This window comes from Tinamus guttatus, unplaced genomic scaffold, assembly GCF_059628265.1.
Source record: "Tinamus guttatus ecotype Peru unplaced genomic scaffold, ASM5962826v1 Tinamus_guttatus_pri_ptg000155l, whole genome shotgun sequence".
In the NCBI taxonomy this organism is placed as follows: domain Eukaryota; kingdom Metazoa; phylum Chordata; class Aves; order Tinamiformes; family Tinamidae; genus Tinamus; species Tinamus guttatus.
Window position 1 is genome coordinate 6707920 of NW_028288689.1, and position 112730 is coordinate 6820649.

The window sequence follows — 112730 nt, forward strand, 5'->3', positions numbered from 1 at the left end:
TTCTGCTGGTCTGAATTCAGAACAACTCCAGGGATTTCTGGAGAATCGCTTTGGATCCTGACCTGGTGTTAATATCTATAAACATGGATTTGAAATATTTTTCCCTTTCCATTGTGCTTTGGAGAGATTATTTTTATAAGCAAATGCCCAGACAGCCTCCTGCAAAGCACATCAAAGCTGACTTCAGTGTATTTTTGACTAGGCTGGTCTCCAGCTCACTAGACTGCGGCTGCAAACCGCTCCGTGCCTTCGTTATCCATTACAGAGCAGGCATGAGGCCACCTATTCTATGGCAGCGGCAGGGGGCTTAGAGAGATTAGATTGCAAAGTGTGTCAAGAAGCAGAGCTGCAAAGCTTTCTCGCTGCAAAGAACCAGTGGTTTTCAGTAAAGTGCTCAACAAAGGATTTGCCGTGATTCCATGAAGGAGTGAGGAAACATTGCGGGGGGAGAAAGGTCTGGGTGAGATAAAGGAAGAGTGAATGCGGACCTGGAGAATGGGGTCACACGTCCAGGCTGATGAGTCTTTTATCCGGGATGGGAGGAGAGCAGGAACACCTGTGTCTCTTAAATAATCTCCAAACATGTTTAAGAAAGGAAGAAATGTCAGAATATGAAATAATCCATAGATCGACCTAGCAGGGAGCTTCAAGCAGGGGTCGCTGGTGTGAGGCTGAGGTTCTCAGCCTCCCCGGGATGCAGCACTCGCACCATGCTAAGATCCTGCAAGTGTTTTCCTCAGGACTTCTCAGCCTGTTTCAGCCTGCACAGCTCTGCCAGCTGAGGCGGTGGTGGGAGTTGTGGATAGGGAGGTGCCGATGCTGGCTGGACCTGCACAAACAGGACTGACCTGTGCCACGACAGAAATGCTGCTTCCCACCAGTAAAGCTGCACCAAGGTGGAAGAGGCTGTTGGACCTTCCTGTGTAGGAGCACTCACAGCCAGGCCTGGAAAGAGATCAACCGAGAGACCATGCCGATACCTATCCCTGGGCTCCAAGTTCAGCCATGACTGCCATGTGGGACTGATGCTGCAAGATACTGAATATTTTCTGCAGGATCCATAGCCAAAAACTCATTCCTTGTTCTAAGGCCGCCAGAACACCATACACCAGGGAGGAAAGATAGCTCTAAGCTTTGTATTAGCAAATATTCCATGGCTGATGAGACTTCAACCGTCTTTCCAAAGTGAGGTGGAAAAGTGGCCCTGGCAGTGCTGGACTGCCAGGATCAGTCTGGGACACACTGGATCAATCCCAGTTGAAGCATAAACAAGAGCCCAGATGTCCCGAGCTTTGTCCTTCAGGACAGGCCATGTTCCTCCTCCCAGCCTGCGTTCCACCACGCACCACAGCACGTCCTGCACAGAAGCATTTACCAAATCTGCTCAGGTGAACCCAAGGAGCCTGTGACTGGCCTGGCTCATCTAAAAAAGCTAATTAGCTCTCCTGCTACTGGGCAGTGCTGCTTCCTCCTCTAGGTGGAGTAACACAGCCTGTGGGAAGCCACGAGAAGCGTGTTAAGAACCAAGTGTTCCTTGAAGGCAATGGAACAAAGTGCAATATCTGCAGGGAGATCCTGGTCTCCCCGTGGGCAAAACAAGGTCCTGGACCCAAGGACCCAGCCAGAGGGGATGGCTGCTCCATCCTCTGTCTCTGAGAGCCATATGTGGCTCAGAGGACCGAGTCCAAAGCCAGCGTGTCCATTACTGTGTCCACCTCTAACGTCTGCTGGCCCTAAGGTCCCTCACCCAAGCATGGACTCTGGCCAAGAGAACACGACAGATATGAGAGAGTGGATAAATAATACATATCCACTCAAAAGCTTTCAAAAAAAACAAACAAAACCCCAAACTATTTATCTCCTTAAATAGACTGTTTGGAATAGCTCCAGCTGGGCCATTAGCTCAGGTAAATTCTCCACTCTCCAACCATGTTGCTTTTCTGCCTCATAAAAATAAATACATTAAAAATACGTATTTACTCCTGAAATTGGCTCAGCAGCATTGAGCATCCCTGGAGTGATGAGTTTTGCTCCACAGACCCAGAAGCTTCCCATGCAAAAGCTTAGTTTGAATTTTAAAAATAATGCAGAGGAAGGATTTAATTCTGTCCGTGCGCTGTTAACCCTTGTCTGAAACTCTGCACTAGACTCCCAGCTTAGAAAAGCTCCTCTGACTTAGTGTATGTAAAATACTGTGCTTGATAGTGAGGATTTGCCTAAAGACATCTCCAAGGAGCTGTATGGTTGGTATCCTAACTCAAATGATTTCTTCTTAATCTACTGTGTTGAAAGAGCATCACTTGGGTTGCAAAGCCAAGTGCTCCAGTGAATGCCAGAATTGTGGTGTGTACCCAGCATGATCCAGTGCTTCGTGCACAGCTGCTGTTCCTGCCATGTTGAGGCTTTTCCAGAGGGTCTTGGTCCCTCTGGGCCAAGCCCAGCCAGCCTGGAAAGCGTGGGAGATGCCCCTCACCTCAGCACTGAGACTGAATAAAGGTGAAGGATCAGATGGATAAACCACGAATTGAACTGGGCCTCTTGGGCACTCATGAGATATTATTAGCAACTGATTGTAGGCAGGCAAAAAAGCACATTGTAGAAAAGGAGGTCTTAGAATTTGAGTTTAGCCACCATTTCAGGTTTCGCAAAAGCTGTGGGAGATCCAAAGGAGCTTAACTGGCAGGTCTTATTTTCAGGTTTGTGTTTTAGCTGCGAAGAGAGATACATTCTCACAAGCAGCTACTAGAAAGCTGCCAGCCCAGAGCCCTAGCGGGGACATGCACCAGCCGTGCCCTCCCGCTCCTCTTTGATTTTTATCTGATTGCGACTTCATTAGAGGAGCGAAAAAAAACTGATTCCTGAGCAAAACAATGAGAACAAGGAGAAGTAGTGACTCATACATTTGGGATGACTCAGGAAATTATAATAAGCTGCAGCTCTCTTGTCTTTTGGATGGCGCCAAAGGCCAGTTCTGACCTTTGGTGGCCACAAAGGGCCTTGAGGAGAAATGTCTTGAGGAACATTTTCCTTGTGGCCCTGGGCACCCGGGGCTTGGTTACCTGGTTGGAGTTTTCTGGGTCTCCTTGGTTTTTGCAAGCTGGCTTTTTGCGAAGATGGCTACAAGACATCACTTGGAAAGCGACCATCTTCTTGACCATCAAAGATGTTGACTGCCCAGAGCATCTCCTCCACTGAGGAGGAGATCTCCACCTCTCCTCGCAGCAGGGATGCTGCAGGTGCCTGGAAGTGAAGGGATTTAAGTGGAGGCGAAGTGTGTGGTGAAACGCTCTCCTTCTCCCGACCAAGGGAAGCAGGAGCCTCGGAGACGTTGTCGCTGCTGCTGGAAATTAATAGAGAGCAGAGCAAGAGTGAGCACGAGCAGCGTTTTTATTTCAGGGCGCCGGTTCTCCGTGGGTTGTTTTATCGGGTGTGGAAGGGCTGCAGTTTGGCTGCAGCCGTATTTCCAAATGAGGCAGATCAAAGCGAAGGTTTAGTCTCCGGCAAGCGCTGCCAGGGCAGCCCCGCGCGTCGGGCAGGGCCGGAGCCCGAGGGATGGCTCAGGAGGAGGGTGCACATTCTGCAGCGTGGCATTTTAGTGGATTGCGCGACTGTGACACACGGGATCTCTCCAAGGCTGGAGCATCCCGGCCGAGGACTCGAGTCTCTGCATGATTCATCGTATCCCTAATATTTGGAAACAGATGATTCATTCCAGGTGCGACACTAGGCTCTGGACAGGGCATAGTCCAGGCTGGTGGGAACTGGTATTTAAAGAGGTGGAAGGTTGTGGCCGATAGACATAGGAAACTGCACTGATAGGAGAACAATGAGAGCACCTGCTTGTTTAGAAAAGGTATTAAAAGTTTTTGTACTGCGTTTAGCTTGATGGCTGCACGATGGATTAAGCAAAGTCATTTACACCTTGCAATTAATAAGGGCCTCAGTATCTTGAGTCTTTGCTTCATAACAAAACACCAGGTTCTTGGTAGAATAGAGGGAAAAAAGGTTTCATTAGTTTTATTGTCTAAACTTTCCTTCTTCCTGGACACTTCTGATGCCCAGTGTCCCTTTGTGCTCCAATTCCCCGCTCCACTTCTACCCTGTGTTTTTCCCAGCGCTGCCCAAAACCACACTGGGGAACTTGCAAACTTTGGTCTTGCTTTCTGGTGCTGAAGCACAGTTCTCACAGCCACCACTCATTGGCCTGCATGGAGTTTTGCTCCTTCTGCTACATTGCTTTTGCTCAAACTTAATCCATTTTCCCACAGTGAGTCTATGGAAAAAAAATGGGCAAATACGCAGTGGGAGGAACAGATGAAGATGTTGGGAATGAGGAACATTGCCAAAAATGGGTATCATTTTGGAACTTTTCCCTTTCTTCCACAAAATTAGAAACAGCAAAAAGCCAGGCATTTGTCACAAAGTTGCCCATCTCCAAAAAAAGGCCAGTGTGACCTCACAGCAGGAAAAGGAAGCTTCTTCGGAAGCCTCCCTGTCCTTGTGCACACGGCCGAGGCCGGAGCGTGGGGCTGGCACTCGCTCTCGCCGCCGGCACCTTGCAGAGCCCCAGGGCCCTCCTCTGTGTGAGCTGGCACCGAGGCCTGGATGAATCGTTCCCAGGCAGTCGTTGAAATGACTGACTAGCAACTCACCCGTTGCGGCCATTGGCTTCTCCATAGCGCCACAGGCAGCAAATTGCGACGTGCTGAGCTGCTGTGCGGGGCACCCTCCTGCAGCGCCATCCTTCAGGAGAAGTTTTCCTTCCACTAGGAATAACTGCCAGGAATGGGGAGCTGGGGCCACCCACGCTGGGCTCACGACAAGGCAAAGGCTGTCGGGGGGGGACAAGGTGGTCCAAGTCCCTGAGGGCTTCATGGTCTGGAGCGAGCCCTGGAGCAGGGCTACCAGGAGCAGCCTGGGGCACTGCACCCTAAGCAAGCGGCACCCACGGTGTGAGCGGTGCATGAGCGGCACACGGTTGGTCAATGCATTGGGAGTGATCTGTGCAGAAATGGACCCAGCAATCGTCAGTCTGAGTCAGGGAAAAGTTTCCAAAGCGATTTGTGGTCCACTGAATGCTGAAACAAATCCATTCCCACGTGCTTTAGTTTCCCCTTTCTGCCTTTTCTTTTCTTCCACAGAGGAACATAAAGTCCCGGGTCAAAGTCCTATGAGGAACATGAAGTCCCAGGCCCAGCACGGTCAGATCTTCCTGCACGGGAACTCCATTGCTTGTGGAGCCGGGAGAGTCCCGTGCGCTAAGACATGCCAGGGGTGTCTGCGCGGAAGTGCACGGCTACAGCCCTGGCCACATCTGCCCTGCGGTGGCTTTTCAGAGTTTCAGTATATCCCCCCAGATCTGGGAGCTTTGCAAACACTGTGGGGTGTTTGGACTTGGGCACAGCCCGAGAGCCTCCTCAAAGCTCCGACCTGCTCGTGCACGATGCGCACCGAGAGCCCTGGCCCTGGAAGCCGCTGCAGCTCCTGCAGACACAGCCACATGGGGCACTTCCCTTTCTCCATACATGTGATGCCCTGGACGTGGAGTGAACTAAGGAAGAGCTGGAGCGGTTGGCCCAGTCAGCCTGGGGCGCACATGGTGCTGCGGGCAGCCCGGCCCTTTCCTCTTCCTTGGCTTTTTTATTGAGTTATCTCTGCAACATCCAAGGCAGCGAGAACAGCTAGGGCATATTAAGGATTCCCCATGCAAAACTGATAAGCCAAAGGCCCGTTATTACCCCGCAAAGTGATTATCTGTACTTGATGAAGCCTCATATTTGCCCAGTTACCGATTGAAACCTTCCCCTTTTCAATTTGAGTCTAATTCATTTCTTGACTCCCGGTTACAGCACAAGATATCGCAAGCGCTCCCGGCCGCCGCGGCGCCTGATTTATATTGCTAAGAATCATTTACTCGCAATTAAAATGAGCCTGGAGGGCTTTTGCAAACAAGCTGGATTAGCTACCAGTAAAACATTTGCTGCTTGGTAAACAGCGACTGCAGGGGAGTAAACCAGCGACCGGCCAAGGTTGCAGATGTGTGGGGAGCGATAGAGGCTCTTCCTCCATGAGCATCACCCCAGCTTCACATGACCGACAGTCTGGAGGCTTCCAGAGCTGGGGTTGCAGGGGGATTCCTGTTCTTTGAGGGCACCAACCAACCTTTCCACACTGGGGTGCCCGGCCGTCCTTGGTGCAGCCGGATCATGCGGAGCTGTTGGAGCCCTGGATGCTGCGAGCGTGAAGTGGCCTGGGAAATTTCTAATTAACTTTAGCCACGTAAAGCAGCAGTCTGCTTTTATATTTTAGGTTAAAAGCTATCGGAAGCTTTATGAGGTCTTATTAAGCCCCTGATTCTTTGTTGATCTAAGGAAGCCGGAACTGGGATGTTTGCAGCAATGTTCAAAATGTTAAAATGGCTGACAGGAAAGAAGGCCAGGAGCCCTGCTGGCCGTGTCCCTCACGCTCCTCACGGCCGAGGTGGGGATCAAAGGCCTCTCGCACGTCCCGCGTCCCCCTTCCGGCTGTGATGGGAGTTTGCCGAGGCCGTGTGGAAGGAGAGCAGAATTGTGATCCTGCTGCTGCAGGGTGCAGCCAAACAGCCAGACGTCCCTTACCTTGGCGCAACAGTCACAAAGGCAAAGGTGACAACTCAGGCAGCTGGTAAAGCCCGTCCGAGACCTGCTGGAGACCCCAGGTGTGTTACCAGCCCCAGCTCGATGCCTCGGGCTTCATAGGGATCCGATGGATCCCGTCAAGGGAACAACTCTGGCTCTGGCAGACACTGAAGCCTGGGAAATGGGGTGTCCTCGGCAGCAAGGTTAATGCACCCAGAAAGCAGCTAGAGCCTCCACAAGGCCTCTTGTGGGACCCTAATTCCCTCCGGTTATCAAAGTTGGCTTCCTCTGATTACACATGGTATTTATTTGGTGCCTGGATAATTTGAACCTATGGAGTTATTAATTATGACCTTAATCTGATCATTCCTTTGTTCCACTTTTAATTAGCTTAGTAAAACTCAAGTAATTTGATGGGGTAATGCACTTGCTTAAGTGCACATCTGATTGCCTGTCCTTTTTATGTGTGTCCCAAGCTGGCAGGAGCAGCGTACGGCACCGAGCCGCAGCCCCAGGGCGCGGATGCAGGGTGACTTCAAGGAACTCTAAGAGCAGAGATTTCCAAGCCTCCTGGCTCTGCTCCAGAGCGCGGGAGCCCGTCACGGGTCCGTTCCGCCTGCGTCGCGCTGGATAAGGCCACAGTACTGGGCAGAGCGTTAGAAAAGCAGGAGTTTGTCAGACTGTTCTGCGCTCCCCTCCGGTTCGGTGGTTGCCCAGCCTCCACCCAGCTCCCTCGGGGTTGTTTCATACAGGCTGACACGAGTGACTGTTGTACCCCTGGGTGGGTGTCACCAGGCCCAAGGGGCTTCTTCAGGATTTCTCCATCACCAGGCGCTGTGTGAGGAGCTCCGGCCGCTCCCTCGAGCCAGGGGAGCTCCGGCCGCGTGGGCTCCCCAGGCTCTCAGCTGGTGAATATTTGCAAGCAGATGGATGGTTTGGAATAATCTGCCCTAAACATCCGTGGTGATGCTCACGGGGAACTTTCATTCGAGTTTTATCCAAGCCCTGAGTGCATCTCATGTTTGCCAGCACCAAGACAGCCCCAGTTTGACAGCTGGGCAGCAGCAGCCAGGGATTTTGTAGCCTTTGATGTGACTTCAAGGGTTCTTTTATGGGCCAAGGGATGGGATTCCCCCAGTCTAAGACCTTGCTGCATTCACAGCAATCCTGGCTACCAGCAGGTAAAACATTTCCTTGGCCCCCACCTGTAATGGTGCTGACCTCCTTGATGGAGCTCCTAGAACTCTGCGGATCAGGGAGTAAATCTCATTGGATTTACTGTTGCTCTTCCCAATTATATGGAGGTTCAAGTGGCTGCTGCAAAGGTAAGGAGACACCGTGGGGCTCTGCCTGCCCTAAACAGCTGCTGTGGGGCCAAATTTAATTTAATTTAACCAGCGCGGCCCTTAATCACCCATGTCATTAACCCCCACTACGCCGTGTGCGGACCCCAGCGGCACGCGGAGCTGTGCCGGAGGACGCAGCTCAGGTGGGGAAGCCTCGGAGAGCAGCGTCACCTCGGCACAGAGCCAGCGCGGCAGCCCCTGCGGCGCCGCCAAGGACGAGCCCTTTCCGCACGCCTCTGCCGGCCCCTCAGAGCCCGCTCCAGGGATCCAGCAGGGAAGTTCACGGCTCTGGAGGGCGCTGGGAGATTGCCATGGTTACAGGCAGTTTCCCGTGCAAGCCGCGAGCTGGGGTGAAGAGCAAAGCGGTGGCACCTTCTCCTTCGCGCTCTGCTCAGGTAGATGACAGAGGTGTCTTCACTTGCTCTCTCCCCCGTCCTTCGCCCCACGTCACCGCTTGCTGGCAAGTGTTTTAGGGACAACATGAGACAGCCCCTCCTGTAGGACAGGATGAGACTCTGGACACCCCAAGGCACCCCAAGGGTGCTGTTCCCCTTCCTTCTCCTCCTTGCAGGGGCTGGGAGCAGAGGACACACAGAGGTAGGTTGGATTTCCACCAAGCCTAGCTGGAAAATGCAGCGGCTTCCTGGGGTTGTGCCGGCCCCGGGGCCGCGTCGGCGTGTTTCACCCCGCGACGGGGCAGTGAGTCAGCGTGGACCTTGCGCAGACCCAGCCCTGCCCTGGGTGTCAGCTCATCTGCTCGTCATGGTTTCACACCAGCCTCTCCATCCACGGAGACCTGGCGCACGGTGCTTCGCGTGGCACTGGGTGTCCGCACGAGGGATGAGGTTGTTTCTTCCCCTGAGTTTCAGCTAAAAAGAACTGATCTTTATAAAGCTCTGGTTACGTCCCAGAACTCCAGAGAAAGGGGTCTGGAGCTGATAGGCAGGGACATTTTTAAGTATCAAGGAGCCCATGTTCAGTCACGTAGAAGAAGCTCAGTGCTGTAACAGGAGAAATCGGTGGCAAATCCGTAGAAAAATATCCCATGGATGGAGCACATTTCTGAAGGGCCACAAACAGCATCTCAGAGACAGGGGAGAGCCCAGGTCCTTCTCCCAGTCTGGGGCAGAGTGAGAGCCTTGAACCCCTGCAGAAAAGATGAGGAAGACGAGGAGCAAATGTGATTTTTCCTGGCTGATTTTCTTCCCAGCAATCTCAGGTGTTATTTGTAACAGCGGCAGACACCGCGTCCTCGGACAAAGTCTGCTTCTCGAGTGATGATGCCCCTTTTTATAATAAATGCTGCCAACTCCTAGAAGCGATGGCTCGCACACATCAGCCAGAGGACAACGGGAGTGCTCTCCGAGACGCCGCGCGGAATAGATCTTCCACTGTACGGCAACAAATCAAATTTAGGGAGAAAGAATTTGAAAACAAATTACCAGCAAGATATTTCAAGCTGACAGCAATTTGGAGTAACTTAGGGCCGCCTGGTAAGAGCTGTATTCTTTTTATTTCCCTGTCAATAGCAGCTACCTTATAAGATTGGTTTCTCCTTGATAATTCTCTTGTCTGGAGCTGAAGCTTTGAAGAACGCTTAGGGTGATGACTCTGTCTTTGATCACACTTTGGTGGCAATACCTCTCACTCGGAGCTGGCGTTTCTCCTTTCACATGAGGCTTTGGGGCCGAGATCACTGCTTGGGTGCAAGATTTCACAGAATCACAGAATGGTTGAGGTTGGAAGGGACCTCTAGAGATCATCTAGTCAAACCCTCTGCTCCAGCAGGGACACCCAGAGCACGTGGCACAGGGTGGCATCCAGGCGGGTTTGAAGATCTCCAGAGAAGGAGCCTCCACAACCTCTCTGGGCAGCCTGTGCCAGGGCTCTGGCACCCTCACAGGAAAGAAGTTCTTCCGCATATGGAGATGGAACTGCCTGTGTTTCAATTTGTACCCACTACCCCTTGTCCTATTCCTGGCCACCACCGAGAAGAGTTTGGCCCCATCCTCTTTACATTCTCCCCCAGGTAATTGTACATGGTGATATTTATACATGTTGACTGGTCCTGCCGCGCAGTGCATGTTCCCAGGCAGGTACTTTGGTCCTGACCTGGGAACCAAGACGGAGGTCTGTGTTGGCTGCATCCTGCTGCCATTGGCACTAGCCCACCCTGCCTCAGTTTCCCTGCTTGTTTCCCTGCTCTCTTTCCTCCTGGGAACGCTGAAAAGGGGCAATCAGTATCTTCTTGTGCTACCTTCGTGCTGCTGCAGCAGGAAGCCGTCCCCCGTGCTGCTCTCCAGCAGCCCAGGAGCTGCTCAGCCCGGGCACCCACCCAGAGGCCGGTGGGGACATGCTAATTACAGAGGAACTCCTTAATATTCCTCAGGAAGCATTGAGGGGACCCAGCGGCGAGGCCGGAGCTGGGGCAGAGGGGCTAGGAAGGCGCTGGCAGCCCCGAGCAGCCAGAGGCACGAGGAGCACACACTAGCCTGTAATTTGCCTGCAATTTCTCCTCGGGAAGCAATGAGGGTTTACGACTAGCTGTGGCAAGTGTCTCTTGCAGAAAGTGGCAGACAAAAATAGGCCGGAATTGCAGAGGAAAAATGGGGATTTTGCCGTTGCTTTGAAGGCTCTTTGCAGCCAGGCGTGCCCGGTGTTTCTGGCCAAGGGCTTGAGAGGAGGGATGTGGCCCATGGCTGGCAGTGGCTCCTGTGCTCGTGCTTGGAGCCAGTTTCACTCTTCTTGAGCTGACTGCAAGGCCCTCGCCTGAGTTTCAGTGCTGGGAAAGGGCAGGTTGGTGCCCTGAATGCCGGGTTATCCGCTGGCATCAGCTCCCCACACTGCCTCCTAGACTGTGCCTGGGATATTCGGGGATAACTTCTCCCTTGGGAGGAGGCAGGCCTCAGTGTGGCAGCAGTTTAATTTTGTAGGTTAACTTGGGCTCCTCTAATAACTTAGGATAAATCGCTGTTTGTTTTGCACCGCATCCCTCCCCCTGCATAGAGAAAACAATCTGTGCTGTTTGTTTATTCAAGCGATGCTCCGAAACGAAAATCTTCTTATCTGTTCTCGGGGGCCTGGGATGCCTGGGCGACCTACCAGGCACTCAGTTTCAAAGCAAGGGCTTCTTTTCCCAGTGCCCTTGGCTAAACTTTCCTTCCTTGCGCCCTGTCCCTGCATTTCGGGGTACCACATTTCAACAGCGCGGTGTGACCTTAGTCTCCACAGCATCTCTTGCTCTTTCCCGATGGAAAGTGCCACAGAAGTGTAAAACCTTATTAATTAAAGGCTAAATAGCGGCAGTGTTGGAGGTCAGTGACTCATGCAGGAGGATTCCCAGGCCTGTGGTGTGCATTGCTGCAGGGCAGGTTTTTGACTGTTCCCTTCTCGGGGGCTCCGCAGTGAGTGGAGCTGAATGCTACCTGCAAAGCAGCAGCCAGTGAGGCTAGTTCAGGCTGAGTTGCTGTGGACAGTACAGTGCTTTCTGCTCAGGACACCTCCCTCCTAGAAGAGCATGACGGCGTTTCCAGCATGGTAAAGTGGTCCTGAGGCTTCTGTGGCCCTAGGACGCTTGGATCCTTGTCATGGCTGGGCAGAGGTTGATTCCTAACTGCATCTTGGACAAGGTGTTTGTGTTTTCTGCATTGAGCCCCAAGCAGGAATGGTCATGGCTGCCCAGCGGGTGGAAATGCTGACTGTGATGTTGGGGAGCCCTTTGGGACATGGGGCCGTGGCCTTCAGGAGACCACGTGCGTGTCCTAGACCCTGAGCCATGGCACCCTGCGCTGCATCACCGGCGTCACTGGCCCCCTGAGGCCACTCTTGGTCTTTCCCACATATCTTCTTCATTCCTTTAATCTCCCACCCTCTGGGATCCCTTTTTGAGTTTCCCATCACCATCCCTCACGCCACAGTCCTGTCCGAGCATTCCTCACTCGTGCTGGGACACAGTGAGCGTCACAAATAACAACACTGAAAGGCCTGTATTAAAAAACAAGAAGCTCAAACATGCATTTCCAAACGAGGCAGTCAGGAACGTGTGCACAGAGCCCCTGTTTTCAGCAGCGTTGTTGCAGGAATAGAAAATCCAGTTCGAGCTGGGAAGAGGGCAGCTTTTCAGCAGTGCGTGCACCTGACCCGGTATCTCTAGGTGGCCCTGAGCAGGGACTGCCCTTCCGCACACTCTGACTCATGCAGACTCATGCCGGAGCTGTGCAATCAGACACCACCTGCACCATGACCTGCCAGGCGGGGACTGGCTGCAAGAGCGAGAGGAGCAAATGGGCTGGTTGTTTTATGGGCCTAAAAACACACACGTGGGATCCCTGCAGCAGCCCCTGCCTGCGGCCTGTCCTCTGCCCTGGCCTGTGTTTGATTCTTGTTTAGCAAAGAGGGGCAAGAGAAGCTTTTTTTAAAAAAAAAAAAGAAAAAAGAAAAAAAAAAGGAGATTTAAGGTTCAGGTGAAAAAACTTGCAATTCGTTCTGACAAGGGGGTTGGATTTCAAGTCGCCAGCGCAGCCTGACGCTGTCTCAGTGACGTTTGCTGCATTGCAAGTGTCAGCTGCTGTTGGAGGTGCCTGTCTAAACACCACCTTGCCTCTCCGTCCCCTCGCCGTGCTGCACACAGAGCTGTTAATTAAGAGACAAAGTCCAACCGGAGCTGAGACGCCTCTGTTTTTACGTAATTTTATTTTGTGTTTGCCGAGCCTTTTAACTTGATGATCCGCAGAACGGAGCCGCCAGCTAATTTCCTCCTTTCTGCTCTGTGTTTCAACAGCGTGGTACAGAGCGCGCGATTCTCCGGCGCGCCAGGCTCCTACCTTTGAGCTTGCCGTTTTGAAAGGGTTTTTTTTTTCTTTTTTTCTAATCTGACATTTTGTCCTGAAAGGATGTGAGACGTGCAAAACTGCTGAATGTGGAAGCCACCGCAGGAGGCCAAGACATGATATTAAAAGGAGTAATGAAAGCAAGCAAGCTATTGAAGTGTAAACGCAATTTTAGTGAGAGTATGCTGCGGATCAGAAACGGGGAGCTTGAATCCCTGGTGCAAATTACACCAAAATATTAATGGGTTGGTACAAGCAGGAAATACAAAGGTCTTTTAAAAAATCTGTGTTTTCTCTGCACTTACAGCGTGTTAAAAAAGTTTGTTTGCTAAGACACTGAACACTCTACTATTTTAATAACTTGTACCTCAGCCAGCACCATAATTACAGACTTCACCTTCCTTCCATTAACTTTACTCACAACAGGGCTGGACTCTCGATCCCTCTTTTTCTATGGATTATAAACCCGTGATATCTTTCTTGGATTCGGCCCACGGGAAGTAAAAGTTCCGTCTACCTCACTGCAGGCCTGTGCCTGCCTTCCTGCAGGGCAGGCTTGCAGCGGGAGGGCAGGACCGGGCAGCACGGTCTTGCTGACTTCACGGAGCCCCAGTTTGGAGGAAAATCAGAGCCCCAAAGCATCATGTTCCCCCGCGAGCCGGGAGAGCCGGCACGGGATGTGCTGTGTGCCTCAACTAAACGGGATTGCCCCAGCGTGGGCCCTTTGCTAAGGCTTTCCTGGTCTCTCCGGATCTTGATGACTATCCAAGGAAGGAGCATGAGGATTCAGGCACCTCAGAAACATTGGCAAATAAGTCACGAGACATATTGACAGGATTCGGTGTTTTACAACCCGTATGAGCAGAAGTTCTGTGGAGACATCCGTGTCGAGCGTCAGCTCCGTGTGTGTGGCAAAAACCATCCCCAAGCCCCTGGGTATAGCGTGAAAGCGGTCACCTCCTCACCCCAGAGAGCCGGCTGAGGCAAAAGGAAACCTCTGAAATACATTCCTGGGCAAAGGCAGCTTTCCCATCAACAAATCTACCTGCACATCTGATTAACGTTGCCTTCCTGAAAGGCATCTTTTCCGTGACGCCAGGGGATGGTTATAATAGCCCGAACTGGCTTCTGAAATCCCCACACAAACGTTATTCCTTGGTGTTCCTGCTATTAAGAGACATTTGCATGAAAACAGAACTTTTATTAAAAAAAAAAAAAAAGTGACAGCTCTTGGAAAAGTTAGGATACAAGGTCAGGTTTCTGCAAGAAAAGAGTGATTTTTACACAGCTGTGAGGAGCGAAGCTGTGAATTGTTCCCCTTTTCCCTCAATCTGCTCTCCGGTACCACCAGTTTCCGATACATTTGCCCCCTCGGGCCTTGTCATAACTCAGGAACCATCAGGGCTCCCGGAGACGTCGCCTCTGGGCCTGGGTGGCGTTGTGGGCCTCTTGATTCATGGATTTAGACAAATCGGAGGTCGAAAGATTAATTAAAACTCATTAGCTGCCCCCGACAGGCCTGGCGTGTCTTTGAACACCTCTGTACTGGGGGTCTGAGAAGTTTTCCTGAGTTTCGCTGGAAGTTTTCGCGCCTGGAGGTGTTTTGCCCTACATTTTTAGCGTTGTCTCGGGACGGGGTGGGATTTTCGGGTGACACGAGGCGGGGATCCGGCGCCCCAGGAAGGGGCCCGCGGAGGCCGCGGCTCTGCCGGGGCTCCCGAGGCGGGAGCGGCCCCGGGAAGGGCGGGAAGGGCGGCGGGGGCGGCGCCGGGAGGCCCCGGCCGGGCCCGCGCGGGGCGGGGAGGCGGGAGGCGCCCGGAAGAGCCGCTCTCCTCGCTCCGGCTCGGGACGGGACAAAAGCGGCCGCGGCGGCTCCGGGCGCGGCATCCAGCGGCGGGCGCCCCTCCTCGGCTCGCGGTAACTCCACGGGCCGCCCCGCGTGGAAACTTTTCTCGGGCCGGGCTGGGGGAAGGCGGGCGAGCGAGCGAGCGCGCGGGGCCCGGGCTGCGCCGTGGGGCGGGAGGAGCCGCCATGGGGCCTCTCCACCCCGCCGGGGACGGCGGCGCGGCCTCCGCGCGGAGCGGAGCGGCCCGGGCCGCCTCCCCGGCGGCGGCGGGGCCGGGCCGGGCGCGGGGGGAGCCAGGCCCGGGCGGCGCCGGGAGCTCCGTGTCGGCCCCGCGCGGGGCCCGGCCCGGGGCGCGGCCGTGTGCGCAGCGGCGCCGGGCGCGGCCCCGGGCTCTGCCCCCAGCCCGCCGTGCCCCTTTGGCCCGCGAAGCGGAACTTCTCCTAGCCCCCAAACTGCCCCTTGGGCACCTCGCCTGTATTAATGGCCCCCTCTGTCCCTGCTCCCGTCTGCTGGGAAGTTTCTCGCCACTTTTCGCCTCTGAACAACAGCGGCGGCGCCAGCGCTGCCAGCGGCTGTGCTGGCCTCAGCCCTGCCCGGCGGCCCGCGGGTCGGGGGCTCGTTTTCCTGGGGTGTTCCCTTCCACAGCGCCTCAGAGGTGTCAGATGCTGGAGTTGGGAAGCTCGTGGGCCCCAGCAGAGCGTGTTGGCTCGGAGCGCTGCCCGTGTGCCCCCGCGTGCCACCGCTCGCCTGGGCTGTGAACACTCTGGCCAAGGGGAAGCCAGGGCTGCCTTCGCGGCGGGTCTGTGGCCTGCCAGGTGCCAGGCGGGTTTGCGGGGTGCGTTTTGGCCTTTGTTTTGCCCAGGCCCTGCGAGGTGGTTAGTGAGAGGCCTCTCTGCCTTCCTGCTGCACCGAGTCTGCCTGCTCTGAAGGGCATTGTTTCAAGTTGAGTCATTTTCTGTGTTTTGTTTCGTGCCAAACAATTTTGAAAACAGAAAGGAAGTGTCTTTGATGGAGCCTCTTAGGAGAAACAGATGAAGGCTCCATTTTTGTTGCAGGAGCGCTTTGCCATAACCTTTCTCGTAATAAACAAAACTCCTCCAGTCCTTGGGTTTTTTGAGCCCGCTCTAATAATAGGTGTCCGCGCGGGAGATTAAAGGGTTACCCAAGGTGACTGGGGGGAGCACAGTGGGTAGAGCTTAGAAACACCGCAGCCAAATTGATGACTTTAAACCCTGGAGTAAATATTTACCTCCGATTAAAGTTTTTCAGGCTTTGCAGAGCATCCGCCTTTGAGGTGGCTTCCAAACGTGTGCAGTGGCAAGTGTTAATATGCAGTTTATTTGTAGGACTTCTGTTCGTCAAGATGCGGTAGCAAAGTGACTTGTGTATTTCAGCTGCATAAGTATCTCCCTTCTGCAGGTGCAGGATTCAGAAATTGATCTTTGAAGAGTCCCCCTTAGTTGAAACTTTTGAGCAGGAAATAACTTACAGCAGATTTTTGCCCTGCATGGGAATTGTATCTCCTGTTGCTATTTGGTATCCTCCCTTATGAAGAGAATTCGTTAAGCTCACCGCAATACTTAGCGGTGAAAGCTGTCTGCCCGTTACAGATGTTAAGGTTAGTGTGGAGTGAGGACATCTGTGGCAGGATATTCCAAGTTGAAGGACTTGCTGGGTTGCATCAGCTGCTGTTTTACTGACATCTCTTGGCTTTGTGGATGCTAAATGAAACACGATGACTAGAAAAGACCCAACTTCTTTTTTTTAAGGACAATATCCTACTGAGGCCAAGTAAGGCAAAGTCATCCAACATAATGATAAATACCTGTTGTTTTCTGCTGTAGTGCCTTAACTGGGAGTCGCTTAAATTCTTCCTCTGCAGAGCTTTAATGCGTATAACCTTGAGAGTTTGGATTCTTTACTGCTCTGGGAATGCACCCTAATTTAGTTTTATAGCTAACCTGGAATAGCTGCACTTGGTGTGTTTATAGCTCATGGGTTGGTTTAACAGGGTTGCAGCTTCAGAGCAAGTGCAGATGTTTGATAATTACTCCTGCGAACTGTTTTAATCCAGTGTGGGAAACTTAAAATAAAAACCCCCTGCAGAATTGTTTACTAATTCATCTATTGGAGGAACTAAACTGAAAAGCGACGGCGAACGACTTCCTGCACCACAAAGCAGCACGGGAAAACTGACCTCACCACAAATATATTTTCCCCTATTGAGGTGAATGTATCCGAGCAGGAATGCGGGTCTCTCTCCGGGAATAACTGAGCCTTATCTGCCCTTGGGGGAAGAATGGGCGTTAACTTGATTTTCCTGCCTGCCTTGGCCTAGGAGAGATTCTCCTATTAGCAAATGTGATATGTAAATATGATTCATGGTTCCTCCTATTTAAAGTGCCAGTTACCTTTTCTCTAAAAGTAGATTACTTATTTTTATTAGTTTGTCACAGACGTGCTGCACAAAACATGCTAGTCCTTTTATGTTCATTAAAATTAGCTCTGGTGAAGTTTGAGGGATTAAGCATGGAAAAGGGGTTATAAAATGATAGAAATTCTTAAACACAGGGGTCTAAACTACCACATTTGTGCAAAGGGCAGTTCTCCCTGAATCTGCTGATACTCCCTTGCTTCTCTTATAACTTTTCTAATTTATAAGACAGCTACTTGTTTAATCATTTAAGCTCATATGAATACCTTTAAAATACTTTTTTTTCCTATTTTTAAATGCTGAAGTTTATCTATATCTGACCTTAATTTTTCTTTAAAGGGGTAATAGTCAGGAAGGTAGAGAGTATCTGAGAACGCAAAACCAAGCAGGGTGCCAAAAGATTCTCCAGTAGATCTGGTGTCATATATTGAATGACACAGAATAGAGAAGAGCATTGGTTGTACGTTATAATTATAACGTGGATGAATTTGACTCGAACTCTGCAGAAGCATTGAGGGGCCTGGGGTAAATAAACCAGGGAGCAAGTAGCAGTGTGGCAGGCAGAACTTCATGATTGATAATACAGGATCCAACTTGAGCTCTTCGTGCCTTTTCCCCCCCTCAAAAAATAATAATTAGAAAAAAAATCGTCTTTCCAAAGTGTCCATGTGCTGTTATGGAACACATCTGTGTATCCTGCTATATATTTTAGGACGGATTTCTGGTCAGTGCAGAGCCGAGATGAAGGAGCAAATGATACGTTAGTGTAAGTTAAAAGATGCTTAAAGAGCATTGGTGCAGCCTGTTCTGGAGTAGCCTCCAAAAGCTATTTTTAAAATATGAAATTAAAGGGCCTGCGGGTAGCTGATAGACTGCAGAATCAGTTTGTATTTTCATTTTTTTCCTGCAGACTAACTGAAGGAAATTGGGAATGTGTAAATAAGGAACAGACCCCTAGGTAAGTGATGAATGAACAGGGCGGAGTGTGTTGACTGGGCACTTCTCTCCTTGCTGGTGTTCAGCACAAGGTCCAGGGCACTTAGCAAAATAGCAAGTTTGGCTTCTTTTCAGTTAACAAGATGAAACTGCCTGTTTGCGTTCAGAGGAATTTTCATTCACTGTTTCGTTCTGGATACTTTTATGGATGGAATCCATGTAGGTCTAAGGCTCTAACGTAGGATTCTTCTTCCTGTGTCTTTCCCTGGAGGTTACAGGCCCAGCTGATTAAGTAAATGGCCTATACAAGGGATACATTAGCAATAATAACTTGATGTAGCCACAGGATCAGTTTAATTTTTTTTGTGTAAAAAAGGATGGGCTGCAAAATAGTGTTTAACCTGCGTGACACCGAGCAAGCAGGGATTAATCTCTGTAAAGTGCTCTTAGGTCTTCAGCTAAAGCGTAGAAAATTAAGTATTTTTATTGACTTGAATAATCGAGTTCAGAAAAGGTGGTGCGGAACAGTGGAAGGTAAAATTGCAAGTGTGTTACTGTAATGTAAACGTGCAAAAAAGTATTTTCTTTAGTGTGGCTTAAATCTAGAGTCTTATTGCTCAATGTTGAAGAGCTGCTTGAGGTTATGGATAATTCATAAAACAGTATTTTTATGATCTGGGCACGTATGTGAATGGAAAGTGCTGTATTATTTCACATCAAACGGTAAATTGTGTATTAAGGTTCCAGTTCAACCCATACCTGATACCCAAGTGTTTGTGAATCTAAATGTCTTGAAATTAAACGATTCACCTATTTAAGGGATGAGAAGTCAGAGTAGTGAACTGGAATAGGGAGGGATGGCCTGGCTATGATCTGATTTGAGAACCGAGAGGTCCATCTGACCTAGTAACGTGTCCCCATGGCCCTTTCTGGGAGCTCTGTGCTTCTCCCGTCACCTGTTGACGAGTCTGGCCCTTGTCCGCACGCCGGGAGGAGGAAGCGCCCTGGGAGAGGAACCCGGGAGCGACCGCGCGCGGAGCGGAGCTCGCCGGCTCCCTCCGGGCCTTCCGGGACTGACGGATGCTGCTGGCTGCCCCGACTGCTTCCCTGCTTAGAACTGTTTATCCTTATTCCCTTCCTTCTCCATTTATTGTTCCTTACAAGCACTTCTCTTTCTCTTTCCCTGTATTTTTTCCACCTCCCTGGCTGCTCTCTTGGGCAGTGGGGATGTATAAACCCACCTCTAACAGGGAAACTAACAGGAGCACCAAGCAGTGCTGAACGCCTGGAGCAAAACCAAAGGAAAGGGCAAGCAAGGGGCGTTACTTGCCCACAGTGCTCTCCCAAATGAACCCGTGAGCCAGGACTTCCAGCTCTGCTTTTCACAGCCCTTTGGTCTGTTCAGCTCTGTCAGGTTTGTAAATTGGAGTGAAAGAGCTTTGCACAAACTGCAAGTGAAATGAATAAAGTGACATATTTTCTAGGAGCCTAAAAACCAAGGATCCAGAGCGGATGCATGAAAAGCTCCGGAATGGTTTCAGCTCCTACACAAAGTACAGCTTTGTAGTTCCAGCTGTTTAGTACTTCTTGGAAGATGCATCTAATTACAGACCACTGCTGCTACATCCAAAACCACATTTTGTAGCTAAGGTTAAACAATACGCCGTGAAAACAGAGATGCGAAGGAGGCTTTTAGGAAAATGGACATAACCCTTATTTGTGAGTCCTTCTAGTGCAGCCCTTCTGTTGCTGTGAGATCTTTAATCAAAATGTCCTCACTTTGGTCTGATACAGCAGAAAGGGCAACGTGATCGTTTTTGTTTTCTTCTAACTGGGCCTAGGGAGAAAAAAAATCGAAGAATACGATGCAGGGAAAAAAAAAGCTACTAATTAGTGGCAAAGCAGAGCAAGACAAATTAATTATACAGCGTTAAAGGCTTATAACCTAAAAAGCCAGTGCTAAATTCATTCCCAGGCTATATGCACCAGTACTTACATGTCAAGTTTGTTGAACTGCTTTCTTTAGCTTGTAAGAAGTGGTTGGAGCAATTTGATTGCACTGAGCACAGTGTTGTGGACCTAGCACAGAATTCAGCGTTGTCGGTGGAAGATGGCGATGAGACTGTGGTGTAAAACCAGTTAAACAGGAATTTTTGGCTTGTCTCTCTGTTATCACTGTGCAGTTCCTGCTCTTGGGGTGGGATGAAGGGAGCAAGAGGAGGTGCTTGTGGATATGTGCACAATCCCTGTGTGTCTGTTCAAGCTGGTGTAATTTAGTTTCTGCTCAGTACATGGTTAAGTCACCATCCTGAAAATCCTCTTTTCCTCTTTTTTTCTAGTAAGAACAGCTAAGTACCAGCTCCTCCCTCTCAAGCCTTTCCATTGCCTCTCTGTGTGTGTGGAGGGGTTGCTTTTTTAAACACCAGCTGTTTTGTTTTACTCCTGCCTCTGTTTTAAGGCAATGCTTCTCAAAGCATCTTGGCCAGCCGCATTGCTCTTAGCTCTGGTTCCAGTGGAGCAGGTACCCTTAGTGAACTCTTACTTGCTGGTTCTGCAGTGGTGGTCCAGGTTTTGCAGATAACTTTGCACATCCAGAAGTTCCCTGCACCTTCAGTTTTGTAGTTACTTGTTTGCTTTTCTGAAGAACCCCCAGAGTTCTGGTCCATCTTCCCGCTCTGTGTCCTTGGCTTTGTGGTGGTTTGTGGGCAAGGGGAAGCTAAAACACCCGGCCTTGCTCATCCTGAGAGATGTTTAACTGCTCCAGTCACCCCTTGTGCTTTGCATCCCTGTAGACTCTTCTTCCCGAGGTTTTCTCCTGTGTTGTTTCTCCTTGCTAGCAGCACGTGTTGGGAGAGCTGTGTGGAGGCATGCAGATGGTGCAAGCTTTTTCCTATGCAACACATTTGTTGCTTGTGTTTGAGATGTTGTTGAAGGCTGTCGTTTGTATAACGTGAAATTCTTGGCCTTCTCGCTTTATTTTTTAATTACTGTTTTTTAGGTGAGGCTGACAGACTGTTCCAGCATGCAAGTAAAAGGGCTGGAAAAAGAACTCAAAATAACTTTTTCTAATAAGATCAAAAAACATTTTTCTTTGAGGAATACTCAAACCTCAAAAATTCTCTTTTTGTTTCATGGAATATACCTCTTCTAGTAGATTGTGAAGTTTGAAAGAACCAGCTATTTTATTCTTTCACTCTTTTAATGACTGCATCTTTTTTCTTGTTACATTGTGTTTAATTGATACTTTACTGGGAGAGAATGTTCTAGTTAACCTCTGCTAGCACAGACTGACCATTTCATGGTTGTTTCAGCAAATTATCTTTTATCAAACCTCTAATTGGAGTCTTCTCTCATTCTTCAAAGTGTGTCTGGCAACTCAAGGAGCTCCAGTGCTTGGTACTTCTGTTTTAAAATTGTTGATGAAGGCCTAGGCTTCGGAGAGGTGGTCGGTTAAAGAAGGTGGCGGGTATGGCATGTCAAGTGAGCAATGTGGGTATGAAAAAATGGTTCGAGTGAGGTCAGATCCCGGTTATTCTGACTCTCGAGCTTCAGCTATTCACATTTTATGGCAACCTGAGTATCAAAGAAGATCAGAGCCGAAACACCCGGGGAGTTTTGCCCTTTGTTGGCAGCAATGCGGGTGTGCAGTGCACCCAGTGACCAGCTGTGCAGACCCAGCGCTGGCTGTGCTGCTCGCGGCAGGAGCTCCCTGGCCTGTCCTCATGCACCCGTCTGGACAGCTGGACAAACACAAGCCTGAGTTAGGCCCTTGCAGCCTTTTGGGTTATCCGCCATAAAATGAAGCCTTAATGTGGCATTGGGAAACCACTAGTTGTGTTTGCTGTGATTTGACTTGAGCCAGAGCAGAGGTGCATCGCTTTTGAGGCAAGATAGTCGTGTCGGAATAAGATGAGCAAAGGCCGATGCTTGTGGAGCTGTAGGAAGAGGCTGTTGGGAGCAGCGGCCTCTCTAAATGTCTCGGTTGTAGTTGGGGAGTTATTGCAGTGGTCTCAAGAACGTTGCTAGCGTTGTTCTCTGGAGTGTGCCTTCCATCTTGGTAATGATGGCCAGGCTGAAATGAAGTCTTGAAAAAGCTACTTAAAATAGGGTTTTTATGTTTTACTTTTGCACTGTATCATTACAGAATACATTCTCCTGTGGAGTGAAAAGTGAGTTACTTGGGTCTACAATAGAATATCAGTTAAGATGATGTGAGAACAGATTGAGAGTATCTTAATGATTCCCTTTCCAGCAGTGACACTGATGAAACATGCTCATTGGACCTGACTTCTGTTCTCTTTTGGTTTGGCTGGTTACTATAGCCTGTGTAAAAGTTATTTAGCAGAGTTAAAAGCACACAGGTGATGTATTTTCAATATTAAAGAATATGGTCAGTGCCTTGTCTGTCATTTGTGGTCATGTTTAAGTCTGTGCATCTTCTATACTAAAGAAAAACTTAAGTGCATTTATGTTGGAGAAGAAATTTGCTGGTTGAGCAGAAGGAATTAAAGATTGAAAGTTGTGTTAGAAGAGGGTGACTCTCTGTTTTTAGCTGTGTAGACTTGGCATTAAGGCAAAACTGCTTAAATCCTTCCTGAAAAGCATCACTTCTGCCAGACATCCTCCACTAGCAGCCGTTCAACCCTCGAGTGTTTCTTTAATTGTGGAACACGGCTACCAAATGAATTTGGGAGCTGGGAAGGGAAGGAGCAAAGCATGAACTGGTTCTTTGAGTGCCCTTTGTCTGGGACTATCAGTAGAGTATGACCAAACCCCTGAACTTGAACCGACATCAGACCAAAGTGCTTGGAAGGTCCATACTTGGTGTCTTAGATACCTGTTTTCATGTCCTGTCTGTTTCCTCCTGTAGTTAAAAGAGGGTTAAAAGTCCCCACTGACCATCAGATGGGTGAGGCACTTAGGTTAACAAAGCCAGGCGCCCTTCTTGGGAGGAGATACCTGGGGTTCATCTTCTGTCTGGAGGATGAAGCTGAATCATCTTGTTGTGAATTCCACCGTATTTCATCCTCGTGCGTTAGAGAATGGAGTAGGGGCTGTACTTATTATGTAATACCAAAGGGCAGTCTGGGAGCGTGTCACAGGGCAGAGTTTGAATTCAAAATAACTGCGACTACTTAGAGAAATGTAATGAGGAAAAAATAGCCTGCAAAATCATTCAAGGCGGTTATAAAGAGGAAAAATCCTAGTTTGCTGTCGGCAGCACAAGGTGGTGGGCTCAAGCTGCGGCACGGAAGAACAGCAGAGTTTAGCTCTTCCCCTGTACGTAACCGAAACACATTGGATCCAGCCCAGGGAGAGTGGAATCTCCTGGTGCGGAACAGGTTGAACTTCCTGCCCTGTTCAGGAGGGCCTCGGATCAAGGCAACATCGCCCTGAGGCGCACGTGGGGTGGGAGCTGGAAAAACAGGACTGTGCACAGCAGACCTGCCCACAGTGCTGCAACTCGCCTGACGTGTAGAGCTCCGTGCGGAAGTTACGGCTGCTTCCTGGGCTGGAAGCTCCCGAGTGCCTTCAGGACACTTCCGTAAGGAAACCAGCCAGCGCAGCCTTCCTTAACGTAGTGCAGGGTGACCTGCGTGCTGCCGTGCTGGAAGAGCGAGTGTCTCCAGGCCTTGGAATCGCTGTAGTCTCTCTGGCCTGTGTGTTGCTTTGGGGGCATCCGGGAGCGATGCACAAATCCTGCTGCAGCGGCTTGGTGCGTCGCACTGCCTGGATAAGGAGCTGCTGGCTCTATCCCAGTGCTGACCCCAAAAGACTGGGAAGTGCCTTCAGGGGCTTTTTTTGTACTTTTTTTTTTTTTTTTTGAGGATTTAGGAAACTCGGAGGGTCTCTTCAGGTGAGTGGCAATGTTAGTGAGTGTTGAGGCAGGTTTTTGGCAGGGTGGGAGTGGCGGAACTGCAGCAGCACTTTCTTAAAGGAGTTTGAAGTATAATGGAAACTCGTTCTTAATCTTGAGGTGTTGATGGGTCCCTGATTTGTTGTGGAAGGCAAAGCTTGTCCTGGAAGAGCAGGTTTTCTTGGCTAACAAAGTGACTACTTGGCTGGAGCCTATGAAGTTTCTGAAAGCAAAAGGGAACTTTGGAAATGACTTCTTCAACTCAAGTTCTTTCCCCAGGCCTCTTGTGTTCTTGCAAACCCACTACAACCCAACGAGATATAACTGGTTTGTGTGGGAAGACACTTGCTATAATAGTCAGCATCATCCTGACCACTGTGATAACGTGCTTTTGGCAGCAGCGTCTCCTGATGCTGTGTGTTCAGGTGGACTCAAGTCCACAGTCCTGGTGAAACATTAGACTTTTACCCCACGTTTTCCCTTGGATGCCACCAAGGGATGGTGATGGAGCCACCTTGGCACCCACCTTCTCTCACTGTTGGCTCTTTGGCCAGCAGAAGTGTCTGTGGTGGCATCGTGAAACAGCTGGGTTCTCATCCCACCATGCAAAAATGGATATATATATATATATATATATATATATATATATATTTTTTTTTTTTTTCTCCTCCACTTAACTTGGTTCTTCCCTATCCAGTTGATCATGCAGCCCTGTGAAAAGCTGTGCCAGTGCCAAGGGGATTGATGTGACGATGGGGAGGAGCTCCTGGAGGGGTGTAGGAGGTCCAGCGCGGGTTTCTAAGCAGCTTTTGAAACCAGTTTGGGCAAATGCAACTTCTTGGGGCGGCAGTGTCTTGCCGTATACTCCAGCGCTTCAGATTCCATGTTTCAAGCTTTCTTCTGCTTTGTGCTGTGCCGCTTCGTCTTGAAATTCCTGCTGTGATTCTGTGTCCGGCGGTGTGTGCTGCTCCTTGTGATTCTGTGGCGTGGAAAATCTGTTTCCATCCTCGCTGGATTATCCCAGCCCTTTGAAACCAACCGTGGCCTTTGCTTGGGTCCATCCTTCCAAAGAACGTCAGCACTCGTGATTAAGCATTCTAGTTGGTGAAGTTTTTAGGGGGATAATTACACGCTCTCAAAACAATTAATCATTGCTGCAAAATCCTCTGGCTTTGTTTACTCGATGTTATCGTGCTTGAATGCGGTGAAGTTAAAACTTGAGCAGTCACAAGAGCAGGGCGAGTGTCAGAACTAGAGATTTCCTGTCTCGAGAAGGCAGCCCTGCTTTAGCTTGGCCCTGGGCCCTTTTTTTCTTAAACTCCCCCAATTCACAGTTACCTTTGTAAGTGATACCTTGTTTTGATATTCTCTGCAAACACTTCATTGAATAAACGTTGCATTTAATGCTGTGTTCAGATGGTATCTAAATTGTTGCTGCCAAACAATATTTGCTATAAAAGCACCTTTTCAAGGTAAACTTCAGTGAAGTTCCCATTAACTGGCCTGACAGCCCGTTACTTTTGGCCAGGTTAGAGGATTTGTGAGGATCGTATTAACAAGTGACTGGCTGAATTCCTTTCGTATCCCACCAGTACCTCAAAAACCATCTTCACCTCTGAGAGGTGTAACAGCACTAAATGCACAGAATTAGTTTTTTCCTATAAACCAAGGGGGCTTCCACGCTATCTCAGAATGTAGCTCAGAAACCGTAAGGCTTTTGGTGTATTTTTGGTGGCTGCTGACACAGCTAGTGCTTAACCCGGCTGCTCGGGGGGAATCAAGGGGTGAAATTCCTCGCTTGGGGCAGGCGTTACGGGGCGAGGGGAAGGGAGGCCCCTGCCTGGAGCGCCGCGTTCGGAGCGGGGAGGAATCCTGGTCCTGACTGCCCAGTGGAGCTGGTGGCTGTGGGGTTTGGGAAGAGACGGGGCAGCTCCTGCTCCTCCCCTGTGGCTCTTCATCCCCCCTTGGCCTCCTGGGCTTGGTGTATCGGGGACCTTTGCACAAGGCAGGTTAACTCGCTGGAACGGTCACAGACTCGTCAGGAGTGGGCAAAAACTTATGGGTTAGTTGGTAGGAGTAGCTGGTGAGCCCTAGAGCTGGTGCAAGAGTGAGAAAGAGGGGTCCACCTTTCTGCAGTGGGTCCACAGCTCTCTGCTTTCTAGCTTTAAATTTAAACTGCCAGAAATATTGCATGTATGCTCTTGGGGGCTCTTCGGAGCAAAGCGTGGACAAGAGGAAATGGTCTCAAATTGCACTGGGGAGCTTCAGGTTGGATACCAGGAAAAAATTCTACATGGCAAGAGTGAAGCCTTGGAACAGACTGCCCAGGGAAGTGGTGGAGCTGCCATCCCTGTAGGCGTGCAGGAAACGTGCAGAGGAGGCCCTTGAACGTGGATTAGCAGCCATGGGTTACGGTTGGGCTTAATGATCCTGAAGGTCTTTTCCACTCATAATGATTCCATGAAGGTGCTGCTGGTTAAAGCCAGGTGATGCTGAGCTCTAACTTAGGCTTCCCACAATCCGGAGCCTCTCAAGTGCCCGAGAGCCCTTATTTTATATTTTTAAGGGGAAGGAGGGAGTCGCGTCGGTGCTGTTGCTGCCCGTTTGAGTTGACTTGTCAGTGTTGGAGTGTAAAACGGTTCGTTGCCAACCCGTGTTGTGAGCATCGTGGGTCACCAACCCCATGGACCTGCAGCTCAGAAATAAGAGCACCGTGCTCGCCGTGGGCCATCTGGGGCTGGTAGAACATCTGTCTTGGAAGAAGCCATTTGGACTGTGCCCGGCTGAGAAGGAGCTTTTTAAGATACCAGAGGCTGAGCTGTGGGAGCAGCTCTAACAGCCATTGCTTGGGCGGGAAGGAGACCTTAGACATCTCCTGGGAAAGGTCTTGGTTTAAAACTACAAACCAGTGTCCAGTCCAATCTTGACTTCATAGGACAACCCTTAGCAGAGAAAAACTGCAGTATATTAAATCTAAAGTAATGCAAACTGCTTCTGCAGACTTTTAGTATTTTAAATCCTGTTTGTTTTTGTTTTCTCCTGAAATTAGGATTCTGATCATCTGCCTGTTTCATTGTTGCACTATTCAGTGTCGTGGTGTTCATCTAAAGATCTATCTTAGTTAATTCTTTAATCTTTTTGCAGACGATTGGCTTCAAAATCAGAACTATTTTAGTAATTTTGCTAAGCCTTTCCCGTAATCGTTTTTGCTGTTCCACTGGGGTTTTAATAGCAAACTGTAATGAGGAGGAAAGGCTCTGTGACAGCTTCTAACAGATCTCTTCATGCAAATCTGCTTTTTGCTCCTGTGTAAATGTTAAGGGAGAGCATAATAGATATGTAAGTCGTTGAAAATGAACCAGCTTAGTATTGTGGCTTTGTAAGGCTTACACTGCTTTATTGTACATCTTTTTACTTCCAAAAATTGAATTGGGATAACCTGGTAGTTCACAGTGCTTGAGTTAGACCCCAGCTCCGTGTTTGACGCGGTGCCCAGAGCAGTGGCTGGTGGTGCAGCTGAGTCTCGCTGGAGGAGATGGGGCATTTTTCCCTGTTTTTTTTGAAGTTTAGGTGTTTCCTTCCTGCTCGGCAGCAGGAGCCAGGGCAAGTTTGGCCCCTCTGCTCTTTGTGGCCAAAGTGCCAGTGTCACCCACGAGGTCCCTTCCCCTCCCTGGGAACCCAGGGTGAATAGAGGAGGTGTCACCTGCTTCGAGATCTTGTTTTGATCCCCCCCCACCTCCTGCAAAGTCCAATAGAGTTCTTTGAAACAATTATATTAACTTATTAATATATCTCTCTTCTTGTATTCTTTCTCTAGAAATGACTACTGTTACTGCAGGCAACGTTAACTTCAAATGGGACCCCAAAAGCCTGGAGATAAGAACACTGGCAGTGGAAAGGCTACTTGAGCCTCTCGTTACACAGGTAAAAAACACATGCACACAGGAGGATTAATACCTGCTTTGATATATTATTTCAATTAAAGACCTTTCAGAGCTTAAGTTCTGCAAGGAAAAAATAAAACCTACAAAAGTAGGGATGACAAGTGTGTATAAAAGTCATTTTTGTACATCTTTTTATTTAACAATGTTATTGAGAGCATCTTTAGACAGCCTGTGCTTTTTCAATTCCTGATAAGACGCACTATTTCACTTCTGCAGAAGGGCAGAAATGGATGAAAGAGCTAATGTTTCATTACTGATATGTTTTCTCACCTGTATCTTAAAGGATGATGTTGTAACTTGTTTTCCCTTTCAAAAAGCTGTTTGTGTCATTTACAAACTGTAACATTTAGGAATTTTTAGGGGTTTAGTGACAAAAGCCCTTGCAGTGAAGCCCTTCTGGTAGCAAGTACTGTCTCATAAGTTTTCTTGAAGATCACCTAGTGGAGTGATAAACATAAACAGAGCTCCCTTTGGTGTCATCTCATGCATTGTTGTGTTAATCATAAGGCAATAAAGCAACACTTTCATATGCAAGTTGTCTGGAACAGCCAGTACTTAGGAGGGGTTAGTAGCAGGTTCCCCGAGAGAAGTCAGCCTTTGTGGTATTTGTTACAGTATCAGTGCATCTTTTGAGATGATGTGCATGTATTTAAATCCCTGCCCACACTTTATGCTGGATTTGTAAATAAAACCTTATTTGTGTGGTGTGTGTTGTCCAGTGGAAAAAATGTAGGAAAGGCTAGAATAAAGTAAGTCTTGTAAATCCAAGCTCTATGCACTGGACATTTTGAAGATTCTAGGGAAAGACTCTCAGGGGCTTCTTAAAGTGCATTGAAGAGAGGTAACTGCATTTGCTAGGGTAGTTGCCCTGGGTTATACAGTGTTTTTAAATGCCCAGTATGAACTGGGCAGTATTTCTGCCAAGTGGGAGCTGGAAATGATCAAGTCCTGGTCTTAACATCCTCCTGATTGCCAGGCCACAAGGTTATGCCTTGGAAATACCTTGCTTTTTTTTCCCCTCCAGATGCCCAAGAGATGAGCACTTGGATGTCCCATTATACAGCTTTGAAGCCAGAGTTATTGACTGGCCAATTCTTTCTTAAGTTTGCCAATTGGAGTCCTTTCTTAAGTGAACAGACTTGTTCTTAGGAGCTTTTGATCGAAGTTTAGGACCTGTCATTTATCCCTCGAGTAGCACAACTGCCTGTGATAGCAGCCCCAAATTTTGTGAATGATGAGACTGGCAACACATCTAGGGAAAGGCTGGATAAATTGCCTTGTTGCGACTCCTTTACTTGGAGTGCCTGGTGAACTGAGACTACCAGATGCAAGTGCTCCCATTAAGACAGCAATATTCCCTGCTGAGGGCTTTCCTGCTCCGAATCCATCTACTGAGAAGATGGATTCCGCTCTGAGGACCTTTATGTCAGCAGTCCTTGGGCTTTCCAGAGCAGTAATTTTTTTAGTGTTGTAATTTAATGTGCCTCTGAAGTAGCTTTGTGTGCAGTCTCCTAGACTTAAAAAGAAGAAGAAAGGAAAAAGGGAGATGGAGAAGTGTATGCGGAATTTTGTTGGATTGAAGAGAATGAATCCCCTGTCCTGAGCCAACGGGATAACTGACGGTCACCTGGCCCGTGGTGACCAGCTACTAACAGGGCCTCAGATTAAACCCTAAGCAAGCTGTAAATATTCATTGCTTACAGGAGGATTGTGAGAGTTCAGACTTGGTTCTTTTATGGAAACAGTGGGCTCTGGGAAGCACTTTGCTTAGCGTTTAGTGCATTGGCTGCTTTATTCCCTGTTTTGGCCTGAAAAGAAGGTGTGTTGTTAGATTTCTGTAGATAATCACATCAAGCCCATTTTGTGCCTCTTATGCCCAAAGTCTATCGCAGGCTAATTATCCCAAGCTGGCGTTGCTCTTTTCGTAGTGGTGCTAAATAGCTCTGCCCTATTACTGAGGTTGCACTTTATCAATACACAAACACGTCTCGATTTTTAACATCAACTTTTCAGCTCTGCTGCTGCAAAGAAAGCTCTCCGAGCAGTTTAGCTGAATTTATAAGGCTTATCTAATGAATCAAGAAGCAGAGTCATGTTTAAAGAGACATAAAAATATACGTGAGTTGTTTGTCATGAGTTTAAAGCGTTTCTTGTCTTTGGAGCTGGCAATAGCACTGGCATTGCAAATGTGCTGTCTGGAAAACATGCGTGCGTGTGGTCCAGCTCACTGACAAACTAATAATTTATCTTATTTATTTTTTTAAACTCCCATCTATGCTTCTAGGTTACAACATTGGTGAACACTAGCAACAAGGGCCCCTCTAATAAAAAAAGAGGGCGCTCTAAAAAGGCCCATGTCTTGGCTGCTTCAGTTGAACAAGCAACAGAGAATTTCCTGGAGAAAGGAGACAAAATTGCCAAAGAGAGTCAGTTCCTCAAGGAGGAGCTGGTGGCGGCGGTGGAAGATGTCCGCAAGCAAGGTAAGAGATGTGTGTTGGATAGTTTTTAAAATCATAAAATGTCATAACAACTAGAACTAATCCCGTGTCCCTTAGCAGTTGTTTCTAATGACTTGTGCTCCTCTTTTGTGTAGACTTTCATCTTGGTGGGTTCGGTGTTAACACCCCTTAGTGAAGGGGGCATGCTAGGAAATCAGCTGTCCCAAGGAAAGGCTCAAAGAGAGGGAAAGGCTGGTGCTTAAATCGAACTTTAGATGCTCTTTTAAGCTAAAAAGTAAACTTTTTCCCCTGCCTGTAAATGTTATGTAGACACTTCTCAAATATTTGTCAATAACTTCTTCAAAATTTGGATGTATTTAAAACAACGTTGTAGGAGGAAGAACTGCGTATCTTTGACTGAGCTGGGTGTTTTGAATATGCCAAATAGAAATAGCAATAAACAGAATGCAAGGATCTCGATCAAATCCTCCCCCACATCTAGGGTTGATTTTTTTTTTTAATCATTTTCCTTGATACTTCCTTGGAGAAGACCTGTGAGGAAAGCCTATGGAGCTGACTTACTGTAAAATTTGAACCAGTAAATGTTGTTGCTCATAAATCATTTATCATTCTTCCACTCATGAGCCTTTTCTATGCTTCAGTGAAACCCAGTCAACTGGTATTAATGGTGGCTGCTGCAACAAAAAAAAAAAATGAAAACTCATTAGCATTAATTATTGTTGTAGCTGAAATTGCCCAGTGCTCAAGTATTAGCTGAAAATGGGTGTAAGTTCCGGAATAGCCTGGTTGACAGACCAAACAAACATTGACATAAGGGTCTGAGTGGGCTTAAATTAACAACAACCACCAACACAGAGCCCTTTGACTTGAAGGCCTTCAATTGCTGTTGCTTGCTTGGTTGCTTCTCCGGGCTGGGAATCTACTGTGAGTATCTTCAAGTGACCTTTGGTGATATTAACGAGGGGGAAGCAGTGCTCGGTGCTCTGGGCTGTGCAGTTCCTCAGGTTGTCCCCTAGCTGCATGTGTGGTTGTGTTGTCTGACGGGAAGAAGCTCCTAGAGAAGGAAGGCTGATAGAAAAGCTTCAGTACAAGTTTCTCTTGTTTCTTAGTTCCATTTGATTTCAAGGATGCACGGGCTTCATGCCAGCGCTCCATCAGCTGTGGATGTTGGCTGGAGGCGGCAGGAGGCTCCGCACTGCTGATGACAGGGTGGTCATCTGCATCCTGCAACCGGGGGCAGAAGTGGAGAGGAAGTTCTGGCCGCTTTGGTGAACAGGAGGATGGTTGTGGCCGGGCAGCATCACGTGGCTGTGGAGCAGCAGGGGGGTTAGGGATGGCCGGCACGCTGTGCTCGGCAGCAGGCAGGGAAGTCAGGTTGTGAATGCCTCTATTGAGAGCAGCAAGAGGTTTAGCTGCTGTGCTTGAGAGAAGAGCTGAAGGAATGCAGACAGATTATGGAGCTGGTTAGGACAACAGATAACTTGTCTCATCAGAGGAGGTTAAAAGGGTGTCTGGTTGAATGGCAGAGCTTGGAGGGTTGTGACTGGTGACACACAGTCTAGCTGGAGGTGTGTAGCTAGTGCAGTTCCCCAGGGTCAATAGTGGGTCCAGGTTGTTCAAATTGGTGACAGTGACATGGGTGAAGGAGCAGAGAGCACCCACAACATGAGTGCTCATGAGCAACCCCTGGGCACACTGGCTGAGACACCAGAGAGGACAAGGCTGGTCTCATCTGACCGCTCTCCCCTCCCGTCAGTGCCACCTCCTCCCCCAGTTGTACATTGGCCTCTGCCTTTTTCTGAAACCTTGGGGGTTGGTTGTACCGTGAAACATTTAGCTCTCCTGATACTGCTGAAAAGTGTTTGGGAACCAAGCTGGGTTCTTAGCCGTGTGCTTGGCATCCAGACTGGCAGCAGAGCCTGGGGTCAAGCAGAAACGTTCCTCCAGGTGCACTTGGCAAGGACAGGTATTTTCTGTTCTCTCCAGTATGGCCATAGTTCACTTCCTCTACATATCTGCATACTTGGCTGAAGACCCAAGGTATTAGCTATGTTCTCACTGTTACATTTCTTCCAGTGGAAGAAGACCAAAAGCTTTAAAAGCTTAAATCTGGGTGTTAGGTTGGAGGTAAGAGAATGGATGGTTTTTGAATCCTGTGGATTGACATCAGATCTCATGGAGACCTGAGATGCAGGAGTCTCATGTGGACACTAAGGTTGGCAGTAGTGGGGACACAGAAGTGCCTTCTGTATCCACGATATTTTAGTCTTTAAACTCTGCTTTTATCCTTCTCTTTGTTTGGGGGGGGGAATATCCAGCCGTTTGGGAGATGTGATGGGTGCCGCAAGCCGAGAGGAGCGGGGCCTGGGTGCCAGGGAACAGTGAGTTGCAGAATCCCTGACCGGGCGCTCTGCTAGGCAAGGTGACCAAGGCAGGCGCTGTTGATGCACGCCCGAATATCTGTCGGATCAGTAGAGATGGCTCCTCAAAATGCTGAGGAGGCAGGTGCAAGCACTGGCATGCCCGGGAGCTCTTTGCATTTCCAATAGCTCAAGTGAAGCAGCCTGGACACGGGCTTTTAGCTGGAAGGTGCTAATGGGCAGGAGATGATGGATACACGGGTGCAAATTTGCACCTTGGAAAAATGCATCTGGGCCTGCGTGTCCTGAATGCACGTTGGTGCTCGTGTAAAGGTCTTCATGTGAAGAAAACCCCTTCTGTCATGGTCATCGTGTACCACAGTGCGGAGGAGGTTTGATAGCGCTGTCTGCAGCTGCTGTCAGACCCTGTGGGCGCAGCAAGGAGGGGCCTGGAAAGTGGTAGTTTTTCTGATGGACTAAAATCTTAGCATTTCTGAGATGGGCTTTGTTCCATTAGATTTAATTGAATCCTTAGTATTTTATTGGCAAGACCATAGTATGGCTACTCTTGTCTGTTCTTTTCTTGACTGTTTTATTTTCTTTCTCTGTGCAGTATCTAGGGACCATCAAAGGTTACACTGGAAGAACGAAATTGTTCATATAAGGATGCAGAATCTGAGTCGTGGTCTGACCCTTTTGCATTGTAACTCTTGAGGCTCTGCTGGCTAAACAACTTTGTTACCTCTGGGTCACGTTTCAAAAGGTTGTGTTGGATCCAATACAATCTCCTAACACGTGCACGAAATACAGCAGCTGCATCCTTGAGCTGGGGCAGAGTCCCTTATTGCCCTTGCTACCTTCAAGTCTAGTTTAAACAACCATATTGCTTTGCTTTTGCTTTGTAAAAGAACTCTCAAAACTAGTTTAATTGGCAGAAAAATATATATATGTATATGCAAGAACTTGAAATTGAATTTTCTGTTAGCTATGAAAAGCTGGCTACCTTTTAACACTCTGACAAGCTGTCTGAAACTCACTGAATCTTTTAAAGGCTCTCATTAAAATAAAAAAGGAGTAGTGCTTTGTTTCAGAATGGCTTGTTGCAGCTTGAGGTGGAAATAAGGTTATTTTTTTTCCAACCTGGTAGCAACTTCTGAGCTTCAAACAGTGTGTAAAGGATGTGCTTTCTGGTCACCTTCTCTTACCCACAATCTTTGGCCTTGAGTGCTGCGTGTTTTCTGAACTAAATCCTTGCTGTTCTCCAAATGCATCTGAAGTGCATGGAAGTCTAAGAACAGTAACCTACATTCCCAAACTAGCTGCTGCAAAAGCAAACTCCTACTTCAGACAAGGAGAAACGTCCCTTTCTGGTTGCCTTCAGGAGGGACTTCGCTGCTAACGCGGCCTCTGCCTCTCCCAGCTGACCAGCAGCGCTGGTGCCGTGTGACATCCGTCTTCTCTCCTTCTCCTCCGATGCTCATCCGCAGGCTCTAAAACGTTGGAGTGTTTTAGCAAACAAAGCATTCCCTTGGATGCAGACCCTTGCGTTATATGTTGTATAGCTGATTTCTCTGTAGCCCCCCATCTCTAAGGGAGGCAGCCAGCCTCCATGTCATTGCTCCGAAGTGTTTTATTATCAGATGAATTTATGACACTTGCCTTAATGTCTGCAGTACATTCTACTGCTTTTCCTTAGCTTTTACGCTCCCGAGAAGCTTTCCCTTAGCTGTTGAAAGCATCGTAGTGTTCCGTAGAGGGGAGCGAAGCTTCTGCGTGGTTGTGCTCATGCAAAGGGGCTTTCAGACTTGCCTTGTCCAGAAGCTCTTGTGCCCCTTGGGAAAGGGCGCGGGTGCTAAACGTGCCCCCCGCTTCGCCCCGCGCAGGTGACCTGATGAAGAGCGCGTCCGGGGAGTTCGCCGACGACCCCTGCTCGTCGGTGAAGCGCGGGAACATGGTGCGCGCCGCCCGCGCGCTGCTCTCCGCCGTCACCCGCCTGCTCATCCTGGCCGACATGGCTGATGTCTACAAGCTGCTCGTCCAGCTCAAAGTGGTGAGTGCAGCTCCTCTCCGGAGCCACCTTCCCTCCCAGAGGGTCTTTGCCTTTTTCCCCTCATGTTCAGCACTTGTGCTGAAGCCATCGGGTGCTTTTGACAGTGCTGCGCTTTATCCTGAACTGTTAGGACTGAAACTAAATGTATCATGATGCACTAACTGCAGGCAGCAACCTGCTTGCTTAAAGAAGGAATTTGGGTTGCTCATCAGTGCTTGCTTACAGCAGGTAGGCAGGAATGAGGAGCTTCGTTGAACTAAATAAAGGGGATGGGGAATATTTGGAGAAGCTTTTCCTTATGAAGAGGAGGGTGAGTGATTAATACAGAACTTGCACTGAAAGGAGACTCTGTGCTGGGCCCACTCAGCAGTGGAGGTTGGAGAGATCCCTCCTTCCCTCTCTGTGGCCACCTCTGCAGCTCTGAGGATTCTGTGCTCTGCTCCCCCCCCCCAAAAAAAAAAAAAAGAGGGGAGGGGGCCAGGGGGAAGAGGGGAAGGTGCCTTCAGCCTGTTACAAAGTCTATTCTAGATTATTTTACCTGAATTGTAGACTGTATTACTTGGGAAAAAAAATATATATGAATGTGTACTCTTTTAGGTGGAAGAAGGTATCTTGAAATTAAGGAATGCTGGCACGGAACAGGATTTGGGTATACAGTACAAAGCCCTCAAACCCGAAGTCGACAAACTCAATATCATGGCAGCCAAAAGACAGCAGGTATAGTGATGGTAGTGATGGCAGCGCTCTGTTCTTTATAGAGTTTCTTTTTTTTGTTGTTGTTGTGTTGTTGTGTGTGTGTGTGTTTTTTTTTTTTTTTTTTTTTCTTTTTTTTTCTTTTTTCCCCAAAATCTAGGTTTCTAAATCTAGGTCTTTTTTGCTTGTTTTGGAGTATTAGTTGCTGCTAATAACTTTTTGCTGAGTACATCCTGTTGCAGTCAACACTGTTTAGGAATTGAACTAATCTCACACTAGAAGCAGAAAATTTGCTCAACTGTAGTATATGGTTTCTGATATATTCTGTGATTATCTGATCTGATATACTTTATTCAGCACATTTAAGGACAAAACTAAACAATATGGTTTTGATACCGTAATGGGATACTGCTTCCACAAAACTGCATCAGGGCATCTCCAAACTCATGTTTCAGACTTGGATGTGCAGTTGGTGTAGGTAAAGAATTAAACATGAGTAAGTACCACCCTACTTCACACAGAAGTGCTGTAGTGTGTCTTGTGCTGTCTAAAAGTCCCTGCTCGTGATACTGTTACAGCCGTTTGGGCGAGACAGGTTGGACTTGCACGGAAACACCCCCTTGCAAAGGGTTTAAAAACCTTTTTGTCGGGTGCCTGTGCTGTGTTTGGATAGCCAGCGGTTAATCTCAAGTTGCAGGTGAAATTTGTTTTGTTCAACACCGCTGTTGTGACTCATTCGTATGGGGGCAAGTTTTGAACAAAAAGCACAGGTGTGGGCAGTCTGATTGATCTGAAATAGTGTAATTTTGGTAGAGCTGCATTTTTTTTCTTTTTGTTCTGCTGATCTGTATAGACTGCAACCGCTAAGTTGTTTTTTTGCTTTTTTTTATTTTTTGAATGGATTCATCTTTGAAAATAAACAGGGTGCAATTTTAAGAAGATTGCCATTCGGTGAGGTACCTAAGATCTGGTGGCAGTAAGGTTGCGTTGGCAGAGCAATAAATGCTCTTAAACTGCTCGTGATTCCCTTTGCTGAATTGCTTCCATGTAGAAGCAGTATGTGGGTTTCTTACTGAATATCTCTGTGCCAATTGCACAAATTAATTGAATTAATCACTTACGAAATAGAGCCACTAGTCTAATATGCCAGTGGTTGTTAGTGATTGCCTTCCTCCCACTCCAGCTAAATGATGCTTGTCGCTTATATCTAGGCATCTTAAAGGCATCTTAAAGGCATCTTCCATCTTTTACAGAAGACAGTGACGACTTGGATTGATCCTGTGCCACTTTTCACATGTGTGACTTGATTTGCAAAACATGTTTGTCTCCTGAGGAAGCCTCTTGCACTTAGTCTAGTTGTTCATTTGATAGTTAAAAATCAACTTGGTCTTTAAGTTACCTAAAAATGTTAAGCAATGTTTAGGGTACTTGGCATTCCTTGCAAGTCTGTAGACCTAAAGTAAACTTGGATTGTGTTATTTTTCAAATCTTTGGGCTATTCTGTTCTGAAATCTATTGAGCCCTTAAGAATAGGGATGTGGCTCAAGGTTAAGTTGGATTTGATGCTAATAAGCAAATAGCCCTCTCCTATTCTGTGGGTGTGGGGAGATGACATAAGGAGACAGGGTATGGGAAAGGGCCTCATGTGCTTCCCCCTGTCCCCCAGGAGCTGAAAGACGTGGGTCACCGTGACCAAATGGCAGCAGCCAGAGGGATCCTGCAGAAGAACGTGCCCATTCTCTACACGGCCTCGCAGGCCTGCCTGCAGCACCCCGACGTCGCCGCCTACAAGGCCAACAGGGACCTCATCTACAAGCAGCTGCAGCAGGCGGTCACGGGCATCTCCAACGCGGCGCAGGCCGCGGCCTCCGACGACGCGGCCCAGCAGCAGGCGGGCGGCGGGGAGCTGGCCTACGCGCTCAACAACTTCGATGTGAGTCCTGAGCCCAGCACGGGGCAGCGCCCGACCGGCCCTCCTCCATCTATGAGGAGCAGCTGCCTCCTACTACTGCCCGAGATATATATATTTTTTCTTTTTCTGTGTGAAAACCCAAGTGACTTAGGCTCTTGTTTTCTAAAATCAATGCTTTCCAAAATGGCAGTGATAGAGAACAGAAAGGAATGATGCAGTTGTCGATGATTGAGTTGTCAAGTTAAACTAGCTCCAAAATAGCAGTCACTCTGCTCTTACCTTTGATATAAACCTTTGGTTTATAGGAAATTGATAATTTCATGATGTATTCTGGTAGGTTACAGAAATGACTTCTTAGAAGTGAATAATGTAGCTGGAATTGTCCAGTCTACCAATTGGGAGGAAAATGAGGTGGGAAACTTAATATAATCTTTGGTTGGGAATGAGGTAATTTCAAGCAGATGCGTGTCACTGATCTGTCACGGGCTTCATCTTGGATTTGGGAGGTTGCAGAGGGAAGCCCATACATTTTTAAAGAAAATGCTTTGCTTTTGAAGCAAGCATTCTGTGTCTACCACTGATTGGATCTCAGATTTTTAAACATCTCTTATTTCTGAAACTTCAACATATTTATTTTCTGAATGAGGGTCTCCTTCTGTTTCTCTCTCCTTTCTGTTCTTCAGTCTCTATGTCCCCTACTTTACTTTGTGTGCTGTGTTTCTGGACTTTATCCTTAATGTAAAAATACTACTGACTTCTCCTTGTGCCCCATCTGCAGCATTTCTCAATGAATTCCTAGGTAATAAGAGAATGTCATAGTTATTTTATTTTAATATGCACTTCTCCTTTTCTTACTGTGCAGTCTTGGAGTGGTAGCATATTGCTACTGTATCGACTTCATGGCTAAAAGTTCAATAAGAATGAGGAGAGTATCACAACAATATCCACTGTGTTTAAAATTGGCTGCACATGCTGCCTAGTTCGTTAGAGAGGCTAATTGTGCTGTCTGAGAAGAGATGCAGTGTCTGTGACATTAATGTGAAGTTAGCTGATGATATATCAAGTGACGCTAAAAAATATTATTCCAGAAAGTTTGGGATTTCTTTTTATAAAGAACGAGTAACAACCTCCCCTTAATGGAGGAGAGGGACCCAAAACCTAAACAAATCGCCAAACCTTGAAATGACCAAATCACATATTGTGATAAACTGCAGAACCTGTTTAAATAAACCACTGGGCAGTCCTTCCCAGGTGCTGTTTACTGCCCGGCTTCTTCCCGTATGGTTTTTGTGACTGGTATTATTGGCCCTTCGCAACTCCTCTGATTGCTGATTCGGCCTTAACTCTCCTAGTATTACCTGGGCTTACTAATACACTCTGCTGAGATAAAACTGATGTTTTTCAGCTTGAACAAATTGATTTCTATGCTATTCTAAACATTTGTGTTGATGCCTCATTTAAAATTAAGACCATTATATTTACCTTCATAACCACGTAGTGGTGGAGAGAGAGACTGGCTAAACTAGGACAACAGAGCACCCTATATAGGGCTAATTTGGGATGGTTTTTTTTTCTGTTTTTTCCTTCATGATGTGGTAATTACATTTGACAACCTAAATAGTTAAGGCATGTCCAGATTGACATAGAGATAAGGAAGGGTTCCATCCTTGAACCTTATTTATGTTGGCACATTTGATTTTGCCATTCATGTAATGAGACTTCTTGTGGCCAAGGTTTTTTTTAGCTGTCAAAGCAGCATAAGAAATGACTAGCAACTTAATCTGTTGGGAAACCTTTTAGTAATTTTACTAGACTACTCAAGAAAATTGCCCTCGGTGCCAAAATTTTTCTTTTATGCCCGATCGAGGGGTTGCTGTAAAAGTTGGTCTTATGGTGACCTAAAAGTAAGTTGCTTGGGAGTCCAGTTGCTAATTTCCCAAACCTTTATTTTGCTAGAAACAAATTATTGTGGATCCATCAATGTTCAGCGAAGAGCGTTTTAGGCCTTCCCTGGAAGAGCGCCTGGAGAGCATCATTAGTGGAGCAGCCTTAATGGCTGATTCATCCTGCACACGTGATGACCGCCGGGAACGCATCGTTGCCGAGTGTAATGCAGTGCGACAGGCCTTGCAGGATCTGCTCTCCGAGTACATGGGCAACGTGAGTATCTCCTCTCATTTCCGTTTAGTTTTTCTGTTCTGAACTCCATGTGACCATCTAAAATGTGAAATCAAAGCTGTCTGGGAGCTCGTTTGTCCTGTTTCTGAACAGAATGTGGATGTTATTGTGTTGTCCTGAACGGTGTGTCAGAAGGACAACATGGAAGCAGGATCCAACATATTTAGATCATCCATGACACTTAGTCTAAAACTGATCTTTATTCTTCAGAGAAACTATTGTCATCAGATCGAGTAAGCCCTCAGTACAAGGTTTTAAGTTTCTCTCTTAAATTTTGTGTGAATATGGGGTAGAACTGTAGTCTTCTCCCCCCCCCCCCTTTTTTCTTTTTTTTTAATTTTTATAATGGAACTTTGGTTTATGAAAAATTACTCCTTCTTCACTTCTTTTGGAGCTTGGGAAGTTTATATGCACGCTGTCTTTTAACTAACAGCATAACTTTTCTGAATCAGGTTAATTACTGCTGCTCCTCCATTTGAACAAAGGTGGTGTGCAAAGTGAAACCTTAAATATTTAATAAGAAATCCTTAAAGCAGTTTGGTATAAATACTGGACTCAGAGCAGCTTTCTTTCAGTGTTTATGCAATTTATATTTAGTATAAATAATGTATTGAAAGTATCTCTGCATTTGGAATAAGTGTCATCCAGATGAGCCTCAGTATTTGAGGGCACCATAATGCCTTACTGAACCTTTTCCTTTTACCCTTTTGTCTCTTAATTCTTAGCACAGGGGATTCCAACCTGAATAGCTTTTGCTGTGTTGAGAGAGGAGCTGGGCTATCGTAAGCTTTGGAATATGCCTTTCAGCTTAAATACTGTAAAAGTGGATAAATACCGGGTGAAAAGTCGCAGAAATGGCAACAGCTTAGCAAAGGCTGGATTGCAGCACTGTGGCAAGTCAAACGGGGTAAAGAAATCTTAATAGGATGAGGGGAAGTCTTGTTCAAACTTTAGAGCATGCCTGAAGTAAAACCGAACTCGGAAATGCCGTCTGTAGACGGGATTTATTCCGGAGCGCTGCAGTGCCGTGTACCCTTACCCTCCAAAATGTTATCTTTTGGCCCAAGCTCCTTCCACCTGCAGCAAAGCTGGTCCAGAGGCTCCATGTGTGAATTAGGCTGGTGTAATTTAGAGAATAGAGGCGTACAGTGAACTGCAGGTGGGAAGAAAACTAAGGATTTCTGTTTACCAGTAAAAGACAAGGACAAAGTAATTGAACAGCACTGAAAGACAAGTCCTGTATGACCCGCGGCTGAGCTAGGTACGTCATGTAGTTGCTTTTAATTGCTTGTGAAAGGAGCTTGCTCTCAGCACTGCTGTTATGTAGAACTGTACTGAGCTGTGTCCTTTGGAAATCGTTTCTGTCGGGGCATTTTATTAGTATATGATGTGTTTGTAATAATAGCTCAAACAAATGTGCTTGTGGGTTGGATTAGTGATAGAGAATGAAACACCTACCAAAAGCTGCCGAAAAGCAGGGAAGAGGTGAGTGCTTGCTCTCCCACGTGAGATGTGCTTGGCTTTCTTGTGCTCATAGTTGGTCCGTGCCTCTGTAGGACTTGAGGGCTTTGAGTTCCTTTTGCCTTCATGAGTATCCTGCTCCTCTCGCTCTGTGCTGTTGTCTCCGATGCGCGAGCTGAAGTAATCGCCCTGAGATGAAAATAATGTCTTCCCTATGTTATCTCTTTTAACACATTGTGAAATTAGTGAAGCGTGTTGAATTTTTAAAGTCACTGCTCTGTTATGATTGTAGACAGCATAGTTGGGAAAATGAGATTAGAAATGTGGTGAAATGGAGTGGAAACAGCAATTGATAAATTATGGCGGAAATAGGGGGTGGTGTGTGAAAATCCCAACTGAAGATAGAAAAAACCTCAAAGTGATGAAACTAAAGACTGAATAATAGCCAGGGACCTAAAGAGGGGAAACGGATTGATACATGTACAAGAAAAGTAGGGATGTGCCGACCTACAATATTGGTAGGGGGAAGCATTATGTCATGTATATGTGTGATATACCCACAGCTACAGAATCCAGCCATCTCCTGTTGAGCTTTTCTCTGAGCTGCCTTTGAAGAGGGAAATGAATCAGGCATTAAATCTGTTAATTGCACAGTACTTGCAGTGCAACGTAAATCCCGTTCGAGTGCTGGAATAAGAGCTATTTATTGGCCAAGTGCTTAAAAAAGCAAAGGGGAGATCAGAAGAGGGAAGCACCGGAAAGGTGGAAGCACTGGGATGTCTGGAGGCAGATCCTTTGGAGCCCTAAATGCTTTCAGTTCTGGGGCCTTCCTCTGGCTTCCGTGCTTTTATTGGGCTGTGTAGTGTTTTTTGGGGTTTTTTTGGCTTCCAGATCTCTGTAGATGAAAGGCTCTTAGTTTACAGCCCAAACTCTAGTGCTTTGGACCCGTAGATTAGCAGCCTCCCTAAGGGAGAGCACTGCAGCCTCTCCTACGGCGTATGCTAGAAGTTTCTATCTGAGCAAGCTTTTCAATAACGAAGAAGCTGAATTCCAGGGTCTCCTGAGCCGTGTGTCTGCTGCCATAGTGATGCAGCCTGCGACTGTGTCACTAAAAGAAGAGCAAGAGTCGCTGGCTCAGGAGCTCCTCGTAAAACGTTGTGTCCCCTTTGCTTGGATTCCTGTGCGTTTTCCTGTCGGACACACCGCATCTCGCCACTTCGAAACAGAAGAGTAGCCAGGCTAAATGGCACAAACCTCATCTGCCGTGTTATAACTTAGTCCCTTTGCTCCTAAGCCACAAGCAGACATTAGGTTTTCTTTTTAAGCCTGCATTGCAGATTCCTCCCTGATCCAGACACCGATGTGAGTATGTGGGGCTGACTTTAATGCACTGAACAAGCTTCGTGTTTGTTGGTGGTGCTTGAAGGGCAGAGCAAGACCCTGGAAACCAGCCCTAACAAAATGTGCGTTGATCCTGGCTAGCAGTGTCAAAGCAGAGTAGTCCAAGGTCTTGAATCAGAGAGCAGCTACCTAGAAAGCAATAAATCGATCACATAAGTCAGTGTCAGCTTTGCTGCAACTGATCTATGGCGAGATTAGGATGTTTGCATGATGCTTCCGATGTAGCCCAGTGTTGCCTTAGCACAGCAAGTGCCACGCTGCCTTCCTCCACATGGAGGGCAGCTGCAGCTCTTGCTGCCTCTCTCGTGTGCTGAGCTGCTCAACTCCGCCTCAGTTTTATGCATGTAGCTTTCATTGCCGTTAAATAATCTAAACTAGTTGAAGCAGCGGCATAAAAAAGATTAGTGGGCGGATAGAGCTGACGTATTTCTGCATTTCTAAGTCCATGTACAGAATGGAGAGGTAACCAAATTCCATAAACTTTAAGGCATGACACAGTGTGCGCTTTCGGGTGTAACTCTCCACGGATGTTATTACTGTAGAACTCGAACAGCTTGATGTTATCTGCTTTGTTAAACAGAATAAACATAGGAGATCATGGTTCGGAGATGGGGGTTTAGCAGGTTAGAAAGCAGCGGCAGGACGTGAGCTGGGAGCTAAACCACAAGTTTCAGGCTGCGCTCGGTTTGACTGCGTTCAACTCGCCAGAGATATCAATTTGCTGCACCGGCTTATCTGATTGACATGTAAGTCTGGGGAAAAAAGGCTTCCTTAAGCTTTGAAAATCCATTTTATTACTTGATGCAAATGCCCTAAGGGATTGGGACAGTTGGGTTTCTTTCCCTTTTTTTTTTTTTTTTTTTTTTTTTTTTTTTTGTTGAGACATTCAACAGTTTTATGCAGCATGCATAGCAGTGTGGAAAAAGCTCACACTAAGGTATATTCAGGGTATATTCTGCATCCCAGCAATTTCTAACGCCTGTAACCCAGCCCTGCCCACACATGGAGTTCCCTAAGACCCTGCCCTGCCATAGGCTAGCAGGGAGCACAAACACTGAGCTTGTCTGTGTACAACATGCTCATGTGCCATGAAATCCCCTGTTGCTACATTTGGAAATAATAAATCACATTACGTAAAGTGACTTGACAGGTCCTGTTTCAGTGGGAATTTTAGTGCTTTCATATTAACATTCCACCCAGATCCGGGGCTGTCTGGATTGCGTTAGAGCCAGAGCTCGGCAGCAAACGGAGAGAAACTGTTTGGGGCAGCTCTGGAGCAGGCCGGCCAGGCACAGATTATTTCAACTAATTTTTGCAGTTTGCAGCCTGTGTTTGGCCTCCGGGGCCTGAATCCTGTGGCTGGGTGTTCGGGGATGTGCATGCAAGCGTGGTTGTTTTTTTAGTACCATGTTTTAATCTGATTTACAAGTTACATAGCTATGCCTTCAAGGGGGATGAAGCAGTTGAATCCCAAAAGCATTAAGCACTGGAATGATCCACGTGGGACTGCGCTGCCCGATAGGCGCTCTTGCCTGCTGGACAGTGATCTTGGCTCTCTGAAGATCCCAAGTAAATCTCAATTTCTGTTCTTGGACCTGAGTCTCATAGTTTGCTAAGCACTTGATCTTGCTCTGTTTTTCTTTCCCAAGTTTCCTTGAGTGTCTCCGTGGTGCTCGAAAATGAACAAGCAGGGAGGAGCTGTGGTTACATCCCTGGTGTCCTTTGGGAGCAGTAACTCAGCATGCAGAGCTGCTGGTGCAGGGTGGTTTTATTCATGATACAGCACGTGAGCCACAGCATGGAGATGTGCTCTGAATTGCCCTATTAATAACAGTGTCCCGTAACTCTGCATTCCCATCGGGAATTTCCACACGGAAATTTTCCTGGCACTGTTAAACTTATTTACAGCAGGTACCTGTGTATTCAAAAGGGGCTCTCACACAGCCTTTTTAGCTAAAGCAACTATTTCTTGGAAATATATGGGAATTGAAACAGCCGACTGGTCTGTTTTTATCTCTGCACTAATAAAAACACTGGTCAGAGGTTCAGCCTTCGGATAATCTGCCCTCCCTGTTCCAATGTTGTGTTTGCACCAGCTGGAGATGTCGAAGGGAGGGACATGGTGGGGAAGCCCAGGTGGATTTCCCTGTCGTGGATTCAGCTGCTCAGCAAAGGGAGCAGCACTGTGCGAAGGGAGGCACTAATTTCCATAGACATTATCAATTTGTCAAAGATACGGCTTTTAAAAACACTAAATTGCTGAAGTAATACAGTTTTTTTTTTAAGTGGTTAATGCTTACAGGATGGCATCCAGTAAATAATTCACCATGCTTTGAATGAAGCTAAGTGAATATTATTAGAATTTAAGACTGTAGCAGTTGGGCATTTTGGGGCTGTAGAATCTAGCAGGTGGCTGCGTAGGTGCAGAGCCTCAGCCCAGCTTTGGGCTTAGTGTGGGCGTATTTGGAGTCCTGGAAGCTTTATTTCTTGAAGCACTTGGGTGAGGAGTGTCTGCAGCAGAAACAAACCCTCCAACACTAGTCTTAAACCTAATAGTTTAGTAGCTGCCTCGTGCAACAGTGAAGATGTCAGTTCTCCTTGGTCTCTCCTGCACCCTTTTGAAAGCAATGCCTGAAAAAACCATCTGTTTTTCATTTCTTTTTAGTGGATGGTGTCCAGTGTTAACACCTATCTAATATTGCATTGCAAATGCAGACTTTTCTGAGGACGCCGAGGATTTGCTGGAGGAAGCCCCGCCATAACAAGCTGCGTGTGGGTGAAACGAGCTGGTGTTCGGTGGCACCTGCCCTTTGCCGAGCAGCCAAACAGTTCAGGTGGGGATGCTGGAGCGCTGCCTGCGGAGCCGCCTTCCAAACGCTGTGTTTTGGGAGCGCCTCCGTTCCAGCCGGAGCCTCTGGAAGGCAAATGCTTGGCCTCCGTGCGCTTACATAAGGCTCTTTGCTCCCCCCGCGCTGCTCGGCGCGGCTCGAGCGCCGCTGCGGCCGAGGCGCGCGTGGAAGAGGGCCCGGGAGCTTGCACGGGGGTCACTGATCTGGAGCTAAACTGTGTTTTAGCCTCCGGCAGGATCCTGCTCTCAGTCTGCAAGAGTCTCCCACACGCAACGGGGCTTTCTCAGCCCCCCTTGCTGGAGGAGGGTGGCGGGGGAGTTGCTGCACAGTCGGAATACACCGAGTTTTGCATTGCAGCAAATACTTGCACCTGAAGTCCCTAGTCGCCCCTTCCTTTTCTTTCCCCCCCGCCACCCTTCAGCCTTGGTCTGATGCAGGCTTTGGATCCAGTCCCAGGCTTTCTGCAAGATGGGAATGAGGGTAGTCATTGCCCCTGCACTCTTGGCTCTGGTAGTGTCTGGTGACACTAATACTCTGTCCAGGTAGCTGGTGATGCCTAAAACCATTGTGCTCTGTTTGTAGCTCTTTGTTTTTATCTAGCTCTTTATTTTTATTTTCTTCTGTTTAAAATATTCTTGCAAGCAGTAGAAGTCTGTTCTAGACAGTGCATGTAGCATCGAGACTACACTTTTACTCTGCTTAACCTCTTCTGTCCCATTGCACTTATGTCCTCTGAAATGTTCCCAGTGTGACTGGTGCTGCAGGCCTCTGTGGTCACAGAAAGACAATACAGAATAATTGTGGAGCAATAGAGAAAAACAAGCAGTTGGACCTTATTCAAGTACTGGCAACCCTCTTTAGATGGGAATAGAGGCAGAAAACTGGCTTAATCCTCCTCTTGTGGGCGGCAAGGAGGAGGGTTAATCTGTGCCTTCTTCCCTCGGTGCTTAGGGAAGACTTGGAATGAGAGGAGATACAGATAGACTGTAAGGGAGAAAGAGCAGAGCCAACTGCTTATGCACCAGGGGTCACAAATCTTTTGCTCAAAACCCTTAGAACAGACTTGCATCTTGACTTTGGAAATTGTATATTTGGAAAGTCAAGGTTACTGCTGCTGATGTGATACTCAGAGAGAGAGGTTCTTTTCAAACAACAGCAGAACCTGGACACTCAGGCCAAGAGCTTCCTTGCAAAGATGTGCTAATGCATGTGCATTTTCTTGGTGCAAATTAATTAAACAAGAAAGTTTTCCCTGGGCATCAGGCCCTGCGGGGAGAAAAGGGACCTTTGCAGTATTAGCTCTGAGCGAAAAGGCAAAGCATCCTCCCTCTGAGCTGGCCTTCGCAGGGAGCTCTGCCTTTCATAAATGCAATGTGTTTTCCTTTAACTGCTGCGTGGCTCAGGTTGAAGTTAAATGTTGCGTGAGGCGCAGCCGTTTGGGGGCATTGACTCATATTGCATGTGTGTTAACCTTTGACTGGCAAGGCGAGCCGATTTCGCTGTTCCTTGGGCACTTTGCTGCTTCCATATGGGGCCAGAAAGGAGAAAAAAAAAAAAGTCCTTGCTTCCCTGCTTCGAATGTTTTTCGGTACGCTCTAGGCCTGAGGTCCTGTCAGCTGCGTTTTACCCAGTGCGGTAATTTGAACTGATGTTATCAGTTACTTAAAAACCTGTGGAAAGAATTTGCCAAGCGGGGTCTGGTAGTTCTTTGGAAATGGAAAGGCTTTGAAAACGAAAGGGCTTTTTCTAACTGTATTTATGGAATTGCATCGCTAATTTAGTAAATATAGTGTCATAAAAGCCAGATTTCTCTGTGGAGCCAAGGAGATCCTCAGGAGACCTGGGCCTGCGGGCTGACATGGGTGTTTGCAGGTGGGTTTGTCCCGGCAGGCTCCGTGGCAGCTCTGCTGGCCCTCCCGTCCTTCCCGCCTCTTGCATGAGCCACGTTTGGATTTGTATGGAATATATTTCAGTCTCTTACTTAAAAGATGCACTCCTTTAAAAATAAAATAAAAAACATGCCTTTTGTTCGCTTTGTGCAAAATTAAATGAATTTGGGCTAACACTCCCACCTGCTAGCTAGGCAGGCACTTTTAGTTTGCTTTTTATAGTGACAAGTTTAAGATCTAACCAGGCAGCGTGAGGCTGTGCATAGAGGCAATTCAGGGGGGTGAACATGCTTAATATCATCAACTATCCTAGAATTCAGATAAGGGTTAGATTTTCCTTCTGTCTTGATGTACAAACATGGTTGCATTTGTATGTGCCTTACAATCATAAGAAAAACGTTAAGGATGGCTGCAGCTACTGAGGTATCTTCCCATGTCTTGCAGCCACCTCTTGTTCATGTTCTTGAGATTTATTTCTGTAGTGAAATTTATTTCTTGATATCAGTTTGTGACCATTCTCACTGCCAGGTCTCTACTTCATTACAGAAGAAGTTAACGCTGGTCAATGATGCTTAAAAAAGGGTCTTGCCCACCTCAACAGTCAACTTCTGGCCTCTGCACAGTCCAGCAGCCTCTTCTGAGATCCTGTGGATAGTTTTGTATTTCCCTGGTAACTCATGAGCTTTTCTTGCATTTTTCTGTGCTATAGCTTTGAACCTTCACTTTGAGGACAACTTTCAAACTTTTGAACGGTCTCCATGGAGTCATCTAGGGGGAGGAAGGTGACATGGGAGCTCTGATGTCAGGTACAAAACAGGATTGCAGCTGTATCATTTGATACTGTTCTCCTTAAATGCCAAACTGTGAATTTCCTAGAGGCAGAATGAGTTTTTCGGGCACCTCTCCAGGAGTCAAAAAAATCCCAATTCTAGAGGTCAGTGAACTGAAAAAAGCCAAGAAATGAAAATTTAATGCAGAAATAACTGAAATGAAGGAAGGAAACCAAGTTTGAAGCTCTTCTGGTATGTACCTGATCAGTTGACCCTCTTGCTGCTAAATGGCCCCCAGGATGGTCATTTTGCTCTCTGGTGCATCTTTTAAATTGAGCCACTAGTTGAGGACAGAGTCTTCATAAACCTGAAAGTTTTTTGGTCTTAAGCTTTGTACTCAAGTAGTAAAAACTGCTACTAAAATGAAGGAGATCAACTGAGGGATACAGGCACAGCCCAGAATGGTGCTAATGGAGCAGCACATCCTCATAGCCTGGTCCTGCCCTGCTGTCCTGTCCTGAAGATGTTCTTCATGGACAACAGAAGACTGTTTGTTTTGATACTTGTCACCAATAAGCCAAGCAATCTGCCAATTTTTACTGGAATTAATATTCTAGAGGAAACATCTCCTGTTATTGCCAGGTCTTTGGGGATGTGTGATTTCCCTCTCTAAATCATGGGTTCCTCCAGGTGACATCAAGGAAATGTTTGCAAAAGGGTAGGATGCTGCTGCTGTATGGACAGCGTGTCTGCTGTAATTTTTAATAGATGATTTTGTATTTATGTAGTTAATAGATTATTTAATGTGTTCTGTAGCCTTCTCTATGGCTTTGACTGTACTACCTGCTTCCAGAGTGCTGTGTATGCAGTGGGAAGGGTCGCTTGATACTGGGTGTGCTCAGCCTTGTAGGCAGTTAAAACTTGTTTTTTTTGATGCAAAACTGAATGAACTGGGCTTCTCAGAGTACTGTCACCTTGAGTACATTTTATATTCATATTTCTATACACAGCACTGTGTACCAGTAGCGCATAAAACAATGAAAAATGGAGGTTCTTTGCATCCCATACTGCCCTTTTCTTCCCTTTCTGAACATTTATCTTGCAAACGACGCTCCTTTGCTGCTCCCTTCACGCCTGCAGACAGCTCTTAAGTGGCTTATTCCTGTCCACAGTCATTTTCTTGCAGAGAAGGGCAGCCGCTTTGTATGTGTCGAGCTCAGACTCAACTTCAGAATACTCTAATGCTTCCTCATTATCTGCAACAGTGGCTGGCTAATTAGTTAGCTCAGTAAATAACAGCCCGATAGCGTTGCTGTGAAGCACGGCGTTGGGCCTGGCACCCGGAGCGCTCGCTAATCCTCTCTGCGTTCTTCAGTGAGTTGCTTCGGGTACTGCTGGAGCTAAAAGGAGCTGCTAGAAACACCGATGTGACCAAAACCCACCTGTGTCCAGCTCCTGGTGAGCACAACTCAGCAAAATTCCGTGGAATTACTACAGAAAAGTAATGCATGGGAGGCAGAGGAGGTGCTCGTCTCTGCTTTCGGTGTCCCTTTCCGTTTGTAAAACCTTTTGCTTGCTCTAGGAAACAACTTCATATCCCATTTTCTTTGCTGTGCTGCAAGTTAGGGCTGCCGAATCCCTTCCGATAGGACCTAAAGCGACCAAACAAAAGCTATTTATATTTCTAATAATGAACAAAGCACGCATTAATTCCCGCTTTTAATGTCTTGTGACTGTATCACTGGGATTGTTTTATTATCTGCTTCTCCAAGCTGCCTTGCCAGGAGTTCGGTGGCTTTCTTCCCAGATTCCTAATGCGCTCCCTTCCTCTTGGAAAGGGCATATGCTCTCTTGGCTCGCTCTTTTTAATTTGAGTTTTGCAGGGGTCTGTGGTGTTCCAATTTTAGTCGTGCTATTTCTAAAGCCACTCACATGCATGTAAAGTATGAAACATTTTAGAGCTTTTGCAATTACTTCAGGTCGAAGCTTGCGACGTGCTCTTCATGTTTCTTGATGGCTCTATTTGTTCGTGTAATTTGCAGAGAAAAAACTTGAGATGGGCTTTAGATTAGGAGCCCAATTAGCATTTTAGGGGAAAATTAAGCATAAAAAGAGACTCTGTGAGAGTGCATTACTCAGCAGCCCGCGCAGCTGCCTCGTGCTCGGTGCAGGATTGCGCCTCGTCCCCCTCGCTTGGCGCTTGGAGACGTCCCCCTTCCACCCTGCTCTCCCCACGGCTATGGCAAACGAGGCGAGTTGACCTGTATCCATCTTTGTTTAACTGCTTGGAAGTCAACAAAATTTGCTTTGTGAGGAAACAGCTGGAAGTATTGCCAAAATATTGTGCTGGCCTTGCTGAGCATGGTGGTGCTTATTTTGGAGTGCTTTGGATGCTGGATTAGGCCTCACCTGATTGCTCTGCAATCAGCACTGGCGCAGCCTGGGTTTCATCTGCACGTAGCAACAAGGAACACTGCGTGTTTAAAATTAGGCTTTTGTCAGCAGTTCAGTTACTACTGGGGGTTTTCAGCGCTGTGTTAAAATGTGGCTGATAGGGGCTGCCCTGCGTGATCGTGGTGGCTTCATGTCATCTGGGATAAGTGAGCTGTTTTTAAAGCATAGGTGCTTTGCTGAAAACTAGGGTCAGATGTAGAGTATGTGTTATTGCCAGTTCCAGTTTTGCAGTATGTTTTATGCTTCTTACTAGAGAGGAGGATGGATATTGTGCAGTTTTAATGATTTTTAGTCCCAGTATTGCTTTAAAGAAGATCAGCTCAGACTGTTTGCTGGAGCCTGTGAAGGTCTCTGAATCAATGGCCAGTTCCCTATGCAGCTAGAGCAGCAAAGGTCTTTGGTGTGTGTGTGTGTGTGTGTGTGTGTGTGTGTGTGTGTATTTAAGTAATAAATAACTGGATCCCTGTATGGCCTGAGCTTGAAACTTAGCTCTTCATATTGCCTTGGTTTGGTAGTCAAGAAGGTCACTGACTGCAAACCAGACCCAGCATTTACTGAGAGATTAGGTGGGAATTCAGGAGTGATTCTGATGGCAATAGGAATGTGTTTTAGGCTGGAGCAGCCCTGAACATTTTGGAGAGCTGCCATTAAAGGCAAAAGAGTGTGAAATTTGGAAGGGGGGAAACTTGTGTTCTTCTGATTTCCTATTTCTGTTAAGAAATAGACCCTGCTCAAGACTAGAGCTGCGAATCCCAGCTCGTGCATGAGGATGTGTGACTATCACTAGTGAAAAGGCTACAAGTAGCTAGAGAAAGGTCTGTCTCAAAGGCAGTAGAGTGTTTTTGATAATTGATATTGGTAAAAATAGGTCTTTTCTGTTTATAACTACATTACATAAAGGAGAAAAAACCCACTTCTCTAAACATGAAAAACCAGCCTGTGGAATGGCCTTGGAAGACGCCGCTTTAGTAATTGCTAGGGAATGGTTTAATGGTCACCCAGAAGCGGTATCTGTATTTTTCAGTGATTGCATATGTCTCTCTGGACTGGGTGCCTGGTGTTTGCAGGGTCCCAGCTGATACCTGCCTGTTAGTGCCTCTAAGTGTGGGTTAAACCTTTTGTCATTGACTGTTACAGCATAGGTTGAAGTCAGGGGAGTTTCAGGGAACAGAATGTCATTGAGTTTGCATAAATGCTTGAAATTCTTTTAAAGCTGATGATCGCTTACTAGTTTGTCTGACGAAGATTGCCATTTTTTAATAAATGGACATGGAAGACGGTGCCAAACTTCCTCTTTTGAGGATGCAGCTTTGCTTTGGTTTACTCGACCGCCGAAGCGCCCGCTGAGCTGAACAAAAGTGCTCTGTTAGTCTGGGCTCATTTGAATCCAGTGGAAAACGTCTTCACGTGTGCCTGGACACCAGCTCGCTCTGTCACATTGATTGTCGTCCAAAGGCAGACGCAGATATGAAGGGATAAAATCCCTGAAATGTATCTGTGCGGTGCACCGGGCGGCTGCTCCGCTGGGCTGGCGCTTTCCGTCCGTCCGCAGGGTGTTACGGTGTGTTCAGGCAGCTGCTCATCCTGCCAGGATCCTGGGGTAACGCTGAGCTGTGTGGAGGTGCGGGACACCTTCCCTTTCCAGACCTCATTGTAAAGTGAACGTGATTTTGTGTGTGCATCTGCAGGGCATAGAAAGGCCTCTGCTTTTCTTGTGTTTCCTGGGTTTTGGCTCCGGGAGGCGTCGGATGCTGCTCAAGAGCTTGGAATTCTCTCCGTGAACACTTGCCTGCTTTGGAACAAAGCGGTGGCTTTTCTCCCCATTCCAGATTTGTCAACAAATGCCTAAATTGGAAAATAATCCCAAACTTGGAGTGGGAGAGTCACTGTGGCTCATGTGGCGATTCCCAGCGCTGGAAGGATGGGCAGGTTGCGGCGTGCGAGTCGTGGATGTCAGATCTGCCTCGAGTCCTGCCTTCACCACCAGGCTTCGCGATGGACAGCAGGGCTGTAGGGTTCAATCTGTCCAGCTAGGAGAGCATTCCAGTGGCTGTCAGACAGCTGTTTAAATATATTTTTAGTGCCCAAACCCAATACTCATTGGTTATTCTTGATATGGCAAGAATTATGGATGCTTTAGGGCCACAGGAAACGTGGCTTTCGGGTCATGGGAAATGGGAGTCCCTACTTGGAGAAGTCAACAGTGAGACCCTGCAGAAATACCTGGAGTGCAAAATGTGACCTGGAGAGCATAGATACTCCTCCAAGTGACCTGTTGTTTCGTGTTGTAGCAACTTGTCAAAGATACCTGCTGTTCCTGGCTCATGAGTAGGGAGTCATGTCAGCGATGTCACACCTGCCAGAGCTTGCAGTATTTTTTTTTTTTTTTTTTTCCAGTAGTCCAGCCTAATCGAAGGTCCAGCCTCAACCTCACTGGATTTCCTGGCAGCTTCGGCCGGGATGCTAATTGCAGGGAAAAGCCATCTGTCGTGGAGCTGATGCTCCCTTACTGCAAAGTTTCCCAGCTGCCATGCTGCTGATGGACGTCCCTGAGCTCAACTGCTCCTCTGCAGAGAGCTACATAAACTGGAGGCGTTTTGCTTCCTCTCCAGCCTGTGGCTTTTAAATTCTTAACGATCTGAGCCCTGAAGATGGGCTCGGTCTGCATGGAGCTGTCGGCAGGAGGCAGGAGGGAGCCACCCCTGCCTGCGCCCGCGCCCTGTTCACCCCGTACCCGCTTGGGCTGAGGCCTGTCTGCTGCTTCCCCGAGGTGACCACCCTGCACTCCTACCTCTGCAGCTGAGCTTCGAGGTATTTCCATCTTTGAGACTGTCTGGAAAGATGAAGCATCCCACAACACTTAAATTATTCAGCCAAAATTTCGAGTACAGAGTAAATCTGAAGTCCCCGTAGACCTTGCCACAGCAGATGCTGCTGCCCACGGGGGCATGGTTTGCTTCAGGGCTAGCTTAGATCAATAAGTACTTGCAAATCCTTGCTGAAACGTGTCCCCTTATGCTAAGGGCAGTAGGGATGATGCTTTGCCACCCCTGTGCCCTTGAAATGAAGGGTGTGTGGCTTGACATGGGGCTCGTGGCATGGCCCGTGGTGTGGTTTTCCCAAATGACTCGTTCCTTTGCTAGGTGCCTAGTGAAGACGTGTCTGGTGTGAGGCCCTTCTGGAGCTTGGTTTGCTTGGAGTGAATCCAAGTTTAGATGAGATTGCTGGCAAAACTTCCCCCAAGGTGGTTAACAGAGGGGATTGCCGATGTGTTTTTGCCGTACCTAACTCTTGTGTGATGCCCTTAGCAATGGAAACTCATCAATGTTCTGTGTCCTTTTCCAGGTTCTCCCTATTGACAGCTTGTGTCATTATTAGCTTTAGGAAGAGCTCTGCTAATTTTACAGTTTTCTTCTCTGAAAGATTAAAAACTTAAGGTTGTGTCAGGGCTGGAGGAATCACAGATTCCTACTCCCAGTTACCCAGCGCACATGGCTTTGAAGCAGAGGTTTTGGGCGTGTGATGGATTATTCAGGAGTTTGTTGCAGGAAAGAGCAAGCACATCATAATAAAATACTCAGAGTGGGGTTGGGCTGCATTTCATGTTCAGTCTCCTTCGTATTTTTAGTTATTTGTAATCACAAAAGTAGATGCTGCTTTTCTGCAATAAGCTTTTCTAGAATATTTTACTCAATTAAAGGCTATTTTGAGAATTTTGTAGCCATACAGCTGAGAAGTATCTTGGCAAGATCTTTCTCTTAGAAATGCGTTTCCTGTATCCAGGGCTGCCTTTAATCTCATGTGGGCTAGCAAAACCTGTTCTGCCAATTAAATATGTAGTGAGGATGTTCTGTTTGGTGAAAGATTGTGTGTTTAAACGGCAGAAGTCCTTGCTGCTCCTGGATTTTAAAATGAAAAATGCAGCAGTAGCACGGCCTGCACACTCGGAGCCATTCGAATGGGTTTTTCAGATTTATTCTCCTGATTACAATACAGAAAATTAATTGCTTTTGACTATAAAGAGTTATAACCCATTCAGTATTTAAAAACAAAAAAGGTTCATGCATCAAGCAGGTTCTTACTTTCAGAGGTTTTTTTACAAGATAAGACTGCTTTTTAAGCTGGTATAGAGCATAATGCATGTGTATCAAATAGGGAATGTTTGGCATGTTTTTTACTGGTGGGGGAAAAAAAGAAAAACTCGTCTGGATTTGTCTAAGGATGGCAAATAAAGTAGCAGAGCTGGCTGAGCGAAAACAGGGCTAGCTTACCTGAGCTTTGTTTAAAGTAATAAATCCTCCTCTTCAACAAAAATGAAATATTCTATTAGGTTTCTTAAACTTCCTGGTAGAGAATATGACCTTAGCTCGCCTTGCACAGGTATTGGAAGAGTCTGGGAGGTGTTTTGGGAAGAACCTCAGGGAGATGGGCCAAATACCCCCTCTGCTCCCTGTTCTGCTCCCAGCTGTTCTGTCTAGCGCTGCCAGATCAGGTGTCCTCAAATGTGTGTTTGTCTCTGGCCTTTTCCTTTTAGCAAAGTAAGAAAGAAGATAAAATATGTATTCTTTAGACCTTTTTGATTGAGAAAAGGCAGAAAAGGGCTCATGATGTCACCTATGGCAGAGCTTTAATACAGTATAGGGTAATGGTTTCCTAGTATCTAGGAAATTAAAGGGTTAACTGGACAGCAATGGTTTCACAACAACTCTTAAAAAGTAAGAATAAAATAAATATTAGCTTCAAGAGTTTATGGTGAATGAGCACATGGACTGAATTTTGTTCCTTAGCCTATTTATACTTAGGAGAGGATCAACGCTTTCTCAAATGTACTTGAATCTTCAGTTCATTTATGTAGTCTGTCTGTCTCTTATGTCACATTGTGACATTACCTGGTTTCAATAGTATGTTGCTAGTGGTACTGCTGTTTTCCTTTTAGTATCTGCACTTGAAGGATTCCGATAGTATTTTCAGAATACTGTTTTTTTTTCCCCTTACATGTCTTACCTGTACTCATGAAAACAAAACTTTCATTTTCGAAAAGCTGGATTTATCATGTATTTCTCCCAAGCATTAGAAGGATGAGAGGAACAGGTAGCCAACTGGCATTTCAAACTAATGGTTCCAGCTAAGCCTTTGCAGAAAAGCATGTGCAGCTAAAGCTAATTGCTGGAGGTAGTGTCAGCTGGTGGGTGTAATCATCTCCAGGCATCCTGAACCTGGGTCTTTTTCAGTTATCAGCCTGTTATCAGGTGTTGTGGGTGGTGTCCTGCAGTGCCACATCCGGTGGCACTGGGACCCCCGCGTGCTCTGCCCCGTGACCTGCTGGATGAGTCAAAGCGCTGCCCCTGCCGTCGGCCAGCAAAGGGCCCGGCCCAACCTGCCCTTTGAACAGTGTCAATGTGCTCTTAAGAGGCCTGATGCATGCACGGTGTTTGTCTTTTCTCTGAAAACCCCTCTTTTTGAACAAGGAGCAAGAAAGAGGCAAATTCAATTTTACAGTATACACAGTTTTAATACCAAAATTTTTTATGTACACTGTACTTCATTTTACTCCATTACTTATCCCCCTCTCCCCCTGCCAGAAATTGGCTCTTGAAACATGATTTAAACACCATGAACGTAGGACTTCTTTCTCATCTCTGGTTGCTAAGCTGGTAGAATAGTTCACGAATAGTTCACTCACTAATGTTTTCCTGATGCTGAAAGAAACTGTGTGTATTTTTTTTTTTTTTTTTTTTTTTTTTACAAAAGATTAGTTGACAAAGTAGCAGGTGGAGCTAATAAGCGCCCACGTCGCGGGTGCACAGGCTGCTTTGCCCTCGGCCAATGTGAGTTTTGCCGTCTGCAATGAGGTTTGGTTATAGCCTGCAAGGCTTCCCTTGCCCTTTCCCTAGCTCCTTCTCACAGGGTTTTTTTCTTTGCAACGTGTGAACTGGCTGCAAAATGGCCTTTAAACATCCTCCGAACATGGTAGCTTAAAAAGCAGCCCTGGCTCTGTCCCACGTACGTGGGTCTGTCCCTTCTTTGGAGGGATGAAGGACATGGGGAGGAAACAGCCCGTGGCTGCTGCCAAACTGCCCTTCACTTCTGCTGTTTGTTCCTTGTTATTTATTTTCCCGGAGAGGAGAAACACTGCATTCCTCTCTGAAGCCTCATTTTTATGGAAAAAATCATAAGAAAGATGAAATCTAGCTTTCTGGGTAGCTTTCATAGGTCTGAACAGATGGATCTTAACAGCTATGCAGATCACCACTCGCATCAACTTTATTTTCATTGAAGTAGCTCAGAAATTAACTTAGGCACATTAAAAAACACCCCAAAGCCAAGCGTTTAGCACAGATTTCTGCTGTAAAGCCCCTGGATACTTGCTGCTTTCACGTGTTAGCAACAGGCCGCTGCCTTCCAAGGCGAGCGGGCATCAGCTGCAGCACGTGGATTTGCATTCAGGCTCGGTTTAGCTGTGGAAAATCAGCTAAGTTCTGCTTTGGGGAAAAACAAAGCAGAAATGGGTGCAGGAGGAGCCTTGGCTTTGCACAGGAGTGCTCGTCCAGTCTGCTCCTCACAGAGGCATTTTTAGCTATGTGCATTTTGCAGAAAAGTAATGCAGAGCAAGAGCGGGAGCGGAGCCCTGCTCCGAGGTGGTGACTCGGGGCCTGAACTTGGGCTGCCGGCTCTGGATTCCAGCGCGGCTGGTGCCGGGAGGAGGAATCGGAGCAGCAGCCGGGGGAAAATCCGTGCAGCTGCGGGAGGTCCGAGGGCAGCGAAGCTCTTGGGAGCCGCAGAAGAAATGCCCGGGTTGGAATGCGCCGACCATCTGTGCAGGGCTGTGCCCGCAGGGGAGGAAGCACCTGAACTCCGGCTATGCAGGACAGCTCGTGCTTTGGGAGAGCCACTTAGCAACCTCTTGGCATTGGTGTTCACCCTAAAGTGCAGGCAGTTGGAACCAAGTCACCTGGGCTTGTTTTTCATGCAAAAATTCATTCGAAACTACCCAACAAAGCAGTATCCGCGTCCTCTCGTTGCATGGACGAATTGCAAGCGGTTGGGAATGGAAGACGGAGTAAGTCTAGAAAAAAATGAGCCTCTGGTTGTGTCCTTGGGTGGTGTGATGGCTTAGCCTGCATTTTTGTGCCCCTCTTGGGGGAATTTAGGTTGTTTTTGCTGCTGGCATTTGCCTGTGGGCAAGTTTTCTGGCCCCCTCAGTGCCCCGTGTAGTGACTGCCACGAGGCTGGTGGCAAAGGACCGGCCAAGGCGTCGGGCAAAGGCAAAGCTAATGCCACGGTGCTGGGCGCACGGCCGAGCCCAGCCCCGCTCCAGAACTGCTCGGAAATGAAGGCGCTGCAGGGAAGAGATATTGGGCATCTGCTTTTCTTGCTCCGAGACACTGGAGCAATGCGATTTGCCTGGATAAGGCTGGTACGAGCGGATTGTGGTTGGGATTAGCAGATGGGGCAGAGAAGAGGTTTAAATCCAGCAGTGCCAAGTGGCTGGAACATCTGTCTTTGCTCTCGTTAGGTGCAACTAAGCTAATAAAGGTGCTTCTGCACCGGGTTGGCGCTGTTGGATAGGCAAGGTCCCCAGCAGTGACCTCGGCGCTGGGAGCAGGCTGCAGCATCTCTGACCCTCCTGTGCTCTGGAAGACCCCCGTGTCCCCTCCTGCACCCTGACAGCGCGAGCTTCTGCTGGAGAGCAAGGCTGACGGGGCCTCTCCTGCTCGCGGAGGCGGCTGAGCACCTTGCAGCTCCGTTCTGCCCTCTCGGAGCCGGTGACAGCAGAGCAAAACGACTTGCGTGCCCGTGCCAGCATAGCTGAGGAGCTCAGCTCTAACCCCTTCTCTGCTGCTGTCCAGGGTGGTGCTTGAAAATCATTCCCAAAATGACCCTGCCTTCCACTACCCAGCCCCATGGGCCACAACTGGTTAAAGTGAGGGACGGGCCTGGCCCACGAGCAGGTCGTGGTGGCCACAAGGCTTGTGCCCATCTGCTCGTGAGCTTTCCTGCTTGGGAGCACGAGCAGGTCTTTCTACAAACAGCTCCGTCCACTTAGATACCAATACATTTCTTTACATGAATATGTTTTTCATCCTGGGTCTGGCTTTCTTGGTCAGAGGGGATTTAATCGTATGGAGCCCACTTGCCTAGCAGGATTTAATGTGTTCAGCCAAAAGTAAGTCATTGTGGGGAATAGGGGTAGGGTCTCTTCATAGCATGAACCATTATGGGGGCTAAAGCTGCTTTTAGGAAAAACTTCACTGAATCCCTTCCCTTGCAGTAGAGAAGGGCAAGGAATAAACAAGAAAATATTTGCTTTAGCGTAAGGGCACTCTGGTGGAAAAGTAAAATGATGATGGGCACAATTAATATATTCAAAACCGGAACTTGAAAAACCTTTATGTAAAATCGGAACAGAAGTCACACTTATCTTGCTGTAATTGTCCTGGACGAATTCATTTCACAATAAAACATCAAACTGCCGTATAATTGCACCCTAAATACCTCACTAAGTGGTAATACAGATATATAAAAGCAGAGTGAAATAGCAAACAGGTTTTTTATGCAGTGATTTTTCTGTTTGAAAAGTTTGCAGAAGAGTTTGGTACAACACATAATTAGCATACTGTAATTACTGATTTGCTCAAGGTATGTCAACACTGTGAGGAATTTCTGTTCTTCATCGGTGTGTGCTGGTAATTGTTGAACACTGCAGCATTTGACACGACACGTTTTTTTAAATATACATACATGTACATCTATATATTATAGGTATATAAAAAATCCATCGCTCTGATCCTTTTGACTTTGGTTAGACTGTTTACAATACTTGAACAGTTGACTTAAAAATAATGTAATCCTGTGCGGCCCCCCACCCCTGTGGCATCTCAGTACCACCGTCTCTGCATAGATCTGCAAATATTTACATATAATTTCATAATATAGTATAAATAGCAATATGGTACTCCTAGGTAAAGAAATCAAATCACTCCTTAAGAGCAAGAGGGGTGAATATATATATATATTTATATGTTTTTTTTTAAACAGCATACTAGCTCAGATTCTGTCCCACGTTAAAAAACAAAACATTTTTCAGTGAACTATTCTATAAATTGATTCTGGTACGTTATCTTCTTGGAAGGGAGGCATTTTCCGACCTGGCAATTCCCTGGAATGGGGGAAGATGTGAGGGTTTCCCGGGGAGCCTCTATCCCGGCGGCGAGGCCGGTCTCCCGAGAAACCAGGGGGGTCAGTGCAGGGAAAAGGAGCCTCCAGGCGGGAGGAAGCTCGGCCGGGGGGAAGGGAGGGCTGGCAGGGGGACAAAGAGAGGCTTCTTCCTTCCTCCTCTCTCCTTCTTAGCGCCGCAATTGATATTTGCTTTTAATTAAGAAAAGAACAAAATGCGTCCAGGGTATTTACACATGAAAAGGTGTTGAAATAATGTTTGTTCTTAGCCGGGAGCAATTAGCCCGGCTTGGTGAAAAGCCTTCGGAGCCCCGGGAAGAGCTGGGCGCGTTTGGCGTTCCCCGGGGCCGCGCTGCACCCAGCCGCCCCCAGGGAACGAGCTCTGCAGGCGCCTCTGCGAGCGGGGGAATCGGCCTCCCTCATCCGGGATCGTGCAGGCTGCTCCCCACTCTGTGATTTTGTTCCTTTTCCCTCTTTCTGAGCAATATTTAAGCAAGCCAAACTATCGTTACGGAGGTAGGACAACCTGTTTAATTATATTTCCCCGCTGCACTTTAAATGCCCTCCCTGCACCTTGTTTGCTTCTCTTTGCCTCCCCTTTTGCCTCAGGGCACCTTCTCCCAGTTGGAAAAGCAGCCCCCGGCTCTGCCTTGAAAGTAAACGGAGCCGCCTGGAATGTTTGGGATCGGGAGCGGATGGATGCGGAGGAAGGAGCGGAGCAGCTGTTCCCCCACAGCCCTGGGCACAGCCACCTGGCAGCCTTTCCTTAGCCTATGTCCATTAGAAAAAGTAGAATATGGAGACTTCGGTATAAATGTTTACACACAGTCATATAATTACATAACATGAAACATTTTACAGGTTGAGGTGAGCATCTCTTTAGACTTTTAAACAGCAGAAGTGCAAATTTAATGTAATCATTGCTTTTTTTTTTCCTCTTAAACACTGAAAATAGTATGGATTTATTTTATTTCTTTAAAAAAAAAACTTAAAAATACGGCACCACTCCATAAACAATGTTTCCATTAAGTCGGCTTGGAAAATTAAGCTTTATGTCAACGTTTGTAAAAATTAGAATCTGCTGTAGGTCCCCTCCACTGGGAAAATAGGTTACTTATCTGCTTTTAATCTGCGGCAGCGTCTCCGTATTATACTTCACATTCTTTGTACGGCAGCTGCTGGCACTTGCATTGTCCGTAGCCGTTGATGATGATGAAGGGTCCTTCGTGGGTGGGTTCGTACTCGTTGTACGGTCCCTGGTCTGACATACTGGCCATATGCAGCCGCGTTTGGGAGCGCAGTTGCCTGTGGTTTTGAATCATTGAGCACTGCCTGATCCTTCTCAGTGTGGGAGGGCAGCACTTCCTGGAGATGAACACTATAAAAATGATAAAAAAGAAAGAGAACAATAAAGCCATTGTCCCTGTGATCACCCTCTGGGTGAAGATGGCGTTGTTGGGCTCGGGGAAGGGCTCTTCGGTGGTGACCACCATGCCCGCCGTGGTCGGCGTCTCCTCGTCTCCCATGTGCAGGTGCGGGGAGCTGACACGCTGCGCGGGCTCCGGGCTGGGCGCGCGGGACGGCGCCGGCGCCGCCGACGTGGCGGCGGCCGAGAGGTTCCAGCAGAGCTGGAAGCCGTAGACGGCGTCGAGGATGTCCTCGCCCTGCGTGTGCTGCGGGCTGTGGCAGAGGATGGAGTGCTCCCAGCGCCCCTGGAAGCCGCCCAGCCAGGTGGCCAGCGCGCAGATCTTGGCGCTGCATTCCCACAGGTTGCCGGAGAGGCCCACCATGGTCAGGGACGGGAGCGAGCTCAGGATCCTGGAGTCCAGCGTGGTGAGCTTGTTGTTATCCATTAGGAGGGTTTTCAGGTTAGGCATCGTTTCAAAAACCGTCACGTCGATGGCTTTGATTTCGTTTCCCGTCAAGTCGAGCTTTTCTAAGGTGCCCCAGGTCCACTCCATCCCGCACGTCAAGTTGCTAATTTTGTTCCACTGCAAGAAGAGCGTGTTCAGGCTGCTCAGCCGGAGGAAATGAGCAAAATTAATCTTTGTCAGCTGGTTGTGCTCGAGGTGCAGCTCCCGCAGCTTGATTAATCCCGCAAAGCCGTTGCGAGCCAAACTTCGCAAGCGGTTTGTGCTCAAATCCAGAAACTCCAAGCTACGGCAGTCCCAGAACAGGCGGACCGGGATAGTCCGCAGGGAGTTGGAACGCAAATGCAAGGTTTGTAGTTTGCGAAGGCCATAGAACAACTCCGGGTGCAGGGAGGACAACTGATTAAAAGAGAGGTCCAAATTTTGCAGGTTAAGCAGCTGGCTAAAAGTGGTGTTTGGCAAATGAAAGATTTTGTTGGAACTTAAGACTAATTCCTTAAGTTTATACAGTCCTTGAAAAGAATCTTCTCTGACTGTAGAAATTTGATTATGATCTAAGTGAAGCCAAGTAAGTTGACTGAAGCTCGCAAATTGATCCCTCTCAAGTTCAGTAATATAATTGTGCCTCAATGACAAACCTAGAGAGCCCTTTTCAGTGGTGTTTGGCACTGAGTGAAACCCCTGAGAGTCACAGTAAAAGAGCAGCTTCTCACAGCGACATTTTGGTGGACAAGCCATGCCCAAGGCAGGCAGCATTTTTAAAACCATACTCATTGCATATAGTGCTGCCAGCATACGAGCCCCTAATGGCCACTCGAAATGTAAGCCTGCAGAATATAATTTAGGGAAACAACAAGATAGGATATCCTTATCAGTATACTTTGAACATCACGATGGACGATTGCACTGCAGAAAACATTTCCATGCATTTCTGACAAGCTAAGGCTAAAAGCAAGAAACAACTTTACGCTAAGCACCGACTACTTGGATATTGCGATTAGGAGCGAGTCATTAGCGCTGTTACAGAGGATTACGGTCTCGCAATCCAAAAACCTTTTTCATAACGTTCATCTCACAGAGAGAGAGAGAGAAAAAAAAATCTGCTTTAGCACCTACTGCTTTAAAGCAGAGCAGTTCATTCGTTACCCAAGAGAGAGAGAAACGTGTGAACTTACCCATTCTTTTGAGCACATTGGAGGTTGCATTCAGTCGTAGTGTCAGACTCAACGCGGTGAGTCTGCGAAGGGCTCGGGTGCGAGGCAGCCTCTCAGTAACCGACGGGCCGTAGCGTCCCCGGGTAATTAGTGCAAAAATGACCCCGCGATCCTCCCTCCGAGTATTCCTTAGGAAGGCGCTGCCGTGCCCTCCCCAGGCAGCTCCGCGCCGGGGCGATCGCTGCTCAGCGCGACGTTGCGTCCGCGGCGGCCGCTCGCCCGCAGCTGCCGTGCTCCGATGGCGCGGTGGTGCCTCCCTCCCCTGCGAACTTGTTGATGGCAGCGGGGCGGCTTATTGCTGAGCGCAGCTCCCGGAGTGGCATGGGTGCGATTGCCGGGAAGCTTTTCGGCGGAGCCAACGCGTTTGCTTATGTGCCGCGGCCACGCAGCAGCGCTGGCTCCGGGCTGACGTCACCCGCTGACGTGCCTTTTGTTTGGGTTTTCCAGAAGCTTTGCTGCTTTCAGGCGCTGTGCTGCATCCTGCCGGCACGCTACAGACCCCCGGGAAGGGGGGCGGGAAGCCCCAGGCGCCGCCGGAGTCCTCGGTCCCTCCGTCTGAGGAGCGGGAAGGGCTCGCGGCCGCCTGTCGCCGGGAGCTGATTGGGTTCATGGAGCGGCCCGGGGCGCTGCACCCGCCGCTGCTGCCGGAGAGGCAGCCTGAGGGCTCGAGCGGGCAGAGCGGAGCCCGACGGGGCCACTCGGAGCTGCACGGCCCAAGCGCCTGTGCCCGGGAGCACCCGGCTTGCGGAGGCCGGGCGGCCCCAAAGTGCCGCCAGCCCTGGCGCGGGGCGCCTGGGGGGCTGCTGCTTGAAGCAATGAGAAATTTCTGGAAAAAAGGAAAGCTTGCATAAGCGCCCAGGAAAAATTCTCCACAGCATGCACTTACGAAACCAGAAAATCTGGTTTTTATTCCCAAAAAGAAACTTGCTTTTGTACTTAACTGATTTATTCCTGGGGGCTGGAGTGTAGGAGCTGGAGGTTGGCGCTTACCATGGGGGCTTGGAGCGGTTGGCGGGCTTCATTCCAGTGATATTCCCGTGTTTCCCAGGAAAATGCAGGCATTGCTCCTGCTGGGATCTCGCGGCAGCCGAGGGCCAGGCTGTTGTGGTGCTCCAAGCGCTTGGTGCGATGCTGACGCAGCGACCTGGCCCTGCTGCTGCCCGGGCAGCATCTCGCACCCCAGGCTAGCCCCATCTCTACCTTCAGTTATCCTTGTGTCTGGAGCAAACGCTTTTCCGGATTTTTGTCCCTGTTTTTCCTTTTTTGTGCCTGCAGGGCACCATTCAGTGAGGCTGCTCTGGCCTTGACTCCAGTGGGAATGAGACCTGGGGGAGTATTTGCTCCCTTCTGACAACTCCTTGAGTAAGTGCTTGTCTCTTATGTTCACTCTGCGACATGCAGCAATATTCTATATTATAAAACATTATGCAACAGTGAGATGGCATTTATGGTCTCAAGAGTGGGAATGAGAAGAACAAACTGCCCTTTCTAATGAAGAGACCAAGACAAATTGTGTCACAAAGAGGTTTGAAAAAGGCCACCTGCTTTGGGGACTTGACTTTGGTCCCTTAGAGGTGGTCACGTTTAAAGTGAACTTGCTTTCTGCCTGCTTCTCCCTTCTCTCTGTCCTCCAGTTAAATTACAGCACTGATTGCAGTACGTCATTTTGGCGGTGGATTGTCCTTTCCGGAGCAGAACTATAACTTAAGGGACATAGGAAGCAGCAAGGGAAGGGATGGAGAAGGTGAACTGTAGAAGAAGATGCTAAGAATGCTGCTGGCCTTAATGATAAAGCAAATTAGACCGTGCAAGTTAAACTGCTCAGGCCTAATAAATATTTTCATATTTGCAGTAGGTTGAAAGAAACATGTGCAAATAAATCACGCAAACATATTTAAAGACTTTTTTCATAGTATTCACTTTGCAAAAATAAAATCCTACAAGCAAAAATCCGTCTGAAGCCATTGGCTGCCAGTTGCCTTCTGGAGCTGACAGTGTGCTTGTCAGGGCAGCTCGCCTGCTAGGAAATCCTGCTTGCTAGTGTCCATTCGAATTTTTGTAGCTTCTATAAACAACATTGCGTGGGTGTAACTAATAAAATGAAAAAAAAGGCTCTAATATCACCTGTTGCCACCATCTTGTACTACCTCTTCACATTATCACCAGGAGCCTGAATTTAGATTTTGGGCAAATGGTTCTGTCTTTTCGCATTGGTATCTGCTGGCAGGTTCCTCCCACCTGCAGATTGCAGCGTTTGGCAGAGTTAGGAGCTAATGTTCAGACCCGCAGAGGCTGCTTGCTTGCTGGAGCACCCAGTGCTTTGGCTCTCAACCACATCAGGGCAGTTATTTAGCACCTTGCTGGCACATTTCCTGTTTGGGACACTGTTAACGGGAGCTTTCTAGATGCTTTTCTTGGTGAAACCTGTTTTTACCTGTGCTAGTTGGGAAATAAGAGCTCTTTCCAAAAGGCTACAGCTGATTCCTTTTTAGATTTGAAGGTCTCCACTAATGTTTGAGTTGTTCCCTGGGCGCGGTTGTTGAGCTGGGACACATGTGAATTGCAAAATTCACAGCGTTGCATTTCTTCTGACACTGAAAACTTGCTTGTGTGCCAAGGAAAACCATGTTGCAGTGCCATCTGGAGCCTTCTCCCAGCACCGGCACGCCGAGGAGGAGGCGGATGCAGTGCGGGGGCAGGGAAACGGCCATCCCCCTCCCAACGACGAGAGCGGCCGGAGCCACCGAAACCTCCTGGGAATGTGGTGGTTGCGCAGCAAAAGGACTGCTCCCATCGCGTGTGGAAGCGGAGCCGGCGGCTCGCGTTGCCATTTGGCGAGGCTGACATCTTGTGGAAGGTGTCCGAGTGCCTCAGGAGCGGCGCCTCAGCGCGCTCTACTCAGCGGGGCCGCGCGCCTTGCACCGGTGGCTCGGCAGGCACCAGCGGCTTGTGTGCGGCCGCGCAACTGGGGGAACTTCCCCTTGGGCACCAAGCGAGGCCCATCGGTGCTGTGGGGGCTCTGGAGGGAGCACATAGGAGTGATGGCCAAGAGCAGGTCTCGTATCCTGGGCTTCCTGGAGCTTGGCGGCACTCAGTGTCTCTAAGCGTGTGGCTGCTCTCTCTGCCCGGCGACGTGAGCTCTTGTGCGTCTTGTAGACGTGGGCAAGCAGAGCAATCAGCCTTTCTCCCCAGGGTTGTCTTCAGCAGGACGTAAGTCACTGGCGTGGCAGCCCAGCCCTGAGGAAGAGGGACTTGCTCAACCAGCAAGCACAAGGGCTGATGTGAGGGCACTGCCGAAGGTCCTGTGGGGTGGTGGGTGCTCGTCCTTCTTTGCCCTGCGTCGCCACTGTTGCAGGTGGGATTTGTTTGCAACCCTTGCAAAGCTTAATGAAGAGTCTGGAACGTTATGGAGGGTTACCCTTCACAGAGAGAGTGCAGCAAGGTGTCCAGGAGAAAACTGAGCGTGCAGCAGGCTCAGGGTGAGCACAAACATCTCAACGCTTCCCTGCGAAGCACTGCAGCGGCATCGCACGTTGACGTACAACGTCCTTTCTTCCTGGCTGGCTCTCGGGAAAGCATGCCGAGTGCCCGCTCTTCATTTATTAAATCCCTGTCCTTGGCCACAAAATTCTTTGCTGTCCCGAGGTAATCCTCTGTCTACCTGGGATGAAAGTCGTTTTCCAAAAGGTCTTTTTTAGGCAGTTGTGCGTTGGACTGCAGCCAGGGCCGCGTGTTCCTGCCGCTGTCTTTGCTCCATCTGACGATAGGGAACTGCATGTGGGAGAGGGAATCTTGGCTGTGCTTGGGATCAGTGACCTGACTCTGATCCCACCCAACAACGCAGAGTCACGTGAGGGCCAGGTGCCAGCTGAGAAGACCCCATTTCCTTTGGTAGCCGTGTGAGCGTAGGTTGACTTGAATAGATGAAACATCAAATTTGGTGATGAAGGTTTCTGCATTTGTGTTCATTTGCTCCGTTTGCATTCTGTTGACTGGACTTTATTGATAAATTCTTCCACCGTGATATATTTTGGATTTTTTAATCAGAATTCCAACTGCAAAAACTTGGATTCCTCAGTAGTGATTTGGTAATATATGCAAGTGGTGGAGCTTGTGGCTTTAAGATAACATTCGTTCACTTATCACTACCGTTCTCCACTTTGTTGCGTTTATAAATTAGTCAGCCTTAGACTTGAGCATCAGTAGCTGTAGGAAAACTTGCTTCACTCTTTTTTTCATTTGGATGGCAGGTCTACAACAGGAATGCTTTTTTGACTGCGATAATGACTCTCCTTGTATGCAAATCCCTTTCCCTTGCTTTAAGCCATTGGAAAGAAAAATTGTGGGGATAACTGTAAGCACCGCGGCAGCAAGGATGTGGTGGCGACTATCGGTATTGCCTTTTGAGCAGGATAGTAACGATGTTGGATGAGCATGGATCCTAGGGAGCGGGAAAGGGATCAATTTTTAACACCAATTATAACCTCTTATTTAAAGATCTTATTTAATCTTGGAGTAAATTTGTACTGTGGCTACGTTTTTATTATCCCCAAGACTGGACAGAGCTGCACTATGTTAATACAAAACGGTAGCCACAGGTAATGGGATATGTGAAATCTTGTGAGTCTGCTAGGGCTACGTGCTGTGCGGGCGGCTGCGAAGCTTGCAGCTCCCCCCAAGGTAGCGGGGTTTTGTGCTGGATATCTGGAAATCCTATTAGGAGGGTTTCAATATTTAGAATTCGCTGTTAGTCCTTCTAATCCAGGGCAAAAGAGCAGCTCATAGTTGGGTTGCTGCATCATTAGTGTGTTTGGCTTTTCCCTGGAAATATGGACTGGAAATAAGGACTTTATATATATACATATAAAAAAATAAGGGTAATTGATTCCTACAACAGGTTACCCAGACATGGTTGGGTGACACTTCTAAGCCTTTAAAAATGATTTATTATATTGGAGAGAAACTTGCTCCAACTTTTCTGAGTTGTAGTGAGGAACTGGTGGGTAAAATTCATGGGGGTTGGACACCCAGGAATTTGGACCAAGTGGTTGTCATGGTCTAGGATGATCTTCACCGTGTTTTTTACCTGGCTTGAGAGCCAGAGGCTGTGCTGCTCGTTCCCATGAAGGACCACCACGGTGCCACCAGCTAACTAAAGGTGGGCTTGCAGGGTGTAATTAGCCCTCAATAACCCTGGCTATTGCCCTTGGGGGTAGCTGTGTTCTTGTCCCGTGGCTTGAACATCCATTAGTGGATGAAAGGCATCTATTCACGTGTCCGGAGCCTGCTTTGTGCTGCGAACTGCAGGACAGCGAGGTGGAAGTGATTGCTAGATGTGCTTCAAAAAACCTACTCCTGTTTCACATTAAAATGGTAATGCAGGTGCACCTGGGGAGAAGGGAAATGGCACTTCTTGGAACAGCTGAGTGTTTGGCGTCCTGCCTCATAGGTGAATATATGTCTGGTACCCAGCTGTATTCCTGGAAAAAAAAAGGGTGGAGAGGAGTGCTAAAGTTTCATTAAAGTGATCACGTTGCAATAGGTAAAAATGATGGGAACGTTGGAAAGCGTCAGGCATCGGAATTGGAGATTTGTGTCTCCTAGCAGGCTCTGGCTTTGCCGACGGCGGCTGGCAGACGCCAGCGGTCAAGGTGACTTCTCCTGCGAGGAGCCTTTTCTTTGCTTAATCTAATGCAAATAGGCAAGAACTGCAGCTGGAGAGGAAGGGAAGAGATTGCCTTCAGCGCGGGCTGCGTGGCTCTCTCCAGCCTAAATGGGCTGGTATTTGTGTTTTTTTTCCCCCCCCCGCCATGTCTACGGGAACAACAAACTGTCCGACAAAATAAGTAGCAGCAATTTGCACTTTATTTGGAGATTTGCACTTTGATTTTGGGAGCATGGAGTGAAAAGCAGAGCAGCGTGGGGTCTGCTGACACGGCTGGCGGAGTTGGAACCCACTTCACTTTTTCGTTCCAGGCGGTTTTCCGTTGCCTTTTGTGCTGGGAATCAAATTGCTTGATTAGGGAGGTGACAAATCTTCACTGGTCTGTTGAACTCCCAAGACTTCAGAGCATCCTAACTGAGGAATGTAAAGAGAAAGCTCCCAGCGAAGCTATAAGGGGACGCTATTGCTTTATCTGGTGCTCCCTGATTGACACAGATCTAGAATATTCCGGCCCAATGGGCCTTATGAAGGGAGAAGTCATTCCTGCTTCCTGGATCCCCTTTTTCTTCAGCAACATTGTTCATGGAAGCCTTGCTGCATCAAGCAGATGGTGGGTTTCCTCCCCAACTAGTCCTTTTGTAAGGATTTTGCCTTTTAATATAGTTGATTTTTGGTTTAGACGCGTGGCTGCTCAAGAGCAATTCTTGGTGATGGTCGTGGAGGTAGCACGTGGGGTGCAAACCTCAGACGTTGGGTGCTCTCCACAGAGGAGACTGCAGAAGCCTCAGGATTTCAGCAGGATTCTTTTGCATGGGGTCGGGGAGCCATTCTGGACTTGAGGCCGGGTGTGAACCATGTAATCATTGGTAGATCTCTTCTCTTTCTCTTCTCTTGGAGAAGAGAAATCTGGTCTCTGGCTGACTCATGAAACCATCATTTTTGTTGAGAAGAAGCTAACAAGGGAAATCATCCCTTGTAAAATAACACCCTGCTGTCCAAAGCTGCTGACAATACCAGTGCTGCATTAGGGACACGGAGAGTTTCTTTCTAACTTGCATAACTGATTTAAAAACAAGCAGGAGGCAATAAAAAAGCTGAAAACATATTTGAAATAGATAACATCGATTTTCCTTTGAGACCCTGAACACACTGTTTACTCCTCTCTGTCTCTTGTTTTCCAGGCTGGACGCAAAGAAAGGAGTGATGCCCTGAACTCTGCGATTGATAAAATGACCAAGAAGACCAGAGACTTGCGCAGACAGGTAGTTAATGCTTAAAGTTAATCCTCCTCGAGGCAAGTGAATGCATTTGTGCACCTATTCCCCCTTGGAAATCCGTTCACCGTTGCTTTGTTTCCAGTTGGCAGTGGTCTCGCCTGCTTCTATGTAGTGAATTAAATGCTCGAAGCTTCCAGTGCCTGGTTCACGTGGAGTGGAATTATAAACCCTCCCTTACCCTTATGAAGGGGAGGGGGATACATTTGATGCCATTTAAATGTAATCGGTTGTGTTTTATAATTCTGCTGGTCTTAATTTCAGAGAGCTCTTTTTAAAAAAATGTAAGATCCATAGGATACAATCTTTATGTAACATCAATTTTCTTGATTTTTTAAGCAACAGATTCCCCTTTGCAAGTAAACGTGGGATCAAGTTTGTTCAAAACTGGTTTTATTCTAGCAGAAAAATAAAACAAGTTAAATCAGCATGTTATTTAATCAGCTGAGAGAATGCAGCAAATTTACTCAGACAAAACCAATATGAGCTGCTAAATCAATATTTGTGGCCAAACTGGTGACTTGCACTCACGTAACTAATCCATTTTTTAAGGAGATTTAATTTAAATTGAAGCAAGAACTGTATAGACAAGACTTAGTAGGGGAAAGCCTTGGTCGCATAAAGCAAAAAGGATCAGCAACAGAGAGGTTTTAGGTTTGCATGTTAATACAGTGAAAGGGAAGTAATGTTGGACGACTGGTGAAAAATAACTCCTTTTTGTATTTATATTTTAGCTCCGCAAAGCTGTTATGGACCACGTATCAGATTCTTTTCTGGAGACAAATGTTCCCCTTTTAGTATTGATTGAAGCTGCCAAGAATGGGAATGAAAAAGAAGTTAAAGAATATGCCCAGGTTTTCCGTGAACATGCCAATAAATTGATTGAGGTAAGATGGGACAAATTAAAATGAAATTAGCGCTTGTTAAATGAAAGCACAACTAGGCAAAACACATTTTTCAACTGTGTTGAAACAAGCAGCAAACTTTGCAACGAATTTGTGTTTTGACACCTTTTGGAATAGTTAAAATTGCAGGATTATTAAAAAGCAGCAGCTGCTGGTGTGCAGCTCATGTGATCTTAGAGGTTGTGTAGCATGAGAGTGTTCTTATGCTCTTACCTCTGTTTGCTTTGTTAATTGGAGATGGAAAAACGATGGAGAGAGGGAGGCTGGCATCAGTTTGCTGCTGTGTAATCTGACCTGTTGCTTGAAGTTTGGACTGGTTTTTTATTATTCGTTTTTTTCCCTCAGTAAATAACAGTGCATATGAGCAGGACTTGAGTGTGAAGCTTTCTAGAACGAACATCTGCTTGTGTACGTGTTGAACAAACTAATGTACAAACGAAAAAAATCCAATAACAACCCAAATCAATCCTTGCCATCTTTTTCAAATAAAGAAACAAAAGGTCATCAAACTGAATTTACTCCGAAGTATAAAGCTAATCTCTAGGAAGATTAACATAAATGAGACTGACCTGTCTTAATTAAAATCCATTAGTCAGCCATTAAAGTTAATTGTTTTGCAACACACACTGCATTTATGAAGAGAAACTTAAGTTCATGCCATGTTTGTACAAATTCATCTTGGTAGCATTATCCTATTGCCCTAGTTTTCTCATTGTGGTTTTTGTGCGTGTTTAGGCTAGATGCCAGTGAACAAACTTGTACAGTTACTGTGCAAAAAAAGTGGTGTTGGGAGTAAACCTCAAAAATTCTCCGTGTGCGCTTAAATACCCTTTGAGGAACCAGCTGACTTTAACCTCAGTAGCCATCTGTAGAGTCAGATCCCAGTGAAAGTTTTTTTGCTTTGCGAGTTTTTCTGCTTTTGCACTAAAATTGAGCCCGTGCATCTGCTGGGCTCGTCTTGGCTGCTTTCGTGCCACTTGACAGATTTAAACGATTTCAAGAATCAGCCTTACGAAACAAGGGGGTTTTTCCTTCCTGCCTGCGGTTCTAGTGGCTCCTCTTTGGCCTCCACGCGAGGGTTTTTGCAGCCCGGTGGCCACATGGGGGTTGCTCTAGGGTGCCCTCCCACCCTGCCTCCGCAGGGAGCCGTCCTTCCCGGTTTTGCTCCTGCCTCCTGAAGAGTCATGTGTGGCCGTTGCTGGCACGTGAGAGGAGGGTTTACTGGCCTCACCTTGTGTGTAAAATACCAAGGTGCAAATCAGTTTTGCAGAAGCTCTCTGCCGCCAAAGACGCTGTCTTTCCAGGAAGAATATTCCCCTTCATGGATGCACTAGCAACACCTCTGCCTGGCATCAAAGGGCCCGACTCAAATGATGCGCTGCTGCAGCAACTTTCTGGAGGTTTGCTTATTGCTTTTGCTGTCTGAGATGTATCTCTAGCTATAGACTAGCGTGATCTAGATGGCTTATAAACCTCTCCCATGAATACAGATGGATTAATACATATGCCCAGCTTCTCTCTCTAGACAGAAGGGGAATAGAGAGCTTTATACCACTCCTGCAGAGCCTGTCCCTGGGGCCGGAGACCCATCACAGGCTCGTACGTGGTGTCACATTCATGGTGAGGGAAGACAGATTTAGGGCTGTGCTGCATTTATAACCCTCCTGTCTAGCTCTGTCAGGGTGGCAGTGGTTTTTGTGAGTTCCCGTGTGCTCCTGGCTGGGAAGCTCAACTGCAGCTCTTGGGAGAAGCAAAGAATTGGGCGAGAAGAGCAGATCGCTACCTGAACTAGCACTTTACACTTGCATTTAGTACTTCTGGAGAAAGGCTTTCCCTGAAAACCACCCGCTAGAAGGGACTGCAAATGTATGTGTTCCCTAGGCACCAGGGAGGGCATCAGCGCTCCTGAGCTTGGGCTGGCATGAAGACTTCTTGCTCCTGAGCTGAACGGGATGTTTCTGGGTCCTCAAAGCATGAATAAGCTGGGCAGGCAGGCCCAGGGTTTGGGTGTTTTGATTTGAAATGTTACCTTTTTGGGTGCAGAACACCATCTGCTTTTGTTGGGCCAAAAACCAGGACAGGTGGGTTTGATGGAGAGGTGTCACAGCCACAAAAGTGGGGTTGCTTGGGGGCCCGTATCTCCTATATAAGCCACATGGTATCGGTGTCCCAAAGGGACATTTAATGTGTTTCTCTCTCAGTGAACCACTTAGCCTCCTTATCCTGCTTTACTATTGACTGAAAACCAGTAAATAATAAAATCAGACTTGCCTTGGTTTTTCCATGCTGACTAATACATTTCAAAGACAGCTTTGAAAATTGCTGTTTGCTAACAGTCCATTAAGCAGCTCGCGCTCCTGTGTCGTGCTGGAGGAGTTCAATTCAGGAACAGCAAAGCCCTCTCAAATGCAGCGCACGGGAGTAACAGACACTGCGTTTGGAGACCGAGCGCAGGAGTTGAGTTGCCTCGTGCTCTGCGCAGGCTTTGCTAACTACAACTGCACAGCACAGCCTCGGGCCCCTGCATTTTTCATATACTGGATAAAGGAACCCTGGCTTTCAAACCTGGAACTGGCTTCTGAGGGAAGATGCATCTTCAGAAGGAGGGTGTTTCCTCACAAAGTATCCATTTCCAAAGCCCTTGCTCACCCGGCCGACTCTGCATTTGCCGTGGCCTTGGAAGGGTGCTGCTGCACAGGATGTCTTCATGCACCTCGACAGAGCTGACCTAATGGTGCTTGGAGTTGTTCTCTGAAAAGCAAAAGGGCCATAAACGCTATGCAGAAACGTGTAGCTGCCCTCCTGAAGGCTTCAGCAAAATTAGAAATCAGGCTGTAGACTCGTCACTGCATTGCACGATGTAGTTTTAATTAAAAGGTTTCTCAGACCTTGAAGGAAACACAGGGGTGAAGGCAGGTAAGGAGAGTCCAGGCAAAGCTTGCAAGGGCTGTTTTCTTGCTGGAGAACATTTTGGAAAGAGGGAAATTACAACTTCTTATAGTAAGTAATCCTGTCTTACAGGGAGGAGTTGAGCATTAATTGTTGCTCTCAAATTTTTATTTTTTATCTCTCAGAGCTGACAGAAAGCTGAAAGCTCTCAACGATGTTTCATCAATTTTTACACTTGCTTTAATTTAGCTAAAAACTCTGTGCCTTTTTTATGCACTGGGTTGTATCATGTGTATAGAGAGATGATTTTTCCCATCTTCAGTGAAAACCCTCGAACAGATGCAGATTGCAAATTTGCCTGCTTGGAAAGAATCACATTTGGGCATTCACAACTCCATAAGTTATTTGTAGCCTCTCTCATTGACATTTTCCCCTTCTGTTACCCTGACTGTCTAGCCCTGTATTCTAGAACAATTCCTCAGACCTTAATCTAAAAATATCACTCTCCAGAAGCTAAAAGCTTTGCATACTTAGACACTTTCATTACAGTTGTCATGATTTGCCCATACTTACAGCCTATATGTTCTGCAGTGAGCCAAACTGCTGCAGTTTTTTACATGTGAAAAGCTTTTAGAACCTCTGAAATGGATAAAGCAGAGCTCGAGGTTTAAAATTATAGCTAGCTTTTGGGCACCTGGAGAATGGCTTCAAACATAAAAAGGTTTGGAATAGCTGAGGGTTGCCAATCTGGTGTTTTTTGAGGTATAGCTTACTTGGCCATAGACAATTACCTGTCTTACAAAGACATGCACTTACTTTTTCTGTCTCTTATATAGTTATGAAAAATGAAGGATAGGATGAAAGCGTCCAGATACAATTTGGTCTCCCAAGATCATTGCCTTTATGGGATCTATTTTTCAACTCATGGCCAAAGCTTTTGAAAACTTTATAAAATTACCATTTTTGATGGTGGGTGTGGGCTAGTTTCTCATTCCTTAAATGTTCTTCCTTTGTCTTCAATATCAAAGATACTGTGGAGGGGCTTAAAGTGTGAACTAAGGTGCGTAGCAATACTGAAAGAGATTCTTCCGGGGTGAAAAGTGCCGAGAGAGAATATAGCATTTGGCATCAGGATCAAATACTGCCTTGGGATGCTCTTCTCAGTCCTTGGTACATGATCTCCAACTTTGGCATTTACCTGGCTAGAGTCATCCTCATGCCTAGTCGTGCCCTGCACACCATGGCATCTCAGCAACTGCTTTTCCAGCTCAGCAGGATAATTTAGAAGAACCCCCACTCCTTTGCAAGCCAAAATTTGTCTTTTGCTTGCTTTCATTTTGAAGATAAGTAGTATTGATATCTTGGATGTTATGGTCTAGAGAGGAGAGGCAGAGTTAGTCCAACTTGAGACTAATTTCCCATTTTAGAGATGCATAGAGTGGAATATTTCTTCCAAAGAACAGGCACGTTTTTCGTAATTTGTCTAGTGGTAACCCAGGCAGCAATTTAAAACAAATGTCTTCAACAAATGGCCAGTATAATTCTAATATGCCCTCTAAAATCTGACACTTTTCCAGAAGTGATGCACTTCCCTTGCAAGTTCATTTTATTAGTCAACTAATTCATAAATAAATTAAGTTCTACTCGTAGAACATGCTCTCCTTATACACATTCATAATCAGCAAAGTAGGAAAGCCTCAGCAAATAACCACTCATCCATTTTCCAGCAAAAGTGGATATACTTATATAATACATCATGCATAAATAAAAGCAAGTGACCTTTTAACAGGGTAACTTTTGTTGTAAGTTTGAGGCCAATGTTCTAATACTCTACTAAATTATGTATGATAAGGTCTGTAAAATGATAGTATAGATTAAAAAATCAGGGAGTAAGAGGAGCAGGAAGACAAACCTTTAGGATATTATTTCTTTAGAGGTTTCATAGTAAATGTGCATGGAGGGATCGAGGTGACTAGTAGTCTGGCGGAGAAACTAATGGAGAAATGAAGGGGTTTTTAAATGCTGCGCCAAGGGGGAAGCCAAGGCTGCAGGAGCTGGAGGCGGCAGGCCTGGATGGTAGGAGGTGGAGGCAGTGGTGTAGCACATTTATTAACGTCCTTCTTTCACCCCAATTATTTCTTCTGTTCCTTTTTCCTTTGGAAAACAGATGGAAGCATTTAGTAGGGAAGGGGAAATCCATAAAAGATGTCAGAATTGTAAGTACAGTTGTGTGTTGGTGCTGTGGATGCAGTGTTTCTAGAGGTTGGTAAAAAGCCTGAACTAATTCCTCTCCCAGACACTTGAGTCTTTTAATACTAATAGCATTTTTAAGTAGCTTTTTGGATACAACATTTATAGATGTGGCATAAATGTTCTAATTTTAATAATATAAGTAACAGCCTTGGTGCATGTCTGGATTTTCGTCATCTTGGTCATTAGCAATATTGGAATATTAGTCATGTAGTATCAAGAAGGAGTTGCCTGAAGCCCACGTAGAGCTCGTTCCTTACACTACTTTGTTGCCTTCTAGTGGGAACTTAGTAGTTCCCACTGAACTTGCCATGGAAGGGTGTCTGAACCACCAGAAACTGTTCTCAACAGCTAATGGTGGCACCAAGTTGGAAGCCTTTAGGAAGATGGTAACACAACATGATCTGAGTGAAATCTGATTTCCGTTTTGTCTGATAACATAGATATAATCTAACAATGCAAAAATGAAGGTATTCCTGTGTGGGTAGCACCCTCCTGCTGTGTGTGTATTTTCTGTTGCCGATGTACTCGTCCTCTTCAAAGAGCACCCTCTTTCTTGAGACGAAAACTTTGCTTCTATTCAAGAGCCAGATTCAAGCTTTCTTCCTTAACTAGACTTCTGTGCATCCAGATCCAACCTACCAGCTATAAATTATGAGATTTGATCATCCAGAAACAACGTTACCTCTGAAAATATGAGGCCATGGCTTGAATATTGCAAGGAAGCCAAAAACGGCCTGGATCTCTGGTTGTTCTTTCAGGTGTCGGTCTGTTGAAATAGAAACCACCTGAGCTCCCTGTTTCTCATTGTCTTCTGAAGTCTGAAAACATTTTGTATGCCAGTTTTGTTCCATCTGGCTGAGAATTTCCCCTCTGAGCTTCTATAATGAAGCTTGAAATTAAAATTGCTCTCATCTTCTGCGTAAGGATAATCAGAAGTTTGCAGAGCTCTGCGAACACTGGTTATGCCAATTTTAGTCTATACTTCCCCTCAGTCCTTATGTCTGGAGTTTTTCTATGTGTGTGGCTTGTTTGATATTTAATATTTTTTACTATTTTTCATATATTGGGCTATATTGCCAACAACACACATTTGAAAGGTTCCTCCTGTGGAGCTTCTGCCGCTTGCAGCTCCTGAAGTCACCAGTACCACAGGGTGACACCCAATATCCTGCTCCAGAGTCTCTAGGGGCTTGAACCAAAGGCCCTCCTGCCACCCCTGCTCTCATTGAAGAAATGAAGCTGTTTTGTGTAACTCCTAGAGGGCCACGTTGCTCCAAAACTGGTGATTTTGTAGGACTCACAGATGTGATGCAGGTTTTTCCTGTCCTTCATGTGACACCTACTAGGAGTAGACTTTAAAATGCTGACATATCTCCTGAATACTATAGTCTGTGAGTGATTTAATAAATATATGGACTCACTAAATAATAAAGCCTTTATTTCAAAGAGATGGCAATTACATTGCTAACGCATCTGCTCTTAGGCTTCGGTTGCCACTTACCTTGGCTGGGACGTTTGTTCCTGCCAGCAAATGAACCTCCCTGGCTTTGGCCATCAGGAAGTGAATCTGGACGTTGTTCTTAATAAAGGGCAGGAAGAAACTAGATGTGCTCTGAGAACTTGCATTTTGTGAGGATATTGGGTACAATTTCTTCAGCAGATCATCAAGAAGAAAATGCTGAGTTGATTGCTTATCCATTCCTCCCTTTCCCTTCCCTTCCCTTCCCTTCCCTTCCCTTCCCTTCCCTTCCCTTCCCTTCCCTTCCCTTCCCCTTCCCCTTCCCCTTCCCCTTCCCCTTCCCCTTCCCCTTCCCCTTCCCCTTCCCCTTCCCCTTCCCCTTTCCTTTTCCTTCCCTTCTCTTTTCTAAATTGCTCAAAAGTGAGAACTTCATTCCTAGAGAAACTGCAATATAAGTAGAGCAAGAATATAACATTTTGACATTTCGCTGGGAATTAAAATGCGAGCAGCAAACACCTTTGAAAAATCTTTGTTTCCATGCTGTTGAAATTCCCAAATTATCTATGTATAATGAAATAGTATGTTCCTGTGTTGTTTTTGTGTAAAGATTTGAGCATTAATTGAGAGGATCCTGGGTAATGTTAGACTGAATTGTTAAGTTTTTCAATAGGAAAACTGTCTAAAAAACTCATGTATTTTTGGAATGCTGATTTTACATCTGCAGTTTTAAATGGCAGTGGAATTCCATTAATATACGTATGTCTCCTGCATAGTAAAATGTGATCCTTGTTGCTAAATAAACCACGCATTAATAGAGAATTGCAGAACCTGCTTTTTTCTATTATGCAATTGCTGGATGGCCACATCCAGCACCCATCTCGCTAAAAGGGCTTTAGACTTCTGATTTTTTGAATAAACTCTTTTAAAAGTGACCTGTAAGGAAGGTAGAAGGACTTGGTGGTGATCCTTGGATGTCAATGCAGGTATACAAGGCAAAAGTTGGAACATAGCCTGCACCACCAGCCTTTGAAATCCCAGGAAAGGAAGATCTCATGCAGACTGACAAGTCGCTGCTAATTGAGGGAAACATTTCTTTCGAAATACCACGACTTCTCCCCATTAAATCAGTAAAGGCAGAAGCAGCAGAATAACTAGAATTTGAGCTGAAGTCTCGCTCCATGGCAGATGATACAAAACCCTCCCCCAGTTTCTTTGCCGAGTGACTCGTGCCTGCTCCGGAGCGGAGCAGCCAAGTGATGCCTCCTCCGAAGGCATCACCGTCTCCTCTCGCAGCGCTCTGATGTCACCCTGCATAACATCAGCCGGGAGCCTCCCGAACTGATCTGTGTGTGGAAAACCCACTTCCCCGATGAGTTCGTCAAGCTCTGCGTTTTCCCTGGCACCCGTTTGTTAGCCGCGTTTCTGCCAGGCTCTCGCTGCCGCGGCTGCGTCTCCGCCGCGCGCGCCGGGGCCTGGTGGGTCTGTCGCTGGGGGCTGAATGGAAGCTCGCTCATCCAGAGGCTGGCAGCAGCCCTGGGCCGCTCCTGCCTTTTCGGATGCGGGAAGCAGGCGCTGGGAGATGGCCGTGTGCTCTGTAAAATGCAAGAGCCTTGATGCTGCATCAGAAAGATGCTTTTAATTGGCCCTGCGTGGGACTCCAAGAGGGGTTTGTAAACTGCGCCGCTCTGTTCCTCTAGTCCGCGTCTCTCTGTGCATTCCTGATTTTTTTTCCACCCAGAAATTAGTGGTTATGGCTGATTGCATCGTTTGCAGGTTATTTTGTCTGCCTTGGTGCTGGCACTGCTCGATGCTACTGAATGGCAAGAAGGAACAACTGGAGCGGGAATTCAGGACCTCCTTCGCTCTCCAGCCCAAGCTTCTTCCCAAGTTAAATCTGACCTCTTGCTGTGCCAGTCTGCTCTGCTGTTGGAAAGATGGGGAAACTGGTCCATTTGCATTTGATTCGCTTGCAACTTCTGCTTGCTTGCGGGGCCACCTTTTCATATGGAAGTTTCAGAAATGTGTGAGATTTCCAGGTGCCTGTTTTGAAACAAATTTGGTCACATTTGATCTTCATCACTGCTACCAAATGCCGTGTATTACATGCACATGCCAAATAACCAGACAGGAGTATTTTATCCTTCTCCCATAGATAAGAGCTTCTGGTGATTTCTCAAACATCACTCAGGTGTCAATGAACTGGACTTTCTGATACTTCAAAAATACAATTTCTTTATCACATACCCACACGGTGCAGCTGTTAAGTGCAGTCTGAGAATTCATGCTATAGAGCACCCACAAATTAATGACATTTTAAAATACATCATTGTAATGTGATTTACTACTTGATTAATCGTTGACAATTTATTGAATTATGACTTTTAGGAGGAGTGTGAGTGATTGGCTGGGCCAGCCTGCAGATAGGTGCCGTAAGTGCATTATTGCCATGTCCCGTAGCTCGCTGAAATAGTCCCCGCCGCCGCCGCATTCCGGTTCAGCAAACTGCTGGCAGGTTTGTGTGCTAATCTGGCAGGAAAAAACCTGCCCTGCCAAAGCAAACAGCGTTCTGCTGCATGCCCAAGTGTTGAGGGCTGCAGAGCAGAGGGAGGCTGCGAGGCAGCAGCCAGCGACGGGGTGCTCGGCCGCAGACCTGCCACCCTCCTTCCGTAAAGGTTGGCAGGCTCAACTGGGTCATTCCTAAAGAAAAATCGCCATCAGTGAGGTATTCAGCAGAGAAACGACTGTGGGAAACACCCCAAATTTCATAACAGCGCCGAGAGGACGCTCAATTACAAGGTTCTGCTCCATCCAGACCGCACTGGGTATTGCACGATCCCAACTCATCAGATCTGGCTCGAGAGCCTCTGCAGCATCGCGGGACACGGGAGGGACTGATTTTGTGGCGCTTCAACAAGTTTTTATTCAGCTTGTGCTCGCTGGAGCTTTGTATTCTTCTCACTTCTAGAAACTGGAGCTGCTGCCATGGATGCAGAAAGCACATGAAAATATGGGCCGTAAAAATACTGGCAAACTGATATTTCTCAAAAATACAACTTCTGCTTCAAACGACAACAAAATCTCTATTTGACTTGTAAATCAGGGCATCTTACTGTCTTTTCATTTTTGGAGCCTCTAAACAAAAGTATCATAAAGCAAGGATTTAAGGCATGGCAGATCTGTGGTGGGGAGAAAAAAACATGCTTAAAGTAAAATCCCTTTCTGATAAGGCTCGATCAAGAGCTGAGGTTTAGCCAGTGCCCCTCATGCTGGAAGTGCTTGGCAGAAGTGAGTGAAACTGGCCTCAGGTGAGCTGGGTTTAACAGCCACAGCCCTGCAGCAGCTGCAGACTTCATGTAACTTCAGTCCCAGCTTTTAAAATGCTGCTCTTTCCTGGGAAGCCTGGTGGGGAGAAGAAGTTGAGGATGAGATGCTGGTACTTCTGAAAGCTGGCACGCTTTCATCTGTGGTGCATTGATGTTGCACAGTACTTCTCCTAAGTGGGGTTGATTTTCATCCAAATATATGCTGCTGCATCTGTTTGCTTAGCAAGGCAGCGTGTGAAACGTCCTCTCTCCTCGAGCGCTCACAGTTGGACACCCTTCGGAACTTGCCGAGGGGAGGAGGGAAGTGTAGTGGGAATTTGCTTTGGTCCTAAAATTAGTGATGGGATTGAGGAACACCCTTCCTTAGCCCATAATGGTGTGTGCTGCACGGTCGCCGGGGCAGGGATGTGTTCTGCCTTGTGGTGTGGCTTGCAGAGAGGGGAGGAAAGCAGAATATGCGGCTGCAGGTGCCCCTTCCAAATGGTTTGTGCACAAATGCATGGGGTAGCTTTTGGTTAGCAAACAGTATTTTCCTAGCTTTTGGAGGAAAGTGTAGAGAAATGTGGTTCACTGCTGTTATGTGCCGGTTTATGGTGACACTTTTGCAGCACCTTTACTGTTCTTCGGTGATTTATTTATTTATTTATTTTCCTTTTTGGAGGTTGCTGTGTCTCCGAAAGGACAGCACTCGGTGTTCATCTGAGTGCACTTGGTACTATTTTTACCGCTTTCTGTGTTCAAATGGCTCAGAATAACATGCTTGTCACTCACCTGTCAACTGAGAAATGTAGCTCGCTCCAGACTCCCTTCCCCTGGGAGTAGCTCCCATCCAAGGATTATCTTCAATTACTGAAGAACTCCATGCTGTCCCCTTCCTGCATGTTCCTTAAAGGCAGTTGGTAATAGAAGGTCTTCTGTACCAAGATGACCTACTTAAGGATGCTGCTGTGCAGCAGGTCAAGGTTTCCAAGTAAAGTTTTCCCCTTGTGAGATGCTGCTTGAACTGGGGGGGATTATGGACAAAACCTCAAGTAAATATCTTTATCCAGCGAATCGAGGCAGCAGTGGAAGGCTGGAGGAGCAGCGCCTGGGTGCTGCAGTCTTTGCTTGGATGAGAAGTGCATTCAGAATTTAAGCCAGGACATTGAAGTTCCTCCACGCAGCAGCTCAGGCAAGTTCTGTGCACAGCAGGGAGGCAGCTCCAGCTTTGCGGCTCCACTTGTGCACATGAATTCCTCCCTAAGCCTCTTGCCAGCTTCTTAGCATTCACGTGCTAAGAACGATAAAGAAATGCTTTAAGAAGAATTGGGAGCACGCACCATTACGAGCTTTGCCATAATTAATCCTCAGATGCTGAGGAGTTAGGTTGTTATTTTTAATTGTGTGATTGCTGCTTTCTCACCCTTGAGTTGGAATGAATGTTTTAACTGTTACTTAGAGTGCGGCTAACGATGCTCTTGTACGTCCTACTGGAGAGACCCTAACTGAATCAGTGGTGAGAAGGACCTGTCTGTCCGACTCTTCTTTTATGGCTAGATCAAATATCAGTAGGGATTACAGGAATTTGCTAGAACAAAAGAAAACGTGGAGAGCCTGCATTTCTTGAAGAGCTCCAGTCATGGTGTGGGGAGGGTAAAAAGTGTCTTCCAGCAGGAAACAGAAGTCGATTCTAACGGTTCTATTTTGTTTTTCTCCCACCTCTGAAACAGGTCGCCAACTTGGCCTGCTCCATCTCCAACAACGAGGAAGGTGTGAAGCTGGTGCGCATGTCGGCCAGCCAGCTGGAAGCCCTGTGCCCCCAGGTGAGGAGCGCGGCAGGGCGCGACGGGGAAGCTCCTCCAAGGCAGCCTGGGCGCTCGGCGTCTGTTCTGGGGTCCGTTCCCCTGGAAGCAGCCAGAACTGCTGTAACGGGCATCCTTGAGCATCCTTGAGCATCTTTTAATAGAAATAATGTGCAGAGAGTGTAATTCAGTGCTGGAAATGAGGTGGGCATCAAAACTTAGAGCACGTGGCAGAAAGCAGTTAGTGCTACGGACGGCCCTGCAGGCTCTTTGTACACAGTGGCTCTGATTTCACTTGGCTTTCTCTCCATAACCTGCTAGACCATGAGCCTGTGAGGCTTCACGGGTTTGCTCTGTGTGCTCACGTTGCACGAAGATGTGGTGCGAAGACACCACTGCTGTTCTTGTGTAGGTTCTGGGGTGAATTACGGAACTGTTTTTTGCCTGAGTATAATATAAATATGTCAAAAAAATCTCCTTGACAGACTAGACTCAGGTAAAACTGGCTTTGCATAAGGAGTTTGAATCTGGCTAAGACACCATTTAATCAATAACTTTCTAATGCAGTCAAGAAAATTAGATTTGTATAAGCACTAGACTATTCTCTTTTGTTGTTGCAGTCCTGATCTCCTAAATGGCCCCAATTAGGATATTTGAATGAGGCACTGAAGACTGCAGTGCAGTATTAATCCTCCTGATAACATTTTTAAAGCAAGAGGAAGGTCAGGTCTCCAACATACCCTGCTCTTCTTTAAAGAGAGCCCTGAATGCCACTCTGGTGGAGCCTGCTGCCAGGTATGGCCTAGCAGCAGAGCTGTTTGCCCTCATCTCTTCACCAGTTTCTCTACCACCCTCCAGTGTGGGGTGTTTTCTCATCCTAGAAGGAACTTTTGCAGTTCCCTCTCATGGATCAGACCATGGAGCCCCTGCTCCAGGTCTCATAATCTTGTGCTTATCCCCAAGAATATGAATGTCTGGTGCATGTTGCCCCGAACAAATTCTCATGCTTTTGAAATTACTGTTTGAGGACTTCTTTGCATGTAAACCTTTCTGGTAGGGACCTTTCCCCCCTTCCCTTTAGTGAAACAACATCTATTGCAAGCTACCCTTTTCTTTCTTTGCTTTTTCAGTGAATTCCAATTTATATAAGCCAACATGATTATAAAATAAAATAAAATTCTTGCTAGTCAAGTGAACATGAAATGACTGATAAACTATCATCAAGGAGTAACTCCCTCTCAAAACACTGAAGCAAAGATGGTATAACCTTATTTTAAGGATTATGGCAAATGTATTTTATGTGCGCTTAAAGTTCTGGTTTGATGTTATCTAGGAGTTGACAGGGGCTGCAATTGATGGATTTTGGCCTCATGTTCGTTGGCTACCTGAACTGCCAAGCCTGCAGTTCTGAGCCTCCAGCGTGAGGTTTGCCTTGATTTTTAAGCTAGTCACCAAGAGATTAGTAAATGACACTCTAGATGTTCAGAGCACTTGAAAGAGTGCTTTTATTTTACATTACATGCTCTTCGGCTGATTCTTTAATGCTCTGAGTATTTATACATGTTGTGAATCCTGAGAGATAATTGGGGGCACTTGTTTAAGCTGTTTTACAAATGGCATCTGTGTTTTCTCCTAACAAGGCCCAAGTTTGTGTCATGCCGGGCTAAGCCGTTATCCCTGCATACAGAGTCACCGAACAGCCCCAGATATTGTCTGTTCTAGAGAATCTCTAATTGCCTGTAGGTAGAAAGAGTAGCATAGTATATTTTTAAGGCAAATATCTGATAATTTCACAGTTTCTTCCTGATGAGATGCACTGTTTATCCTTGGATACTTTAAGGCTGCCAGGCTGAACAAACCTGTGAATTTAGTATAAAATACAGATTTACTCCAGCATTATCTGCATTTAAGTTTTATTGCTCCTCCCAGTACCTCCCCAAGAAGATACTGGGCTCAGAATAAGTCAAATCAATTAGTAATTACAACAGTCTTTGAACTAAACTGCATATATCAGTGTCACACTGAGGTATGATGTATGAAATTTAATTCAAGGCACTGCTGTTATTGGAAGGATCAAACTGATGTCTAATGCACTTGAGGAAGTCTCCAGATAACCCCTTAAATAGCTTAGGGTAGAGGCCGTTTTGGGAGGAGGGAGCTCGTGGTTAAAGAACGATTTCTGCAGAAATCAATCTACAGAGTTAATTATAAAAGCTGTATCTCCAATAGAGCAATTATTCAGTCCCTTGCCATAACTGGCCTTTTTGAACTGGCGGTGGGAAGAAGCAGCCAGGAACCCTTGGAACTGTGTGGTTAGATTAAACTTGGAAAGATGGGCAAAAAATCACTCGTTGCCAATGTCAGCTGCGGGCCTAGATATTCTCAAGTTTGAAATCTAATTCTTTTGAAGGAAAAAAGGTGCAGAAATTAGCTCCTTTGAAAGCTGTCTACAGGGGAGAGCAGTTAGATTCGCTTATTGCGAATGCGCTAGTGAAAATCGGCTCTTCCTCCAGAGACGTCGGCAGAGTAACATCATCTTTACAGTTTGTGAATCTCCAGTGAACGCAAAATTCAATGCAGACTTGAAGAGTAAATGTAATATTGAGAACTTCCCTTTGATATTTCAGGAAAAATTGTGAGCAGGGACTGCACTTACTGGCTCTGGAACCACGTGTGCCAGGCTTGGCACACAGGGGATGGATGAGGAAGTGTTAGGGGCCACCAGCGCATTGAAAACCCTACAAGAGCACGTGAGCCTCCTCATGAAACGTTGATTTAGGAGCTTGCCTAAATCCTTTCTTTCTTTAATTTTGGAGGGCCATGTGTTGCTGAAAATCATCATGTGGAAGTGTAAGAACTTAGTCCAGCATCTAGCAGGAGCACCTTGCCAACATCTCTGTATCATCATGTCTTGGTGACTTACAGTCAAGAGGAAGGGGCAATTACTTCAGTCACTACAATTAACCATTAAACACTGAAGATATCTTTCCTGGTGGAAATGAAAGAGGAAGAGCACTTGTGTGAAAGATTTGAAATAGTTGTTTGTGCTTCCATTAGTCTAAGAGTTCTGGGGGAGGTTCTCTTTGCCTGCTGAGATTGCCAAACATAGAGCTTGCCAGTGGTAAAGTAAGGGAAAATCATATTTATTTAAACCTGAAAACCTGGATCAGCACTTGTAACTTTGGCTTCTGAAATCTATTTCCAAGAAGTATTTGCTTTAAGAGCCTGTGAAAAGCTGTTTCCTAACAGCATTTTGCATTGCACATGTCTGAGAAGGGAGTTTAACCATACCGTTGTTTCTGATCGTACAAGCTGTAGGTGTTTAGAAAGCAACAGTAAAAAACACCCAAGCAGAGCTCTTGAAAGGCAAGATTACTGCTCCAGCCTTTTGATGTGACAGTCTGCTGTCGCTTGCAGCTGCTTTTACCAGCTAAATGTTGACTTTCGACTTCTCTAAAGGCTCAGTAAAGTTCATCTGTAGGCTTTTAACCAAATTGTAGTCAGCCTGGGAGTTTCAGAAAATAACCGTGAACGTAGAATTTCCAGCTAGTTGTGTCTGCTTCTGCCCATGCAATCTGGAGCCTGTTGCCCTTGGAGCAGGATATCTCCTGGGAAGTGGGACCAGGGTGCTCCGGCAGCCTTCCCCAAGGAGGCCCTTGGAGCCTGTCCTGCCCTCTGCAAGGCAGGGCTCACTCTGAGCCTTTCCCTCCCAGCCCACGTTTCCCTTCTGCCTTTGGAAGCCTCTGCTGTTGGTCTTTCTCTTGAGCAACTCGGGAGGCCCCGGGCGCATCCCGACCCGTCCGTTCCGTGTCCGCTCCGCGCTCGCCTTCTGACCGCGGATGGACCTGGCTTAGGTCAGCATCCTCTGCACAGCCCATTAAATGGATTTCAGATAGTTCTGGGATTAAATTACACTCTTAAAAAATGGCTCTTGTCGTATTAACATCTTGTTTAGTAATTTCTGCTCCACGTCCTTACATTCCAATTTCCAAATACTTGAGAAGCAATTTACTGCTTATGGATTTCTGATAGGCTGAGTGGTTACATGTGCTGATTCCACCTACTGACACTGCAGGCGATACAAAAGCCCAAGGAATCCCACGGAGAGCTTCTAAACTCCAAGAAGACTCTTGTCAGAAGTTTCAGCATCTTAAAACCAAGCTCCAGCTGCCCCTGATGAGTCAAACCCAAACCAGACCCGCAGGCTCTGTCCTCCTTCATTCCCCTGCCTCCAGTTACCGCCACTTCACTGGTGGCTGCTGGAGGAGATAACTTCATTTTCCTTGCATCAGAGACTTCCTATCAAGCAGTTTGTCCCATTTTTTTCTTCTTTTTGAAAGACTGAAGGATTTTTCTGAATGACTAAATAGCAGATCTATCTCCAGATTGTTTAATTGTGGGTGGTTGAAGTGCTTTTCTGGCATCGAGTAGAAATCTTCAAATGAAAAAAAAAAAAGAAAAAAAAAAGAGAATGCTTGGATTGCAGTTCTGCGTCATGCAGGCCCGTTATGGAGAAGAGCCGACAGGGAGGAGGAAGTCAGACCTGGATAGGAAAGTGGTCATCAGAAAGACGGTTATTAGAAACTCGTGCAGGTGTCGATGCTCTGGATCTGCAAAAGAAGAGCCCAAGACAGGAGAAAGGGATTCGGCTCTGTAGGAAGAGGTATGTTAGCACGTCAGGACTATCTGTTTCCATCAGAGGCACGAGGTGCTCTGTGGATTGCAGCAGCAGAACAGCTTCTGCACAAGATGCAGAATCCCCCGAGCCCCTAAAGCTTCATTGCTTCAGCGCAGTGAAATGCAAAACAAAGTAACACAAATGGATACCAAGAAAAGATGCTGCCAAAATTCCTTCAGCTTCTGCGTTGAGTGAGAGTATAACACCAATCCTTGGGGACAAAAGAGAATGCTTTTCCATACATAGGAAAAATAAACTACATTTATCTCTGCACAATATGTAATAGTAAGTCACTTCAAAAGTAGTATAAACTGAACTGGAAAAGGTCAATGTTACTGCAGCACAAGTGTGTATCTGGGGTCATTAGGGCATTGTAACAAGGGTAAATACCCTCTGCAGAGACACCTGAAGTAACTCTGTGAGCAAGTCGTGGGGAAAGAAGTGATTTGGCCAAAGGTACATTTTGATACTGGAACAAAGAACTGGAAATTCAGGCAGTCTTTTTTTGCTTCTCCTTTTGGTGCCTCGGCCTTGCTACACGTGGTGGTCACTACCATTATATCTGGAGAACATGCACAAAAACCTTTTGTATGTCTCGCTTCCAGGCATTTCAGCTCATCAGTGTCTGCAGAGTGCTTTTAGCTGTATTGAAATACGTGGAGAGTTTAGCACATGTAGACATGCAAATGGAAAGCTGGGCTTCGATGTAACTGGAAGTGACTTAAATGTTCTGCTTTGAACCCCTTTCCACCCACTCAGAGTAAAATGGAATTAGGAGCAGAGAAGGAGACATGAGCAGGATGGATGCTGGGGATAACTGTGGCATCCAGGCTATGTTACACTAAATTGTGAGCAGCTTCCTACAGAATATTAGTAGACACGCTGTGTTTTAAGACAAAACACAGAGGTATTAAAATCCACCTGAGCAAGGGGAGAAATAAGTTCACTTGGGCCCAGCTAAAATAGGACCTTTGGGCTCCAGGGCTGTGAATTCATTTGCTGGCCATTTGCAACCCAGTTGTCTGACTGCTCCCTCTGCTTTTCTTTTCTGCTCCATCCAGTTCTGGAGCAGCAGGCAGGATGGCCAGGGCTGCATCCCTTCTCTTTCCTGCAAGGCAGCAATAAAACAGGGCAGATGAGCAAGCGTGTGGTGCCACTGCCAGTTTTGACAATCTGGGTAAGAGACTATTTCCATTAAGCCTGACACTTAAATTGCTTATCCTAAAGAAGTAGCACGGCCATCTGTCAGAGCTGGATGTTTCTTTTTTCATGCCCCGTTGTCGCCCCCTCCTCAGCTGGTCCCTCCTTCCCAGCAGCGGGGCTGGCGCGGGGCCCTGCCAGGTGCTTCTCACCACGTCCCGCTCTGCCAGGCGAGGGAGATGGGCAACACGAAGCGGCAGCGTTTGGGCTCTTCCAGAAGTGAAAAGCAAGAGATATCACTGCTTCTGCCATTGCTCACACTCAAATAGTTCTTCTTAAACCGCTCGCGGAGGCTCGCGAGCAGTGCGCTTTATGCTGCAGGCTGCTTGGCGCATTCCAGTTTCCAACACTCCAAGGTAAAGCCATCATTTTCTTGTCCCAGCTGGGATTTGCTTTGTGTATATCCCATTTCCCACCGCTTCTGATGCGATCGTTGACGGATGAGTGCTTTTTTTCCCAGTGTGTGTGGTTTTTTAGAAAGAAATGCAAAATGCCATGGGTTTTGAAGGCCTTGCAACTATCATTATGGTTCTTAACCCACATACCACAGAAAAGCTCATATGTCACGATCTCTTTTTAAAAAAAAAAAGAAAAAATGGGAGAGGAAGAAGAGTTATTTAAGAAAACCATTTTTTTTAGTTGTAAAGGAAAGCTGTGTAGTAGAGAGAGGGGGGAGCTAGATGAGCATTTGCCTTAGAGCTTTCAAGGCTGAGAAAATCTCCCCTGTTGGGGCATAAGAGCACCCTGAAACTAAAGGAGGAAAGAACAGAATTGAACCAGAAAAAAGTGTCACGTGCAGAAAGAACAGTGTCCAGAGTAGGAAGCCCTTATCAGGAAGCAAAAATATATATATACTGGTTATAGCCACCGTATGCTACGCACTCAGCCTGTTTTAGTGTACAGCAGGTAAGTGTTGCAAGGCAAAATAAATAGCTAATAGTGATAGCTGTCTTTTCCCAAGGAGGTTTCTTCTTTGGCCATGTAAAGTAGTTGATCAAAGCCGTCATTTGGAAGAGCAAAAGATAAAATGAGAGATTTCTGTGGGACTTCCTGGCAGTCTTGCAAACTGGTGGCCGTAAAGATGAGGTTGGAAGCTGTCCTAAACTGGTCCTCGAGAACTGAGTGCTCCGGATAACTCAGGACAGGGGCTTTGATTTGCCCACAAGTATATTTAAGGTTATAAATCCTTTCTGTTGTGGAACAGCTGCGCTTTTTAAGAGAGCTGCTGGGCCGAGCAGCTGCCGGCAGGTATCGAGGCAGGAAACGTTCTGCAAGGAACCTTGGAGAGTCCCGTCCCGCAGAGATATAAATCCCTAAATTCAGCCAGCCTGAACTCTTTTGGTTTTGCAAAACTGGTTTCAAGGGCAGACGCGCTGCCGAGCTCGGCCGAGACGCGGAGAGGCAGAGGGAGCTGCCTCCCCGGTGGAGGCGCCTTCCCGAGCATCCAGCCGTCCCGGCTGAACCTGGAATTGCTCCGTGACACAAAGCACCGATGGAACCGGTGCGTTTTCCTGTTACACTCTGTTTCCTTCAGGGTAATCTGCAAATGTCAGTGATTCTTTCCTTTGCCCAACTCCAGTGAGTCACGACGATCGCGGTTCCCGGGCAGAATTTAGAAAAGCTCTGAAATACAAAATATTTCTCCCAAGATGTCAAATGTTTTGCATGGAAGTTTGCTGCCTTTCAAGTATTCTTGCCTTGTTCTTCCCATTATGGCAGCTGTGTGTATCCTTGCAAGAGGTATTTGTATTTTAAGTGCATTCTTGTAACTCAGGTGTCAAGGTCTTCGGAGAGGCAGTGATGTGCTTTAATCAGTCCCTTAACATTTCCCTACCCTTTTTCCCCCCAAAGCATTCATTTTTTAAATAATAAAGCATTCATAGTCCCTACCACCCCCACATATGCCGCTATAGAAGATGTCATGTTCCCATCCTTTTGTCATCTCCATCTAAGCACTGTCAGAAAACAAATCAGTTGCTCGGTACTGGATACCAGGCACCATGAATATATTTATATTTACTCGAATATATGTTTACTCGAATAGATAATTGTACTGATAGTCCCTGAGCCATTTCCCCCAAACAAACGTGTGAGACACGTCCAGGTTAACTTGCCTGTTTAAATGGGAAGCTGCACGTGCTTGGCGGAGTGACAGCTTTGATCACCCCTGCTGGAAGTGTCTGTTGTCACCGCTTTGCACGTGGACACTGGCCATGTGCTCTAAAACAGCTGCCCGTAGAGCTGCCCGTGGTGCCTCGAGCTCTCTCGCGGGCACGCGGAGCCACGTGGGGCTCCTGCTTCTGCCTTCAGCTCTGGGTGCTCCACCGCTACCCGGTGCTCCTCTCTGCACGGCAGGCTGCTTTCCAAGCAGGAGCCATTCCTGTCCGCAGGGGAGGCCCCACCTGCTAGTTTTGCTCCCCGGTTCTTTTTAAGATAGTCTTGACTTGGCCAGCTCTTGTACCAAAGAGAGGAGGATGAAGTGTCCCAGGCCTCGATGCCACAGTTTCCTCTGTCTCAACAGTTACGGTTGCTAGTAAGATAAAAGCTAAGAGCAGATTTCTGGAGGGTTGTCTGTTTTACTCTTAGTTTTTCCAGGACATTCATTATTGGGATTCGTCTTGACAAAGCTTTGAGCATCCAGAGTTTGATTGATGGATGGGTAATGCATTATATAAATCAGGTTGGGGACAACAAATGATGTTGTCTGGTCTTATGAACAGGGATGTTAAGCGGAGGACAACTTTCCTGTTCTAAAATGGCTGCTTCCAGTTCATCTTAAATTTCTGAACGTTGTTTTCTTGCATCCTGCAAGGTTTTGTCCAGAGCTTTCAGGGTTTGAGAACCGTATTTACAACGTGTAGCGGTCCCCAGCAGCCTGCACTGTAGCTGGGAGTGATTACCTGCCTCCAAGGAGATGCCGATTATTGCAGCTGCTTTACCCAGAAAGACTAAATTTAGTGTATAGTTCGAGGAAGGGGAAGCAGAGGGAACCTGCATGTTACTCGTGAAAGACAGGGGCAATGCTGCTTATTGCTGAGTTTCCAAGGTAGGTTTCATGCCTGTGCTTCTGCTGATCGGATTGCCACTTAGGCCAAATTATTCTTCACATTGGTGCTTGTTATAAAATCCATCAAACTCATTCCAATTTGTGACCAAAAGTTTCAGCCTCCGTCTCTAGAGGCAGGCCTGGAGCACAGGGACACGCTAGCCTTCCTACCCCAGTATATCTTGTCTAGAGGTACTTCTCGGGCGCTGCTGATTTCTGTCATCCCTTGGGGGAATCAGCCTACTTCTCCTGTCTGATTCATTCAGTGCCATCATGGTGTGTTTGACATCACCATCATTTCCATGTTTAGTGAGTTATACATTTTTTTTAAACGGATTGTGACATTTTTAAGTGAATCGGGTGGAAAAAGTAGATTCTTGCAGAACCAGGAACATCTGCTGCTCACACGCGTTTGTTCGGCAACGTCGCAAAATTAATACAGCCCTAAGTAGAGAGGGAAAATGACACTTTGGATGTACAAATTCATTAGCTCTACTGAACCTGCAGGTGCTTGGCTGCCAGGGGAGGGTTGTGTTGCCCTGGCCGTGGCTGGTTGCTGGTGCCTGGCGTGTTTCCAGCTTGCTTTGCTAGGGCATAGCTGAGCACGAGCTAGAAATGCGAGGAGATTCTCTAAACGCTTTCTTTAGTCTTTCAGTGGACCAATTAGTTGACCTGGCCTAGACTTTGTGACGCGGCCGTGTTTTTAATAGTTCTCCCGTGTGGAAAAGCCAAGGAGGACGTGGAGAGAGCAGCGATGGAGCAGAGGGTTTGAAGGCAGCTGGAGGGGAGAGTGATCACGAGGAGCATCAAAAAAAGAGCGCTGAGCAGCCTTTCTTTTGCCTGTTTGCTGGCTAATCCAGCTCTTCCGCAGCCACATTTTGTAAAATTTAGGTTATTAGGAAAATTACTGACTAGGTACAGAGTAAAAAATTTAAGGAAAAGCCAATAAATACAAAACTGCCCTTGTCGTTTCTCCTTCAAAGTGTGGAAGCTTAATCCATTTTCGACCTTTTTTTTCAGGCTCTGGCAAGCAGCTTAGGAAACGCAGCCTGCAGCGTACGAGGTGACATCCTGCCTAAAATATTTAACACAGGCTGCTCTCAGAAAGCTACACCTTGTGTGTATGAGCTGTTAGAAGAAGGTGTAGCTGGCTCGTGTGAATACTTGCAAGGTGTTCTTGCCATGGAATAAGTAGCCATAAATAAATGCGGAAGCAGGTGTGAGCTGGATGGGAGAATCACAGAATAAACACGCTTGCATTTAAACATCGGCTTCCCCAAAAGTTAATAAAGCAGCTTCGTTTGCTGCCGTGTTTGTTGGATAAACATATGGAAAATAATTGTTTTAAGGTATATTCTAAAAGTAAGGAGGTGTTTTTCAGGTTATTAATGCTGCACTGGCTCTGGCTGCTAAACCACAAAGCAAACTAGCCCAGGAAAACATGGATCTCTTCAAAGAGCAATGGGAGAAGCAAGTCCGGGTGCTGACCGATGCCGTGGATGACATTACTTCCATCGATGACTTCCTGGCTGTTTCAGGTATGAAGGGTGCAGAAAATGCTGGTGCTCAAAGCAGAGTTATTCCCACACACATGTATTTATTTGCTGCAGCTGTTCCAGAGTCCTGTGTGTCCCGTGGACGGGAAGCTGTGGGGACACTTCACCTGGCAGAGTATAGCATAAAAATAGAGTTTCTGGCACAAGGAGGAAAGGTATTTTTACACGGCAAGATCAGTAACAGTTTAGTGCAGCAAGTACTGTGGAAACCTGTCATTACACTTAGGGAATGCACATGTATAAATGTATATATACATTTACGTGTCAGCAGACAGAGCAGTTTAAGCATAGTAAAAGACACTTTATGGCTCTATATTTCAAACTATTGGAGCTGTAGATGAACTATCATGTTGTAGACTGAGCTCAGTGGTAATATTGAGGCCATTAGTAAAAAGACCGTCCGCTCATTTCACTTCAGGCTCCCCTTATATGAAGAAAAAGCAGTATCAAAATAAGTTGATGTGGGTTCATAAAAATAAAACTGTTCATATAGAAAATGTTTAGCCCAGTTTTTGAAGTTGTAAAGTGGAGCAGAGAATTATCATAACAGATTCATGTCACTTGGCACAGTGCTTGCCAGAAAGTCTGTTTTGTCAGAATCATTGATAAAGACCTGCTAGTAGTTGCTGTGCCCTAGAAGTGGTAGGGGATTTTTATTTTCACCTCTGCTAATTCTGATAGGATGTAATTAGAGGACAAATGTGATGCAATTACTTGAATTCTGTCTGCATTTGCTTTCACAAATTACCTCTGCAAACTCAGGGTCTCATTTTCTTAGTGCAAACAGACTTGAGCATCTCAAGTGATCTGAAAGCTCCAGTAGTCAAAAGATATTTCACAGAAAGATGTGTGGGCTCAGGGATAGCAGGCCTGGAAAATGTAGAAGTAAAAATCTGGCCCTGAATGGAAAGACTTGTCTTTTTTTAATTAAAAAAAAAAAAAAAAGGTAAGTTGTGCTTCTGCTAGGAGTCAGGAGTATAATCAAGCATGTTGTATTGTGGTTCCCTGGATTCTTAATTAAAAAAAAAATCTTTGAAATGAGTTAGCATGAGTTTATTGGGCAATTGAATGTCCCAGTTCTTTCTGCATGTTCTTCGTTGTATCGGTAGTTGAAACAGCAGAGCTGTGAGGAGCCTATTTTGGGCAAGTATTTTTAGAGAGGATTGTGCATGGAAGTTCGTGGCTCCATCTGGAGTTTGCCCACAAGTGTGTAGAACTTCTTTTGGAGAAGAAAAGGTGTTACTCGGGTTATGAAAAGCATCCTGCATCAAGCTGCTCTGCTGTATCATCTCAGTTGCCATCACGGCTCCATCTTTGTCAAGCTGAGAGGTCCTCCCTCCTTTGGCCCGTTCTAAGAGGTTCAGCTGCTCTGCTTGGAGGAGGCAGCTTGCAGTGCTGCTGCACTGCTAAAGGGCTCTGTAAAACCCCCAGCTTGGCAATCAACAGGAAACCCTTGTTTTCTGAGGCGGTAACAGGCTGACTTGGGAGGGAATTTTTCCCTCAGTTGAGTGCTTGCCACCCAAAAAGATACTGTGGAAATGCTGTAATTGGAGAGAACTTGAGATGCTCAAGTGCATTCAGCACATGGGCTGTGCATTTGCCGAATTCCCAAAGAAACGTTTGGAAAATATTAAAGCAATAAAGATTTTTTGGTTTGTTTGACCTTTGATGAATGTTTTCCATCTAAATGTCACCTCTCCAATTCTCAGTCTTCTTTTTGGATAAAATAGTGGCAGGTGTGATTTATACCAAGAACTATCCAAGGTTATTAAGATGTTCATGCATATAGTTGGGATTGTACCAGCTACTATGTGTGATGTAAGCAGAAATAAAAGGGTTCGTGTGTTTATATATACATATAGATGTGACATTCCTACAGCATGTTGCACTCTCCAGCCAAAAAAGAGTGTTTGCTGCTTTGCTCAGTTTAAGGCTAAAGATACTCAAATCCTGAGCAGTGAGCACTGCAGAGAAGCCTACAGACTGCAGCATTTTATTAAGATCTTAACACAGGAAGGGCCCTAGTGAGGGCAACAGTTGGGCAGTAGCTAATCATGGGTGCACCTAGGATTAATAGTGGAGGAGACCTGCAGACTAAAGATCCTTCCTACATGCTACCACAACCACGAGTGATTTGCAGAGTGGGGAGTTTCAGCATCAGGCAAAACCACCACATAACTCTGTTCACGTTTTTCGACCTTGTTTTGTTTAATCTGCTGGATTTGAAAACTCTCTTGTACTTTCTGTATTTCTTGCCACCCTTATCAGTCCCTTCCTTAATACTCTGCATTTGTTTGGGTGCCCAATTCTGATCTTCAGAACAGCGGCTGCTAGCACCGTGTGTCTGTCAAATTTAATGTTCTCAAGCTCTCTATGTATCCTTTCAAATGCTTTAAAAATTCCTTTATTTGCTGCCTTCTCTTTCTGTGGTGCCCAAAGAGGTTTAAGCTAGAGACTTCCCATCACAGTTGAGCTACTTCATCTGCAAGAGCCTCTGAGCGAGCGCCCGTGGTCCCAGTGATCGTCCTTGCTCATTACCAGATGAATAATGTATTTATAAGCGCACAGAAGCACACGAGCATTTCTTCTCCAACCACATCTATGACACTTCAGTTTGACCCAGTTTGTTTGCTCTTAAGTTTATTTTTTTCTGAAAGATCTTGGCCTTTCCTCTTATCCTCTCTTACCCTGTTGTTCCACCACGACTTTTTTCCATGTACTCATTTTGGCAGGCTCTGCACCACCCGCACACCATCTCCAGCAGGCTCCTGGCTGTCTCCAGGCGTGTGGACCTCTTGGCTACCTGCGTCGCTCTTCAACAAGCTGTTTTCCTCTTTCTGCTCCCTTGCCTAAAGATCATGGAATCCCAGAGTGGTTGAGGTTGGCAGGGACCTCTAGGGATCATCTAGTCCAACCCCCTGCTCCGGCAAGGACACCTAGAGCAGGGGCACAGTGGCATCTGGGTGGGTTTGAAGATCTCCAGAGAAGGAGCCTCTCTGGGCAGCCTGTGCCAGGGCTCTGGCACCCTCACAGGAAAGAAGTTCTTCCCCATATGGAGATGGAGCTTCCTGTGTTTCAGCTTGTACCTGTTACCCCTTGTCCTGTCCCTGGCCACCACCAAGAAGAGTTTGGGCTCATCCTCCCTGCATTCTCCCCTACATATTGATCAGATCAGCAAGTGAGCAGCTGTGCAGCAGCCCCTCCAGAGGATGGCCCTGGCCACAAATGCACTTCCCATCAAGTAGCTTCTCTTCGGTTGCTCTGGGGTTTTTCTCTTTCTCAGCAGTGTGAGGGCCACTGGCTTTGATGGCGATGGTGTCCCCCGATGTCCCTGACAGTGCCACGTTCCCTGGGGCACCTCGTGGGCTTCCCATGGAGTGTTCTCCTTCCACAGAGGTGCCTTTCTGGTCCCTTCGCCTCTGTAAAAGGAGCTCAGTGATCAGCAGGCATCGAAATACCCATCCTCGCTTGCTCCATGCCTTTTATTAAAGTTCATTTAATCCAAAGAGGCTTTTAAATGGCCTGTGACTTAATTTATGGAGCAAGGAGCTCGAGCAATAAACAGGCTGTGTTTTGGCCCGACAGTGATGTTTTCGTTTTTACTGTTCTAATTTGCAGGGATGTCTGTCTCTTGCTTGAAATACCGAAGGTGCCTGTGCTCTTTGCTGGAGCTCTGGTGCCGTGGCTGCCTGCTCCCTGACTTGTCAAACTGCTAACGAACCCGCGCTCGTCTCTCGTAGGGCCACGTCCTGCCCCCGGCTGAACTCGCTCAGTCTGGGCTGCTTCAGAGGGATTTCACAAGTGGGATTTTTGTCCAGGTGCCTTTCAGAGGTCTTGCAATATTGCATCTGGCTCTATTAATTGTGTGTAATTTAAGCATAACTCTCCCACCAATGATCCTTTCAACCAGTTAATAAAAATCCTCTATCAGTCAACTCTTATATACCACTTATTTCTGCGAACTTGTGCAAAATGGCTCTTTTATGACTTGCTTGGGGAATAAAAACCACTTCAGTAGCACAGGTTGACAGTGTAGCGTGATTAAGTCGCTGGTAAGTAACGCTGGAAACGATATTAAGTGACAGAGCAGAAATGTTTCCAGGTTGTTTCCTTACCTAGCAGCACCAGTGCTGGTGTTGGATTGCAGCATCGTGGCGTTGGTGCCGATACAGAAACGAGGTGTCTGACAGGTTTTGGAAGACCTGATGCAGGGGTTTCCTCAGATGAACACACAAACCTATCCGGGCGCCTTTGAAAACCTCCAAAGGGGGCTGGGGCCTCTTGGGTTTGGTCAATTAGAGAAAGTAGCTCTATTAAAAAAAATCTGTATAAAAAGAAATATATATATTTAAGAGTAAATTACAAACATATGCTTTGGCTTCGTTGTCTTTCGAGACAAAGAGAACTCTCTTTGCTGGATCTCCTCCTGCATCGTCACTGTGTGTGTTATGTGTCTTGGACTTTCAGGGAAGATTAACAGCTTAATATTCCCTGATGGCTTGTGTGGAAACTAGAAACGTGTCAGAAGTGCCCTGCTCTATCCGAGTGCTGAGCGGGTTAGGTGTGTGGCCGAGGCCGGTGCCTCATCGCCCCGCGCGCGTGGGGTGAAGGAGGGAGAGGCTTGCACGGCATTGGAATAAGGACTTGGGGAGTCCAGGGCAGGGACGTGGCAAGAAACAAGTTTGGGGAGAATTCAGCCAGCCTCAGGTTCTCCATAAAGACAAGTCCGAAAAGCAGCAAGAAGCCTGGGTGCCACGAGGCGCACGGACTGACAGGTTTTTTGACAACCAGTCTGGACGGGCAGCTGTTCTCCAGTTCTAATGAGCTGTCCTAAAAATTAATGCTTGCCAACATGTGGCTGGAGGTTTTTTAGAGCAGGTCAGACGGAGAAATTGCTGTGCTGATGTACGCCGTCGAAAAGAAGATATTGCTGTCTAAATCCTCCTCTTTTTACCACCAGAGAACCATATTTTAGAAGATGTAAACAAATGTGTCATTGCTCTCCAAGAAAAAGATGTTGATGGTTTAGACCGCACAGCTGGTGCGATTCGAGGACGTGCAGCTCGAGTCATTCATGTTGTCACCTCGGAAATGGATAACTATGAACCTGGAGTCTACACAGAAAAGGTGTTGGAGGCGACGAAGTTACTCTCCAATACAGGTAAGAGTCAGTTCTTCCAAAATACCCAAACTCCTGTGGCTTAAAAGGGAAGGGGCAGATGGACACTAATGTGCCTCTGAAATCTGTTAAAGGCTCAATTTACATACTGCAAGGAAAATGAGAGGGAGTTATTTGCAGAGCTGATGCAAAATGAGAAATGTAATTTTGCTTTGTCGGCTGGCTGAAAGTCGAGCAACGCCACGGGTCTGCCTGAATGCGATTGCTGTGCAGAGGGGAAATCAGGGACTGAGTCCCAAACAGTGAGTCTGGGTTTAAAAGCTAGGCCGGTCGTGTTGTGTTATTGCACAAAGATCAGAAAATAATATTTCTGCTGGGTGGGATCACTGCTAGCAGAACGTGGCTCCTGGTAAAGTAACTCAGACCTGTCGTGGGAAGGTGGTGGGAGAGCAATGTTGACAACCAAAATCAGCACAGTATTTCGTAAAAATGAGAGGAGACTTATATTTTTGGGTAAACTTTGTAAAGGTCCTTAATTTTAAAATCGTTATATATATAAATATATATATATAGTCCCATGCCTTTCCCTTCCTTCCCTCCCTACCCCCAAACAATAAATCACCATGTTCCCTTTGGAGGAGCTGTTAACATTCATAGGGGGAAGGAAGGAAGGATCCAGGTTGCTTCCAAAAGGGCTGGGCCAAGGATAAGTTGTTTTGTTTTGTGTTTTGCTTTAATTACAACTCTGGAGAATCAAGGGTGACGCTGAAGAACTGAGCAGACTGGGAATGGATGTGCGATGCTCTTGCTGCGTCTGCAGTGAGTCACTGCAGTGCAGAAGTACAAGCTGCCCTATTCGGTGACTTCTTAAATCTGAGCTTAATGGTGATAACATTGGGTTTAGGGAGGCTTTCAAGAGATACACATCTACAGGGGATAGTAAATAAACACTTTATATTTTATTCTGTGGAGTCTTAACTGCTTCCCCAGTGTTTTCTCCTTGCCCGCTAGAAGGATATGATAAAGTTAAAAACTTTTTTTACTGTGCAAAGGGGGTAAAAAATAGCACAGCAGCAGAAATTGAAATGGAGGTAAGATTTGAGCTGCAGTGCTGGTGGTCTTTTGTAACCAGTGTTTTGAATTTACATGAAACTACTGCACAGTTCCAGGAATAATTACTAATGAGTAATACATATATGGGAGTTTAGAGCAAAAAAGGCTGTTGGAGTGGGGACTGACTATTATTTTGTGTTCTTCATTCAGTTATGCCACGTTTTACTGAGCAAGTGGAAGCTGCTGTGGAAGCACTAAGTTCAGACCCGGCTCAGCCAATGGATGAAAACGAATTTATCGACGCTTCCCGCCTGGTGTATGATGGTATTCGAGATATCAGGAAGGCCGTGCTGATGATCCGAGTAAGTTTTCTGTACTTAAACCTCCTTCTGTTCTTCCATTCTAGCTCCCCTTTATTGAACTACAAAGCATCAGTTCTGCTCCATGCAGACAGTCTAAGAACTTCAGTTTATGTTTTCAGTCTTAAAAGCTGCTAATCACTCAGTGAAGTACTTCAGAGGAATGTCCCAACTTAACTTCGATTAATAAATCTGGGCATTGCTGATTGCCAGAGGTGTGATGCTCCATAGCCTTAATGCATCTCTCATAATATCCTGTGTTGCCTCCCTTGTTCCTGCGCTAAACTTAGCGACCCCTGATTGAACAGCAGCAAATGGATTCTTAGAGTAAATACTTTTTGATGGTCGGAGAGCTTAGAAATAAAATCTGCTTTGTCTTTTGTGAGTAAGCTTGAAGAATGCACAGTTGGTGGCAGATGGCTTTGGAATTCAGCCTGTGGTGGCCTGTGTGTTGCTACAGCACGTGATGCGTTGGGCTAGTTGGGCAACCTGCCCAAACAGGACCTATTTCACAGGAGCTCTGTCTCCTCTGTGGTTTTTTTCATCGTATGGGTCTGCTTCACACGTGAGCTTGCCCTGGGTGCCCCAGCGGGCCCCTCCTGGGCTCTGTTTTGCAAGCACAAAGCAGCTGTGCAAGGAGAACCGGCACCAGGAGCTCAAGCCGCGGGCCCTGCCCCACGTCCTGCTCTCCCCACGTCCTGCTCTCCCCGCGTCGGTAGCTCTGCCCAGCAGGACATGGGGTACCCAGAGCGGGTACCCTGATGCTCGTTTGGGGGATGTGCTGCTCCTTCATACACCTGAGACACCCTGGGTTTGATTGCTAGCCTGCTTAGTCCTCTTTGGCAACTATTTTGTATGACCTCCTTTAGTTCCATTTGTATTGCAAGATGGCTGTGTTGCAGAACACATTTTTTAAATTAAAGTTGCAGGAAAGAAATCCGTAGAACAGGCTGTTTACTTGCATCTTATCTATTAATCACAACGTACTTCATTTATCAGTCAAGTTCTCTGCTGATCCAGCTCTGCAGAGTTGTCATGAAGTGCCACTCCGGGCAAGGATGTAGTATTTTAACAAACAGATGTTGTTTAAACTTGATAAGCTGTACAAAAATCTTGCCAGCTATAGACCAGCAGTAGCAAAAATGAAATCTAGGCAAGCAGGAACTGGGTCAGATGTGTTTAGCCTGCAGCTTAAAAGCAGGCTTTTCCTAGCGAAAATTTTAAGCTTTTCCTGGGGGAGAAGAATAAATTTTGATATATTGTATCTGTTGTTAATTCAATAGATGCTTTGATTCATAATAGTGCTAAAGAGTACATCTGTGCTTGATAAGCAGACCTTAAAAGTTGTGTACAATATTAGCTTCGGGGTGTCAAGTGATGCTATTAACATTGAACCGATTTGCCAAAGCATTTTTTTTTGTATTAAAAAAATCTTTTTTATGCTTTTCTGAGTGCATTAACGTCTTCTGACAAATCTCAGCTGTTCAGTTAGTGGTGTGTAATTTGGGGGGACCCATCACATTTCACCTGAGCAGTCAGGCCTGCTGATTTACCTTTTTGTTTAACGCCTTGAATACTTCTTTCCTTCACTTATTTTCATTCTCTCTGCTCACAGACCATCAGTTTTGCTGATTCCTAAAGCCATGAAATCCCTTCTTTGACTCTTAACTGAATTACTGTTATTCCTAGACTCCCGAGGAGCTGGATGACTCTGACTTTGAGACCGAGGATTTCGATGTCCGAAGCAGGACAAGCATTCAGACTGAAGATGATCAGCTCATTGCTGGACAAAGTGCCAGGGTAAGGAAGAAATGAGGTGCTGCAAACCCCAGCCTCCCTTTCCCACCGAGAAAGAGTTTGATTTGCTTTGAAAATCCAATTTAAGCTTTCCTGCTTTTCTGGTGAAAGCGTTAGGGCAGAAAACTGATATTCTGTGTTTCCTGTCTTCTTCTGAAAAGGAGGTTAAGTGAATGTAGCATCTGTTGGTGCGATGGTCATCAGCAATGTCTGTGTCTGGGAGGCTCTGAAAGATCGAAACCCTTTCAGGGCTGATGAACCACTTGCTGCTTCCCTGCCGGGTCTGTTGCAGACACCAGCACTTTGCTGGGCAGACGGGGAGGCATGGGGGAAATGACTCCCCGGTTATTTTCACACACACTTCACAGCAGGGTTTTCAACAGGCAGAGAGCAGATCCGTGGGTAAGAAGCAGGTGCTGCAGCAGCTCAGGTGCCTTTTGACAGAATGTCTTGCCAAGCACGGGCTTGCGCCTGTGGGGCCTCTGAACATTTAATCAAGAGGATGTTGAAACCAGCTTCAAAATAAAATAATTTAGACTAATGCTGCCTCCTAGAACTGTTAAAAATGTGAACATAGATATGCAATATTTAATCATTAATAGGTGAAAACTTACAATAGGTAAAGCCTGTTTTTTTCCTTTAATGTACCCGTTTTATTTATTTGACGTGTTCCATTTGAGATCAATAGCAATTTATACTCTTGGGAGAGTGCCACGAAAGATTTTGTGTGAAAGCTCTTCGAGCCTGAAACCAGGCAAGTAGTTAGTCCTTATTTATCAAACTTCTGGCACATTGGCTTTGGAATTAGACGAGCTGAGGGTATTTTTTATGCTCTCCTTTCTTGTGCAGGGGAGCAGTATTCCCGTGTTCCCTTCCTCCCTTTTATTTAAATGCAAACGTTTCTAATTCACTTCATAGCGCGCGGCTGCTACCAGAGGCTCTTTCTTGCTGCAGCCTCCTTTTCACCTGCTCCTGGAGGCTTGAATGCTCCTTGTGTTAATGAAAAGAAGGGCACTGAGTCTCCCATAGAGGCTGTAAAAGTAGTCTAATAGATTTTATTCAGGAGTAAGAGCACACATTCTTCATACTGCTCTTTCCTCAGCAGCCTGTTTCAAAATGGTGCATTTAGCTTTTTGTACAAAAGACTCAGGTAATATTTGTTCTGTTAGCTGGACCAATGCGAGATACCGATGTGGAGCTTCCTTTGATAAATGTTAAATTTTGCAAAAATGGCAGCTCCCTCTTCTTCATGCTGTTTTTGGTGGAGGGAGGCTCAACGTGGCAAACTTGGAGCTTTCACAGTTTTAATATGCAACTGCATGTGTTGCAGGTATCAACCTGTCTTTCTGGGCTCTTCGTTTTCTAATGTTAATAGATAATTCATACTGCACAGGCTTTGGGTTGAGAGGGAAGAAAATGGTTCAGTAAACCCTCTAGATATCAAGATGGCTATTAAAGTTTTATCCCCAGCTACATGACTTAAATTGGTTATTAGTGAAAATGTTCCCAAAAAACCATATGCAGGTGACTGAATAAGGCAATGTGCGAAAACTGTGTCTTCCAGGCTATCATGGCTCAGCTCCCTCAAGAGCAAAAAGCGAAGATTGCTGAGCAAGTAGCGAGCTTCCAGGAAGAAAAGAGCAAATTGGATGCTGAAGTGTCAAAATGGGATGACAGCGGTAATGATATAATCGTTCTGGCAAAACAAATGTGTATGATTATGATGGAGATGACAGACTTCACCAGGTGAGCCTTTCTAATTTGGGCACCCATTGCTGCCTCCTAAAACTGGCGGGGATGGTGATCTGCCAGCGGAGTATGTTGTGAGGGCTCTTAAGAGCCTTATTTCTTATAATTTCCGTTTAAATGTTACACTATTAAAGTCTCAGAAGATGCTTTACTATATAGTGGCTGCGTGGTAATAACTGTTTAAATTGATCTGCAGCAACACAGTGACTATTGCCTGTCATTCTTTCTTTCCTAAGGGTGATTCTTGTCCCCAAGAATATATAGTTTTGCTCATTTCTTTATAGATATTAATATGGGCTTCTCGGTGCTGCTGTGCTGCAGAAATGGTTCCTCGTACTGCTTTTTGCTAATGGCTTCGGAAATACGTTTACAACACTCCATACAAGAGTGGGTTTGGGGGGATTGTTTTGTTTTGTTTTTACACTTGCTGTTGCATTCCAGAAAAATTACAGATCTGGCTTCTAAAATACTACCTCTCGTAATTATCAGGTTGCTCGAAGCAGTAAATTTTAAGGTGTTTTTATTTCTACATTTAAGCTAAATATGGGGAGGGAGCTAAAGGGGAATTTACTTTAAAATGAAGGGACTGCAATGGTTACACTCAGTGGCCTGCTGATTTCAGTGCACAAGTCCACCTGACTCAGGCAGCTGGGTGAGGGATCACTTGCAATACAAAGTGAAATAGAGTAAGAAGAGAAATACCCTGTTCTCTCTTCCATTTCTTTGGTGCTAGCAGGTAGATTTTGTTCTGTTTTGCAGAGGCAAAGGTCCGCTAAAAAACACATCGGATGTGATCAGTGCAGCCAAGAAAATTGCAGAGGCCGGGTCAAGGATGGACAAGCTGGGCCGGACTATTGCTGACCACGTAAGTCACAGTTCATTTTCTTACCTCTCCAGCATAAATGAGCAGCAGGAGGTTGTTCAGCGCTGCAGACATGGTGAACACAAGGATATTTCTTCAGTTTTGAGGAGTCTAGGTGCTTTCCTTCTTTTATTTTTAACTGATTTCCCCAGAATTGCTTGCTCAAAACCAGTAGCCTGTTCTTTCTAGCTGCTCTCCTGGCACCCTGACCAACGCAAAACATGGTTAAATATGTTGAGTAGTAACCCTGGCAGCTCCTTGGCTGGAATTGAGGACCCAGCATTTTGCAGAAGCAAAATGACAACACTGCTTCATGTCACATAGTATCTAGGCCAGTTTCCTTAACCGAGCAGGACTGCAGCTGAGTTCGAGGGGCTCAGGAGGTGCCCGAGCGCTTTGCACAGCGACGACAAGGCCGGGTAGGCAAGCCAGTAATTACTGCCTGTGGCCTATTGCACAACCTTTACCATTCTCTGGGGAGGAAACCTTTTAATATTACTGATTTTTAAATGCTCCCTAGACTGAACAGGGAGACTGTGAGAATTCCCCAGGATTTTGTTATCTGCTCCCAGTTGCCTCCATTCCGTGTTACTGCCACGGAGGAGACTGTGAACAAAAGGCACATGGGGACCCAAGTATTTGCTACGTTGTCACAAGCTCTTGTAGACATAGCTATGCCAAATGTGCAAGGTTTGAAAGAAATTTGGGATTAAATGAGCGTGGACAACTCAGGTTTTGATGTCATGCACTGGCCTGTGCCACTTCTGAGACCGCGTTGGGCCAAGCAAAGTGTCTTTGGTCTCAGTCCACACCCAAATTGCAGAGAAACATCAGCATTAGTAATGGTAGCCTGGATTCAAACGAGACCCTGAAATGCAAGTATGTCAAGTCGGAGGTACATAATTGCCTAAACTTTATTTTATAGAGCTGTAGCTTGCTTTTCAGGCTTTCTCTGAATGTAAATTCGTAATACAAGTTTTCAAATAAAACCATTTCAGCGTGGAAGTAAATCTTTGTAATGCAGATCTCTCCTAAATGTTTCATCCAGAGGATGTTGTGTTCGCCTTAATTTATTAATGATACAGAGAGAAATCTTCTGCGAGGAGATAAAAGTTGAAAAGTGGGTTTACTTGCTCCTTCCTTTCTGGAAGCATCAGGTGCCACTGCTAGATCAGGTGAATCACCCGAGGAGGAGATATTTAGATGTTGGGGTAAAGCTTTATGGTGCAGTGTGGGTTTTTTGGGAGAGGATTGTTTATTTTGTGGGCTCTTTTAATTCAGGTGTTTTATTCAAACTTGGTATAAAGGTTTTTGATCATGGAGCCATGCAAAAATTTGGAAGAAAGCACAGTGCTTGCTTTCTATAGCAGCCAACTCCTTAAAAAATAAGCACAGGTTTGAAGACGGATATGATCAGGGATGCCAAGTTAGTCATTTAGACAAGACTCCAGCTTTTTTTCCCCCCTCTGCTCCATAGACTTCTGCTGCTTGCAACTTCCATATTTCACTGGATAAGCCTACATGCACTTCAGGAACTTTTAGTAATCCGTTAGTGCAGAGCTGCTGCCAGGGAACAGGCCTCGCGGCGCGGGCCGCGCTGGTGCCTCCCCGTGCCTCATACAGGGCTTGGACAAATGGATGTGTTTGCCTGTTCGGTTAACCATGCGACAGGAGGTGAATCATGACCTACCTGTTAGTGTGTCAGGAAATCCTAACTCCTGCTGTCAGGCGGTTTTATAACACATTTCCTTCGAAACCGTAAAAGCCATTATCCGAGGTAGTTCAAGCCTGTTGAGAAGTGTCTCGCCATCAGCCCGCGCGTCATCCCGAGGGTTTTCCATCTTCTGCTCGGAGAAGCAGGCTGCCTGTTTGGAAAGGGGCTGTCGAGAAGTTGCGAGTGCCGCAAAAAGGAAAATTATTTTTCTGCAAGAATGATTCGCTATATATATATATATAAATTCTTTTGTGTGTTGAAGTGCTAGCAGCACAAAAGCAATGCTTCTGCTGCCTCCAGCCTTTGGTGAGGGGCTGCATCAGCGTCTGCTCATAAGAACTGAAAGGAGCTGGTGTGGAAGAGGCTTCGGCACTGCCCCACGTCCCAGTGAAACGTTCGTCTGGACGGACATCGAGGATCCATCCTGGTTCTGAAGCAGAGCAGCCAACATAGCTTTCACCAAGCAGGACACGTGTGTTTTCATCAGCATCTTGGCAAGGTTTCCTGGCAAGATCGGAGGCAGCGGATGAACGTGGGGGTGAGCGGGCCATCGAAAACCAGGCACCCGTGCATGGAGATGTCTTGTGTCTCCTTTGCCTTCTGGGTGGCACTGGGGCACGTGCCCTGTTACTGCTGATTCCCAACAGTTCTGCAGTTTTCCTGTCTAAGAATCCTCCCACGCTAGCTCTTAATATTTGGTTTTGTGCCTGTGGCTCCTGTAGGTTAATACGGAAACATAATCTCAGGTTTGAACTCATCTTTTATTTTTCTTTTTTCCCTAAATGTTTCCATATAGGAAACAGCAGGGATTATGCAGGCATATGCAGGTCTTTTGTCATGCTGTTCTTCATCTAATGCTACGGCTCTGCTCAACCTTCATCTCGACTGGAGTCTTAGAGCTGCAATCTCTGTTCTGCTTGTGTAAACACCACGGGATGTGGCTTTTCCAAGTCACAGCATACGTAAATACAACAGAATAGCATTTCCCGTTCAATTCCTTGCACCACTAATGCTTCATTGCCTTCCTCGGCCCTGAGTAAACACATAGCAGTCTCTTGCCTTGAAAACGTCTTTCCCTAAGTGGTTTCAGTGAAGGGAGCAACCTCGAGTTGTTTAGCATTCCCGCTGACGGGCCGCTTTGTGCATTTGTCAACATTCACTTCACTGTGCTGCTGTTAGATGAGCTTTTGGGAAGACGGAGAGTGTTTTCCCAAATGCTAATTTCAGCTTTTCATTAGCTCTTTGGACAGTGTTATTTGCGGACTTCCTCTAAAACATCTTGTGCTGCCGACTAATATTGATTAGCTTAAAAAATGACCCGGCAAACTTTGCTGCTTTGTTATGCACCGTTCTCCCGTCGCTGATGGGAGCAACTTACCTGCGTAAGAGTTGCAGATAGTGGGGTTTATTTCTAGTTTATCAGGCTTGAGAAGCAGGAGGTGGCCTCTGTGAGCTTGTGGATGAGATTGGATGCCTGTAAAGCTCCTAAAACCTCCGTAGCCTGTTCTACCCCGTGTGATGGGCTCGTGCCAGGTCCCCTCACACGTCGTGTGTGTCTCTGGGCAGTGTGTTTAAGTAACAGCCCGTGCTCAGAAGCGTCTCTCTGTGCAGCCCAGTGCAGCTGCTTTATCCTTGCTGGGCTGCGATGCCATCTGGGCTTAAAAAAATGCCCTAGCCCTGGAATCAAAAAGAACAAAAACTGCCGAACGCTTCACTTGAACTCGTCGTTCCTTCAGAGCCTCGCTGCTGGGCTGGGAAGCAGCCTGTGACCACTGTGGGCTGATGAGTGAGTTGCTGGTGTGTGAAGCAAATGTTCCAGATTTGAGACCCCCAAATATGCAGTGACCTAGCAAGGGTGAGGACTGAGATCTGGTCTTAGTCCTCTGCCTTTTCCTGCAAAAAGTGAAGTAATATTTAACATAATATTACAAACCTTGGAGAAGAAGACCAGTGCGCGTTCAGAGGCTGATTTGTGCTTGGTGTGGAAGACCTGCAGCTGCGCAGAGGGATGATGAGACGTGACAAGGGGCCGTCTGAGGGCAGGACAGCAGCACATGAACTTGCAGCGCAGTGTGACAACGAGTCCCGCTTGCCCGGGGCCCCAGTGAGGCTCGGAGCAGCGGCTGGCGCGACGCGACGCGGTGCGACGCGGGGGCCCTGGCGCTGCCGGCAGTCGTGGCGTGCGGATAACAGGGCTCTGAACCTGCCCCTTCTGCGGGTGCTGCCGCTCGTGCTGCCCCGAGCCCGCGGGACATGAGGACGCAGCCCGTCGGCGCGGCGCATCCCACGCGTCGCTAACGCTCTGTAACTCCTGGTGTCAGGAATAGGCCCAGGCTGGGATCGACTGCTGGTTTGGACACTGCCCGCGGCGCAGCCGCAAACTTGGAGCGTGCCAGGAGATCTGCGATGGCCTTTTGTACCTTGCAGCTGGCCACTGTGCTCGTTGCCATCCTGAAGACCCTGAGGGACCAGTGTGTGTAGTAAAAGACTTCCCAAAGCCTCTTTGCCTTAGGCTTGCAGAGTCCCTCCTGCTCTGCCGCGGCCCCTCAGCTGCCTTCCCTTGTTGCAATATCCAGCGCGGGACACACTCGTTAATCACGTCACCGCTCTGTTCTGCAGGGCAAGCGATGCTCCTCCACTTCTGCCTGTACCAGCGTTGGGAAGGCAGGTTTCTGAGCTGCGGTACAGCCCCTGGTACCTATGTAGCCTTTCAATTGCAAAGCTAACAACGTTGGTTTTATCTTATGGCTAAGCGCTTCGGCGAGTGCTTGAAAAATTGTATTTCATGCCTGGCAAGGGATCTGGCTCCTGCACTGCTAAGAAACGTGAGCAGAAGTCAGGAATATTTTGCAAATCTGTTTTGCAGGATATAATTCAGTAACTGTTGGGCTTATCATTGGCTGGTTTAAGATAATAGATGTATTTAGTTATGATCGTGTGTTGATGAGTTGTCTTATGAAAAGCAAAACATACCAGAAAGTGCAACCATCTCCGAGTGCGTTCAGTGCTATAAAACATCCCTCTGGTTTATCAGTCCATGGCTTCTGTTCACAGTTGTGAAATAAAACCTCTCCTTTGTGTTTGCAGTGCCCGGACTCGGCGTGCAAGCAGGATCTCCTCGCCTACCTGCAGCGCATCGCCCTGTACTGCCACCAGCTGAACATCTGCAGCAAAGTGAAGGCCGAAGTCCAGAACCTCGGCGGGGAGCTGGTGGTGTCTGGGGTGCGTATGAGCTGCCCCTTCCATGTGCCTTGTCATCCAAGGGAAGCAATTCCTCCACGCCAGGCTCTTGTGCTAAGTAGTATAGCATGTGGGTAAGGTATCTGTCAGCTACCAGTCAAAGGTTTAACACGTGCAGGTTTTATAGTTCTGCCAGTCCTGCACACGTGGCCTCATTGTTTTTGGAGGACATGTTTATAAAAATAAATTCTCAGTTTTTCTTTCTCAAGATTATTTGTAGGTAGGTTCACTTCACCTTTATGTAACCTACCTTTTTTTTTTCAAAGACTGTTTTTTACTTGTAATGAGGTTAAATTACTTTAATCAGCATGCCTGAACCCACCCTGTGTTTCTGCACAGACTGAGCATGTTGAGTGTCTGGCCCTGTAATTCTCCAGGGATGTTAATATTTCAAAATAGCTATGCCCCGAAGAACATGGGGTTTTTCAACTGGCTGTGCTGTTTTGTGACAGCTGAAAGCTGCCGTAGGCCAGCCTGCTCCCTTCCTTCAGCCATTGCTTAGCAAATAATTTTGAGCCTTCCCTGTCCTTCACGAAATGCTTCCCGCTGAGAGGAATCTCTATGCTGATATTTTGCAGGGAGAGGTGGGGATGGAGCTCAGTTCTTGATTTTTTTGGACATATTCTTCATTGCACTGGGCAGTTAGGCTTGATGACTAGTGCTTTTCCCTTTCGGTGTGATGTGTAGGGAGTTTGCAGAAGGAACAAAACTTTGGGTAGCCCTTTATTGCTGTCTTCCTTGCAGCCTGGTGGCCTCTTACCTGTAAGAGTGTTGTCAAAACAGGGCTGCAACCAAGGCAGGAAGAGCTTGCAGCCCAGGTAACACAACAATTCGGTTGGAAATGCCCCTTCTTGCTTTCCTTGTGTTTAATATAGTTCTTCCGGCTGGGAAGAGCCACCGAAATAGGGGATGCAGCGGGGCTGGGTTGAGTGCCGTGGCTGGGGCAAGGAGAGCAGGGGCTGGTTTGCAGGAGGGCACATGGCAGCGGGCGAGGGGCTGCCCGCGCCGTGTCTGAGACCCTTTGGGTCCTGCAAACACCTGGGGACATGGGCTGGGGTTCGGTCCCCTCTTTTGCCTGTGAGGAACATTTAAACGCCAAACCAGGGGGTTCAACTAGGGGCCAGGTTTGTCGAGCAGGTAAATAGATAAAAGAGCAGGGGGGATAACTTTGCAAGGCTGTTGGTTAAGGCTTTGAGCTGCGGGGAGGGAGTTTGGGTGCCAGCCCTGTCCCCGTGAGCGCTGCTGCCTTTTCCCTCCACGCAGCCGTTGGGCTGAAACGGGGGGTCCCGTGTGGGCTCCGAGGCTGGCGACCTCGTGACGTGCAGGCAGCAAGGGGTAAATCTGGCTTGACTCAACACTCAATTTTACAATTTACTTTGCTAATTCGATTGCATCGGTGCAAGGTACAACGGTTGACTCAGTGCAGACTCCCACCAGCCCGTGGGAATCGAGTGCAATTAAGCTGCTATTCCAGCAAATCCGTAAGGTGCTGGCTTCCCTGGCTGCCTGCAGCGCCTGCTGCCTTCCCTCACTATCACAGGTTTGGTCTTTATCCCCTTTTTTCCCCTGCATTTCCACGTGCTGCTACTTCTGCTGTCACCCTCCAGACTGCAGTCCCAAATGCCAAATTGCAGTTTAGCATCACGTGAGAAATGGACATTAATTGTGCAAGGGTAAATCCTAGATGTTGCTTCAGCCCTGCCTAAAGATACAAGCCTGTTGCTTCCTGTTACTACAACTTAATATTCTACTATGATTGAAATATTTATTAATCAGTGATTAAGCTGTTGCCACGACTGTATACATCTCATTAGTGAGTGAGCTGCTGTTAGGGCTCAGCCTCCGAAGCAAACAGGGGAAGATACAAGGCTTGGAGAAGGCTCTTGGTAGGGAAGATGCCCAGGTAATGTGCAAAAACTCTGCTCTTCCCTGTGGCACGAGTCATTTTAGTGTCAAAAGAAAAATGTTGCCTCAATTTTGAAATAACCGATTGAAAAAAAAAAAAAGAAAAAAAAGAAAAATCAATTTTCAAGCACTCTTACGGAAGCAGCTTCCAGGACTGCCATGTTTCCTGGCATACCTGGCCTTCCCTACTCCAGCCACTCGTGTGCTGCTGTTTTCCAGGTGGACAGTGCCATGTCTCTTATCCAAGCCGCCAAGAACCTGATGAACGCCGTGGTGCAGACGGTGAAGGCCTCCTACGTGGCCTCCACCAAATACCAGAAGTCGCAGGGAATGGCCTCCCTCAACCTCCCCGCAGTGTCCTGGAAGATGAAGGCTCCCGAGAAGAAACCCCTGGTCAAGCGGGAGAAACAAGATGAAACTCAGACGAAAATCAAGAGGGCATCCCAGAAGAAGCACGTGAATCCCGTGCAGGCCCTCAGTGAGTTCAAGGCCATGGAAAGTATTTAAAAAGGTTCTGTCTCGGTTATTTTTCCCTGTAGTCCACTACTGCTACTTCCAGAACTCTACTTTTAATATTCTAAGGATTCTCAAAAGTTTACTATTCCTTCAAATGTATTTACTTAATATAATTTTGATAACTTTTGTTTAGATGACGTGGGGGAACACTCAAATTTATACATCCTCTCCATATAGCTTCAGCCTGCCAGAGTGTGTTGATTTAGATTGCTTTTAGATTTCTGGGGTGTATTTCTAGCCGGAAAAAAAAAATTATTTTGTATAATCTTGCTTTAAATAAAATATTCTATAACCAAAGAGGATTTTACCATAACACTAATGGTTAATATTGCTAGTTGAATCATGCCACGCGTGCAGGGGCTGTGGTGTTTTGCTGTGAACATGAGACGCTCCACGCAGGGCCGGAGGGATCGCTGGATGTGCGAGTGTCTCCCCACGGGGACGGACAGGGAGGGAGCTCTGCCCGCTGCAGCAAATGCAAAAGTACAGAATTGCTGGGCTGTGATTGTCCGATTGCAATTGCAAAACAACTGGAAAAACAACATGCAGTGGCCTTTCCTAAGCCGGAGGGGCTGGGATTGGTTTGGAAGGGCTGGGGATGGGGAGGATTCCTCGGAGCAGGATTTGGAGTGGGCTTGGCAGTGCATTAACTACGTGTGGCTGCTGTTGCCAGCCCTTTCCTGGGCTACAGTGAGTCATTTCCAGCTACGTTTTTGGTATGGAGCATCTGCAGGTGACTCTGCAGTGGGGCTTTCCTGAGGGTTTTCACCTCCCTTTCCAAAGGGGGATCACCCCAGAGCAAAGGCAGGAAAACCCTCCTGTAACCTATCGCGCGAAGAAAACCAATGACTTTTGTATGCCACAAGACAAGAATTTTAATGCCTGGTTACAAATTACTAATGTATTTTGCTGCAGGACACTAATAAAGTTGCTTTTAGCAGCCGGTGTATTGTGGTGCTGTGAATGAAGCGGGTCTGGAGCCCCCCTCGGCCCCCCAGCGCCCCGCATTCAAATGCAAATTGTCATTGTGCTCATTGCTAATAATTGCTCTGCATCCTGCCTTGGGCTTGCAAAGAAAGCCACCAAATAATGTTTATTCAGGCTGCAATTTAGACTGTACATTATTTGTGATAACTATGGCTGCAAGGCATAATTTTGCTGTCTTCTTCAAATTTTATGAATTCCTGTGTGTTTTTACACTTACCCAAGAGAAAAAAACAAAGAAAAAGTCCAGAACTGGAGAAGCAGCATCTGGGCAGGTCAAAGTCTTGTTTGCTGTTTTTATAAAGCCCGTTTTTATAGAGCATTAAAAATGGAAAGTGGCCTGCTCGGTATTTAATGTTTGTAATGGCAAGTAAATTTGAGAGCCCATCGTTGGCTGTGTTTAAGTTGCAGTCTGAGGTATCTTGATCGGCTTACAATTTAGTATAGCTTTTAAAAAATAATAATAATCTGAGCTGTAAATACATTCCAGATTATTGGTATCAGGCTTCAATAGTGCTGATTTGTCCAGTTCCTAAGATATTTTTGCAGTAGTTTTAATGTTTTAAAGTGTTTTAGCCCCTGGAGGACAAAAGATAAACAGCTGAATTATCTGCTAGTCTTTAATGTGCCTGTACTGTCTAACCACGCATCTGCTTAGAGGGGGAGCCAATGTGCTAGCCCTACTGGCTTTCAAGGAGTTTATATATATATATTATATATAAATTTATTATATATAAATATAGATGTGTATATATGTGAGTGCACACACACAATAATGCCCAGTTTTATACCACACCATTCTTTCTCTCTTGCTACTAAAATGACTGGTTTAAGTGTTAGGCACCCTGGGCCCTTC

The 112730-nt window shown here is 46.8% G+C and overlaps 2 protein-coding genes across 3 annotated transcripts; one reads left to right on the top strand and one right to left on the bottom strand.

Annotated features, from left to right (window-relative positions):
• Positions 1-14632: 14632 nt before the first annotated feature.
• On the top strand, positions 14633-111187 carry CTNNA1 (catenin alpha 1). Its single transcript, XM_088522641.1, has 18 exons — positions 14633-14709; positions 27683-27789; positions 30094-30289; positions 34512-34678; positions 35276-35395; positions 37038-37304; positions 39240-39443; positions 69394-69474; positions 70221-70373; positions 82025-82117; positions 92402-92558; positions 97537-97737; positions 98959-99110; positions 100797-100907; positions 102469-102650; positions 103413-103518; positions 108317-108451; positions 110594-111187. Exons 2-18 carry the CDS (start codon positions 27685-27687, stop codon positions 110879-110881), a joined length of 2718 nt encoding a protein of 905 aa, XP_088378767.1. The 5' UTR covers positions 14633-14709; positions 27683-27684; the 3' UTR covers positions 110882-111187.
• LRRTM2 (leucine rich repeat transmembrane neuronal 2) lies at positions 59928-62600 on the bottom strand. Of its 2 annotated transcripts, none has more exons than XM_088522640.1 (2): positions 62509-62600; positions 59928-61732 (listed from the first exon to the last, which is right to left on the bottom strand). In XM_088522640.1, the coding sequence occupies exons 1-2, from the start codon at positions 62536-62538 to the stop codon at positions 60611-60613; spliced, it is 1152 nt and encodes a 383-aa protein (XP_088378766.1). In that variant the 5' UTR covers positions 62539-62600; the 3' UTR covers positions 59928-60610. The 2 variants fall into 2 exon arrangements, with proteins under 2 accessions (XP_088378766.1, XP_088378765.1); XM_088522639.1 differs by having other exon boundaries at positions 59928-62160; positions 62509-62594.
• Positions 111188-112730: the final 1543 nt, after the last annotated feature.

What these genes read in the sequence shown, in the direction of transcription:
- CTNNA1 (XM_088522641.1), top strand. Translation starts at nt 27,685, where the DNA reads ATGACTACTGTTACTGCAGGCAACGTTAACTTCAAATGGGACCCCAAA. An exon ending in GGAAGATGTCCGCAAGCAAG is followed by an intron (nt 30,290 to 34,511) that starts GTAAGAGATGTG and finishes CGCCCCGCGCAG; the next exon opens with GTGACCTGATGAAGAGCGCG. An exon ending in TGCTCGTCCAGCTCAAAGTG is followed by an intron (nt 34,679 to 35,275) that starts GTGAGTGCAGCT and finishes GTACTCTTTTAG; the next exon opens with GTGGAAGAAGGTATCTTGAA.